This window comes from Corvus hawaiiensis, chromosome 15, assembly GCF_020740725.1.
Source record: "Corvus hawaiiensis isolate bCorHaw1 chromosome 15, bCorHaw1.pri.cur, whole genome shotgun sequence".
Taxonomy (NCBI): Eukaryota; Metazoa; Chordata; class Aves; order Passeriformes; family Corvidae; genus Corvus; species Corvus hawaiiensis.
Window position 1 is genome coordinate 18953455 of NC_063227.1, and position 139081 is coordinate 19092535.

The 139081-nt window shown below is 59.1% G+C and overlaps 1 protein-coding gene across 4 annotated transcripts; it reads left to right on the forward strand.

Annotated features, from left to right (window-relative positions):
* Positions 1 to 15274: 15274 nt before the first annotated feature.
* PCDH1 (protocadherin 1) lies at positions 15275 to 72718 on the forward strand. 4 transcript variants are annotated; one of them, XM_048319677.1, is made up of 6 exons: positions 15411 to 15749; positions 23405 to 24219; positions 25755 to 27947; positions 45411 to 45630; positions 69756 to 69798; positions 71441 to 71526. In XM_048319677.1, the coding sequence occupies exons 1-5, from the start codon at positions 15545 to 15547 to the stop codon at positions 69779 to 69781; spliced, it is 3459 nt and encodes a 1152-aa protein (XP_048175634.1). In that variant the 5' UTR covers positions 15411 to 15544; the 3' UTR covers positions 69782 to 69798; positions 71441 to 71526. The 4 variants fall into 4 exon arrangements, with proteins under 4 accessions (XP_048175633.1, XP_048175634.1, XP_048175631.1 ...); XM_048319676.1 differs by lacking the exons at positions 15411 to 15749; positions 69756 to 69798 and adding an exon at positions 15275 to 15366 and having other exon boundaries at positions 71441 to 72718; XM_048319674.1 differs by lacking the exon at positions 69756 to 69798 and having other exon boundaries at positions 71441 to 72718.
* The last annotated feature ends 66363 nt before the right edge of the window (positions 72719 to 139081 follow it).

A 139081-nucleotide genomic window follows, 5' to 3' on the forward strand; every position in this document is an offset into this window, starting at 1 on the left:
GAATTCCTCCTGAGGCAGGGAGACAAGAATCTTTCTGCAGAGAGATTCCAGAGGCTGCCACCAGCATTTTGCAGGCCAAAATCTCTTTGACACAGCAGATTTCAGACCATGGTCATCAATTCCAGTTCCAGCTCCTTCTGCTCGTGGAGTTGGGCCTGGGGTAGATGGGAATGGGATGCAGAAGGAGAAGGCTGAGGAGCTGTTCCACACAGGATCTCTCCTTGATCCATCCTCCCCCTGTAGCTGGCTGAGCTGGGGACAGTGGGAGGGGAGGCTCAGCTGCAGCAAACCAGGGTGACAACAGCCATTGCCACAACCTGTCAGTGGCACAAAGGGGCTCTTTGAGGTCCTACTGAAGGGGACAGGCATGGCCTGGTCCCCATCTGCTGTTTGTCCATGTATCTCCTATCCTGTTTCCCAGTTTGTCCACACACAGCCCTGGGTTTTGGATCTGCAGCTCTGCCTTTGCTGGGCTCCCAGGAGCCTGAAGTGTCCTTTTCCAAACCCCACAGAGTCCTAAGCTGTAAGTGACCCCAAGATCACTAAAGGCCAACCCCTGGCCCTGCACAGACACCCCAAAAATCCCCCCCTGGCCATCCCTGGCAGCGCTGTCCAAACGCTCCTGGAGCTCTGGCAGTCTCGGGGCTGTGCCCATTCCCTGGGGAGCTTGGACAGTGCCCGGCACCCTCTGGAGAAGGACCTTTCCCTGATGTCCAGCCTGACCCTCCCTGGCCCAGCTCCATGCTGTTGTCCCCAGGACAGCTGCTCTGGCACAAGGGGTGAAGCCCTGCTGAGATCCTGGTGGTCCCATCACCCCTGGCCATGGCATTTCCCGCCAGGAAGTTGTTTGCCAAGTGCAGCAGAACCACAGCTGATTTCCATGGAATCACGAACTCACAGAAGGGTTTGGGCTGGAAGGAACCTTAAGGATCATCTCATTCTAGGTCCTGCCGTGGGCAGGGACACCTCCCACTGTCCCAGGCTGCTCCAAGCCCCAATGTCCAACCTGGCCTTGGACACTGCCAGGGATCCAGGGGCAGCCCCAGCTGCTCTGGGCACCCTGTGCCAGGGTGTCCTCTATGCCTCCTCCAGGGATGTGGGGGTGAGGAACACATCCCACGTCCAGCATCCAGTGCTGGGCCGTCCCACAGTGCAGGGAAGATGGGAACATCCCATATCGCCCCCAGACCAACCGCAGCGGCCAAATCCGGGAGCTCTGCTCAGGAAGCAGGGCCAGGCTGGAGATCCTGGCATTCCCAGGAGCAGGGGGAACAAAGGAGTGGCCGGCTGGCCCCGCTGGGCTGCAGCCCACATTAGCAGCCTGCCTGGAGTCTGTGTATTAGCCGTGAATTAATGTCCTGCAGAGACCGGGAACTGGGATCATGCGGGGATTAAAGAGGCATTACCCCTTTGTTAAAGCTGATGTTTTTGGGATAATCTGGAAGCTTTAGCTAATACATTATTACAGAAACTCCTTCAATCACAGCGGCAGACAGTAAGCAGATTTGGATATTACTGCAGAACTGTGCAGGGCCATGCTTCCCTTCTCCCCTTCCTGGGCAACACCACAGCACAGCTGTGACCTGGGAGCTTCCCAGGGACCTGTGCCGGCCTTGTCCATGGAGGGGAGCACTGGGAGCTCCAGCTTGGATCAGTGGATTACCAGTAGAGCAGCGGGAAGCATCCCTGGAGCAGGGGGAAGCTGTTGCTGTGGGCACATTTCTCCCTCGGTGCTGCTGCTCTGTTGGAGGTTCCGCTGCTTGGAGCCCCAAACTGCTCCCTCCTGTTTGCTCGGGAACCCCCACGGCTCTGACAGAAGGAATCCTTCCCTCATCCCAAAGAGGACAGCAGCCCCAGGATTTGGGGCTCGTGGAAGGAGCCATTTGGATGTCACCTGTCCCTGCTCCCAGTGGTTCAACTGGGACCAGTTCATGGTGCGGCTTTGGCACCAAATTCCCAAGACTCACTGGGGCTTTGGTGGACACCCATTCCCAGTTTTCTGTGTCTTCCCACTCAGTGACTGCCAGGGATGGCTCCCTAAATCCCAGCAATCTGCGAGGGCAGGGGAAGCTCATGTGTTCCACCCTGCACGGCTTCCTCACTGCTGGCACAGCAAACTGCAGCTCGGCACTTCCCACCTCTCCACAAAGGCTTAAGGAAATGGGAAAGGTTCTCACAGAGTCGTGGAATCATGGACTGGTTTGGGTTGGAAATTAAAGCTCTTCTCATTCCAAGCCTGTGCCATGAGCAGAGACCAGGGTGCTCCAAACCCCATCCAACTGCCCTGTAAGCGTGGCACGAGCCAGAGCTGGGTTTAGTCTCAGTCTCTGTCCTAACTTTGGTTGTGATCCTGCTTCCCAGTGGTGCTGTGACTCCCACCAGGCAATCGCAGAGACACGGAGCCAGGATGCCAAGCCTGGGGTGGAAGGAAGAGCATTTCTCACTGTGCCACGTTTCCTAGGACATGGAGATGGCTCAATCCCGGCCCTGCAGATCTGTGGGGAAGGCGGGAATGGGAATGCGATGGGACCAGGGCTCGAGCCTGCTTAGCGGAGCTTTGGGAATAGGGGAAGAGAAACGGGGAAGGCTCATCTTGCTCTGATGGCAGATGCATGAGAGGGAGCCAAATGTTGAGAAAATAGGGATTAACCCACAGAGAGCCAACAGAGAGGGGAAGAGAATGCAGGGGGTAAAACACGGGATGGAAATCGGGAAGCAGAGACAGCTGGGAGCACACGGAGCACAGGGAGCACGGGGAACGGGGGAAATGCGGTGGAGATTTGGGAATACACGGCCAAACACTGGGGCAACCTCGTGCAGGAGCAGAAGCCGCGTTCCCAAACTCATCCTCCTCCTCCTCCTCCTCAGGCAGGGGAGTGAAGGCAGAGATGGAGGATTCGAAGCACAAAAGGCAGCAAATCCCCCGGCCCGGATGACACATCTGGAGTCCTCCACGAGCTCCAAACCCAGTGACGGAGCTCTCGGCAATAACACACAAATTCACATCCTCCAACTACGGCACTGGGGGCAGTAAAGGCTGGGCCTACATTTGAAAGCAGGCCCCGGGGTGTGCTCGGGCTCACAAACCAATAAGCTTTGCTTCAGCGTGAGCAAATGCTTAGAACAATTATGCAGAAGCGTAATTAGAAATCTCGGCGAGCAGGGGCTCCTGAGCTGCTGTATCCAGCACTTCAAACGAGCACACGAGCTCCTGGTTTCCAGGCTGGGTTATTCCTGGGGCTGCTTCCCCCCACGGACACACACAAGTCGTGCCCGTGCAACAGCAGGCACAGTTTGGGGCTGGGATGGAGGGGTTGGCAGCAAGGAGAGCTGTGAGCAGAGCTCAGGGCCAGCAGGATCCAGTTTTAGAGGGGTTTAGGCTCTCCTGAACCCACTCTGAGAGCTGCAGGTCCCACCCAGCAGAGCTCAGGGCCAGCAGGATCCAGTTTTAGAGGGGTTTAGGCTCTCCTGAACCCACCCTGAGAGCTGCAGGTCCCACCCAGCAGAGCTCAGGGCCAGCAGGATCCAGTTTTAGAGGGGTTTAGGCTCTCCTGAACCCACCCTGAGAGCTGCAGGTCCCACCCAGCAGAGCTCAGGGCCAGCAGGATCCAGTTTTAGAGGGGTTTAGGCTCTCCTGAACCCACCCTGAGAGCTGCAGGTCCCACCCAGCAGAGCCTGGGGTGTGTAGCTTTAGCCCTGTGCTCCCAAGGGTCATTCATTGCCCTCTCCCTTTCCCCAAAACGCTGCACCCAGCACAAAGGCGCTGCACAAATCAGGGGCTCGGGGTGGGAGGAAGCAGCAGGTTCAGGCACAGAAGGGAACCTGCTGTTCATGCCCAGACCAGGAAGACGCCGTGGGAGCACCAGGCAGCTCTATGCCAGAATTTCTGCACATCACCAGATCCAGCTCCTGGCTGGGACTTGCCCCTGTCACCAGCCCAGGGGGCTGCAGTGCCTGGAAGATGCTGCCAGAGGTTGTTGTTTGCTCCTGGAGTGTCTTTTCCTCCTTCAGGGCACCTTTTGCACCTCCCCATATCCAGCCACCAATTTGGGGATGCCTCAAATGGAAGTGGGTCCCTGGAAGTGTTCAAGGCCAGGCTGGACTGAGCTTGGAGCAACGTGGGATAGGAGGAGGTATCTGCTAGAAGGGCTGGAATAAGGTGGTGTTTAAGGTTCTTCCCCACCCAAATCATCCTGTGAGTCCGTGGTTCTAAAAATTGTGCAGAAGTGGCACCTGGGGACATGATTTCATGGTGAGCACGGTGGTGCTGGGTTAACTGTTGGACTTGACGACCTTGGGGGTCTTTTCAACATAAACAATTCTCTGATTCTGGGATCTAAATCCTGCAGGGCTCCCTCACGTTGGTGACATCAGCCAGGAGCTACAATCACCTCATTCCCTTAGAAAACCTGGCTGAAGCAGAAGGAAATTGAACCCAACCCTGGCAGTCCCCTGAGGCACCAGGGTGTCCCTGTGGACTGCAGGGCTGGGGCTGCTGCCTCCCACTGCTGCTGCTCTGGGCTTTATTTTTTGCCCTGCTAACAATAGGATTGCCAACCAAAACTCAATTATGGGCTCTTCTGAATCGCTTCCTCTCCTCCCACTTTCCTAAAGAGGTGGAGTGGCACAGAAAGGTCCCCGGGGTTTTAAATACCTGACTCAGGCTGGGAAAAAACACCAAGAAAACCAGCTGAGAGAGACTTTTCTGCAATATTTCTGGTGACAAACCCCTCTGGAAACCACCCTCGGGATCATCCTGATGCTCGGGGTGCCCCTCTTTGTGTGCCCCAGGCCTTTGGAGCCCCTCGTTGTTTGGGGTGGGGGCCGGGCAGGCAGCTGGCACAGGGGAGCGTTTCTGCCCCGGGCTGTTCTCGGCAGAAAGGAGAGCAAGCGCCTTCCTCCAGGGCTTCCTTCGCCTGCCTCGTGCCCCGGGGCGTTCGTGCACCTTCCTCTGGAGCTTTGGCACCTCCGGGACTGCGGGCTGGGCCGGGGGGATGCTGCGCTGGGAGTCCCCACTGCAGCTCCCGCAGCATCAGCCCAGGGGCCTGAGAAGGGAAATCAGGAGGGACCCCCGCCCTGGCTCTGCTGGAAAAGTAGGACAGGTCTCGCAGGCTCTGCCGTGCTCCTTCCATCAGTCCCGGCATGTCTCCAGCTCATTCCTGCAGACCCTGCCCTCTCCTGCTCCACCAGCGTGAGCCTCAAACCCAACAGAGTCCCCGGTTTCACAGCCCCCGCTTCGAGCTGGGCCTGTCTGGTGCCTCCCAGGGCAGGTGTGGGGTCGCACAGAGCAAAAGTAGGGCAGGGAAGAGGAATGGGAAGTTCCCAGCTTGGGGATTGCCCTGTCACCTACCTAAAATTCCACTCAGGAGCCTCTTGGTCCTTGGTGAGGCTCCTGCACTCCCTGACATCCCCAGGAGGGACCAGGAAGCAATGAAGCAGCACCAGTGGTGCTGGTGTCTCTGCAGGGCTGACAGTGGTGGTGTCACAGCCATGGTGGTGTCACAACCGTGGTGGTGTCACAGCAGCGGTGGTGTCACAGCCATGGTGGTGTCACAGCCGTGGTGGTGTCACAGCAGCGGTGGTGTCACAGCCATGGTGGTGTCACAACCGTGGTGGTGTCACAGCAGCGGTGGTGTCACAGCCATGGTGGTGTCACAGCAGCAATGGTGTCACAGCCATGGTGGTGTCACAGCCGTGGTGGTGTCACAGCCATGGTGGTGTCACAGCCATGGTGGTGTCACAGCAGCAATGGTGTCACAGCCATGGTGGTGTCACAGCAATGGTGGTGCCATAGCAACGGTGGTGTCACAGCCGTGGTGGTGTCACAACCGTGGTGGTGTCACAGCCGTGGTGGTGTCACAGCAATGGTGGTGTCACAGCCGTGGTGGTGTCACAGCCATGGTGGTGTCACAGCAATGGTGGTGCCATAGCAACGGTGGTGTCACAGCAGCAATGGTGTCACAGCCGTGGTGGTGTCACAACCGTGGTGGTGTCACAACTGTGGTGGTGTCACAGCAGCAGTGGTGTCACAGCCGTGGTGGTGTCACAGCTGTGGTGGTGTCACAGCAGCGGTGGTGTCACAGCAGCAATGGTGTCACAGCAGCAGTGGTGTCACAGCCGTGGTGGTGTCACAGCCGTGGTGGTGTCACAGCCATGGTGGTGTCACAGCAATGGTGGTGTCACAGCAGCGGTGGTGTCACAGCAGCAATGGTGTCACAGCAGCAGTGGTGTCACAGCAGCAGTGGTGTCACAACCGTGGTGGTGTCACAGCCATGGTGGTGTCACAGCAATGGTGGTGTCACAGCAGCGGTGGTGTCACAGCAGCAATGGTGTCACAGCCATGGTGGTGTCACAGCCATGGTGGTGGCACAATTGCTGTGTCCTCCCCATCTCTCCTTGGCTTTCTGCAGCTGCCCCATCCCACCTCTTTGTGAGGTGGCACTGTGGATGTCGTACAAGGGCCAAGAGCTGTGCCCCGGGGCAGCCCAGAGCGGGCTGTGGGGCAGCCCCTGCATGGGGCAGGCCAGCAGGAAGGGGGCACAGGTCTCCGCCTGCCCTGGATTTCCGCAGTCTGGTGCTGGCTGTGCACCCACCTCCCATCACCAAGCACCCAGGTGGCACCGGCGCTGCCCCTTCACCTTCCTCACTCTGCAGAGCACTCCCTGCCCACTCCACAGCGCCCTGGAATGTGCTCTCAGCCCACTCCAGGTCCGAGCAGTGCTGCTGCAATCAGGCCAAGAGGCTTCATTTTGTGAGCAAAATTGTGACCAGGTTCACTCCAAATACCTCGCTGTGAGCCAGGTCAACACTCCAGGGATTTTCCTTCCTCTGCTCCTCTGTCCCTTCACTTGGTGTGCCTGGCACAGCCCCCCCTAACACTGGTGGCACTGCCATGTTGGGCGCAGCTCAGTGGGGTTTGCTGGATGGGGAGACCGTGGGTTCACTTCCCTGCAGCTCCTCCCAAAGGGTGCAGCTCCCTGTGCCCCCCCCCCCCATGCCATCTCCACACTCAGCTGTGATTTCCAAAAGGCTTTTGGGCCAGCTCATGGTGGTTTTGCCAGGGACCTCAAGCCGAGGTGATCTCGTTACCCCATAACAATGGGATCTCATCATCCAAAGCTCCCCTCCAAACTGTCACATTCATTTTACTCCTTGCTGTGGAGAAGACCCAGAGACCTAAAGGGCTTCTGCTTCCAGCCCCCACATCCTGCAGCTCAACGTCTCTTTTGTGGTTAAAGCATTGATGATTCTGAGCCAGGATGAGGCTGGAGGGTCAGGGCCACGCTCTGGCCACAGGAGGGGTGGCAGGAAGAACACCCACCCCCATGGTGAGACTGTCTCCATCATTCCCAGACTGTCCCAAGAGCCTGCTCTGTACCCTCCCCAGCCCCTGCCTGGCTCTTAGACCTAAAACTCCCTGCTCCCAGTCCATTCCACCAACCCTCTGGTGCTTCCTCATTTCACTGCTCCCACATCCAGACACATTCCCCCCGTTTCTATCCCAAGCCCCCGGACAGCAGAGCCCAGAGCTGGGAGCAGCATCCAGGCCACCCACCCACCGTCCCTGCAGGAGGCCATGCCAGGAGCTCTGCCCACCTCCTCCCAGACCCCGGGAAGGAGACACCTCCCTGTCCTGAGTGCCCGGAGGTGCCTGGAGGTGCCCACTCCATTCCCCAGATCTCAGACAGCCTCTCTCCAGATCCCCCCATCACATCCCTGACCCTGGCAGAGGGCAGGGCCCCATCCCGTGGCAGCAGGGCCAGCTCCTGTCCTGGGCCAGGCCACCAGTGATGCGGCTGCTGGCCATGGACTCATTTGCCTGCCTGGCTCTCTAGCCCGTGGCTGCCAGGCTGCCAGGCATGTGGGCTGCAGTCCCTCCTGGGGGCCCTTGCACCATGCCAAGGGAACTTTTCTTATCTTCACAGGAATGAAAACCTTTCCGAAATCAAAGTGCTTGGGTGGCTTTGAAGAGTTTCCCCTGGAGATGAAACAAAGCTGTTTGTGAGCGCCAGCAAGCGCTGCCGAGCTGCAGCTCCTGGGGACACCGGGCTGCTGGGGAGCACTGGGCAGTGGCCTGGGGGTGCCCTGGGCTGGGCACTTTGGCCACAGGAAGCTGCCCCTCATGCAGAGCCCACCAACCCCAAGCTGTTCTGACTCATTCCCACCCGGCTCCATGCTGAGAATTGTGTGCCATGAAAGGCAACCAACAAAGGGACGTGAGAGAGGATTATTGTGGAGATGCTGGAGGTGTTCAAAGCACACTCTGCACGGCAAGGGGCTGCTCCAATCCCCCAGTCCCCAGGACCCACAGGGCCCTTTTGCAAGACAAAAATGAATTCAAGGGCCAGTGCAGCAAACGAGCCTGAAGCAAAGCTCCCCCTCTGGAGGAACCCGCCCAGGCTGGTCTGATCTGAGGCGCTGGATGAGGGGTGGACGTGGAGGGGCCAACCTTGCAGTGGGCTGGGGACAGGCAGTGGGCACGTGCCGTGGCACTCAGCAGCACAGGCCGTACCTGCCAGCCTGCCCTGGGGAGCAGAGAGCGCCTGGTGAGCTGGCGTGTGTGTAGATTATTTGTTGTTTGATATTTTCCCTTTAATGCTTTTGTCCTAAAACAAATACACCAAAGTTCAGGGCCCTGCAGGTTGTGTCTGCTAGGGATGGTGGAGTCAGGGATTGCTTTGGAGAGATCTGTGCTGTTTGTTTACCAGGATGGGCAAAGTCTGCTCTCGCTGCCTGCTCCCAGTTCCTCAGGAAGCTGCCTCAAAGCTGCCTCACCCCCTTCCCGCTCAGCCCTGCCACCCTTCCCTGCCTCCACGGCCTTCCTGCTCCGGGCAGGGCACGCTGGCCTGCCTGGCACCCAGCAAAGCTGCTGTCTCTGGGGACAGAAGGACTTTGTCTCTCAGAGGGAGTGAAGGTCCATGCTGGGTGCCAGCCTGGGCTGGTGATGCTCAGGCACAGGGGGAAGGAAGCAGGATGCGCTGGGAGCTTCGTGCCAGCACCCTGGCACCTGGGCAAAGCTGGGAGTGATGTCCCATCCCCACCATTCCACCCACTGCATCCCAGGGCCAGCACTGGCACTGTGCCACATCCACCATCCTCGGTGTGCCCCAACCCCAAGGGAAGATCCCTACAAGGATCCCCCACTCCAGACCTCCAGTCACCCCGCTGAGGCTCATCCCCTCCCTCGGGATGTGCTATATCTGATCTTGGCTGGCCTTTCCCGCAGATCCCAGCTTGTCTGCCGCTTGTTTAGCCCTGCATTCCCCTCGGAATCTCACTCCAGCGCCTCTGGATTTTGCCCCGGAAAGTGCCGGCTCCAGGATATTGCAGAGCAAACACAGCGGAGATAAAGGGGCACTATCACCCCTCAGAGCAAACAGAACCCCAGCCCGGCAAAGGTCACTCGGGTCCATCACTGCCACCACCACTTCCCACCCCAGCCCCTCGCTGGCCCCGTGCTCCTGCCACGTGCCAGCTCTGGAGGGACAATGACCTCCCCCCGGAGCCTGCCCTCAGTGCATTCCCATTCCCAGCCCGTGCTGCCCTGCTCTGCCCCATCCCAGTGCCAGGCCTGCCTGTTCCTGCCCTCCACGCCCACAGGGGTCTGCTCCTGCCCTGCTGGAGCTCATGGCACCCTGGGTCCCTGTCCCCCAGCTCCCTTCTCCTCTGCTGTGCCCACGCACCAACCCTGCCCTCAGACTGGCCCTGCCATCTCCTGCCAAATCCACGCTGACCCCGAGCTCTCCACCCTCTGGTGCCCACCTCCATGGTCTGGCTGTCCCCACCCTGGTCCCTGACCCGCTGTTGTCGCCCAGAACTCTCCCTGCCATGGTCCCTGCCTGTCCCTGAACCCTACAGATCTCAGCTGGCCGTGGGTCCCAAGTCCCTCCTCGCCAGGAGCAGGGATGAGGGATGTGCCTCTCCCTCTCTCCATGCCCAGAGCAGCTCCTCTCATGCCCAGCCCAGTCTCTGTGGGCAAGTCCCAGCTTGAGCCGAGGTTTCTGTGTGTCCCAGCCCCGTGCCAGTCACGAGCAGGGCAGGTCTGATCTGGTCTTCTCTCCCTAAGTCTCCTCCTGCTCCCTTGGACCGCAGGATCCTGAGCAGGGAGGTCATGGCTCCCCGACAGCTCCTGTTGGGAGGATGTGGAACCCTCCCTTCCCTGCTGCCCGCTCGCCTGTCTCCAGGGCTGGACCATCTCCCAGCAGCAGCTGGAGGTAGCATTTCAGGCAGGAGACCGTTGGACCCTAACAAAAGCAGGAAATGGGTGTAATTCTCCCTCGGAGGAGGAATGAATAGCAGATCCCCGGAGGAGGCGAGGCCAGCTCAGAGAGCGGCAGCGATGTGAGAGACTCGGCTCATTCCTTGCGAGGCTGTGCTTCCTGAGAGCTTCCCCCTTCCTGCTGCTCTCCAGCCTCTCCCCAGCTCTGCCAGACCCTCAGCAGCTCCGGCAGCAGCAGGACAGGACCCACCAGTGGTGTCCTGCTGGTCCCAAACCTGCTCCTGCCAGGTCATGGGGAGCCCGGGCTGGGGACAGCCAAAGGGGTCAGGGGACTTCAGGGATGTGATTTAGTGGGTGACATCCCAGCTTTGGGATGAGATGCGCTTCAATGCCACTTCCAATCCAAACCATGCTGGGATTCCACGACTCTGACCCCACACCTCATGCACAGCACCGCTCACTCCTTCCTTATACCCAATCTGAGTATTTTGGGAATTAAGAGAGTGCCAGAGGCGGGGGATGGGAGGGAGGCCACCACAGCCCAAACCTCTGGCATGGACACCGTGCTGGGAACAGCAGGAGCTGCCCCTTGGGGGTGGCTCCCAGCCTGGAGAAGCTGTTGGAGCATCCCACGGGCTTCCACCAGCTGGGAGTGCCAGGGAAGCTCCTCTCCAGTCTGAATTCCAGGACGTACTCAGGCACTGAGCTCCAAAGCTCAATCAGCCACCAAGGTTTCATTCTGGGGCTCTGCTGCTTCTTCTTGAAGGGATCTCTGGTGCCGCAGAGGATGGGTGGGGATTGGAGAAACCTTTCTGACCCCTGGAGCGGGAGATTGATTAATCAGTGCTCGAATAATTGCAGGGCACTGCAGACATTCTGTTCCCAGCGGCCTGTGCAGGGAAGGGATGAGGTGGAGGATCGGGCCAAGGAGGTCACTCACCCCAGCCCGTCCTCGCCTCGGCCTCAGAGCTGCTCCCAGGATTAAATGGTTTCTTTTTTAAAGCGAGATCTAATCTGGTGACAAAAGCTGCAGCAGCACTGTGAGCCCATCATCTCCCTGAGAAAAGCTCCTGCAGCCTTCAAATGCTTTCACCACTCAGATGCTGGATTTCAATCCAAGGCTGAATCTGCCTCTCTTCAGCTCCAGCCCTGCTCTTGTCACTCCCCGCTGTGGGATTTCAGGGTTTCCCGCTCTGTTTTCCATGTGGGAGGACACAGGCCAGGTGCTCAGATCACCTGATAACAGAGTTTTAGCGGCATCACACCCCTAGGCCTGGCTTTTCCCCCTGTGGTTGGGTCTGTGGTGCTCCTTCCAGCTTTCCTGGTATTCCCTCGACATCCCTGAGGGTGGGTGCCAGACAAAGAGCTCCAGCAGGGTGCTATCCACTGATTTGCAGCCCCCGAAGCAGGGCACACCAGTACACAATGATCCCTAATTACTCTTCCAAATCTTCATCACTGGACGAGGCAGATATTCCTGGGAGGCCTTCAAGGAGCTCCTTTGGTTGCTGGTTAAAAGCCAGGGTTCCTCTCCCCAGCCTGTCTGGGCATGTCCAGAGTCGCTGCTTTCCAAGATCCAGCCTGAGGGCTTCACATCCAAACTTCAGTGCCACAGATATTCCGGATATCTGCAGTCAAATAATCCCCTGAGCATTCAGCCAGGTAAAAACATCCTCTTCCCTCTCTGTCTCCTCGCTCCGGGTGTCGTTTTCCAGCTTTCCCAGCAAAGATTTCATCTCTTCATCTCCACCATTGATAAAAACCTTTCACAGCAGCGGACGGAGCGCGGGGCCCCAGGGGAAGGAGGTGGGAATAATGCTCCTTTCTGCTCTCTCCCCATTAGCAGCCCCCTCGGAGCTCTGCCAGGGAAGCAGTTTGAATCCATCTCATCTGTGCCCCGTTAATTCCTTCTAATGCAAGTTTTAATCAAAATGTCAGGTGGAAGGAATTCAAACGCCTCGGAGAGATCCCAGCGTGCTCTATCAACACGAGCGCCTCTCTCCCCCCAGCCCCGTGATCCTGTCACACACAGCCAACAGGTCTGGGTGACAACCCTGCTGGCCCTGCCACCAACGCTGGCTGCAGCTCCCGAGTCTGGGGACATCACATCACCAGGTGGGACTTGTCCCAGGGATCCACGTGTGGATGAAAACCCAGTGGAGAGCAGCAACGCCCCGCCGAGCAATGCCCTCAGCACCTTCTCCCCACCTAGACCCACGTTTCCTCCTCGTTATCCAGGGAATGGCGCTCCCTGAGGAAGGGGAGGAGCTTTCTGCGATGCTCATCCTCAATGTCCATCCCAGGAGGAGCTTCCAGTGTGACCCAGGTGGAGCTCGTGTGGCCCTGAGGGACGAGGGACAATGGTCCCTGAGAAAAGGTCCCTGAGGAAGGGGAGGAGCTTTCAAGGCTGGATGAGGAGGTCTGCGATGCTCAGCCCCAATGTCCACCCCAGGAGGAGCTTCCAGCATGGCAATGGTGGAGCTCGTGTGGCCTTGAGGGACAGGAGACAGTGGCCCTGGAGAAGGGGAAGAGCTTTCAAGAGTAGACAAGAAGGTCTCAAATGCTCATCCCCAAGGACCATCCCAGGAGGAGCTTCCAGTGTGACGCAGGTGGAGCTCGTGTGGCCCTGAGGGACAAGGGACAACAGTCCCTGAGGAGAGGTCGCTGAGGAAACGTCCCTGAGGAAGGGGATGTGCTTTCAAGGCTGGATGAGGCGATTTGGGATGCTCAGCCCCAATGCCCATCCCAGAATGATCTTCCAGAGTGGCAATGGTGGAGCTCATGTGGCCTCGAGGGACAAGGGACAGTGGTCCTGAGGATGGGGAAGAGCTTTCAAGGCTGGGTGAGGAAACTGGAGATGCTCAGCCCCAATGTCCGCCGCAGGAGGAGCTCCCAGCCGGGCAGCCCGCGTGCCCTGCGGTGTGGGGTGGGCTGTGGGAGGACCAGGGCTCAGGGGCTTCCCTGGCTTGCAGGATCTTTCATCCTCCGTCACCACAAAGCCAGGCCAGATCTGCATTTGCAGCAGCCCACAGAAGCTGCCTCTGTTGTCTTATTTTTGTTATTTTTGAGAGGATATTTTAGCGCTGAGCACATTCCCTCCTGTTGCCATGGCAGCCATGACAGGGGTTATATACCGTGAGAAAAATACCAAAATTAATGAGTGAGTGAAAGAGCAGCCAAGAGAAAAACAAGGTTAAAAAAAGAGTTAAAACAGTAATAAAAACAATCTCCCAATAATTTGGCAGCGAGCATCCCAGAGGCAAGACAGGCGGCGAACATCCGAGCCCTCCGGCTCCTCCGTGGATCCTGGCTGGCGTCGCTGCCTGCATTCCGTGGCCAGAGCATCGCAGTGGTCCAAGGGCTGCGCTGCTCCCGCATCATCCCACCGACGCTCCGGATGGGGCTGCACCCACCCAGCTCCTTCCCCCGCAAACCTGCAGCCCTCGGTGACGCGGGAGGCGAGTGGAGGAGAAGTTCTTTAATGTGCTCATTTCCTCGCATTTGGGTTTTGAGGATCTTTTTGTTTTTAATTGTAGAAACAAGCGGATTGTCAGAACATCTGTGTTATTAGCATTTGCTGCCCAAATCCGAGCTGCTGCTTCTCCTGCGGAGCCCAGAGCTGATGAGAGAGAGAACAGAGGAGCCTTTGAACTCCTTGCAGCAGACGGCAGCCAGGTTGCTGCGTGTGTGCGTTGGGGAGGGGGTATTTATTCTCTTGTAAGGTTCATTTGCTCTCCTTGTTTCCCTTTCTTCTCGCTTTCCCAGAGATTTAGCTGGATGCTCTTCCCTCACAGGCTTTGTTCTTCTGACAAGGCCCCACCGGCACCACGAAGCAGCTGCCTCTGCGTGATGCCAGAGCAGCCCAGCACGGGGTACCTGGAGCAGCCCAGCACGGGGGACCGGGAGCTCGGGGCAAACCAGAGCCCCCAGCAGCAGCTCCGGGGGCGGTGGCACTGCCAGCACCGGGGCAGGCGGGCGGGAAGCACCTGGAGGGTCTCATGGAATAATGCTGCAGACAGAGCTTCAGCCTGAGGGTTTCTGGTTGCTCAGACTGGCTCTGCTTTCTGGGAATGGTGAAGACAAGGTGAGAGTGGGTGACTCATCTGGAGCTGGTATATCTCAGGATGAAATTCTTCCCTGTGAGGGTGGTGAGACACAGGGCGCCCAGAGAAGCTGTGGATGCTCCATCCCTGGAAGTGTTCAGGGCCGGGCTGGATGAGGCTTGGAGCAGCCTGGGATAGTGCAAGGTGTCCCTGCCAGATAAGGGTGGAATGAGATGGCCTTTGAGGTCCTTTCTAACCCAAACCATTCCAGGATTCTACAATAGCGCCCAGGAGAAGGAAGTACAGGGAATGGCAAAGCTTCCTGTGCTGTCAGAGGGCAAGGAGCACTCTGGGAGGGGCTTTCAAAGGCAGTGGAGTGGAGGAGGAAGGTAGAGATGGACGAGGCAGCCCTGGGATCCAGGTCACCAGTGACCTGGACACGGTTTCCCCCCAGCTCCCCAGGCCATGGGTGCTGCTGGCACTGCGGAGGGCTCTGCCAGGCAGCTCCTCTGGCCTGCACAGAGGTGATTCCTGATGCCAGGACACTTTTTCCCTGCCTTCCTAGAGCCTGGACCTGTCCCTCAGAAACGTGTCTGAGCAGAGGCTGAGGTGACAGTCACCAGTGTCCCAGAAATCAGCGGCATCCAGTGATCTACGTACATGCCCAGCTCCCCGGCACTCCCTGTGCAGCTGCCGATCGACTGCCCCGTGACTCTTGTGAAACGCAAACCTTTGGTCCCCAGCAATCTCTAAAGTTTGCTGTCCCTGCTCCACGGGCAGCCTTGGATCCACGGGGTCACTCCCTCGGTTTCTCCCTTTGCTCCAGCTCTCCGTCCCTCCAAGGAGGGCTGCCAGTTACTGATCCATCAATCTCCCCTTATCTCCAGAGAATTCCGCTCCCTCTCCCTGCCCAGCTCATTCTGGATCAGCAGGGCACAGCCTGACAAACCCCACAGCTCCTCTCCCTGCCCCAAAGGTGGGCTTTGACCTTCCCTGCCTTCTCACTTCTCATCTTCTGCTAAATTGGCTTCATGTGAATTGACACTCAGAAAAAAAAACCCGCACACGGACGCGGAGGAGCTGACATCTCTGCAGGAGCAGAAGGTCTGGAAGGAGAGCTGGGCTTTCCAGCCTGAGGTTTGACTGTCCAGCCCCCTTTTCCTGCCTGGCAGGATGCAGCCCTGCCAGGGGCTGAGCCCGCTTGTTGCCGGGGAGAAGCGGGGAGATCTGGGAGAAGAGCAGGACAATTTTGGGGGCAAAACGGGGTGATTTAGGGGGTGAGATGGAGCCGGGCTGCTCCGAGCAGGCAGGCGCAGCCTCTAGATGGTGCAGTCATGCAGCCGAGCTGAGCATGTGTGCGGCGAAGGGCGCTGCGCAACAGGTTGGCGTAGCTCAGCGGGGAGACGCGCTCCCATCCTCGCTGCGGCGGAGCGGGAAGGACTTTCCAGCATCCTGGCGAGAAATCCACGCCGCAACCGGCCCGGGAGGTGGGTGAGGGGCAGCGCCACGGGCTGCGCGACCCTCGGAGGGTGCTGAGGGTTTTGGCAGGGCCGGGCTGCAGCTCCAGCCCCTGGCATGGAGCGCGGCCGCTCCTTGCAGGAGCACGGAGGCGGTGGAGGCAGCAAGGGAAGGGGCAGCCCCGGAACACGCTGTCCCCAGGCCCTCGGGGACTTTGCATGGCCAGCCGAGGTGCCGGCGTGAGGAGCCAGCTGAGGGAGAACAGCCTGTGAAGGCATCACAAGGGCGCTGGGAGCTCGCGGGTGCTTTTGGGAGCCGCAGGTGCTCCGTGCTGCTGCTGCTGCTGCCGCTGCTGCGCCCCGACACCCCGCAATCAATAAAGCCGTGATTCACCGAGGTGTGACGGCAGGGCACGGCCGCCGCTCCAGCCCCACCACCGCAGCCAGCGGGGGAGCTTCGCAGCCTGCCCGCAGCCCTGCTGGGCTGGGGGCCGGGGAGGGGTGGGCACAGCCCCCGCTGAGCTCGGTCCTAAGGAGGGACCCTCCCGGGTGCGCTGCCGCGGGTCCCCGGCCCTGCGCGGGGGGGTTGTGGGGCTGTGAAGCGTCGGCTGGAAGAATAAATGAGTGAATGAATTATTGAGAGCACCGAGAGGAGATTGAAAGGGGAGACCCGAGCCACACGTGCGCGGGCGCGGAGCGGACCCCGGGGTGAGGGGGTCCGGGGGACCGTGAGGACCCCCGTTGTCCACGGGCACGGCGCTGGGCGCGGTGCCGGCAGCCCGGAGACGGGCGGCTCTGCCCGGCAGCACTGCCCGCTCGTCCCGGCAGCCCGGCCGGGCTCGGGATCTGATAAGGAGCCGGAGCTCCACCTCCCCATGGTGGTGGTGGAGGCGAGAGGCGGAGGCAGCGGCGGGCGGGGGGGGGGGAAGGGGCCGTGCCTGCGCTGCGCTTCCCCTGCACATCCTCACACACACCGAGGGACGGAGGCGGGCACGGACCGAGCTGCCCACCGGGGCTGCCTCCAGCCTGAGCCGCCGCTCCGCCGGAGGAGCCGCAGCCCCGGCCCGGCGAGGGGGGCGGTTCCCACGGGACATTTATATATTTTTTTGCCCCCCCCCCCCTTTTTTTTTTCTTTTTTTTTTTTTTCTTTTTTTAAAATATTTTTTTCCCCATTTGGTTTTCATCCGTGGATAACGCTCGAGAGGAGCCGGGGGGGTGGGGGGAGCCCGGTCCCGGCGGGAAGGAGGCGATGGAGACGCCGCGGGACCAGCGCGCAGGGGCTCGGCACGGAGCGCAGCGCCGGCACCATCCAAGTAAGAGCTGCGGCGGGGCCGGGACCCCCGCCCGCGGCCAGGCAGAGCTGCGGGGGGGGGGGGTGCGGGATGCCCCACGCCGGAGCCCGGCGCTGTGCGGGAACGCGGGGCCGGGCGGCGGCGGGAGCGGCGCTGGCGAGCATCCCGCTCCCGAGCATCCCGCATCCCTCCGCTCCCCTCCGCGCCGGGCTGCGCGGGGCTCCGCGGCCAGCGGGGCGGCTCCCGCTTGTCCCCGGTCCCGCCCGGCGCTGCCACTTGTTGTGCGGAGCGGAGCGGAGCGCGGCCAGCCCCGCGCAGCGCAGCGCAGGGCGGGCGGTGGTTGCGGGAGGGCGGCTGTGGCGGGGGGTGCGCGCGTGTTTCGGGGTGTTTATTTTTCCGCGTGGGGCGGCTCTGGGTGTGTGTCCCCCGTCCAGCCCTGGGTGTGTGTCCCCCGTCCAGCCCTGGGTGTGTGCGCCCGCGGGGTGCGCGGCTGCGTGGGAGCCGCAGAAGTTGCGGGTGAGCCGGGAGCCGGCTGGGAGCAGGGCTGTGCGTGTGCCGGAGCGGCGGGGCGCGGGGGGCTGGCGGGGGCCGTGCGGGGTGTCCGCGTGGGGTGCGTGTGACAGCGGGGTGCGGGGACGCGAGTGGGGTGCGCGTGTCTGTGTGCGGAGCTGTGTGTGTGTGACGGGGTGTGCGTGCGGGTGAGTGTGTCAGCCGGCTCCGAGTGTGCGTGTGTGTCAGCGGGCTGTGCGTGTGCGGGTGAGTGTGTCAGCGGGCTCTGTGTGTGTGTGTGTGCATATGAGTGTGTCAGCGGGCTGTGTGCGTGCGGGTGAGTGTGTCAGCCGGCTCTGAGTGTGTCAGCGGGCTGTGCGTGCCTGCGCCGCGGAGGATCCTTGTTTCCCGGTACGCGAGGCTGAGCGCGAAGCCGGTGCCGGCAGAGCGGCTCCCGTGGTTTTTCCACGGGTGTCTGCGTGTGTGTGTCCGTGCGTGTGTCCGTGCGTGTCTCTGTGCGTGTGCGCGGGGCTGGCGGAGGCGCCCGGGGGAGCGGGGGCTCCGCTCCCCTCCGTGCCCGCAGCCGGAGCCGGCGGCAGCCGGAGCCTCAGCCCGGGCAGCGCCGCGGGGACCGGGGAGCTTCGGCCGCGGCGGCCGGCAGCGGAGCCCGGCCTCCATCCTCCCTCCCAGCCGCCGGAGCCGGCAGCAGCCGCTCCCCGGGCGCGCTGCGAGGCCAGAGGAGGACCTTATCCTCCATCCCCAAGGTCCCCCCAACCCTCCCGGCTGCATCCCCGGAGCAGAGCCGCTCCCGCTGTGCCCAGCTCCCAGCGGCCCTGCCGGGGTGTTTCAGGCCCGCGACATTTTTGTCGTCCCCGTGGGCCCCTCTCCAGCCGGGGTGGAGGGTGAGATGGTGGCGGGAGGGGACAGGAGCCAGGAGTGGCTGTGGGGGACCCACGGGTGGGAGGATGGGGGCTGCCACTCCAGGGAGGCTCTGACAGGTCTCTGCCTCGCTGGCTGCCAGAGTTGGAAGGGATGTGGAGAAGGCAGCAAGAAGAGGGAGGGCCCTGGGCTTTGCCGGGTTTTCATCACTGCCCAGCTTCTCAGGGATGATTTTGGGGTGACGCTGTTGCCAAGCCAGTGGGGTTCCTCCTCGTGGGGTGCTCTGGCTCTGTTCGCTCGGGCCCAGCCTGCAGAAACGCCGAGCAGCCGCAGTGGCAGCCGGAGCTGGAGCAAATCCTGGGACGTGCTACGGAATACCCAGGAATCAGCCCATCCGTGCCTTCGGCGCAGGACTGACCATCAGCGGCCGTCTTCTCGGCTAACGCGATCCCTGATCTCCGAGCGGAGCTGGGATGAGCTGTTTGCTGCTCGCTGGGATGTTGCTCCAGCTCCGAGTGCTGGAGCCGGGCTGGGGGGAGTGTGGGGGGGATTAGCACTTGTGTGCTCAGTGCAGGCTTTGGACAGACTTGTAAGCAGTGTCTCCGAGCCACGCAATCAGCCGTTGGGAGCAAGGAGAGGCTGGACTTCGGTGCCCATTCCCGAAGCGGTGCTGCCTCCCGTGGAACGGGGCCAGGAGGCTGTGGGAATCACAGGGAGCACAGGCTTGTTCAAGCAGTTGCTTAAATTCGCGGCGCTTTATAACCTCTCTCTCATTAAGGCTTGTTTTCTTTTTTTTGGTGGGGATGGCTGAATTCTGTCGGATTTTGCATGCCACTGTCCTCCGAGAGCTTCCCAGTCATGCATTAAGCAGCGTGACTAACGCCTCTCTCATGTGGTTCAGTCTCTCTCACACTCTCCCCGTAGGGAGAATTGTGTGTGCGGAGGAATAGTTGTTTTGGGAGGGGTTTTTATTTTTAAGTGCTCTGTGCTCTGCCAGCAGGTTGGAAAAAGGTGCCTGGCACCAGAGAAGAAAGTGTGGGATGGTCCTTAGATCCCATGGGAAAATAGCCTGGTACCTTGGACTGGCCCCTGGGAAGCCTGTGTCTCCTGCACAGACGTGCTTGTGGAGGCTTCCTCCCCCTCCTCCTCCTCCTCCTCCTCCCCGTCCTCCTCCTCCTCCTCCTCTTCACACCCAGCTCTGGGCTCTCACGTCTGCGCTGTGTCATTCGCACCCCTGGGTGCCAAGCAGGATTCCTGACCCTGCTGATTCCTTATCCTGCCGAGCCCAGGGCCCCTCAGGTTCCCAGCCCCTCTTCTCCTCCAGCCGCCCTGCTCTGGAGGGTTCCTTCCTTCACCTGCAGGAATGGGACTTGGATTCTGACTCCAGCCCTGTTTTTGGAGCAGAAATCCTGGGTGCTGGGCACCTTTGGGTGACGCCCTTCCTCCTCCAGGCTGGCACAGGGCTCCTGGCATTTCCAGCTGCTGGGCCCTCCCTCAGCCATGTGAGGCATCAGCACTGCCTTGAGACTTTCCCCTTTCCCTGTGCTCTTTCACCTCGCACCAGGGCTTAGTCAGGATGTGGCTACGTCACCAGCACCAGGGCCCAGCCCAGTGCAAACAGCCCAGTGCAAACAGCCCAGCAGCGGGCACAGCGCCTCTCCCAGCCCGGGCATCCTCCAGGAGCCCCTTCCCAACAGCTGGAGCTGCCCATCTTCCTGTCCTCACTCACAGCCGTTCCCAACACAGGGGTGCTAGAGCTCGGGGCAGCTTCACCTCATGGAGGCAGCTGGATGTGGGGGGTCTGGTGTGAGCGCACACTGGGGGTGTGGCAGACACGAGTGTGACCCAGGTGCCACTGCCCCCGCACGGGTGACATCACACACGTGCACAGGCGGTGGCGCCAGGGCATGCGCACACGCGGGCACACGCGTTGTGTGGGGCACGCACACGTGCAGGAGCTCGAGCTCACACCTGGGGTAAGGATGTGCTCCTTGTCCTGTGTGACACACCTGCACACCCTGCCAGGGCACAGGTGTGCTCTGTGTGTGTGTGTGACACACCTGCACACCCTGCCAGGGCACAGGTGTGCTGTGTGTGTGTGTGTGACACACCTGCACACCCTGCCAGGGCACAGCTGTGCTGTGTGTGTGTGTGTGACACACCTGCACACCCTGCCAGGGCACAGGTGTGCTCTGTGTGTGTGTGTGACACACCTGCACACCCTGCCAGGGCACAGGTGTGCTGTGTGTGTGTGTGTGACACACCTGCACACCCTGCCAGGGCACAGGTGTGCTCTGTGTGTGTGTGTGACACGCCTGCACACCCTGCCAGGGCACAGCTGTGCTGTGTGTGACACGCCTGCACACCCTGCCAGGGCACAGGTGTGCTGTGTGTGTGTGTGTGACACCCTGCCAGGTGTCACAGGGACAGGGCACAGCTGTGCTGTGTGTGACACGCCTGCACACCCTGCCAGGGCACAGCTGTGCTCTGTGTGTGTGTGTGACACCCTGCCAGGGCACAGGTGTGCTGTGTGTGTGTGTGTGTGACACGCCTGCACACCCTGCCAGGGCACAGCTGTGCCCTTTCCTACGGACACACGGCCGTGCTCCGGGCAGGTGCACACCCCTGGAATGCTCACAGTGCACACCCAGCACAGACACACGCGTGTGTGCACACACTCCCTGTGTTGATGCAGAGATCTGTTGTGTTTCTGCTCGGCTCCTGAGCTCCTCCATCCTCAGCTTGGTCCAGGGATGGAAGAGGTCTTGCTCTCCTCATGCCTTCCTCCCTGAGTCACACATCCCAGCGCCGGTGAGGGCAGTTCTGCACGGCCTCAGCCAGCTGGGAATGGCTCTGCTCTGCACAAAGGAAGTGGCAGGACAAGGGAGCAGAGGCGAGCTTGGCTTCAGGGCCACCGTTTCCTCTCCAGACCCAGAGATGTATTTTCACTGTGGAGGCAGAGCTCATCTCTTCCATGTCCCCACGTCCATGGGCAAGCAGAGAGGTGGAAGGACCGGGAGCTGTTGGCTTGTGGGAAGTACTGAGGAGGACAGTGCAGGGTGCTCCACTTGCTGATGATCCATACAATGCCAGGCTAACCAGGAGCTGGGCACTTGCTGCGTGGCACCACTGAGGGGGATGGGGATGGAGCGCTTGCCCATGGAGCGTTTGCTTATCCTTGGGTGCAGAGTATGGACAGAGGGAGCGATGGGAGCGGCGAGAGGAGGGTGATGCTGCGGGGCCTTGGCAGATGTTTGTGGGTGTTAATTTTAGGGCACCCAGTCCCTGGGTTTTTGGGTGCCGGCGAGCTGCGTTGAACCCCTTTACGCTCACAGCTCAGCAGAAGCTGCGTGGGTGCTCCTGGACCCTGGAGGAGGAAAATGTGTTCCCAGAACGGAAACCAGGGGACGGGAAAGCTGGTGGCCAAGCCCAGCAGCTATCAGGGGCTTGGTGGCAAGGCATGTGGCTTGGCACAGGAGGGGACAGTCTGTGGGGCTGGCGGTATGCCTGGCACGGCCTGGGCAGTGTGTGGGCACGGGGAGGAGGTGCCAGTGGCAGGGGCAGCGGTGCAGGGGTGCAGCAGTGCAGGGGTGTCTCTGCAATGCAGGGGGGCAGTGCTCCTGGCACCGCCGCTGCAGCAGCGGGGTGGGCACTGGCACGGGGTAGGCACCCAGTGTGTGCCATGTCCCAGACTGGAGTGGGAGGGAATGGGAAGGAACAGTGTGTCTGCAGTGAGGAAGGGAACAGGAGCCGCTGGCGCAGGGTGTGGGGTTGCCTAGTGACTGTGCAGCGAGGGGGATGCTGCGCTGCCGTTGCAGTGCGCCGGGGCTGGGCACTGCCAGGGGCTGCCCGGGGGGTTCCTGCACTGCAGCGCAGCCTGGGCAGGGACCCGGTGTCCCTCGGAGTGCCAGGGGCACCGGGGGCGGCAGTGCTCCACAGGCAGTGCAGGAGGCATGAGGCACAGGGCCCCTGCATCCCTGCAGTGCCGGGTGGGTGGTGCCTCTGTACCTCGCAGTGCGAGGCTGGCAGTGCCACTGTGCTGGCAGTGCGGCGAGGGCAGTGCTGCTTTGTCCCTGCCACAGCGGTGCCCCACGGCCCTGCAGTGCTGAGGGGTGGCAGCCCTGCATCCCCGCAGCGTCCCGTGGCCCTGCAGTGGTGGAGGGGTGCAGTTCCTGCAGTGCGGGCAGTGCCCTGCAGCCCTGCAGTGCTGGGCGGGCGACAGTGCTGTGTTCCTGCAGTGTCCTGTGTCCCCAGAGTGATGGCTGCTGCGGGTCCTGCCGGGCAGGCAGTGATGGATGGGAGGGAGCTGTGTGCTGCCAGTGCCCCGTGTCCCTGCAGTGCTGGGGGCATGGCAGCCCTGCATCCCTGCGGTGCCCCGTGTCCCTGGGTGGGTGTCAGCCCTGTGTCCCTTCAGTGTCTCATGTCCCCGCAGTGCCAGATGGGTGTCAGCCCCACAACCCCACAGTGCCAGATGGGTGTCAGCCCCACATCCCCGCGGAGCAGGCAGAGCTCCCCGTTTGGTGCTCCCGTTTCTGCAGTCCTGGCAGCTGCGTGCAGTGCCTGTGTGTCCCTGCCGTGCGTGGCAGGCAGTGCCCCTGCACTGGTGGCACACAATGCTCCTGTGTTTGGGTGGTGAGAAGCTGTCTCGGAGCCTGGCCGGCTCCCATCGGGTTGTTGGCAGCAGGCTGCCTGCAGTCCACCCTGTTAGTGTGCCTCGTTGGGTCTAATTACAGTTGGTGTGGTGACGAAGAGGGTGGACAGTGGCAGGAGTGGCTTCCTGCAAGTGACAGGGCTGAGGTTTCAATGATGGGGTTACTCACTCCAGCAGGGCGTTGCAGGAACTTTGCAAGCCGAGACGGGTCTTTCAGGGCACTGGAGGCTGCCAGGAGCCCTCGGCTGGGCCAGCCCCAGCAGCCCCTTCCCTTTGGGAGCCGTGCCAGGACCATGTGCAGCCCCACATGGTGCAGTGGGATAAGCCAGGGAAGTGGGCTGGTCCCTAACCTCCAGTGTCTGTGTCTCCTCCAGCTCCCCTGCAGCGCAGGATGAACTCGCTGGCATCCTGCCTGGGCCTGTGGCTCCTCTGCCAGCTCCCTGCCCTGGCCTCGGGGACACGTGCGGTCTACAAAGTGCAGGAGGAACAACCCCCCAACAGCCTCATAGGGAGCCTGGCCTCCGACTATGGCTTACCGGACATGGGGCACCTCTACAAGCTGGAAGTGGGGGCCCCGTACCTCCGTGTGGATGGCAAGACTGGGGACATCTACACCACAGAGACCTCCATCGACCGAGAGAACCTGCGGGAGTGCCAGCACCTCCTGCCCGGAGAGCCCTGCTTCCTGGAGTTTGAGGTGTCCATCACTAACCTGAACGCCAACAGCAGCCCGCGCCTGCTCGAGGGGCAGATCGAGGTGCTGGATATCAATGACAACACCCCCAATTTCGCCTCGCCCGTCCTCACCCTCTCCATCCCCGAAAACACCAACATCGGGACGCTCTTCCCCATCCCTCTGGCCATGGACCGGGACTCAGGCCCCAACGGTGTTGCCTCCTACGAGCTGATGGCTGGTCCGGAGGCGCAGGAGCTCTTTGGGCTGCAGGTGGCCGAGGACCAGGACGAGAAGCAGCCGCAGCTGATCGTAATGGGGAACCTGGACCGGGAGCAGTGGGACTCCTACGATCTGACCATCAAGGTGCAGGACGGAGGGAACCCCCCACGGGCGAGCAGTGCCCTGCTCCGCATCACCATCCTGGACATGAACGACAACGCGCCCAAGTTCGAGAAGGCCCTGTACGAGGCAGAGCTCTCCGAAAACAGCCCTGTGGGGCACTCTGTCCTCCAGGTGAGTGGGGGGGATGCTTCTCCTTCCTGCTTCCCCTTCTGCCTGGCTGCAGGGACAACCCAGAAGCATCGGCACAGCCGTGGTTCCTCCAGGGAGGAGGGAGGGTTGGATGGAGGAACCCACCGTGTCACCCAGGGCCAGTAGGCAGGCAGGTCCCCGGGATGTCACATCTGCTCAAGCGAGGTTGGAGAGGATGTGCAGGAAGGCGCAGCCAGAGCGGGGCCGCAGGACGCAGCTGAGGGGCAGCAGCAGGGCTGCAGGGAGCAGGGTTCTGGGTTACTGGGAGGGCTGGGACCTGAGGGCCACCGGGAGTCTGGCTTGCAGCCAGTGCGGTCTCAGTGCTGCCCGCAGACAAGACACAGACCCTTTCATAAGTTGCATTCCCTTGGCCGCTCCATGGAAACTCAGGAGGTGGGGACAGGGAGCATCCCTGCTGCCCGTGTACGGGCTGGCCGTGGCTCCAGAGCTGCCCTGCTGTCTGCAGGGAGCCGGGGCTCTGCCCCATCTTGGGCAGTGCTGCAAACTGGCCCAGAGAGCCCAGGGGGCTGGATCTTGGTGGATTTGGCTTGGAGGGGGCATTGAGATGATAGTAGTTGACATCTGTTTATCTGCAGCTGCCATCTTAATAAGCGGAGCGCGGCCAGCTCTCATCTGCCTGCTAATTCTGATGTGAATTTTTTAAGAATTCATTTTTCACTGTTAAGAGAATGGGAGTTGGAAACAGATAAGGGAGCTGCATGGCCGGGAGGAGAATGGGCTGAGACGCCGCTGCTGCCATTGCTCAGCTTTTATCTTTCAGGGGGAAAATGACTTCCGCCTGTTTTGTGAGTGGAGGTAAAAGGTGGAATTTACATTTAACAACTTTCGTTCTCCATCCAAATCTGCTGAGCAAGATAACGGCGGAGCAGCAAATGGTGCAGAGAAGAGGCTGCTCAGAGAGCCGATTAGGGAGGCAAATGTTAGACAAACCTCATCTTCTTTAGAAAGCAAATAATAGGCGTAGAGGCAGGTTTATGGGGATGCAGGGCTCCTGGCGGGCGGGCAGGGATGGACGGGGCTGTGCAGGGCTTAGGCAGCCCCAATCCCTGCTTGGCTGCACCCCTGGATGCCGCGATGGAGCTGCTGCAGCTCCGCACATCGTTGCCTCCCTCCTCAACCTCACCTGAGCCAGGCAGCTGCTCCAGCCCCTCCTCGGGGGCACAGCTGGAGCTGTCCCTCCCTGCTGCTGGCTGGGTCTCAGCAGCACGGTTCCATGGTTCCGGAGGATTCCCTGCGTGCCGGAGCCGGCCGGGAGGGGAGCGCAGCCAACCGGCCCAGCCGGTTTCTCTGGAAGAGTGAGGCAAAGCCTCCGTGCCCGAGGGCGGCTCCCAGCTGCTCTGCCGGTCCCAGGCTCTTTGCCCCACAGTCCTTGGCCCCAGAAGAGGAAATCCTGGTTTTTCCTCCCGGCTGTCCTCAGGGAAGGCCACAGCGGTTTGCGGAGGGGCTCACTCCGCCGTCCCCTCGTCCTGCTCACCGATTGTCCCTCTGTCCCCCAGGTGAAAGCCAACGACTCGGACCAGGGTTCCAACGCCGAGATCGACTACTCCTTCCACCAGGCCTCTGACATGGTGCGGCGGCTGCTGCGCCTGGACCGCGCCACGGGGCTCATCACCGTGCAGGGCCCCATCGACCGCGAGGACATCGGCACCCTCAAGTTCTCCGTCATGGCCAAGGACAAGGGTGCCAACCCCAAGAGCGCCCGCACTCAGGTGGTGGTCACCATCAAGGACATGAATGACAACGCGCCCTCCATAGAGATCCGGGGCATAGGGTTGGTCACTCACCAGGATGGCATGGCCAACATCTCGGAGGACGTGCCAGTAGAGACAGCAGTGGCTCTGGTGCAGGTGTCCGACCGAGATGAGGGTGAAAACGCTGTGGTGACCTGCGTGGTGGCCGGTGATGTCCCATTCCAGCTGCGCCAGGCCAGTGAGACAGGGAGTGACAGCAAGAAGAAATACTTCCTGCAGACCACCACGCCGCTGGACTACGAGTCGGTGAAGGAGTACACGATTGAGATCGTGGCTGTGGATTCGGGCAACCCGCCCCTCTCCAGTACCAACTCCTTGAAGGTGCAGGTGATGGACGTCAATGACAATGCCCCTGTCTTCAGCCAGAGCTTCACTGAGGTGGCCTTCCCCGAAAACAACGAGCCTGATGACCTGGTGATGGAGGTGAGTGCCACTGACGCTGACAGCGGCTCCAATGCCAAGCTGGTTTATTCCCTGGTGACAGACCCCGCCTCCAAGGGCTCCTTCACCATTGACCCTGACTCTGGGGAGATCCGAGTGAAGGCGGTGCTGGACCGAGAGCAACGGGAACGCTACGAGTTCTTGGTGGTGGCGGAAGATAAGGGCAGCCCCAGCAAGCAGGGCACAGCGTCTGTGGCCATCAATGTCATGGACAGGAATGACAACGACCCCAAGTTCATGCTGAGTGGCTACAACTTCTCAGTGATGGAGAACATGCCACCCCTCAGCCCTGTGGGCATGGTGACGGTCATCGATGCTGACAAAGGAGAAAATGCCCGGATCCAGCTATCAGTGGAGCAAGACAACGGGGATTTTGTCATCCAAAATGGCACTGGCACCATCCTCTCCAGCATCTCTTTTGACCGGGAGCAGCAGAGCACCTACACCTTCCGACTCAAGGCGGTGGATGGTGGGGATCCCCCCAGGTCTGCCTACGTGGGCGTGACCATTAACGTCTTGGATGAGAATGACAATGCCCCCTTCATCACCTCCCCCTCCAACGCCACCTACAAGCACATCCTGCCCCACACCAGCCCTGGCCAGCAGGTGAGCAAGGTCAAGGCAGAGGACATCGACTCGGGCATCAATGCCGAGCTGATCTACAGCATCACGGGAGGCAACCCCTTCGAGCTCTTCCAGATCTCCCCGCAGAGCGGAGACATCACCCTGGAGAAGGAGATCCTGCGCAAGCACCATGGCCTGCACCGCCTGGTCGTGCGCGTCAATGACAAGGGCAAGCCCTCGCGGCACGGCACGGCCCTGGTGCACTTCTACGTCAACGAGACGCTGGCCAACCGCACGCTGCTGGACACGCTGGTGGGGCACAGCCTGGACACTCCGCTGGACATCGACATCGCCGGTGACCCCGAGTATGAGCGCAGCAAGCAGCGGAGCAACATCCTCTTTGGGGTCATCGCCGGCATCGTGGCTGTCACCCTGGTCATCGTGCTGGTGGTCCTGGTGCGCTACTGCCGGCAGCGCGAGGCCAAGAGCGGCTACCAGGCGGGCAAGAAGGAGACCAAGGACCTTTACGCACCCAAGCAGGCCAGCAAGAGCGGGAAGAGCAAGAGCAAGGTGAAGAAGAGCAAGTCTCCCAAGCCGCCCAAGCCCACGGAGGATGAGGAGGAGACGGGGCTGCAGAAATCGCTCAAGTTCAACCTCATGAACGACTCTGTCAGCGACAGCCCCCGGATCCACCTGCCCCTGAACTACCCTCCAGGCAGCCCGGACCTGGGCCGCCACTACCGCTCCAACTCGCCTCTGCCATCCATCCAGCTGCAGCCTCAGTCACCCTCCGCCTCCAAGAAGCACCAAGTGGTGCAGGACCTGCCGGCCACCAACACCTTTGTTGGCACCGGGGACAACAACTCGACGGGCTCCGAGCAGTACTCGGACTACAGCTACCGCACCAACCCCCAGAAATACACCAACAAGCAGGTAGGAGAGCTCATCCTGAGGCCGGCAGCGGCGCCCCCGCTGCACCGGGGAGCCATCTGGACAGAGGTGTGGGAGTGAACGTGGACTGGCCCCCAGCCCTGCATGTGTGGCCCGGGGGGATGGCGTTGGACTACCCCGGAGCCGAGCCACAGAGCCTGGGCGTGGTGCAGGGAGGGGATGGGGATGGTGTGGGGGAGGCCAACAACTGTCTGAGCCCTTGTCAGAGCACCCGGGGCTGGGTCCTGGTGGCGCTGCCTGGGTGACGGTGATGCGAAGGGCGCTGCATGTGTGTGGCTCTGCATGTGGGGCTCTGGGCAGGGAATGCCACCCGCCTGCGTCCCCTTTGGGGACGGCTCTAAGAGCACCGAGGAGGGTGATGCACACCCTCCCATCCCTCCCTCCGCTTAGGCTGGCTCTTGGGGAGGAGGGACTGGTCCTGCTCCTGCCACAGCTGGGTTCCAGCCCTGCCCTGCTCCAGGGAGCAGTTGGGAAGGCTCTGGCCTTGCTGTTGCCAGCCCGGCTCTGCTGGTGCGGCTGAACCTGCCATCAGCTCTGCGCCAGGGCGCCTCAAAGGAAGCTCTGTGCCCGCTGCGGCTGCCCGGGCAGGTGGGGCTGGGTGGAGGAGCAAAGTTCTGCCTTTTTCCCAGGCTCAGGCTCCGGCTTCCCCCAGGCTCGGGCCCTCTGCCACAGCCAGCGCGGTGAAATCTGCGCTTCCCTTAGTGCCGGAGCCGGGCCAGGAGCTGTGGCTCTGCGGGAGAGGGCCCACAGATCCTGGGGCACGGGAATGGCCCGTCCGTGTGGCGGGGCTGGGGCTGTGCTGGGGGCCGGGGGAGAGGGTCACTGGGGTCTCTGCTGTGGTCAGATCACTGCTCTTGGTGTCGCCGGGGGGGTCTCTGCGTGCGGGGCAGGGCGGAGGCAGGTCTTGGCTGCTCGCTGGTGTGCACTGGAGCTTGGAGCTGAGCCACGAGGTCGTGGGCTGAGCGCGGAGCTTGCAGGACCCTCTTTCTCGGGCTGTCTGGCCACTTAGGAGCTTGCACCACGTTTCTGCTTTGGCACCTCTGTCCTTAACCAGCCAGGGAGGGAGAGGGGGAGCGAGTGCCTGTGGCTTTGCCTTCTTCCTGGGGCCCCGTGGGTGAGGACCACCCACTCCCCCCCATGCTGTACCCCCTGTGCCCCATGAGACCCCTGGCCCCTTCTTTGTACCCCAGTGAGCGGCAGGCTGGGCTCCTGCCGTGGGGCTGAGCTCAGCTGCCCTGTTGGATTTGACTTCAATAAAGTTTTCTATTTTTGACCGGTTGTGCCTTATTTTCCCTGCTGCCCCTGAAGAGGCTCTTGCTCCCAGCAATTTCCCGGGCATATTTTCCATGTCCTTGGCCGCTGGAGCACTCAGGCCCTGCGGAGGCCAGAAGTGATGCTCACGTGGGCCGGCCGTCTCCACAAACCCTCCACCACACCCCAGTGTGGTCAGTCCAGAGGCCTCATGGTGCTGACACTTCATCCCCAGGTTGACATCTCCCGTGTCCAGTCACTGCCTGGCCTTCTAAGGATGTTCCTCCAGAACAGGGCTCCCACCACCTGCACACACACACGCGCACACACACACACATGAGGATGTGGACGCAGTCCGAGCCGTGGCCCAGCCCGCCTGGCTTTCTTCCACCCCAACATCCTCCCTCAAAGCTTCTCCTGGTTGATCCCCACGTCCTCTTGAGCCACACCCACATCCCACAGCCAGAGCGTGGCGGAGCAGATCCCTGTGCCTGGCTAGCCTGACCCAAATCCCGCCGGCGCGGGCTGGCAGCCGCCGGCTCCCGCCCGCCGCAGTGCTGCAATGAGGGCGCACGCGGTTGCAGATGGAGCCTTGGCATGTCAGCAGCACCCGGATCCCGGAGCTCCCCCACCCCGAGAGGTGATGGGAAGGAGAGATCCTCCCAGGAAGGCTTGCTGGAGCCGGGTGGTCCTCTCCCTCTCCCTGTATGGGATCTCCTGGCGGGATGGATGGGGGTGATGCCAATGCTGTGGGGCTTGCTCAGCTCCAGCTGTTTGGAGAAAAGATGCATCCTGGTAGGCAGGAACAGTCCAACACCCCCCCTCCCACCATCCAACCATCCCACCTCAGGGACCCCCTCCCTGGCCACCCATTCCTGTTTCTCCTGATTTTTCTTCCAAAGTGGGGCACCCATCCCTGGTCCTGTCACACCAGTTCACCTCTTCCCCAGGGCCTCCAGTGGCCGCACCAGGCTGCTGGGCCAGAGGAGCTCTGGCGCTGGGAGAGATTAGATCAGCCAGGGAAACCAGTGGTTCTGGCTTCGGTGGTTTGAGCCCTGTGCCAGCCTTGGCTCTCACAGCCTCCTCGTTTGTTTTGCTAACAGCATAAGGTTTTATCTTGAACCATCCAGGAAGTGTCTGGGCCTCCTGGGCAGGCAGGGCTGGGACCCGCAGGGAGATGCGATGGCTGCAGAGGAGGAAAGGAGACACCAGCAACCACCTCAATAAGTGCTCCCCGCAGGGCTGGGCAGGGCAGTCTTGGGGCTTGGCTCAGCCCTGCTATCTGCTTCCCTTTGGGAACTTTCTGAGAGAAGTTTCCCTTCCTTCCTCGTCCTCAGCAGCTCTTTGATGAACCTGGGATGAGAACTCAGGCGCTGGCATGGGGAGCGGCTCTTTCTTCTGCCTGGCTCCCAGGCTCCATCCTTTTTTACCGGGAGGGGATATTCTACATCCTTTCCCAAGACTGCCCCGGGTCCTTACAGCCCCCCACCACCTGGGCTGGAGTGATGTGAACTCGAGTGAGCGCAGCAGAGCTTCCTGCACCTGCCCATGGGCTCGGAGCGCGGTGCAGCATTAATTACTCTCTGCGGGAGGGGAGGAGAGGAATATTGTAGCTGTAATGGACAGAAATGAAATCGTTTTGTTTCAGAATTTAGCTCAGAGTCTCCATAAATTGCAGGTTTAGGTGCTGGCAGATGTCTGGGAAAGTCTCCCACTGTCCTGGGTCAGTGGGTTTTCTCAAGGTCGTTCACGTGGAATGAGCTGATAAATGGATCCAGCAAGGAGCTGCAGATGGAGCTGAGGTTCATGGGGGACCTGCCCTGCTTTTCCCCAGTTTCAGAGACACGCTGTGCTGGGAGCAGCTCCTCCGCACTGTGAATCAGCTCCTGCTCCTGGGATCAGCTGGGCTTGGGTCAGATTTGGCTTTGCCAGGCCGAGATCGAATGAGGGAGATGCCGTTGAGGGGTTGCAGATCCCTGGATCTGCTGGGAAGAGTGGCTGTGTCAAAGCACAGCAGCTTTGTGAGCCTCACTGGGGTGCCTGGGGGAGCACAGGACGGGGTGGGGAGTGGTTCGTTCTCTGTGCTGGGGCATTGGTGGGGATGCCAAGGGCACCACGGGCAAGGCAGGAAGGTGCGGTGGCTCCTGGCACGTCTGCGCTGGGGACTTCGGTTGATGGCAGGGATTGGGAGCACCGTGGGGTGTTTGGGGCCTCAGAATGAGGAGCTGCAGCCACGGGAGATGAGCAGCCCTGTGGTACAGGCAGAGCCAGCGTGGGTGTGCGCAGGCTGTGCTGCGGGGGAGGTTACGGCGGGGTGTACCCAGCCTGCGCCCCGTGCGTGGTGGGTGACAGCCAGATGCTCACTGCCAGCACCCCACGGAGGTGGCAGGGAGGGGAGCACGGTCTCTGTGACAAGGGCTGGCAGGGACACACATACAGGCCGTGTAGGGGATGCAGGGGGGCAGCCAGAGTCTCCCCTGGGAGAAGGCGGCACGGGGCAGGGTACAACCCCTGTCCCCAGGGAGGTGGCAGTGGGGGCTGTGCAGCCTGCACCATGGTGGGAGGTGGCACAGGGGGTGCACAGCCCCAGGGAGAGTGGCACAGGGCTGTGCACAAGCTGTGCTGTGGGGAGGGTGGCAGTGGGGTGGACACAGTGACAGCAGGTGACAGCAGGATGGGCAGCCTTGGGCAGGTGACAACTCCGTAGGCAGTGTCTGCAAGGAGGCAGTGGCACTTGCTGTCCCTAAGCCATCAAGGAGCTCACTGGGTCTCTCCTGCCTGGCTGTCGCTGGCCCCACCAGCGCTGGGGACCTCGTCCTTTCTCCCATGAAGGCACCCAGCCTGTGCTCCCTGCCTGGGGCTCCCCACACGAGGCTGGGTGACAGCACTGCCCAGTTCCCCTCCTGCCATTCCTCTCTGCTTCTCACTCCCCCCTGCCCTCCTCTTCCTCTCCCTTCTCACAGCCTCAGCCTCTCCGCTGCCTGGTGCCCTTGGAGCCAGCGTTGGCCTTTCCTAGCTTGGATCTGGGGAACTCCTCCTTTTTCCTCCCCAATCTTCCCTCTTCTTTCACAACTGTGTCTGCTCCTCTCCACCCTCTCTCCTGATCTCTCCCTTTGCCCTGGCTTTCCCCAGTCTCTCCTGACTGTGCTGGCCCCAGTACAGAAGGATGCTGAGCCCTCCCAGCGTGGGGCTGAGCCCCTGGTTGGCTCTGCCGGCCGAGCTGTGGATCCTGGGGGATGAAAGCCCTGGCTGTGTGTGCGGCTGCCTGCTCCAAGCCTCCCTGATTGATATTCCCAGCACTGCTCTGCCTGCTCGGCCGGGCTCTCAGCTGCAGTGCTGTTCTCTGGAGCAGGGCCCAGCCCTGCAGGCTGCTTCACCCGGCACCCAAATCCTGGGGCAGAACCCGGGGCTGTGACAGCGTGTGTCCCCATGGTCCCTGGGTGTCCCCGTGGTCCCTGGGTGTCCCCATGGTCCCTGGGTGTCCCTGTGGTCCCTGTGTGTCCCTGTGGTCCCCGGGTGTCCCCATGGTCCCCATGTGTCCCTGTGGTCCCTGTGTGTCCCTGTGGTCCCTGTGTGTCCCCGTGGTCCCCGGGTGTCCCTGTGGTCCCTGGGTGTCCCTGTGGTTCCCGGGTGTCCCCGTGGTCCCTGGGTGTCCCTGTGGTCCCCGGGTGTCCCCAGGCACTCGATGGCCCCTGCGTGTCCCTGGGCACTCAGCCCAGAGAGCATCCAGAGGCTGTGGATGGGGTGAAGCACAGAGGGTGGGATGCAGCTGGAGAGGGCGGAGGGTGGGGTGTTCCCGGGTGAGGACAGAGCTGGGATGTTCTGGGATGTTCTGGGATGGGATGGAAAGAGGCTGGAGTAATGAGAGGGTGCGGGATGTAGGACAGGCCAGGGAGGGTGTTGTGGAGGGAACAAGGGCTGAGGAATGCCTGGAGCAAAGGGCACGGAGTGGCTGGAACTGTCAGGGTGGGGAGGGCAGCCCTGGGAGCCGTGGGACAACAGCAAAGGGGTGGCTGCTCTGCTCTGGTGTCCCTGAGCTGGTGGCCAGCCAGGACCCCCCAGAGTGAATCCCCCCATGTGGGGCTGTGCCAGGGCAGGTCCCAAAGAGCCCTTTGTGGTTTTTGGGGTGTTGGACACCCAGCCCCAGTGGTGCAAATCTCCTACTGGTTGGCACATCCTTTGGAATGCTGAGTGCTGTGCCAGGCCCAAATCACCTTCGTGGCCCTCCGCCCTCATCCCCACACACCCCTGTCCTGTGAGAGCACCTGCCAGGAACCCTGGGCACGGCCCATCCCCAGGGCACGGCCCATCCCCAGGGCACAGCCACGCCACCATTGCACAACCCAGCTCTGCTCCTGGGAGAAACCAATATGGTCAGTGGAGATTGTTCCAAAAGAGGCTCTCCCTGCAGTGCCCTGATCCTTCAGTGCCCCAGAAAGCACAGCTTGGCTGAGGATTGAACAGGGGTGAGGAGGTCACCCCTGGCATTTTGGTGCCCACAGTCACCTCTGACTGTGGCTGCAGCATCCACCAGGGCAAGCTGGATGAAGCTCAGCCTTGGCTTCACTTCTGGAGTCAGATCTGCAACTCAGAGTCACTCAGCTTCCCCCTAACAGGCCCTTCATTGACCTTGTCTTTCGTATTGACCCTTTTCTGTACTTCAAGGAGAGCCACAAAAAAGGTGGAGAGAGATTTTACACAGGCAGAGAGTGATCGGACAAGGGGAACTCTTTTAAACTAAAAGAGGAGAGGTTTAGATGGGATATTGGGAAGGAATTGTTCCCTGGGAGGGTGGGCAGGCCCTGGCACAGGGTGCCCAGAGCAGCTGGGGCTGCCCCTGGATCCCTGGCAGTGCCCAAGGCCAGGCTGGACATTGGGGCTTGGAGCAGCCTGGGACAGTGGGAGGTGTCCCTGCCACGGCAGGGGGTGGGATGGGATGAGCTTTAAGGTTCCTTCCAACTCAAACCATTCCATGATGCTATTCCCTGACTTTCTGAACTTTTCTGGAGGTCTCTGCACCCTTGAGGATCTGCTTTCCCTGTAGTAAAGGCTTCTTTCCCGAGTGCGATTCCCAACCCAACCCTCTCGAGAGGAAGAGGAGTTCAGGCAGAGGACCAGAAAGAAAACAACTCCCCCAGATCCCTTGGAAAACATTCCTGGCTGTTTTGCATCAATGCCTGGTGTGGTGGAGGCTGTTTACTGCCTCAGCCCTTCAGCTGCTTGCAGGGAAGCGTGGGTGGGTTTGTGGTGGGAGCATGGGCTGTGACCTGCCAGCAGAGCAGCAGGAAGCTCCACCACCTCATCATTTCCACCCTTCTGGCACCCACAGCCAGGCCTTGTGGGTCCTGCCCAGAGATCCCTGAAGATGCCCCTTTCCCGGGATGTAAACATCCTTCTGAGCTCCTCGTGGCTTGCAAAACACCCGCTCTGATCTCCTATCTGCACATGGCACCGGCATCCTCGCACATTCCATCAAAGCTCGGGGCCGTCCTTTGGGGAGGGCAGCGATTCCCCACCTCTCTCCCTGGGAACTGATCCTGCTCCGGAGCTGTCGGAGCAGCGTGCCCTGATTCAGCTCTTCAGAGACATCTTGAAAGGCCTGAGCAACCTGAAAGCCTGCAGCTATTTTGCTCCCACATGGCCTGGTTTTCACATCCTCCCAACTCCTCGGTGCTCGGGAGCAGCTGCCAGGGAGGCTCTGCCAGAGATCCGGCCCTGCTGCTGGAGCACCTCTTGGCTGAGCTCTGGACTGAGATGCTGCTGGAAGTGTCCTGCTGGAGCGATGTGTGATGTTCCTCTCACACTCATCCATTCATCCTCCTGCTTGTGCCTCAAAAGCACTCGAGCTGCGTGGAAAGCAAAACGCGCGCTTCAGGCGTTTGAAGAGCCCTTCGTTTTCATTCAGGCTGGGCAAGACCTTCTGGGGTGTTGTGATTCCAGGCTCTTCAAACGCCTGCAGGAGCTTGGGTGGTTTTTTTTCCCAAGGATTTCAAGTGGATCACTATTTATTAAGGTCTATCAGGGCATCTCTTGCCCGGAGAGCTCAGAAACCTTTGCTAACATGCAGGAAATTTGTCTGGAGCCACGATCTGGTTTGGCCAAGGATGTGACAGCAATGCTGGGATTTGAGGAGCTCATCCATCCTAGGGGTCCTGTGCCGGTGGGAATGGGAGTTGGAGCAGTGCACGCAAGATAAGTGGCCCTAAGAAGCCTTCCTATGACTTGTCCTACCTGTTTGATGTCTCCAAAGGGAGGTTTGTCTCACCTGGTATCTCCATTCATCAGGAGGTGCAGACCACTGAGGTGAGGGCTCTGCCCTTCTCTGCAGCGTGTGGGTGCCCAGACCTCAGGAACAGGCATGATTCCTTGGGCAAACAGGAAAAGCTGCTGTCCTTTGCCTGTGGAAATGGAGCTGGTTGCAGAACAGGTCTGCCCTCAGAGGAAAATTTTCAATTTGAAAGCAAATCAGGAAGAATTGACAGTTTTCCCCCTCTATTTCCCAAGTCAATCAGAATATATATGATATACAAATATCTTTTTTTCCTAGTAATTTCTAAAGGCATGATTCTGACTGACCTTTTTGGGTTGAGCTCTGTAATTAATACTTGGCTGGATTCCTGAAGTGAAAAGTTCCTTTGCAAGAGCATCATTTTTTCATTTTCACGTGTCAGCAAAGATCTCCCCCCCCCACCCCAACCCTGAGACAAGGAGCTCTCTTGAATAATGATCTGATTTCAGCAATTTGACAGGTTTTCCGTGGACAGGCTTCCATGGAAGCATTCCTGGTTATCTCCATTTTTTTTTTATAGAGTCCTGAGCCTCCAGCTTCGGACCCCCTGGTCTCCCCAGAGCCTTCAACATTCCCTGTCAGCTCTGCTGGGTGCAACTGGGAGCCAGATTAGCTCATTATTTTCCCAGCATTATTTTCCCACTCCGCAGCTGTTGGATTCCTCGAGGGTTTTATTCGAGTGTTGCTCCCAGTCCCGGAAGCTTTTTCTCCCTGGGATCTTCAGATGGTTTTAACGTGATTATGAGACCTCCTGCTGCGGCCAGGGCAATTTCCACTCCACACCAACCATCTCCAGAATAGCTCCATTATCAGCGGGATGGTGACAGGCATTCCAGGGCAGCACGGCCGGGCCAATTTAGACATCATTCCGTAAAGATTATGACCCCTTTCCATTTTCCCGTTCGCCCTTCCGATGATTTATTTCCACATTTTCCTTGCCCATCTTCATTTCACCCAAAGAAAAGCCAAATGGCACCTCCTGGATGGGCTGGGAGCTGGGATAGGCTGAGGGTTAGGCAGGCTCTGTCCCCAGGCTGCCTAAATGGGTTTCTAATTGCGTTAGATCTTGCTCTGAGTTAGATAAATTCGATCTGACCAGGCAGGTTGGCACCGGGCTTTGGCGGCTTCTTTGAGCATCATGCAAATTTCAGGAGGCTTCAGGGCACCTATGTGGAGTCAGCCCGCATTTTCCCTGGATTTATTCATTAAATAGTGCCTCGGGAGCTGATGTCCATTTGAGGCTGGCTGCTCTGCTATCATTATTTCGGCAGGACTTGGAGACTGGCTCTGCTGACTGCAAGGTCAGCACTCGCTAATTGTCAGCTGAGCAGCCACTCAGGAGGGGGAGCAGGTGCTTTTTGGGATAACACCTGGCTCTGGGATTCCATGGATTCCTGCCTGTCGTTTCTCTGGTCGCGGATTCCTTCTCTGGTTTGTCAGCAGTGAAAGAGCTGGGGGGTTGTTGGGAACTGGGGGTGGGCACAGGGATTTGGGGGCAGGCACAGCCACCACACGAGGCCTCGTGAGCAGCACGGACCAGAGCTGTCACCCCACGGCCGATGTGCCCTGTGGGACCCCCCTGGCTGTGGTGGAGGTGGCCCCAGTAAAGTCAGGCTGGCAGATGACAGAGCTGGGCCTTTAACTGTGCTGGCGCTCCTGCCCAGAACTGTCAGGGTCCTTTGGGGGACATCACCTTCAGGGACGAAATTTTGGGAGGGCCTGAACGAGTGTTTTGAACAAAGGAGGGGTCTCACAGGTGTGCACAGGCCACACCTTTGCTTAGAGGTGGATCCATCCATCTCCCTCCCTTGTCCAAAGCAGGCAGAGCCCCTGGGACCTGATCCCGTGCTCAGCACCAGCTCTTCCCTCAATTCCTTCGTGTTGTGCAAACACGGAGCAATGCTGGGAATGCAGCTGGGTCTGCTTAAGCACCTGGACACCTGGAGATGCTGTGGCAGGGCAGGGAGGGACCCCCGGGCAGACAGGACCCCCAGGCCACCAAGGGGAGGAGCAGAGCAGAGGGAAACTGTAGGTGCCAGGAGGTGACACCAAGCCAGGGCAGGGCTTGCCTTGTCCCTGTCCCTCAGGGTGCTGCTGTGCCCGGAAACGCCCTGAGCTCTTCCCATCACCTGCAGGGTGGGTGCAGAACGAGCAGGGAGGGCTCCTGGGGGGCTTCTCCTCCAAAAATCAGTGCAGCACAGTGTTCTGCGAGGGGGGCCATGGAAAAGGATGGGAAGAGCTGTCACAGCTCCATCCTCGCCCCAGCACAGCAGCAGAAGCGCCGGTGGCTCAGACGAGCGGTAAAATGGTCGGCTCAGGGACGAGCTGAGCCCATGTCCTGTTTCCTGGAGGTTGAGCGTTGCCCTGGGTGGTTTTGGCAATTCAGCTCCAGCTTTCCTCGAAGCTTGCCCTGGTTTCCATGGCCATAATATTCCCCTCAGCCTCCTGCTCCGAAGGCTGCGCTGCGCTGGAGCCCTGCTCCTCTCCAGGCAAAGCAAATCATTCCCAAGCCTCCACCCACGGAAAGCTGGCTCTGGGGCGTTCAGAGCACGGTCCCTGGGCTTCTCTTTCTTTCCCTCCATACCCAGGGATGTTGCAGCGCTCCAGGTCGGTTTGTGAAGGAGAGGGGTTCATGAATCCATGTGGAGTTGAGTAACTCGGGTGCCACAATGGCTCCCTTGTCACTTATTTTGATATTCCGGGCGCTGGCTGACATTGCCTTTCACTCCCGGCCCTGTGAGTTGCTGCATTGTGGCGGCTGTTGGGGAAGCAGCTCCTTTGGCAGCTGCCTGAGAGGAGGCTCCTGGCGTGTGGGGAGGCGCAGGAACCTTTGGAAGCTGCCAGAGGAGACCGGGAGACACAGATCCCGCTTTGGGATCAGCAGCGAGCCGGTTAACAAGGGCTGGATTTCCCCCACTGCGCTCGGGGAGGGCGAGCAGGGTGGCTCCCTCCGTCCCTGCCAGCAGGAAAAGGGTGCCCGGGGCGGATTTTACGGTTTCCTTTGTGAACAATGGAATTTCTCCTGCTGCTCGGTCCCTGCCCTCTGCACACGGGGTAATGTTGTGGGTTTGTGGAGACACGGTGGCATCCCAAATTCCTCTTCCCTCCTAGCACTGCTCTTGTTTGGGCTGAGTTTGTTTTCCCTGGGTTTAGCAAGGAGAATCTGCCTAGTGCAGGTCCTGATGGATCTGGAGATGTTTGAATGAGGGAAGGAAGAGGCAGGAGGGAGCAGAGGGGCTGAGGAGTGCAGGGTCCCCTTAGCCCCATCCACCATCCGTGAGTGGGAATCCTCACAGAGCCATCAAGGTTGGAAAAGACCTCCAAGGTCATCAAGATTTGCTGTCACCCAGCCCAGAGCACTGAGTGCCACCTCCAGTTGTTCCTTGAATACCTCCAGGGATGGTGATTCCACCACCCTCCTTCCAATGCCACCCTTGCCATGAAGAAATTTATCCCAATACAATTTTTCCTAACGTGCCCTCATGGCAGAGGGAATCAGCACAGGCAGGGATTGGTGTTGGGGTGTTTGGGATGCGTAGCCAGGACCAGGCAGGTCAGGGACAGCCCATGAAAATTCATCACCAAAACAAATTCCTGCTACTGCCAGATGAGCCCCAAAACTGGAGCTTTGGGTTTGGGTCTGGCTTCCCCGTGGCTGGAAGGCTGGGACAGGGCGGGATGGAGCACAGGGAAGGGCAGCAGGGCTGGAAGGAGCACAGGGAAGGGCAGCAGGGTGGGATGGAGCACAGGGAGGGGCAGCAGGGTGGGATGAAGCAGAGGGAAGGGCAGCAGGGTGGGATGGAGCACAGGGAGGGGCAGCAGGGTGGGATGGAGCAGAGGGAAGGGCAGCAGGGTGGGATGGAGCACAGGGAAGGACAGCAGGGTGGGATGGAGCAGAGGGAAGGGCAGCAGGGTGGGAGGGAGCAGAGGGAAGGGCAGCAGGGTGGGATGGAGCAGAGGGAAGGGCAGCAGGGCTGGAGGGAGCACAGGGAAGGGCAGAAGGGCAGGATGGAGCACAGGGAAGGACAGCAGGGTGGGATGGAGCACAGGGAGGGGCAGCAGGGTGGGATGGAGCACAGGGAAGGGCAGCAGGGTGGGATGGAGCAGAGGGAAGGGCAGCAGGGTGGGATGGAGCAGAGGGAAGGGCAGCAGGGTGGGACGGAGCACAGGGAAGGGCAGCAGGGTGGGATGGAGCACAGGGAGGGGCAGCAGGGTGGGATGGAGCAGAGGGAAGGGCAGCAGGGTGGGATGGAGCAGAGGGAGGGGCAGCAGGGTGGGATGGAGCAGAGGGAAGGGCAGCAGGGCTGGAGGGAGCACAGGGAAGGGCAGCAGGGTGGGATGGAGCAGAGGGAAGGGCAGCAGGGTGGGATGGAGCAGAGGGAAGGGCAGCAGGGTGGGATGGAGCAGAGGGAGGGGCAGCAGGGTGGGATGGAGCAGAGGGAAGGGCAGCAGGGCTGGAGGGAGCACAGGGAAGGGCAGCAGGGTGGGATGGAGCAGAGGGAAGGGCAGCAGGGTGGGATGGAGCAGAGGGAAGGGCAGCAGGGTGGGATGGAGCAGAGGGAAGGGCAGCAGGGCTGGAGGGAGCACAGGGAAGGGCAGCAGGGTGGGAGGGAGCACAGGGAAGGGCAGCAGGGCTGGCCAGACCTGCCTGGTGTCTGCAGGAGGACCTGGCAGAGCAGGATGCCGCCCGGATTTGTGGAATTGGAAAGGGGCAGAGTGAGGAGCAATTACTGCTGTTTCCTCACAACCCTGCAGGTAGGAGAAGTTCAAGGCAAAATGAGCAGGCAGCAGAGGCAGCAGCAAAGGGAAGAGCTTTTCCAGAGAGCACATGGGCCGGGAGTTCATTGCTGCTGGAATCCGCGGAGGCCAGAGCAGGCACGGGCTCAAAAAGGCAGGAGAGCACTTCACAGAGGATGGGGGTCATCGGAGGGAGAGCTGCCAGCGATTCCTCCTCGAGAAAAATCCCTGAGCTGCGGCAGCACAGAACGTGCAGGATTTTCCTGGGGATGAACATCCCCGTCAGAGCATCCCCGCGGGAAGAGGGGGATGGGGGCTCTGTTTGTCCCTCAGATGTGGAGCTGGCACAGGTGTCCCCATCAGGAATATCACAGCGAGCGCTGGAGAGCCCTGAAAATGAGGTTTTTTTATCCAAAGCCACCATTTCTCAGCAGAGGAAATAGACAGCTCTGCCCCAAATCCCATTCCAGCACAGTGGCAGCAGTTGGAAATAGGAAACCAATAAATAGTGGGGGTAAAAGGAGGGAGTTACAGCAATTAGGAGAAATGAGTCGTTCTGGAGTGTAGAAAATTAACAAGCAAAGCCAAAGACATTGGGGGAAAATCAATTATTACAAAGTCACCACAATGAGTGCTTTAAAAAATGCGCCGGGAAGAGGCGGAATCCGGGAACTGTCAATCCCAAGTGGAGATTGCAAAATTGTTAATTATGGAGAAAAATGCAAAAGTATTCAATAAATAGTTGGCGTCATCTGGGCTGAGACATAACAACGTAGGATGTGGGACCTGCCCATGCTCTGGGAGCCAGCAAAGGCATTCAAAAGACACATATTTGACATGTTTGGATGGAATAATTTATGCCGAGAAGTGGGATCGCTCTGCTCTGAGGTGTCCATGGAGCTGGGGAACCCGGGACGGGCAGGACTGGGAGGGCAGCGATGCCACGAGCAGCTGGAAGAGCTGGCTGGGGCTGTGCAGTGCTCGCTGTCCTCGGCAGCCCCAGGGAACAACTGGATTAATGGCTAAGGCAGGGAATGGCTGATGGAAATAGCACTGACGTCAGTCACTGTGCCTGATGGCAGGGGACACTGGGCACTGGTGTTACGTGACAGGTCCGGCTTTGAAACCTTTCCTTAGGCATGGTCCTGGCCTCCGTGAGGAACAAGGTCTGCTCCAGGCGTTCCTGCGGGGCTGGAGAGGTAGAGCTGGTTTGTGTTGGGTACAGAGCAGCTGGAGACTGATGGGTGTGCCTGCTGATAATGGGGACTTTATCATTACTATTATCATTATTATTATTATCATTATTATTATTAATTCTTTTGCATGGACGCAACTCTCAGGTTGGACATCAGCAGGAATTTCCTCCATGGAAAGGGTGCTCAGGCCTTGGCAGGGGCTGCCCAGGGAGGTTTGGAGTGCCTATCCCTGGAGGTGTCCAAGGAACACCTGGATGTGGCACTCAGTGTGCTCTGGGCTGGGGATCAGGCACAGCTTGGACTCGATGCCCTTGGAGGCCTTTTCCGAGCTGGGATTCTGGGATTCTCAGCACGGCATTGTGAGGCAGATCTGGTTTATCCAGAGCTTAGAGAAGGAAAGCTCGGCTGGGATTCCTCGTGGAGCGAGGTTCTCCTGGAGCGGCTCCTTGGCGCCGGTGCCGTGCTCGCTGCCATTCAGCGCCTCAATCAACGGTCTGGAAGGAAATCTAAAATCACTGCTGATAAACCTGCGGCTGCCACGGAGATTGGCGGAGTGGGAGATGGTGCTGAGGACGGAGCAGTCATGCAGAGCAATCCAGATTGCTTGGTAAACTGGGCCCGTTTAAACAAAGTGCATTTTAAGCCGGCCCAGCGCGAAGCTGCGCGCGGAGGAACGGGGAATGCTGGCTGGTATCCTGGGAAGCGCTGACTTGAAAATGGATTCGGGGTGATGAAAATGGATTACTCTGCGTGAGTAGCTCAGGGTTAAGAGGCTGGCACAGACCTCAGGTGGAAAAAGCTGCGAGGCTGGAGGGGCAGGAAGGCGCTGGAGGAGGCCCTGGTGAGATGGCAGCTGCAAGGGTCACCTCTGATGAGGAACGGGGAGAAACTGGGGCGAGGAAAGATGAGGGCCCCAAACCAGATTTGCTGTTTGCAGGTTGGGACTTGGCCCTGCTGTGTTTGGCTCCTCGAACAGAAGCTCAGGCCTGTCCCGACTGCACCGCACAAGCAGCTCCTTGTGCAGAGGCCGCTGCCGGCTCAAAGGCTCTTTAACCTCCCACAGAAAGGTCACACCAAACCCAGCTTCTGCGAGCCAGGGTCAGGCAAATTGATTCCGTGCCTTTCCATGACTCCAGAGCAGGTGGAGAGCACCCGCTGGTGGGGCTGGGCACAGCGGGAGGGGGACGCTCCCTGTGCCAGTGCCACACTGCCCTGTGGGGCTGCAGGGGACAGGGCTTGGGAGCCCTGCAGTGAGAGGAGCCCTTTCGAGGGCTGCCTGGCACGAGGTGACATTTAAAGGAGGTGTTTTTCAGGTGAAAGCGCTGCTGTTTGATGGAGCCCCCGGGAGAGGCATCGTGGCTGTCACAGGCGGGCTCTGGGAGGTTGTTTGTTTGTGTTACGGAGCCCGGCTCGTCTGGCTGGGCTGGGACGAGCACGGAAGGAAAGCAGGAGCCCGGAGCTCGGGATGAGCCATGGCCAGGCAGGGAATTGGTGTCAGCCGGGCAGGCAGGGTGCAAGGGGAGGCTGGGGGAGGGCAGTGCCAGGCTTTACACACTCCCCGTGGGCTAAGAGGGCACTCCGGAGGGTCATCGGCACCTGGGCAGTGCTGCCTTGTCCTCAGCTCCTCCAGAACCCTCCCGAGAGGGGCTCGCCTAGGCCTTAATGACAGGGATTGCACCCTCTGCTCTGGCACCCCATGGGCACAGGGTGCCTGTGCCCCATCCTGGCAGTGTCCCAGGCCAGGCTGGACACGGCTTGGAGCCACCTGGGATAGTGGGAGGTCCCTGCCCATGAGATGAGCTTTAAGGCCCTTCCAACCCAGCCCATTCCATGATCCTGTGACTGCACTTGGCCAAACCTTGGCCAAACCTACCACTGGGTTGTTTTTACCATAGTGATCAACCTGGTCTTCCCTGCTGCAGGTGGAGGGCACCCCTTCTTATCTGCCAGTGGTCCCAAGCACAGACTTCTCCTTTCCAGCCTTTGCCACCCTCAACCTTCTCTTCCCTGAACCAATTTCTCTCTTTTTAAAAAAAATTTTCTCATGGTTTCTAACAACTGTTTCTCTGTTCTCTGCTGAAGTGGGGCACATCTCCTCCAAAGTGGTGCCCAGCTCAGCCTCCTGACGCCCAGCAGAGCTGTCACACCCCGACACTGCTGCATTTTTGGGTGGGAGGTTGGCACCGTGGGTGGATCCCCAGCCCGCGATGTGCAGGGATCCTCAGCCAGCTGCAATTATTCCTTGTGAGGGTGCAGATGTGACAGGTCCATCCCACATCTGTCACGGCAGCAGTTCATGAAAACAGCGCCCAGCAATGGGCTCAGGACACCACCCGGAGATTTAATTTGATCCATGATCCCAGCTGAAAGGGCTCTTTGCAGTAATTCCTTTGGGAATAACACTTCCCAAATGATTTGCACCCACCCTGCACTACGTTACCCAGGCAGGAATGTGCCATGCTGCACCTCCGCTGTTTGCTTGCATTACTTATGAGAAAAATCAGCTAAAACAGTGTCAAGAAAAACTTCCTCAAGTCGAGCTAGAGCACTGACTGCTCCTCCTCCTTCCACAAGGCCTGCTGTCTTTTCAAAGGAAGGAGTTCAATGGCTTGACATGTTTGTTTGTGACAAACCTACAGTGGCTGTTACTCATTTCCTTGTTATCTTGTAGGTACTTACAAAGAGTTCTTTTATCTGCTTCAGTATTTTTCCAGGAACTGAAATTAAGCTAACTGTTTTATAATTCTCCAGCTCTTCTTTTTTCTCGTCATTAAAGACAGGCGCTATTTTAGCTCGCTCCCAGTCTTCTGGAAGCTCCCTGATTCTCTACAAATTCTTCAGGAAAAAACCAAAAAGAAAAGTCTTGGGAAAAGGGGGAAAAAAAAAAAACCAACCCAGCCCTAACAGCTCGGAAGTTACTTAAATCAGGTCTCTAAGCATCTGTGGTGAATTTAATCAGGTCCAACCAACCTTAAAGCAGCTCATCTAAATGCTCCCTCTGTGTTCCTTCCCTCTGTTCGTCTCAATTCCTTCCCCTTCCTGGCCGGTGCTCGCTGTGTGTGGGACGCCTGATTGCCACTGATTTGTAGTAAAGACACCAGCACAAAAAAAGGTATTCAGCCTAAACGATGTGTTGGCTCCTCTCTCTCCTCGTCACCTTCAGATCCCTGTCAAATAATTCCCGTCTTGGGCTTCTTCCCGCGTTTATGGTGGAGAAATACCGTGGTGGCTTTTTCTTGCTCTCAGTGTTTGTGTTTCATTCCGTGCTCTTGCCCCTTGAACTCGTGCTACCCTCTCCACTCCTTGTTAATCACGCCAAAGAAGGATTTGGTGGAAGGATTTGGAGCGGGATAATGATGTGGCTTAATGGCTCTTGGCAGGGAGCTCCTCCCCGAGCGTGAGCAGAGCTGGGGAGGGAAAGTGTGAAGTGGGGTCTTTGAAATGCTGAAGGAGCACACACGAAAGCAGCGATGGTGGTGACCCTGGGTGGAGAATGCTGAGGATGGGAGCTGGGGTCAGGCCAGGGGCTGGCAGGGCAGGGAGGATGTCGCCGTGGCTCCGTGCTGGGCAGTGATGCCATCAGAGAGGCTTTGGGGTGGCCTTGGCCGCGCAGGGCTTTGGGGTTGGGTGGGGGACCCGCAGGATGGGGACACCCAGTGAAGGGTGGGGACAATGATTCAGGAGGCTGTGCCAATGAGGGACCTTTCCAGAGCCGTCCTGCCATGGGAGGGGACATCTGGGTGACAGAAGAGGCTGGGACAGAGCCATGGAGGGAGTGATGGGTTGGGGGAGCCCAGGGACCACACAAGGTGTGCTCCCTGCATGTGATGGGGGGCTCTTGGCTGGGATGGAGCCTGGTGCTGAGTGTGTCAGGATGGCTCTAGGGGCTGATGATGGGCTCAGGTTGGATGACCCCACCCTTTGCCTGCATCTGCTCGGTGGGTGATGCAACAGCTTCTCTCTTGCCTGCAGTTACCTCATCGCCGAGTGACGTTCTCTGCAGCCAGCCAGGCTCAGGACCTGCAGGACCCCTCCCAGCACAGCTACTACGACAGCGGGCTGGAGGAATCTGAGACCCCCAGCAGCAAATCTTCGTCGGGGCCCCGCATTGGGCCCCTGGCCCTGCCCGAGGACCACTACGAGCGCACCACGCCCGATGGCAGCATCGGGGAGATGGAGCACCCTGAGAACGGTACGTGCCCACCCCCGTGCCTGTCCCCTCCCCTGGGACCTGCACCCGAGGCTCCTGGTCCTCCATGATCTATGTCCCCGGTGTGGGTGACATGGAGCTCGGCTGGGACAGGCTGGCCACGCTCGGCTTGGTGGGGATGGGAGGATGGAGAAGAGGTGAGGCTCAAAGCAAGAGAGCAGCAAGGACGTGGTGGGGAGGGGAGAGGTGGGTGAGGGAGGGGAGGTCTGGGCGAGCTGTGGGATGGGAAGAGTCAGGGAGACAGGTGGGTGTGGCAGGGGACAGGTGGGTGTGGCAGGGGACAGGTGGGGCTTGGAACGACGCAGAGAGGGGCCCCAACAGGGTGGTCTGAGATGGCAGCACAGGGCTGAGCAGAGCGGCTGTATCCCAGCCTGTGGGGAGCTCGTGTCCACAGTCAGGGGTCCCGTGGGTGCCTGTCCCCACCACAGGGGGTTTGGGGCGTGCTGGAGCTCCCCACGTGTGTTTGGGGTCGCAGCTGCAGGAGTTCCAGGGGGCAGAGGGCAGAGGGCAGAGCAGTTTTAGTGGCACAGGCTGGGCTGAGGAGATCTGTGCAGTGGAGGCTCAGCAAGCGTGGTGGTGGTGGTGGCAAACCCCAGAGTGACGTGTCCTGCTGTCACCGTGCCCCTCGGGTCACCTCCCGGTGGGGTCCAGCTTTCCCTGAGAACCCCTGGAGGTGTCTGCGCTGTCACCGCGGGAGAGCCGCTTCCCCCCTGCCCCGGCGCGGCTTCACCGCGGCCGTGCTGCTCGTGCTGCCCCTGTGCTGCCCCGCCTGGCTGCAGCCCACCCCCCCAGCTGTCTGCTCTGGCCAGCTCCCGTCGCTTCCTTGGATTTGGCTCTGGCTGTGCACATAACATCTTGTCTCCCGTACCTGCTGCCTTCTGTGCTCGTGTCCCCAGGGGAGGTGGCTGTGGAGGTGGCAGGGTCAAAGAAACCTCTGGCAGGGAAGAGGAGGAGGTGGCAGAGGGTTCTCCTGAAGTCTCCTCCTGTTTCTGGGAGCATCCTTGATTTTGGGGCAGGTGTGTGTGTGGTGGGAAGGTGGCTGAGCGTGTGTTCAGCTGGTTTTTGGGGAGCTGCAAACCTGCTGGGTCCCTGTGTTATGGAAATGGACAGGTCTAGTGGAATGTCTCTTCCCGATTCCCAGGTTATTCCTGGAGTAACACTGGAGTTCTCTGTGTTACAACCATTGGAGCAAGGCACAGTGGGGTTCCCAAATCCTTCTGTTGCTCTTGCAATGAGGCACTGCCCTGTCTAGGAATGTTGTGCAGATCACTTTCTTCCCAAAAGTGTCAGTCAGTTGCCTGGGAAGAGCAGTTTGGAGCAATTCCTGGAGCCCTGGCACAGGGTGACAGTGCTGGGCTTCCCAAGTGTCCTTGAGTACCTGGAAGAAGGGTGGTGAGCAAGGAGATGCCATGTGGATGAGCTGAAGGTGAGGCAGTGGTGATGATGGACATGGAAGAGGGAAGGTTGAGACCTGGAATGTGACAGGAAACTTGCAGATGATGAGGGAGGAGAAGGGCTAAAAGTAGAGAGAGGAGCACCTGGAAGGTGGAGGGCAGAGAGGGCTGTCCTGGGATGTTCCTTGGGATGTTCGTTGTGTGCCCAATGGGGATGAGCAGAGCTGAGGAAGGCCAAGGCTCACTGCCTGAAGCCCCTGGGAGCAGCTCCCTGCCCACAGCATCACAAACCTGCCCTAAAACCCAGCTCCCTTCTTGGCACAAGGTGCTCTCTGTGTGTCCACCTCCCAGGAGGACGGGAATCACCCCACACCCATCCACCGCCAGCTCCATGTGTGGTACGGGCACCGCAGGGGCTCCCAGGGAACAACCACAACCCTGCTCTGCTCTCCATCCCCCAGGATTGGCTCCCTTCCCGTGGCAGGGCTTGGGAATCAGGCTCCAGCAGCTGTCCTGACCTGCACTGGGTGCAGAGGCCGTGGCAGGCCAAGGCTCTGGGGAATCCACCAGCATTATCCCGAGCTGGTCCTGGGGCTCCGCAGATAATCTGGCATGGCACTTCAGGAGACCTGAGGAGCTGGGGTCAGGGTGTTGATCCTCTAAGCAGACTGTGAGGGGACCCTGGCACTGGGACAGGTGATTTGGGGATTAGGAGGCGCTGGGAGTGTTGTGTTTGCTCCGTCCCCTGCCCTCTCTGCTTCCAACCACACCTCGTTTGTCCAGAGAAGGGTCATGTCTTGCTTCCTACAGAGAAGGAATGATGCGGGATCACCATGACCTTTTGGGAACTGTCCCACCATGTCCTTGCCTTGGCTTCATCAGCAGCACCAGCCCCTCAAAGCAATCAGATCTTGAGTTTTTGGGAAGCTGGGCAGACTAAGCCGTTCTTGACCTTCTGTTAAACCGCAGAGACGCGCTGGATCCCGCACCCCCATCCCGCGGCACGAGCGCAAGGCTGACACGACTGTGCATTTTCTCGGCTTTCATCTGGTTATAAATATCCAACATAACAGGGCTTCCATTGCTTTCTCCAGGAGATTATCCCTGCAGCCGAACCAATCTGATAAGCAAGTATGCAAGGCTATTTATAGCTTTTCAACTAGAAGACAGATCCATGCCTTTTCTTTGTAGATGGTTCTTCACTTGATTAACACACATCTCAGTGTCCTCCTTTTTTGGACCCTTTCTGCTGTGCAGACTGCAGGAAAATGCTGTATTGCAGGGGCTGAGCCAGGCCCTTTGCAGGAGGAATTACGCCGGTTCTGGTGAAGACTCCTCCAGGAGCTCAGCGCTGCCGTGGCAGCTCCTCAGTCATCCCAGGCGTTTGGCATCGCTGCTATTTCCCCTCGCTGCCCGCTGTTTCCTCCCCAACATTTCCCGGGGCTGCTCCCCACCTCGGTGGGGCACGCTGAGCTGGGAGCAGAGCTCAGTCTCCCGCTTGGCCACCCGCTGCTTTCCCCAAAGACATCTGTTCCCCCCCAGATCCCAGATTTCCTTGGGTTCGAAGGAGCCTGGCAGTGCTGGTGCTCCGTGGAGGCTCTGCCCTGCCATAACACACGCGGGGCTTGGGTGGGGACAGTGCCAGCCGCTCTCCATCGGCCGTGGAGGGAATTGAGCAGGATTTCAGGAGCAAATATGAGCAATTTAGGATCTGTTACATGGAGTCTGTTTTCCCTCTGTCCCTGTGCGGTGCGAACGTTTCCGAAATTGTGATTTATTGGATGAGGCATTTCTGATTCGTGTTTTTCCACCCCCAAAATCTGTTTTATGGCTGTTATTTAAAGTGGGGACCCCATGCCATTTTTAATGCATGCAGTTACAAGCCTGCTCGGAGTATGGAATTAACAACCACCTCATGAGCTTTCCCGACGCTCTCCGTGCCGTAGGGTCCGCATTTCCCAGATGTTCACGAGTTTATCCTCACAGTTCCAGCGAAGAAACTCTGCCATAGGTGGGGAATGAAATAGGAAATTGCAATTTGCACTTTTCGGAGGTGGCTGCTCGCTCTAGGTGACCCTGGATGAGCTGGCAGCTCCTCCCTCTGCCGTTTTCAGTATCCTGGTGTTCCAGAGGCACGAGGCAGGAATCCGGCTGCTCCCAGATGCCGCAGCCCAGGCTGCCGCTGACGTCCAAGGTGGGAGCAGAGCTCAGCTTTGGGACTTTGTGGCAGAGCTGGTTTCAAGCCCTCCTGCCTGGTTTTGCCAAGCCCAGCCTTTCCCGGTGCTGTCCCAGCCCCTCCCAACACCTCGGCACAGCTGGAGCGGATGGATGGAGATGCTGCTCAATAAAACCCCGCCAGCACAGGTTTTCCTTGGTTTCAGGGAAGATTTAGAGGCACGCATTGCAAAGCTGAAAGGAGCAGCTTGTCTTACCCGTGTGCGACACGGCCATGAAATCCCAGCCCGTGATTTCTGCTGGGAGCTTTCCTTTGGGGATTTCCCACTTTGTTAGCACAGAGTGCGAGACCCCAGGGGAGCCATGCCAGTGGCAGGTCCTCTCTGCCCCCTAGTTTCACCAGTCTACACTTAAATCCTGCTTCAGCTCCTCCCTTCTCTTCCCACGGAGTCCCACAACACCAGAATTGCCTCTCCTGGTGCGTACTCGGAGATCCCATTCAGGCAACTCAACATTTAAAGATCTCTTTGAAAGAAAACTGAGTCAAGTCCCTCCCTGTGAGCAGAGCCAAGGCAAGAGATTTTGGCAGCTGGGTCTCTCTTCCTCTCCTCCCACCCTTCCAAGTGCTCCTCCCAGCCATTGCCATCTGCTCCTGCCACCACCACAGACCTGCAGCCTCCTTCCTGGGCAGCAGCAACATCTGGCACATCTTGGATGTGTGTGGTGCTTTTTGGCAACCCTTGCAGAGGCAGTCTGGGGAGAAGTTTCCCTCCTCCTCTTTCCTCCATTTCTGATTATAGTTCGAGCCTTCCGCTCCTTCCGCTCATTTTCCTCTCTGCATGGTCTCCAATTTGCCCACAAGCTTTTGGTGGGGTGGATGTGTCCAGGTGATGGCCCAGAGCCCCCCAGCAGCATTTGGTGACGTGCACAGCAGCTCCAGGTGCAGGGATGATGTGGCTGGGAGTGTTTGTGTTCGCAGCGTGACCGTGGCATGGAAACACGGCTGCACCTGGCTGTGCGTGCACCCTGCAGTGCTGTGGGATCATGGAATGGTGTGGCTTGGAAAGGACCTTAAAACCCATCCAGTGCCACCCCTGCCACGGCCAGGGACACCTTTCACCATCCCAGGCTGCTCCAGCCTGGCCTTGGGCACTGCCAGGGATCCAGGGGCAGCCACAGCTGCTCTGGGCACCCTGTGCCAGGAACAATTCCTTCCCAATATCCCATCCAGCCCTGCCCTCTGGCACTGGGAAGCCATTCCCTGTGTCCTGTCCCTCCATGCCTTGTCCCCAGTCCCTCTCCAGCTCTCCTGGAGCCCCTTTAGGACCTGCAAGGGGCTCTGAGCTCTCCCTGGAATTTTCTCAACGCTGAGCTCCCCCAGCTCTGAGCACCTTGAGAAGGTTGGATGGCTCAGAGGATTCCCGAGCCAACCATCCCTTTTTCCTGCTCACCACGAGGATGGATTTGCAGCCCTGGGCAGTCACTGCCTCCTGCCTCTGCTTTAGTGCCAGTCATGAGCTGCTTTTTAAGGTTCTCACTGCGATTGTTGTTCAATTCCTCGCAGCCAACAGATGGGACAAAAAAATTACATTCTGTCTCCTTCCCTGGCACAGAGGCTCCTCTAGATCTTAAAACCTATTCTCTTTTTCCTACATTATCTCTAAATGTCCCTTTTGTCTTGCAGAAAGAGTTCCAGGCACATTCGCAGTCTGTGGAGTTGGGTTGGTTTTTATTTTTGCAAATCTACCCTGCAGCACTTCTGCTTTGTTGCAGAGGCTGAGGAATGCCTTTGTCTGGGGTGTGGGATGTGGGATTCCAGCTAGCTCCCGGTCCTTGCAGACTGGGATCCAGCAGGTCACGCATCTGCCCAGCTGAGCTTGGCCCTGGTTGCTGCTTGGACTCCTCTCTAGCTGAGACATTGTGGGTTTGGGGTTTTTCTAACTGATCTTCAGCCCTTTTTAACACTCCAGGGCTGGAATTCCTTTTGTCCTGAGCAGCAGTTCCCAGTCCTGCCTGGGTTTAGGGTGTCCACATTCTTTGTGACCATCTCCTTCTCCTCATCTGCCTCCAGAAATTCTCTCTGGGCCCCTCAGTGATCTTCAGGACCTGCATTTCTCCAGAAGAAATCCGGAGCTTCTCTCCTTTCCACACTTAATGTTGGTTCACCCCCAAAGCTGGCTCCTGATTTGCTTAATCACCGCTGGGAAAAGATTCTTATCAGGAGAGAAAACATCCAGCAGATTGCAAATGGCCCTGGATTGCCCCATCCCGGTTTCAACATTTCTGCCTGAGCTGTAATTCCAGCCCTATTTCCTTCGTTTCCATATTTTCTGGGTAAACTCTGACGCCAGAGCTGCTCAGGGCAGAGCAGCTGTCCTGCCATGCCAGCCAGGTCACCTTCCTTAATTGTCCCCAGGAGCCCGGGGTAAACAGCAGACAGCCGTTCCCCTGCCCCAGGAACGAGCACATCGCTCCCAGCTCCTGAGAGTGCCTTTAATCCTCTCAAGACCTTCTAAGAAGGCTGCTCCTCGCTTCCGACGTTGTCCGAAATAGCTGCAATAATTCATCTGCCTCTCTTGCCTCAGCAGGATTATGTGGTAGCGCACACATAAGGCTGTCCTCGAGTTCTCCAAAGATCCTTGGCGGATCCTGGATATCTTTAGAGCAGTTATTTGAAGAACCCACATTTCCCTGTTGGATTTCGGTTGCTTTTTTTCCCCCATTCCTGTCCCTGAGCCCACGTGGTGTGGTTGTGAAAGGTCTGGGCAGTGCAGTCACTCGGCGTCAACGCCCAAGAGACAAAATCTCCATATTTCAGTGGGAAAGTGCCTTCTCTTGGGGAATATCTAGGTCCCCATGGCTCTGTGTGTGCCTGCTGCATTCAGGATTGGATTTTGGGAGTTTTCCGCTGTTCTTTGCCGTCCTGGGCTGGGCTGGGATCTCCTCCATTCCCTCTTGCTGGTGGCAAGCCGGTGGAAATCCATGACTGTCCTCTCGCTTGTGTTGTGTCCTTCACATTCCTCCCGCTCTGAATTTACTGGATGGAGAAAACTTCATCATTTCTCCTAATCTTTATTCCTCTTTCCGCCTGGAAGCCCTCCCCAGGACGCTGCTGTGCCCATGCTTGGTGAGTGCACAGCTCAGGGAGGTGACCCTGCCCTCACTGTGCGCATTTTCCGGGCAATCCTGCAGAGACCCCAGGCCTGGGGAACCCGCTGGGAGCTGCTGACCCCAAACTCACCCCGCTCTTTGGGACCACTCTTAGGCTCGGTCAGCTCCATGGCAAGCTTTGAGAGTTTCCTTAAGGGAATCAGCTCCAAACAGATGGGAGTTGAGAAGTTTTTAGCTAGGAACTCTACATGAGCTCATCGAAGGAAGGCGACTTCTGCTGTCCCAGGGAAAGGAGGGTTTACCATCTCCCCAACAAGGGAGGCCAAACTGTCATGGAACAACTCCAGTGCAAGGCAGAAACATTTTCCACCACATTCCACCTCAGCAGGCCTGGGAACAGGTTCTCACCTGGCAGAACACGACCCCAGTGACATTAAAACAGGGAACCCAACCCACACAGGACTTGGCATTTTCTTTTTCCCTGGCAATGGTTGCAAATTCCGATGCAAATGCCCATGCAAATGGTCATGCACAGCTATTCTTATCTCGGGGCCAAATCTTAACATCCCTTCTTTGGTAGAAAGTCGATTTTCCAAAAATAGTTTACGTCAGCCTCCAACTATTCGTGGCTTCAGCTCGAGTTCGTTAAACCCAGTTCCAGGAAGAGTTTTCCGAATTAGATCTGCAATGGGAACAGGAGGGTGGGGCCCTTCTTTGCCTGGACCATGTTCCTCTCGAGGAGGACGTTTCCTCGGAGTGAGGGGTTGGGTGAAGCTGCTTCAGGCTCTTTTTTGGTGTTTTCCAGCACATTTTAAAACACTCACCTGAACTGGGGAGCTGCTGCCACTCCTTTGGACAGGTGGGGACAGCCGGGAATGGCAAGGATGATTTCTGTCGAAGAGCCACAACACTGTGGGTGGTTTGGGAGCAGAATAGGTCTGTCCCCTCCTGTCCCTCTTGGCCAGCTCATCCCTGTCCTTGTGCCATCCTGCTGTCCCAGCACAGCTCCATGGCCAGCTGCACAGGGGAGTGACCAGGCTGAGGTGTTGCTGGGTCACTTTTTTTGGCCGTTTTTGCTCTCCAGACAGAGCAGTTTTCCCACCCTGCCTGCTCCGTGGCTCCACAAAGAGCTGAACTTGCAGGGATTCTGCGGGAGGCAGGGATTCTGTGCTTGGCATTCAGCTTTAGAACACGTCTAAGCCAGAAAAAGCCACCGAGTGTAAAAGCAACAGACAGGCAGGATCCCTCAGCAGCCCTAGACTATTTGTTGTTTTCAAAGACCTGCTTCCTTAGAAAGCTCCTTTTGAAGTAATTTGACGTGCCATTTCCAGCTCCTGTGTGATCTACCGCAGTTATTCCCCCTTTATCTGCCTCCCAGTGCTCCGGAATGTCTCCATAAACCCGCCTGGCAGTGCCTCTGCCCGTGCAAGGGACCTGCATTAGCGTGGGATTTAAACCTAACGCCAGAGGAGCTTACAAAGTCTCCTGTTTGAGCTTCTCGTGGACTCTGTGCTGCAGTTTCTTTCTCATAAAAATCACAGGTGGCTGAGTTTGAAGGATCGGTCAGGTGTGGATCCCTCACATGGAAAATCCCTTTTGTTGGCAGGAGATAGAGGATAAGGGATTCATCCCTGTCCCTAGTGAAATCAATGGCAGCTCTGCTGTTGAGACAGGTCAGATGTCAGTCTCAGTTGTTGGCTCTTCCCTGGGATTTGATCCTTTGTGCTCTCACCATTAAAGAATCTCTCTTCCTGTCTCCTTCCCACGGGCTCTCATCCATCGTGATTTGAAGTCCCCTCCGTTAAGTGGCTGGAACACCAGCGCTCCGCTTCCCCGGCTGAGAGGACACTCCATAAATCTCCCATTAGTCATGGATGTGGCGAGCCCTCAACAGGGATGGGCTGCTGTGCCTCAGAGGTTATCAAACCATGGCAGCCCCGGCGTTTGCCTCTCCTTTCTGAGAGCTCAGCGTCCAGGGCGCATTTCCCGGGAGCTGAGGTGGGCACGCTTCGCTCAGGGACACAACAGTGGCCACATGGTGCCCAGTCCTTGTTCCCTGGCCAGTGTGGCTGGAGCTGGGCTCCCTTTCCAGCACCTCTGAGCAGGACAAGAAGCTTCCAACAAGCAGGAATGGGGGAAGTTTATGTGTCCATGGCTGGAAGGCTCCGTTTTCCCCGGACAGACACGCAGGGACATTGTCTGTGTGTGATGTCCCCAGTGGGATGGAGAGGGGGCTGTGCCTCTGCACGGGGTGCAAGGTTCCCAAATGACCCCTGTGAGGCATTTCAGCCTCAATCCTCGTGGAAAAGGAAGGCTGAGCCTCACTGGTGGGAGCATAGAACCTCTCAGGGGCTGATGGATACCAAGTCCTACCTGGATGCTCCTTCCAGGGCTGTATCCCTGAAAACAAACAGCCAGATCTCAGTCCTGGGCTTGGGTGACAAGAGCAGGGAAGGATCCCTCCAAAGTGCTCTGTTCCAGGGCTCTTGTCTGTCAGGGAGCTGCTTTGGTCCAGGAGAAAACAAGCTCACGTCAGACTGAGCTGGAGGATGAGGACTCTGCTCGTGGCAGCTCTTGGACATGCTTGGATTTACACTTGGCACCTTTACTCCAGCACGAGACTGGTGCTGTCAGGCTAAAATAACATCACTTTTCCAGTAATTTGGGGTAAACTGGCAGGGATGCTGTGAATCGGGAATAAATCAGCTCCGGTGGCCCATGGGTGAAACCTGTGACTGTCCACGGAGTCTGTGTTCTGATTATTCAGATATAAAATGTTCTTCCACGGATGGCCATGAACCCTCTGGACAAGGAACATGAGGGAGGCTGGGGAAGGGATCCAGCAGGGAAGAGCGGGGTGCTGGAATGCACAGGTTCCTGGGAACAGCAGTTCTCCATCAGCCGTGTGTGTCTGGGTTAGAACAACCTGCCTGGGCGTGAGGAAACAAGGGGCAGCAGGAACAGGAGGAGGGGGTCAGGATGCAATCCGTTCTCAGGATGTCGGAATGGCTGTCGTGTTGTTTTATTGCTGCCGAGGAAAGAGAAAATGGAGCAGGGAATGCAAAATGACAGAGAGTGAGGAGATGTGCTATTTGCCTGATGTATTTTGCTGGTAATTAGTGTAATGCCAATTAGACAGAAGTAATCTTTTTTTTTTTTTTTTCCCCCTTCTTCAGCTGTATAAATTATTGCTGGAATATCTGCCAGCTCAAACCCAGATATTAAACTCGGAGTGATGTGGAGATCTCTGCTCCTTGAGGATCTCTAGATGAAATTACCCAGACAACAGGGACCTTGACAAAAGTAAGGCCGACTCTATCCAGAATGAAAACGAATCAAAGCCAAAGGAATTTTTGTATTCCACGTCTGGCGTCTTGCTGCTTATTAGCCACACAGGAAGGGACCCCCACAGAGATGCAGCAACATCAGTGAGAAAAGGCAAATATCTCGCCTTTCCCGCAAACAATGCCACTTGCAGGCTATTGTTCCCCTATCAGCTTCCCTGAGGAGCAGATCCCGAGCCCTTCCCGTGCTCGGGCTGCAGGTAAACCCAGCCGCCCACACGCATTCCATTTGTCATTCCCGGAGCCCTGTTTTCTCCCCGTGCTACCCCGCACCGGGACAGCAGCGCCGGGCTTGTTTTGCCTCCGGGTCCCCCGGGACGTGGAGCTCTTTAATGATGATGAACGGCTTCCTTCAAAGGGTCAATTGCTGGCCTGGACCTCTCCAATCGCGGATCCCTCGGAGCTCTCTACCTGGGCACAGGCGCTGTTTTGCTCCATGCTGCTCACGCATTTTCCCTCGCATGAGGAGCGGACCTGCTCTTGCCATCTCCTCCCTTTGGAAAAATAACCGCTAAAAATGATGCCCTTGGACCAATTCCGGAAATTCTCATCCATCTCCGTTGGACCGTGAAATCCAAATCTTCTTGTGATCATCCTGCTGCTCCCTGGTGCTGTGCTCTGGGGGTTGCAGAGCTGGCAAATCCCCTTTGCCAACCTGCCTCTGACCCGGGGGGGGGGAGGGATGATGTATCCCGCTTGTCCCGCCTGGATTTTAGGATTTTGTAATCCTGGCTGGCTCTTTAAAGTGTGTTTTATTCATGGCAGCCTTTAGGACCGCCTCTGGCTGGCCTCCCTCGAGTGGTGCAAACTTTACTGCGTCTCTCCTCCAGCAGCCTGTAAACTGCAGCACCCAGGGGTAGCTGGAGGTTGATATTCCCTATCGGAAGCGATTATCCGTCTTTTCCCTGCTTTTCCTGCAAGGGCTTCTTGCTGCCATCCTAATAACAAACTCAGGGCCCAGTGATATTCATCAGGATCGGGGCTTTTTCCCAAATGAGCCATAACCAGGCTACCCCGTTCCTAAACCGCCCCATATCCCGTGTTCGCTCCTTCAGCCGGATTGCTGTGGTGCTGATCCCTCCTGCTTTTCCAGGAGAAGGGGATTTCTCCCCAGTCCTGGCCATTAGGGCAGCAAATCCTTTCAGGGCTCGGTGGGCGATCACAGCAGGAGGGCAAATGGTCCAATTCGAGCACCAGGGTTGATTTCTCGGGGTGATTTTTGCCCGCACCACAGGAGGATGTGACCGGCGCTGCTCCTGCCACGTGCCAGCCACAAAACCTCTCCCCGTGGTGCTCCCACTGCAGATTTTCAGCCTGGGAGTCTGTGGGCGTTGGAGGCGTCAATAAGGAGCGTTTTCAGCTGCTTTGTGGCACGGCTGCACTGCAGAGAAAGGGGCTGGGCAGTTCAGGGGCTTGGGCTCGGGATCTCCGAGCAGTCGGCAGAGAATCGGCCTCATTTGGTGTGGGATCATTCCCCCAAAGTTTCCCGACTGTGTCCCTGCTCTAACGCTCCCAGGGCTGCTGCATGTTGGATTTCAGGTGGGTTTGGTTCCCTGGGGCTGGGTTTGGGATCCAGGGCTCTGTGAGCATCCATCGGGGACAGACCACCCCTGAGCGCAGCCCAAGAGCCTCACCCTGCACTTAACGCCTGTCCCCTGAGCCTTCAGACAGCCACCAAAAATTCTGGCAGGGATCTGCCTCTTCTCCCTCGGTGTCTGCAGGACAGCTCAGGCGAGCTCAGAACAGGCTGTAAAGGAGTTGGAATGATGTGAGGGGTGCTCCCTTTCCTCGGAAGCAGCCCAGGAAAGATCCGTGGCGAGGAAACAAAGCGTCCACATGCAAATCCGTACTGTCATTTCCTCTCCCAGTTTCCTTGGGGTTTGGCTTGACTCTCTTCCAAGGGCTCTTCCTTCTGCCTGCTCTGCTTCCCTCCGAGTGGTCTCGGCTCCCTTTGTTTGCAGAGCCCCTCGTTGAGAGGAGCCCTTTTCATAAACTTGCGATTTCTTTTGTCACTTAAACACCTCCGTGACTTCAAAGGCCGGGAACAGCACTTGGCTCTGTGGCTCCCGGCCCCCCTGCACCAACAATTTCCCCCCATCCATTGTCCTGCCAGGGAAGGATTATTAAATTGTTGATGGAGCTGAACAATGGTTTTGTTCAAAGGCAGACATGCGAACGCCACTTCTTTTCTCCTTGACACAAGAGCTTTAATACCCAGCAACAATGAGAGGCAGCCACCAAGGAGCAAACACGGAGAGGGCTCACAAAGCCAGGCTGGTATTCCCAAATCCCTGTGCACGTGAACTGGTGCTCCTTGGAGTGCTCCCCGTGGCTGTAGGTGAGGTGAGAGAACTGAAAATTAATTACAAATAATTCAAATATTGCCCGTTCATACTGGCTCATGTGATTAGGACGTGAGCAGCCGGTGGGAGAGGACCACCCTTTGCACAGAATTAAGGTTGGAAAAAAACCTCTGAGATCTTCAAATCCAACCATTCCCCCAGCACTGCCCAGGCCACCACTAAGCCATGTCCCCAGGTGCCACATCCACAGGGCTTTGAAATCCCTCCAGGGTGACTCCACCACTGCCCTGGGCAGCTGTGCCAGGGCTTGACCATCCTGCAGTGAAGAAATTTTCCTGCTGATGTCCGACTTGAACCTCTGCTGGTGCAACTTGAGGCCACTCCTCCTGTCCTTGTCCCCTGCGAGCAGAGCCTGACCCCCCCCCCGGCTGCCTCCTCCTGTCACGGACTTGTGCAGAGCCACAAGGTCCCCCCTGAGCCTCCTTTGCTCCAGCCTGAGCCCCTTTCCCAGCTCCTCCCCAGGCTGGTGCTCCCATTCCCAGCGCAGTGCTGGCACCGCGCTGCTCCCGTGGCTCCGTTCCTCGCGCTCGGAGCGTGCCAGGCACACACGCACAGCTCCAGCCGGGCTGTGCCTTCGGAGCAGCTCCTGGAGCCTGGAATGAGGATCATTCCCTGCACTGCGCAGCCTCGGGCTCTGACATTTTGTGCTGTGCAGGCTCCTTTCCGATCGCTTATCACCTCAGCTGCTTTCCAGCACCACAGCGTTAATTTGCCATGCTGGGTTTCCCTCAGGTTAATTTCTTTTTTCTATTTTTCCTAAGTTTTAGCGGAGCTGTTCCGGCTGGTTTTGGAGAACAAGCCGTGCTGCCTCAGCCCTGCTAACAAAGTGATTATGAAAATTTCCTTTCAAGATCCATTAGCTTAACCACGCTCTGGGAGAGGGGTGTGGGATTTGGCACGGGAGCTGCCAGCAGCGGTCGGGGGCTGCTTGTCCTAAAATGTGCACTGAGTGTACTCCAGAACACATCCCGGGGTAGCTGCGCCCACACTGCCGTGTGTGGCCTTCAGACAACAGCATTCCCAGGGTTTATCCATCAGGGGAATGGATTCCAACTGGCAGAGAGTAGGTTTAGATTGGATATTAGGCAAAAATCCTTCTCTGTGAGGGGGGTGAAGCCCTGAGGGTGCCCAGAGGAGCTGTGGCTGCTCCAGCTGCTCCATCCCTGGAAGAGTCCAAGGCCAGGTGGGACGGGGCTTGGAGCAGCCTGGGATAGTGGGAGGTGTCCCTGCCCATGGGAACAAGAAGAGCTTTAAGGTTCCTTCCAACCCAAACCAGTCTGTGATTCCACGATTCTGTGATCCATGTCCTCTTTTGGAGACCAGCAGGAGTTTGCTGCTGTTGCTCCATGGGCATCCATCCTGTTCCTTGATTTACATCCATCCAGTTGCTTAAATGTCCCCTGGACATTTCCCAGTGCTCTGTGCTCTCCAGTTTTCTTTGGGATGTTTGGCCCAGCACGGCAGGAATTGTCCTTTTCCTCTGGGAGGGTTGAGCATGGCTGGCTCTGCTCTGGGGCTCTGAGGTCAGGGTGCACCTGAGGGTGCTTCACTGGGAGCCCAGGTGTGCCCAGGTGGGCAAGGAGGCCATGGGCACCTGGCCTGGATCACAAACAGTGTGACAGCAGGACCGGGGCAGTGCCCGTCCCCTGTGCTGGCCCTGCTGAGGGACCTCAAGGGCTGTGTCCAGTTCTGGGCCCTCATGGCCAGAGAGACCGTGAGGGGCTGGAGCGTGTCCAGGGCAGGGAAGGGAGCTGGGAAGGGGCTGGAGCCCCAGGAGCGGCTGAGGGAGCTGGGAAAGGGGCTCAGGCTGGAGCAAAGGAGGCTCCGGGGGGACCTTGTGGCTCTGCACAAGTCCCTGACAGGAGGGGGCAGCCGGGGGGGTCGGGCTCTGCTGGCAGGGAACAGGGACAGGAGGAGAGGGAACGGCCTCAGGCTGGGCCAGGGCAGGCTCAGGGTGGACAGCAGCAGGAATTTCCCCATGGAAAGGGTGCTCAGGCCTTGGCAGGGGCTGCCCAGGGAGGTTTGGAGTGCCCATCCCTGGAGGTGTCCAAGGAAGGGCTGGAGGTGGCACTCGGTGCTCTGGGCTGTGGACAAGGTGGGGACCAGGCACAGCTGGGACTCGATGGGCTGGGAGGGCTTTTCCAACCTCAGTGACCCTGGAATTCTGTGGGGGAGCTCCTTTGGGGCTGCTTTGGGGGTGCTGGGAGATGGAGCCAGCCCGAAGTTCCTCCCAGCCAAGGCATTTTCTTGGCTCATTCCCAAGCTGTGGCATCGCCCAGGTCCACCTGGAGCAGAGCTGTCCCCACGTCCCCCCACGCACAGCACAGGGGTGGCACACTGGGGTCCCTTGCTGCATTCCCAGAGCCACCAGTACAAAGAGGCTCTTCCTTTATCTTCTTCTTCTTCCTCTGCTTGTCCTTCCCGAGGCTTGTTCTCTCCCTTCTCCTGCTCTTCCTGGCGAGCTGGCAGAGGATCCCTCAAGCTCCAGTGCCCTCCGTGATGAGCTGCTGCCAGCCAGGGAAGCACGGCTGCAGCTTTAATTAAATGATAAGGGCAGAGCCCCGGAAGTGGGGAGATAAGTGCAGCCGTGTCTGCCACCACACTGGCCCAGGCTCTTTCTAATTAGCTTTGAGAAGCTCTGGAGAGGCTGATTAACCCTTGGAGGTGCGGGATGAGCACTGGGATGCAGCAGGAGGAGGGTGCCCAGGCCAGCCCCAGGGATGGGGGTGCAATCCCATGGTCTGGGTGGGATGAGGGTGCAGGGGACCCTCTGTGCTCCCCCCAGCCCAGGGCAGAGGGGACAGGTCAGGGAGGATCAGAGCTGCCCTTTGACAGGCTCAGGCACAAGGCAAAGCTCCAGGATGACGTGCTCAGGTTCCTCCTGGGAGAAGCGTTTGCTGCTGTGACATCCCCCTGCCAGGAGTGGGGGACTGTCCCCAGCCCCACAGGGCACAGCCCCTCTGGAACCATGATGTGTCCAGTGACGCTCTGAGAGCTGGGGACCTGGGGACACGGGGTAAGAGGACCACTGTGTGTCACCAACCCGTGTTAACATGGACTGGCAGCTCCCCAGGACCTGGTGCCACCAGGGCCACCACCTGTCCCTCACCCGGGTCCAGCCAAGAGTGAAGTGCAGCACAGGGCTGGGAAGGACAGCTGGGCTTGTGGGCACCGTGTCACCAGCTCAGTGGGTGGCCAGAGCTCTGGCCAGAGCACCAGTGGCACTGGTGATGCTGCTCCTGGTGGCCTGGCCCTTTGTGTCACATCAGCTGGCAGCACTGGGTACCCAGAGTGTGCCAGGGAGCTCTGGGATGGCCATTCCCGTGTCCCCAGGGAGTTCTGGGATGGCCATTCCCGTGTCCCCAGGGAGCTCTGGGATGGCCATTCCGTGTCCCCAGGGGGTTCTGGGGGTGCCATTCCTGTGTCCCCAGAGAGTTCTGGGATGGCCATTCCCGTGTCCCCAGGGAGTTCTGGGGGAGCCATTCCCGTGTCCCCAGGGAGTTCTGGGACGGCCATTCCCATGTCCCCAGGGAGTTCTGGGGGAGCCATTCCCGTGTCCCCAGGGAGTTCTGGGGGAGCCATTCCCATGTCCCCAGGGAGTTCTGGGGGAGCCATTCCCGTGTCCCCAGGGAGTTCTGGGATGGCCATTCCCGTGTCCCCAGGGAGCTCTGGGATGGCCATTCCGTGTCCCCAGGGGGTTCTGGGGGTGCCATTCCTGTGTCCCCAGAGAGTTCTGGGATGGCCATTCCCGTGTCCCCAGGGGGTTCTGGGGGAGCCATTCCCGTGTCCCCAGGGAGTTCTGGGGGAGCCATTCCTGTGTCCCCAGGGAGTTCTGGGACGGCCATTCCCATGTCCCCAGGGAGTTCTGGGGGAGCCATTCCCGTGTCCCCAGGGAGTTCTGGGGGAGCCATTCCCATGTCCCCAGGGAGTTCTGGGGGAGCCATTCCCGTGTCCCCAGGGAGCTCTGGGATGGCCATTCCCGTGTCCCCAGGGGGTTCTGGGAGTGCCATTCCCGTGTCCCCAGGGAGTTCTGGGACGGCCATTCCCGTGTCCCCAGGGAGTTCTGGGAGAGCCATTCCCGTGTCCCCAGGGAGCTCTGGGATGGCCATTCCCGTGTCCCCAGGGTGTTCTGGAGGAGCCATTCCCGTGTCCCCAGGGAGTTCTGGGGGAGCCATTCCCGTGTCCCCAGGGAGTTCTGGGACGGCCATTCCCGTGTCCCCAGGGAGCTCTGGGATGGCCATTCCCGTGTCCCCAGGGAGCTCTGGGATGGCCATTCCCGTGTCCCCAGGGAGTTCTGGGGGAGCCATTCCCGTGTCCCCAGGGAGCTCTGGGACGGCCATTCCTGTGTCCCCAGGGAGCTCTGGGACGGCCATTCCCGTGTCCCCAGGGAGCTCTGGGATGGCCATTCCCGTGTCCCCAGGGAGCTCTGGGGGAGCCATTCCCGTGTCCCCAGGGAGCTCTGGGATGGCCATTCCCGTGTCCCCAGGGAGTTCTGGGGGAGCCATTCCCGTGTCCCCAGGGAGCTCTGGGACGGCCATTCCCGTGTCCCCAGGGAGCTCTGGGATGGCCATTCCCGTGTCCCCAGGGAGCTCTGGGGGAGCCATTCCCGTGTCCCCAGGGAGCTCTGGGACGGCCATTCCCGTGTCCCCAGGGAGCTCTGGGATGGCCATTCCCGTGTCCCCAGGGAGCTCTGGGGGAGCCATTCCCGTGTCCCCAGGGAGCTCTGGGATGGCCATTCCCGTGTCCCCAGGGAGCTCTGGGGGAGCCATTCCCATGTCCCCAGGGAGTTCTGGGACGGCCATTCCCGTGTCCCCAGGGAATTCTGGGGGAGCCATTCCCGTGTCCCCAGGGAGCTCTGGGATGGCCATTCCCGTGTCCCCAGGGAGCTCTGGGGGAGCCATTCTCGTGTCCCCAGGGAGCCGCTGCCTCGAGGGGGGCCCAGGTCACCCCCACAGCCCCCCACGGGCGGAATCCCGCGCATCCATCAGCAGAGCCGAGGTGGGAATTGGGCGGGAGCAATCGCGGAGGAATTTGGGCAGCAGGAATGCGCATCCAAGGCATGCATGAGCGGGCAGCCCCCGGGGATGGCAGGTGGAGCCGCGCTCCCATGGGATTTACATAACCATCATTAGCCCTGCCGGAGCCAGGAGAGCCCTGTGCTCCCACCTGTCCCTGCTCCTGGGGCGGAGACGGGACCAGGGCAGCTCCACTGCCCGCAATTCCATGGTTTTAGGACCTTCGTGCGCTCCTAAAGGAGCCTCAGGCGTTGTTGCTCACCTGGGTATTGCAGGAGCTGGGGGAGGGTTTGGTTATTCCATGGATTGATTCGGACTCCCCAAGCTTTCTGGTGGATATCTGTGGAAGGTCTCTTGTCTGTAGGGTAATGTGTGGGATATTCATGGATCCAGGATTTCATTCATTGGTTTGTTTCATGCAACGTGAGTGAGGACGATTGCCCAGCAATGCCCATTCCTCGCCTCTGCTTTTGGCTGCTTCGAGCTTTAGCTGCAAGGACCCGATCTTTCATGGAGGGCAGGTGCCAGGTACCAGATATTTTGAGAATTGCCAGTGAAATATGCCCAGATATTTTATTTCCAGAAGGAGGAGAGGAAATTGCTGGTTTTTTCTCATTAGGAGAGCAACCCCACCCATCCTCCAGCCCATTTTTAAAGAAGGAATTTTCTGTGGTCTCTTGACCCTTTCCTTGCACCTTCCCCGATTTCTGCAGCCTCTGGGGCAGAGTCTCAGTGGCAAAGCAGCTTCCTCCCCGTTATCTCTCCCCGGTGGTTCTGTCCTCTCCCTGGAAGCCACAAAGGGACCCCAGGGGAAATATTTCCCACCGGAGTGTGACTCTGGTCTGCATCACAAAGCACTTTCATGAGGAGAATTAAGGCTGCCTGGACAATCCTAATTTTGGCATTTCCTAACCTTTGAACCCTGTAATCCTATTAAGGTGCTTCTTAACATAATTATATCAGCATGTGTGTAATAATTCTGCTTTTTATAGTCCAGCGAAGGTTGAAGCCCCTCCGTGCCAGGGTAGGAGATCATGGGGGTGGCACCACGAGCACAAAATCTGTTATAGGAGGTTGGATTTGTTTCTCTGGGTACCACAGGGAAGCTGTGGGGTGATGGGGATTTTGGGAGCCCTAAGCGTGTCGCTGAGCCCTGTGAGCCCCGCAGGGACACGCTCAGTGTCGGGGAACATCCATCTGGGTGCTCTGCCTGCCATTGCTGTGGCCATGTGGCCGCTGTCTCACAGTGCCCGTGGTGTGACTGCGGCAGGGAGGTGGCTCCTCCAGCTCCAGCTCCGGCACACGCGGGAAGATCAGATCCCCTGGGAGTGGGAAAAGGAAATACAGATCCCCTGGGAGATGGGAGAAGGAAGAAGAGATCCCCTGGGAGCTGGGCTGAGGAAGAACACATCCCTGAGAGCAGGGAGAAGGAAGAAAGCCCCTCAGCCCCACCTGTGCCGGCGGTGCTGAGCCTGGTGGGTGCATCTGTCCCCATCCATTCCCGGGGGGTGCTGAGATCCCCTCGGCAGGAGCTGGGAAGCCGCTTGCAGCTCGGGAGTGTTGGAATGTTCTCCAGGAGCCGGGGACTCATGCGGGGGCTGACAGCCCCTTAACTTGGGGGCGAGCTGTGTGTGCTGCCTGGAGCTGCTGCTGTTCAGCACGAGGGCAGAGCCAGCGGGGCTGGGGGAGATGCTGGGTGTGTGTTCCATCTCCTGCCTCCGGAGCCCAGCAGAAACCCGTCTGTGCGCTGGGGAGCTCTCGGGGTTCATTGGAAGAGCGGGTGTTGCTCGCTCTTGCCCCGGGAGCCGGAGGTGTGGCTCGGAGCCGCAGTCGCCACCTTGGTGGGCAGTGCCGGGTCGGGCTCCGATACCGGGAGCCATCTGGAGCGAGGGTGGGAAGTTTGGGAAGCCATCTGTCAGGGTGTTGTAGCGCTAGGAACGGTCCTGCAAACCGTCTGCACCGGGAGGGGGTGAGGGAGCTGCGGCTGGGGAAAGCCGGGGCTCCGTGCCTGCGCTCCCAGCTCCCGAGCTTCTCGTGCTCCCAGCTCCCGCTGTTTCTGTGCCCATCAATCCCTGGAGCAGCGCTGTGGGGCCAGACACCTCTCCAGCAGCTCCCCCAGGGCCTGCACAGGGACATTGGTGAGCTCTGGGCTGGTCCACATGGGAATCTGGGGCCAGGAATGGGTGAGAAGCTGTGGGAGGGATCCTACATCTGTAGGGTGTCCTGGGGGCTCAGCCCAGGGAGGGATTGTCCCGCTCTGCTCTGGGCTGGGGCGGCCTCACCTCCAGTGCTGGGGCACTTTGGGTGCCACAACATCAGAGAGATCCAAAGCTGCTCCAGAGCGTCCAAAGGAGGGAGCCGGGGCTGGGGAAGGGTCTGGAGGGGCCGCCCGAGGAGCGGCTGAGGGCACTGGGCTGGTCCAGCTGCAGCAGAGGAGCTGAGGGCAGAGCTCAGGGAAGGAGGGAATGGCTGGAGAGGGAGGTTTGGGATGGAGAGCAGGGAAAGGTTCTTCCCCAGAGGGTGCCAGGCACTGCCCAGGCTCCCCAGGGAATGGGCACGGCCCCGAGGCTGCCAGAGCTGCCAGGGGTGCACAGGGTGGGGTTGCTGGGGTGTCTGTGCAGGGCCAGGGGTGGGACTGGGTGATCCTTGTGGGTCCCAAGACATTCCATGATTCCATGATTCCCTGCTGGGATCATGCACTGGCTGTGCCCCCCTCATTTGGGGACCGTGAAGGGGGGCTTTGATGGAGATCCTGGCTCCAGAGGCACCTGCAGCACAGCTCCCCTCTCCCAACAGCCCTGGCCCCAGGGAAAAACGTGTTGGGAATGGGCCACGGAGCTCCTGTTCCCTGCAGGGAGCTCCCGCTGAGCTGGCCAGGGCTGGGATGGTGGGCACCTCTTGTGCCAGTGTGGGGGGACTTCTCCAGACTACCGGGCCTGGCATGGAGAGCGAGGAATAAAGGGGTGGGATAATGAAGGACATTCATTCACAGGCGTGGAGGAGGGCATGGGATGGGATGGGATGGGATGGGATGGGATGGGATGGGATGGGATGGGATGGGATGGGATGGGATGGGATGGGATAGGATGGGATAGGATGGGATGGGATGGGATAGGATAGGATAGGATAGGACAGGATAGGATGGGATAGGAATGGGATGGGATGGGATGGGATGGGATGGGATAGGATAGGATAGGATAGGATAGGATAGGATAGGATAGGATAGGATAGGATAGGATAGCAATGGGGTGTGAGAACATGGGATAGCTGGGCTGCACAATGCCCACCAGCTTTCCTTAGGGTGTCTGAGGAGGGAGGGGAGCAGCATCACCGGTGCCTGGAGGAAGCAGCTCCGCAGGGAAGTGGTATCTGGAGGGAGCAGCGCTGTAAAACATGGAACCTGGAGGAAATGGCTCCACCGCAGCAGCGCTGCCTGCGGGGAAGGCAGCAGCGGAGGGAGGCAGCACCTGGAGGCGGCAGCAGCCCAGAACATGGCACCTGAGGGACGTGGCACCCCGGGGGAGCCGTACCTGGAGGCAGCGGCGCCGTGGGGGATGGCGCTTCCCGGGAACGGCGCTGCGGGGAGCGGCACCTGTGGGGAGCGGCGCCGTGGGAGAGCTGTGCCTTTGGGAGTGCGCCGTGGGGGACACACCTGGGGGACACACCTGGGGGACACACCTGGGGGACACACCTGGGGGGGACACACTGTGGGGGACACACCTGTGGGGAGTGGCGCTGCAGGGAGTGGCACCGCTGGAGAACACTGGCACGGCAGGATGGGGCCCGTGAGCAGCTCTGCTGTGGGCAGCGGGTCGCAGGAGTCCCGGGAATGGTTCCTGGAGGAGTGATGGTGCAGGAGAACGGCTCCAGGAATGGTGGAGTAGGGAACGGTGCCAACTGCCAGGAGCTGTGGGGTAGGAAGGGAGTCCTTGTTGCACAGGGAGGGGGGACAGTGCTGCTGGGAGAGGATGTCATGGGAGGCCACCACCGTCAGGGACATCCCGGAGGGGTCTGCAGAGCCCTGAGGGCTTGGAATGGGAGAAGGGGCATTTCCAGGTGTCCACAGCTCGGTGGCCAAGCTGCCTCTCCTGGGAGCACTGCCCCCTGCCCTGGCTGAGGACAAACCTCTGGGCCCTGCTCCATCCCCCTGTCCCCGGGGCCAGCACAGCTCAGGGCTTTGGGGCTCTGCTTTCGGGGCAGCTGGGTGGGACGAGTGGCCAGTGGAGGCCAAGAAGGCTCTTTCTGATCCCAGCTATGGGAAAGCATCCGGTTTTCCTCCCAGCTGCTCTCCCCGCTCTCCCATTCCCCGTTTCTCCACACCACCGAGCCTCTCCCGTCCCTCCTGGCATGCTGTGCTTCCCTCCTCCTCTTTCCCGGGCTTCTCTGCATCCTCTGCTGTGCTCTGCTCTGTCACAGCCCCACTGCCTCCCCTCCAGAGCTGCTCCAGCACCTCCCCTCCCTTCCGAGCCCTCTCCTGTGCCGCCTCATCCATCCCTGCTCTCCTGACACTGCACGGTGCCGCCGTCCGATGCAAGTGGAAGACACGGGAGGACCAAACCAGGCTGGGGTGGCATAAAAAACATGCTCGGGGCTGGCTCTGGGCCTGTGCTTGGAGCTCCCGGGCTTGCAGAGGGCGAGGGAACCTCTGCCCGTCTCCTGCAGGAGATGGAAGCGCTGCTGTCTGAGGCTGCTGCTTTTGTCTCATTCCCAAAGTGCCCCAGAGCTCTGCTGGAATCCCCCAGTATGGTTTCAGAGAGGCGGCTGTGACGGGATGAGCTCCTGCTCTGGGTGGGGAGAGAGGCAGGCAGCAAAAATCAGCAGCAGCACTGATGTGAGCCTGTTCCCGGAGGAGCCAGCCTGGCCCAGCCTCCTTCCCGAGGAGCAGGAGACGGGAACAGCATGGGAGCAGTGCCACGGCTCCAGGGGGCATCTCTGAGGGCATCCCGGTGTAAAACCCCCACCGTGCCCGCCAAAAACCCAAAGGGTTTTTCCTGCCCTGGATTCATCCCTGAGGAGGAGAGAGCCCCGGGGCAGCGGACAAGGGGGTACCAGAGAGAGGCAAAGCTGCAGGAAGGGGGGAGCCGGGAGGATGGGGGGGTTGTGAGTGGCCAAGCCACTGCTTCCCTGGCTGGGAAGCACAGTCTGGAGGCCTGGAGGGAGGATAACCAGGATGGGTCAACGCTCAGGGGAACCCAGCAACTGCACAACTCGGCGTGGCCAGGATGCCGTGGTGCTGCCGAGGCCGCGGCCGTCCTCGTCATCCCCCGGGAATATTGTCACATTCCAGGGCTTCAGAGGCACAACCTTGCATTTTGGGTGGAGGAGGGGCCCGAAATCCCGAGTGCCCTTTGTGCACCCCGAGGTGCGAGCCTACCTCACCACCCCACAAAATTTGGGAAAAGCGATGGGCGAAATTCCCACCAAAGATGGATTAGTGCTTGCCTGGCGGCACATCCCTGAGCCACCAGCATGTGCTGGGAATTAGGCCATGGGGTCGTGTTTTCCCTCAGTCCCAGCTATTCAGGAATTCTGCCCTGCCCTGTTCCGGGCTCATGGCACAGAATCCGCTCCTCAGTGGCCCCGCAAGCGAGGGGACAACGCTGGAAAAAGGCTTCAGTGCCAGGAGCAGACAATGGGAAAAGCAGAATAAAAGCCCCTGAACACAGCGTTCCTGCTTGATCCTGCCATTCCCAAGCTGCTGCTGGCACGGGGAAATCTCTGTAGCTTTATTCCCTGCAGAGGTGGATTTTATTTCAGCCCTGCCAGTCCCCTCCGTGGGCTCGGCAAAGCTCCTTCTGCCCCAGGAAGAGGGGATGGCTCCCATCCACTCGCCCAGGAGCACAGAGCACCAGCGCCTTTCTGGGGGAGGAAAGGATGTGCAGGGGGAAAGCTGGTGAGGAAAGGATGGCCATAATTCCTCTTGGACAGAAGTGAAAGACCACAGAACACCACCTCAGAGTGACCAAGCCATTGCGTGGCCACTGGGGCATCCTGTGGTCCTGAGAGGAAAACCTGATGGATCCTCTTGGATTCAGGCTCCGTTCTCTGCTTCGACTTGCACGGAGCAGGGATGAAAACGGAGCTGTTGTGCCTCTGGTTCCCCATCTCCCATTCCAGCTGAGCTGGGGGAGAGGAAGGAGGCCATTCCCCCGGAAATGGGGCGGCTGGTGCATGGCCAGCCCCAAGGACGTGCCCTGCCAAGCTGTGCCCTGGTGCCGCCCGTGCCGCTGCCGTGTCCCCCGCGCTGCTGCTTTTGTGCTGCTGCTTCTGTCCCCGCAGTGTGAGCATGGCTGTGCCCTGTGCTGTGAGCAGGGCGGAGCATCCTGCTCGGACAGATCCGTGTGTGTATCCACGTGTGTCCGTGTGTGTATCCTTGTGTGTGCACAGCCCCAGCCCCTCTGCACGCCTGAGCTTCTGGTGTCACCACCCGGGTGGCTTCGAGTGTCCCCCGTGTGAGTCCAGCGAGGGCCACCGGGCTCCAGGGAGGATCGGGATAAAGCTGGAGCGAGGAGTGAGGGAGGAGCAGCCACGGCCAAGCAGCCTCCAGGAGGCTGGAGCAGGGCCAGGAGAGGCCGAGGAGGCAGCGGGGACAAGGGGGACAGGGCTCGGAGCAGTGTGACGGGGGGTGGCACAGGCTGAAGGGGGTGTGGAGGCCGGGGCTGTGCACTGACGTGACCCTGTCGTCCTTTTTCTGCCCCTCATCAGAGTCCCCTGAGCGGAGCAGGCTGTGAAGGGGGGCTGCCATCAGGTATGTCCGTGTGGCTCCCGCCAGGATATCCCAGCTTCCGTGGGCGCCAGGGATGGAATGCGGGCACAGGCCCTAGGGGGAGAAGTGGGCTGCCTCAGCCCCCAGCTGAGGATTTGGGGACGGTTGCTGGGGGCTGTTGTAGGGCAAGATATGCTCGCACAGTGGTTGGCTGCTGACTTTGCCCCTTCGTCCATGCCTGTGTCAAGCATTCCCAGCATTGTCTGGAGCCTTCCCTGCATCCTGTGTGTGAAAGCTGTGCCAGGGTGACTCGGGGGTGTGACAATTCCAAACTGGTGGCAGGAGGGAGCGTTGGCCAGGGCAGAAACCCCACTATGGTGCTCTTTGCTTCTTCCCAGGGCTCAGGGAGCACCTGTGGGTCTGCCCTGCTTTTGGGATCAGGGGATTGTGTGTATCCAGTGGGAAGGGGGATGTCCCACATGTCTCAGGTCCTCAGAGCTCTCTGGCATCTCCCTCCATCAGTCTGTCAGTGGAGAGAGCTCCACGGTGGAGGAGACATGGAGGGCATTTTTGGGAACCACAGGAACATCTGGAAGTCCGAGCGGTCTCAAGCTCCCACTTCCACCCCAGCACCAGCACCAGGCTGGCTCTGCCTGTGGCAGCAGGCAGTGACGTGTCCCAGGGCGCTCTGCGGTGTCCCAAATTGGGGTGGGAATCAAGGAATGGCTCATGACCAGGATGGCTCTTGGAGGGACGCTCAGCTCGGCATGGAAGTGCCAAATTCTGGCCTCGGAAGCCTCGTGACAGATGCTGCCTGTGCCAAGGACACCTGGCCAAGGCTCGGTGACACCTGGGGTAGGGGGTGGCTGCTGTGTGAGGACACCAGACCGTGGACTGGTGTAACTGGTGCTCCGTGTCCCGGCTGTGCCAGGAGCAGGGAGCTGTGGTGCCCTCGGGTGCTGGGCTCCCTCAGGGACAGGGTTTGGTGCACAGGGCACCCCTGGCATGGGGGGCTCCCGGCATCTCCAGCCTCTCATGGCTTTGCCTCCGTGTGCTTGGGGGTTTCAGGCTCCACAGGAGACCAGGACTTCTGCCTGGGCTTGTGGCTCCTGCTGAGGGTGCCAGGGGGAGGCTGGAATGTGGCCTGGAATGCCTGGTGGGAGCAGAGCAGGGATGCCCGAGGATGCTGCCCAGGACACACGGCTGTGCCTCGGGGCTGAGTTCAGGGCGGTTCTGCCTCTGCACAGTGAAACCACTGGTGGTACCCAGTGGAAATTCCTGGAGCTTAGCAGGTTCCAGGTGCTGCCTAAACTTTTGGGATCATAAGCCTGGTGGCAGCGTGTGTCCCGCTGTGCAAACCCAGGCTCCCTGTGCCATCCTTGTCCCGAAGGGGCTCGCTGAGCTCTGCTCTGTGCTCTGCTTCCTGTTTCTCTGTGGCCTTGGGTTCCCCTCCCAGCTCTGCTTTGCTCCCTGGCTGTCCGTGGGTCTGGCTCCAGGGGTGTCCGTGGGTCTGGCTCCAGGGGTGTCCGTGGGTCCGGCTCTGGGGGTGTCCGTGGGTCCGGCTGTCCCTCCCAGCATGGGTAGGAGGGAGCTGTCCAGTCCCTGCCGCTCATCCCCGCGCTCCATCCCCGCATCCCGAGCCGGGGTTCCTGGGTGTGACACTGCTGTCCCTTGTTCCCCGCAGATCTCCGGCCTCTGCCCGATGTAGCCATGACTGGGACCTGCACCCGGGAGTGCACGGAGTTCGGCCACTCCGACACCTGCTGGATGCCCGGCCAGTCCTCCCCCAGCCGCAGGCCCAAGAACGCCCTCAAACTCTCCACTTTTGTGCCTTACCAAGACCGAGGGAGTCAAGAGCAAGTCGGGAACGGCAGCCCCAGACTGTCGGAAGAGCGCAGCACCAAAATGGCCAACCTCCGCCTGCTCCCCACGTACAGTGCCTTCTCCAATAGTAGCCATGAGCCCTGCAAGGACTCTCCCATGGAAGAAATTCCTCTCACCCAGACCTCGGACTTCCAGCCAGCCACCACCCCCTCGGCCCAGACCACCAAGAGGGAGATCTACCTGTGAGGCTGGGCGCGAGGGGCAGGGAGCGGAGGCCAGAGGAACATTTCCCACTTCGATGCTTTATGGCTCCGGCCGCTTCTCCAGGCAGGGGGCTCTGCGGGGAGCAGGGCAGGGCGAGGCAGGGAGGAGAGGAGCGCCTTTTTAACCCCGTGTTTCCCGGGGCTGGGGGTGGGTGGGGAGGATGAGAAGCATCCCAACCCCGATTGCCGAGCATCCCGAACTGCTGCCAGGGAGGGCTGGGCAGGCTCCTGGTGCGGAGGGCACGGAGAAGGGGAGAGAAGGGCTTACGTACCAAAGGTCCACGCAGAGCTGGTGGAGTTCCTGGGGCATAGGACGAGGGGTGTCCCCGAGCACGGGGAGCCAGCTGCCTGTCTCTTTGCTGTAGACTCCTGTAAATACGAATCTTAGGAATGACATTCAAGTCCTGCCTGATCGCAACTTTTTATTGTCCTTGAAACAAACAAACAAACAAACAAAAAAAAAGACGTTTAAGGAGAAAACAAAACAAAAGAGAAAAAAAAAATCCAGACAAAAAAAAAAAAAAAAAGAGGAAAAACCAAACAAAAAAAAAAAAAAAAAAGAGAGAGAAAAAGAAAAATAACAAACCACAGGGAGCAAGTTCCAGCTTTGAATGGTTTCGTGCGTGGAAGAGCCCCTGGGAGCGCAGCGTCCGGCCCGCACTCATGTTCTATATTGTAAATAGAGATGTGATCAGTCCCTGAAACAGCAGCTGGGGAGCTGGAGGAGAGGGGCAGCATCCTGGCCGGACTGTAGGGACTTTGCTATTTTTCAGCCTGGATCTCTTTCTGAACGTTGTCACTGTGCCCACAAGCTGCAGGGTCCCTAGGGACTGCCCGGTGCCATAGGTGGGGGCTGCTTTGGGGTGGGGGGGGGGGTCCCCGGTGGTGGCCCTGCGGCTGGCGGGTGGAGGAGGGGTGGGGAAGCCCCCAGTCAAGGGACCGGCTGGGTCCGGGGAGGGGGTGTCCCCAGGCAAGGGACCGGCTGGGTCCGGAGAAGCCCTCAGTCCGCCTCTGCTGGCAGGGAGGTCGCCAGCGGCTCCGGCTCTCAGCCCATCGCCTCGGGCCCCCCCGGGGCAGGGGAAATGCCCACGAGGCCAGGCTGTGCCGCGCCCTCCACCTCCGTCCCATCCGCCTGTAAAGCCACCATTGCCTTTGTGAGGAGGAGCTTTGTCTCAGGGTCACACCGGGGGCCGCCGAGCCCCTGCCCGCTGGACTCCCGCCGCCCTTAGGCCACAGGGCCACTCTCACGGGGTCCAGCTTTCTCTTCCATTGTCAAAGGTCCACCGGTCTCCCCGGCAGGTCCCCGCTGCCCCGGCGTCCTCAGCTCCCGTGCAGGGTCCCCGGCCGGGGCGGGGGGAGCGGAGCCCCTGCCCCTCACAGGGCTCCCCAGAGGGGGACCCTTGGCTCTGTCACTGCTCCCTTGGCAGCCGGGGCACAGTCCTGGTTTCGGGATGCACCCCTGGCAGGAGGGGTCCGGGCGACTCGCGCCTCATTCCTGGGTAGCCCTTGCCAGTCCTGGCCCTCCGGGCCGCGGGAAGGGCCGTGCTGCACCCTTGTGCTTCCCGTCTCCAGCTCCGGCATCTTCCTGAGGGAGCGAGGCCAGCAGGATGGGTGTCCTGCGGCAGAGCATCCCCGGACCGCACGGTCCGTCCCCGCGGGGCTGGCGGGTGGCTCTACCGGGCTCCGGGGGCGCAGGGACCCCGCAGGGCCGGGGCGGGGCAGGGCCTGCCCTGCCATAGCTGTAGTGCCTGTCGGGCCCCCTGCCCAGCCTCCTCCCCCTCCAGCACCCCGCTCTGAGCAGCTCCTCTCTCTTTCTGGGGCAGTGGCGGGGTGCAGCCACCTCCCCGTGCGGCTCCCCGAGGGGACACGGCGCCAGCCGAGCCCGGGCGACAAAGGAAGGGCGGCAGAAGGCGCCTGCTCGCACCCGCTGCTTCGTGTCCCTCGTGTCCCCCCGTGCCCCAGCCCTGCCTTCCCCGGGTGGCACCGCCGCCACCCCGCATCGCCCGCGGCCCCGGCACCTGGCGGTGCCACCCGGAGGAGGCAGGACCCTCCTCCCGGCCTCCCGCTGCTGCTCCCGCCCGGCCGGGTGTCCCTGGAGGCGGGCGGGATGCTCCCGGTGGATGTGCAGCCGCCCGCCCCGGCCGGGATTCCTGCTCTGCCCTGCGGGGCCGCGTTCCCCCGGTCTGGCTGCCTGAGCAGCTCCCGCTCCTGAACTCGTTTTTATTGTAGCTCTGTAGTTTCAGGGCCAAACTGGGCAGAATGTGCAATTTGGCCGCGCTGGCCACGATCTTTGACTCCACTGCCAACTCGGCTGCTCACGCCTCCCCTGGGCTCAGGCAGTGGCAGTGTCCAGTGCCCCTCTTGGGGACCCCCGGGAGAGCCACATCCGAGGGGGGCTTGTCCAAGACCACCTTATCGCGGCGGGTGGGCTCCCTACCTTGTGCTGGGGTCTCCAGAGGGATCCCGAGGCTGGAATTCCCGTGGCTGGAATTCCCGTGGCTGGAATTGCTGTGTCGTCTCCTGGAGCACCTGGCGATATCCTCAGTGCGAGCATGGGGGGGGGTGGGGTGCAGAGGGGTCCGTCCCCGAGGGATGGGTTTGGGGGTGGGTTTGGGGATGGGGGTGGGGATGGATGAGTCCTGTGGGGTGCACAGAGGGGTGGTGGGGCTTTGAAGGGGAGCACAGTGGGGCACAGTTTGGTACCAGGGTTGGGTGTCTGGGGGTGCAGAGGGGTTGGGGGTCTCGGGGCGCTGGGTGGGCGTGTGGGGAAGGCCAGAGGGGGCAGTGGGACCGGGGCCTCAGTGGGGTGCCAGGGTGCAGGGGGATGGGTCCCTGGGGAGGAGAGGGCGCTGGACATCAGTCCTGGGAGAGGGGTTTGAGGGGATTTGTTCTGGGGGGAAGCTCCCAGTGCCACTGGGGATCAGTCCCGGGGGAGGGCGAGGAGAGGTGCTGTGGGAAGAAGCTCATTTGCACAATTATAAGCCAGAAGGATAAAGCCTCTGTGCACGTGGGGGGGGACAGCTCCCCACGGGCTCCAGTCTAGACAAGCACAGGGAGGAGGAGGAGGAGGAGGAGGAGGAGGGTTCACTGTATCTCACACTGCACTAGGACAAGCCAGGGGGAAAACCAAAGGTGGGAGCCAGGGAGCAGGCGGGCTGCGTGGGAAGGATCTAAGCGACCCCTTTGTAGCTCTTCAGTGTTGGTTCTATTTATACGAGATTTCATTTCCTTGCTTGTGATGCCTTGTTTTTTGTACAGTTTTATGTACATGCAGGTGTAGCTTTTCTAAAGGAGAAATCCTATGGCAGAGTAAAGTACCCCACTATTTTTCAGATGGTGCCCTACGTCTAAGGCGACGCCTCTTGCTAAGGTTGTACTGCTCAATGTGTGATGCATTTCCCTGTGCGGGGAAGCCTTTGGGCCTTGGGCTTGGTTTTCCCCGGGCGCTGTGAGCACAAATTGATTCCCTTGTAACTCTTTCCGTTCGGAGCCGTGAGCATGACACCGTCGTGATCCCCTTTCCGTTCTCCCCTGTTCCGTTCGTTTGCTGAGCTGTCAGATGACCAACTCCATTGTAATTAGCCCTTCCTAAAGCTTTACAATAAAAGTGTGAAAACCCGGCTGCCTGCGCCCGCCTGCTTCTTCCCACGAGTCCCCCTGAGCGTCCTCAGGGAAGAAAGGGCTGGGAAGGCTTTGGGATGTGCCTGCCTTCCTCCAGGTGCAAGGAGCCCTGCTCCTGTCTCCCTGTTTTCCAGCTTGGGGATGTTCCTGCACAAGGACAAGGAAGATAATCCCCCAGAGCACTTTCCCACGGAGCTGTGTCCTTCAAGGCCAGGCGGGACGGGGTTTGGATCATCCTGCTCCAGTGGGTTGGAGCTGGATGAGCTCTCAGGCCCCTTCCAGCACAAGCTGTTCCATGGTTCTGGGATTGATTTTATGATTGAAACCCAAAATATTTCAATGGAAAGACACCTCCAGCCCCAAGGCTGCCTGCACCGGTCACCAGCCAAGGTGGGAATCAGGAAAATCCCATCAACGTGCTCCAGACCCTCTCCCACCTCTACCACTGCTCCTTGGAGATTTGCTCCGTGCCCCACCATTTCACCATCTCCTTTCCCAGGCATGGCTGGGTTTTTTAGGTAGTTCAGACCCTTTGGAATCAGCTGCGTCCCTCCAAGCCAGGGCACATTTGCAGCTCTTCCCACCCCAGCTGCAGGGAGCGTTTCCCTGCCTGCCTTTGCACAGGATCCCGACCATCCCCAGCTGCACCGGGAGATTTCCTGGCTCGGGGCAGAGCCCTGTACCACCCCTCTCTGGTGGGCTCCGTACAGGTGTGGCACATCTGGGCTGTGCTGGGCTCACACACAGCCTGGCACCTCTCCCTGCTCAGCTCTGTGGTTGGACCACCAGGCCAAGACTCCTTCCCAGCTTGGAAGCCTCCAGGAAGGAAGAGTTCCCACGTGAAGATGAAGCTCAGCCTCCACTCCCCCTTGCAAAGCCTCCTTTCGAGCCATCCCCTCCGCAGGGCTCTGCAGGGCCATGGCAGGGCATCCAGTGCCCCCCACTCCCAAGGGATCCCCCCTTGCAGTGAGGGCTGGGGGCTCTCAGCTGCCCCTCGGGGCAGGCCCAGCCCAGCTGGGAGCAGGGATGTGTCCCCAGGGAGCCCAGGGAACCCAGTGCCCTTTGCTGCCATGCCGGGGAAAGAGGATCCAGGTGCTGAGGATGGTGCCAGGCTGGCACAGCTGGCACAGAGGGACAGAGTCGCCAGCACCCTCCTGTCCCCAGGACAGGTGACCAAAGGGTGTTTTCCTAAGCAGAGACAGTCCCAGGCCCTCCCTGTCCCTCCTGAACACCCCTGGCCCCATGCCATGCCCTGCGGTTTCTCCTCACGCCCCCTTCTCCTCCTCAGCCATCCCAGGATACCCAGACCGCTCCCCGATCCCATCTGTGCCTCCTTCCCCTCTCTGCTGTCCCTTTCCCAGCCACTCCTTCTCCTCCTCGTTCCCTCCCTGCCTCTCCTCCCCGTTCCTGTGCTCTCCCCTCACCCCACACGACGCCTCCCCGCTCCTCCAGCACAGCCCCGAGCTCGCATCCAGCCGGCTCCGTGCCGGGCTGGAGCCCTCCGGTTTCCATGGCAGCACACATCAATTACCGGCTGGGAAGGGGCCTGCGGATGCTGCGGATGCTGCAGCTGCCCAGCACGGCCGGGGGCTCGGGCACAGGGATCCCGGCAGCACCACCCTCCGATGGGATCCAGTGCCCACGGAGCCCTGCAGGGAGATGGGAAACAGGAATGGGCACAGGGATCCCATCAGCACCTCCCTCCAATGGGATCCGGTGCCCACGGAGCCCTGCAGGGAGATGGGAGACAGGAATGGGCACAGGGATCCATCAGCACCACCCTCCGATGGGATTTGGTGCCCACGGAGCCCTGCAGGGAGATGGGAGACAGGAATGGGCACAGGGATCCCATCAGCACCTCCCTCCAATGGGATCCAGTGCCCACGGAGCCCTGCAGGGGATGGGAAACAGGAATGGGCACAGGGATCCATCAGCACCACCCTCCGATGGGATTTGGTGCCCACGGAGCCCTGCAGGGAGATGGGAAACAGGAATGGGCACAGGGATCCATCAGCACCACCCTCAATGGGATCCGGTGCCCATGGAGCCCTGCAGGGGATGGGAAACAGGAATGGGCACATGGATCCCATCAGCACCACCCTCCAATGGGATCCGGTGCCCACGGAGCCCTGCAGGGAGATGGGAGACAGGAATGGGCACAGGGATCCCATCAGCACCACCCTCCAATGGGATCCGGTGCCCACGGAGCCCTGCAGGGAGATGGGAGACAGGAATGGGCACAGGGATTCATCAGCACCTCCCTCCGATGGGATTTGGTGCCCACGGAGCCCTGCAGGGAGATGGGAGACAGGAATGGGCACAGGGATCCCATCAGCACCTCCCTCCAATGGGATCTGGTGCCCACGGAGCCCTGCAGGGAGATGGGAAACAGGAATGGGCACAGGGATCCCATCAGCACCTCCCTCCAATGGGATCCAGTGCCCACGGAGCCCTGCAGGGGATGGGAAACAGGAATGGGCACAGGGATCCATCAGCACCACCCTCAATGGGATCCGGTGCCCATGGAGCCCTGCAGGGAGATGGGAGACAGAAATGGGCACAGGGATCCATCAGCACCACCCTCTGATGGGATCCGGTGCCCACGGAGCCCTGCAGGGGATGGGAAACAGGAATGGGCACAGGGATCCCATCAGCACCACCCTCCAATGGGATTTGGTGCCCACAGAGCCCTGCAGGGAGATGGGAGACAGGAATGGGCACAGGGATCCATCAGCACCACCCTCAATGGGATCCGGTGCCCATGGAGCCCTGCAGGGAGATGGGAGACAGAAATGGGCACAGGGATCCATCAGCACCACCCTCTGATGGGATCCGGTGCCCACGGAGCCCTGCAGGGGATGGGAAACAGGAATGGGCACAGGGATCCCATCAGCACCACCCTCCAATGGGATTTGGTGCCCACAGAGCCCTGCAGGGAGATGGGAGACAGGAATGGGCACAGGGATCCCATCAGCACCACCGTCCGATGGGATTTGGTGCCCACGGAGCCCTGCAGGGAATGGGAGACAGGAATGGGCACAGGGATCCCATCAGCACCACCCTCCGATGGGATCCGGTGCCCATGGAGCCCTGCAGGGAATGGGAAACAGGAATGGGCACAGGGATCCCATCAGCACCACCCTCTGATGGGATCCGGTGCCCACGGAGCCCTGCAGGGGGTGGGAACAGGAATGGGCACTGCAGGACTGTCCCACCTGGCCGGGCTCCAGCAGCAGAGTAATGCGGCCTCAGTGTCCCTGCTCAGCCCGTGGGGATTCAGGCCTGGCTGGAGGCGGAGGAGATGGATCTGCTCCTCCTGGTGCCTTCCCTGGGATTGGGGCACCTGCAGAGAGGGGTGAGGGGTGGCTGCTGGGGACAGCGGGTGACAGGGGATGGGCTGGGCTCGTGCCAGAGCTTTGTTGTGACCTGGCTTTTCCAGGTACCTCCGGTTTAATTGGGTCCTGGCTTACAGCAGCAGCTGGGAATGTGCCAGGCCAGGGACATCCATTTTGACGGGAAATTTAATTCCCGTGCCTCCTGAGGGCCTGACCCCGCAGCCCCAGCTGTCCAGCTGCCTGCACAGACCTGGCAGGGTCATTTTCAGGGCTTGCATGGTAATGGGGATGAGGTTTGGGATGTCTCCCTGGCTCCAGCAGTGCAGTGGCACCGTTTCCTCACAGACTGCCCTTCCTGAGCGTTTTCCCTGCAGGAATATGCCCAGCCCTAAGCTCGGTGGGGTTTAAAGCTGGATTCTCAGTAGCCACAGGAGCACAGGAGGGTTTGGGTTGGAAGGGACCTGCCATGGGCAAGGACACCTCCCACTGTCCCAGGCTGCTCCAAGCCCCAATGTCCAGCCTGGCCTTGGACACTGCCAGGGATCCAGGGGCAGCCCCAGCTGCTCTGGGCAGCCTCAGGGCCTCACCCCCTCACATCAGTGCCCGTGTGCTCCCTTCCCTGAGCTCCTGAATCCCAGAGCAATGGGCATTTCTGGGAGCTGGAAGCAGGGAGCCAGGTGGGAACCTCAGAACGGCCTCATCTGTTCTTCCTGAATCCTTAAAGAATTTCAAAGATGCTGAGGTGGTTCCTGGGCCAAGCAGCTCCGGTGAGAGCAGGGAGTGAGCCAGCAGAGCCCTGCCCAGGGCTGGCTGAGCAGCGAGTGCCCAGCAGGGTGGATTTTTCCTTGGATGAGCAACGGGACAGCTCTTTCTGCTGTGATGATGGCCACAAATCCCTGCTGGCATGGAAGCAGGGCTCTGGCTCACCGCGGAGCCAGCCCGGTGCTCAGGGTAGAGGTTCCAAAAGAATTGAAGAGCTGACACCACTTTTTTTTTCATCAGCAGATGTGTTTTATTCCACGATTCCCAGAGGCAGCTGCGAAACCTCCAGAGCAGGACCATGGAGAGGGCAGGGAGAGGCTTCAGCGGCCGGACCAGGGTTGGGAACAGAGCCCGGAGTGCTGGAGGAGCGGGGCCGTGGCTGGCGCAGCCGCTCCCTCCTTCCTGCGCCGGCTGCGGGAGGTGCCCGGCCCCGCACGGCCCCGCCAGGCGCTCCGCTAATAGGATGAGCGAGAGACAAGCCCGCGGTGGCCCCGGAGCCTGGCCCTGCATATGTTGTGGTGGCCTCTGGGGGAGATTGGATATTGTGCTGCAGGAGAAGCCCCTGTAATCGCCCGCAGGATGATTGGGATTTGCAGCAGCTCAGAGGAGGCTGGGGGGCCCGGCCCCAGGCAGTTTGCTCGGTGTCTCTGCTTGTCTGGCACTCTGATGAAGGGGATTAGGAGATTTAGAGCCAGCCCAGCCCCCTCTCTGGGGGGCTCTGGAGCCGGAGCCCCGGCAGAACGCACGGCTCCCTTGATTCCCACAGGCAGATTGATGGGGACAGGGCCGGGGTGCTGCCACCAGCAGCTGATCACGGGCGGGAGCTCTGCTCCTCTGCCAGTGGGGAACTGCCACCTCAGCACAGGGACAGTCCCTCACCTCCCTCCCTGGCCAGGTGATCATCCCAAAGCAGCTTCCACCCCACACTGCCCCCATCCCTCATCCCAAAGCAGCTTCCACCCCACCCCATCCCCATCCCTCATCCCCAGAGCTCTCACCCCACACTGCCCCCATCCCTCATCCCCAGAGCTCTCACCCCACCCCATCCCCATCCCCTCATCCCCAGAGCTCTCACCCCACACTGCCCCCATCCCTCATCCCCAGAGCTCTCACCCCACCCCATCCCCATCCCCTCATCCCCAGAGCTCTCACCCCACCCCGTCCCCGTCCCTGCTCCGCTCCCAACCCCTCCCAGTGCTCCGAGCCCCCTTTATCCCGGTGTGAATCCCCAGGCTGGCCTGGCACCATGATTTAATCCCACAAGGAGGCACAGCTGCCTGGACCGAGCTCTCCTACCCATCTGCCCGAGCTGAGCCTGGCCCAGAGCACGGCCCAGCCACTCCCTGGATAAGGCAGGCTCGGGGGCTTAGTGCGAGCGGCTCTAATGGGATTAGCGCGAATGGGAGCCACGCTCAGCGCCACGGAGAGGGATCCGTGCCTGCCCTCCCTCCCCGGCTCCCTCCCTGCCCGTCCATCCGTCCTGCAGGTGCCAATCACATCCCAGCACCCACATTCCTGGGGAAAGGCAGCTTTGGAAAACTCCTGCAAATGAACGCCTGCCACGGATCCGATCTCTCAGCTCCCTGAGCCCATCGCTCCACCCTGATCTCATTATGGGCATGGCTCAGTCCCACCTGCACTCCTGAAACAGCCCCAACCTGCAAAGTTTGACTCCAGAGAGAGAAGGTTTCTTCTCAAAAAACCTTAAAAAAGGTTTTAAAAGGGGTTGGACATCCAACCCTTCCTCAGTTCCCTCTTTGCCGCAGCCTTGTCACAGTTCCAGCGCTGCAGGGATGCTCTGGAGCCCGTGAGGCTCAGTTTGGCTTTCTGGGAGGCTCGGGAAGGATCCCACAGGAAAACCATCAGGCCCAGTGATTAAACAGTGTTGTAATGACACTGAGGATCCCCCATAACCCACTGAGGTGTCACCCTGAAAGCACAGGGCAGAGAGTTCTGCTCCTCTGGCACTGCCACACATGGGATTTTGGGAAGGAATTGTTCCCTGGGAGGGTGCCAAGCCCTGGCACAGGGTGCCCAGAGCAGCTGGGGCTGCCCCTGGATCCCTGGCAGTGCCCCAGGGCAGGCTGGACACTGGGGCTTGGAGCAGCCTGGGACAGTGGGAGGTGTCCCTGCCATGGCAGGGGGTGCAGCAAACTGGTTTTTAGGGTTGCTTCCAACCCAAACCATTCCATGATCTATGACCCTACGGAATCGGGCAGAGCTGATCGTGGTCCCAGGACTTTGTGTGGCCTTTGGGCAACACCTCTGGAATCAACGGGATTGAGTCATTCCCCATGAGTTTCCCTGCATGGAGCTGATCTGGAGGAACCACCAGGGAAGGCTGAGGCTGCTCTGCCCGCTCACAGCTCGTTGCCTGCATGGTGCCACCACATTCCAGTGGCACCTCCTCCGCCCGGGCAGACTCCAACGAAAACCCCTCACAAATCCAGAAAAAGCCCCAAAATCCAGTTCTTTCTCCCCAAACACAGCAGGGGGTTGCCAAAGGAGGATGTCCATCCTTAGGGAATGGATAACAGAGGCCACCTTGCCTGGCCCTCACACCGAGCACTCACCCCGAAGATGCCTCCTGGCTGCAGCCACTTCCACCTGCTCCGAACATGAGGCCAGGGAAAGGGAACACGAGGCCTTCAAGGAAAGCCTGGAACGAAGCAGAGGGCTGGGTACCAGAGGGACTCGGCTGTAACGGAGCAGGGACAGCAGGGATGGGGCTGCAAAGTGCTGGGAAGAGCTGGTGTGCAGGGCAGGGATGTGGGGAAGCACTGGGAAAGCGTCAGGACGGATGGAGCTTTCTTACCCTCCTTATCCCTACCCTGAACCCTTCCCCGTGCTGTCCATCCCACCCAACTCACTGCTCTGCTCCTGGTTCTGGTCCTCTGGGACCGTGGCAGGGCCGGCTCCTCCATCCACACGCAGATCCCATCTCCCTGAGAGCAGATCCACGGCTCCCTCACATGTGGCTCCTCCATCCACACACAGATCCCATCTCCCTGAGAGCAGATCCACAACTCCCTCACGTGTGGCTCCTCCATCCACACACAGATCCCAGCTCCCTGAGAGCAGATCCACAACTCCCTCACATGTGGCTCCTCCACCCACACACAGATCCCAGCTCCCTGAGAGCAGATCCACGACTCCCTCACGTGTGGCTCCTCCATCCACACACAGATCCCAGCTCCCTGAGAGCAGATCCATGACTCCCTCACGTGTGGCTCCTCCATCCACACACAGATCCCAGCTCCCTGAGAGCAGATCCACAACTCCCTCACGTGTGGCTCCTCCATCCACACACAGATCCCAGCTCCCTGAGAGCAGATCCACAACTCCCTCACGTGTGGCTCCTCCATCCACACGCAGATCCCATCTCCCTGAGAGCAGATCCACAACTCCCTCACGTGTGGCTCCTCCATCCACACGCAGATCCCAGCTCCCTGAGAGCAGATCCACAACTCCCTCACGTGTGGCTCCTCCATCCACACGCAGATCCCAGCTCCCTGAGAGCAGATCCACAACTCCCTCACGTGTGGCTCCTCCATCCACACACAGATCCCAGCTCCCTGAGAGCAGATCCACAACTCCCTCACGTGTGGCTCCTCCATCCACACGCAGATCCCAGCTCCCTGAGAGCAGATCCATGACTCCCTCACATGTGGCTCCTGCAGGATTTCTATCAGCAGCCACCCCAGCCTCGCTGCCAGGGCACTGCATTCCTTTCCCAGGAGAAGCTCTGCGCATCCCAGCCCTTTCCAAGCTTGCTGGAAAGGATGGCGCCTTTCCCAGGGTCTCTCTGGCTGCCAGGGCAGCTCTGCCATGGCACAGCTCCCTCGCTGTGCGGATGAGCTCATCCCAAGTGTGATGGCATCATCTGCACCCCAAAAGTCTTTGCTGGGGGTGAGGAGGGTGGGGAAGGACCCACAATTTCCGAGGAGGAAAAGCCAAGGAGAGGCTGTTTTCCCCCGGCCTCCCCGGGAGCCTGAGAGCTGCTGAATTATGCTCATGACTCAAACGTGCAGGAGATGAGGACATGATCAAATCCCACTCACTGCTCCAGGGCTCCGCCTCCGGCCGATGGATGCCGGAATCTGCTCCGGCACAGCCACCAGCCAGGGCTGAGCGCAGCAGGAGGCAATGCTGGGACCCTTCACAGGCCCTCGGACAGCCTCGGGGACACGGTGGGATCCCAAAGGGATCACAAATGCGATGGAAAATCAGCCCCAGCTGAGCCTTTGGGGCGCTGGTTTTCCCCTATGCAGGCAAAAGCGAGCTCCCTGAGATCCTCCCCCTGCTTGGGAAACACCAGGAAACACCAAATCCCTCAGGTCTCGTGCCGGAACTGTGGGATGTCCCCTCCAGCTTTCTCCCTCCTGGCTTTCATCCCTCGTGTTTGTCCTTCCATGCCCTTCCCACCCCCTCCTTTCCTGAGGACCCCAGGGCCTGTCTGGTGCCTGGAGAGGCCCTGGTTGTCTTCTCAGTGCGTGCCCAGCCCTGGTGACCCGGAATGTGTCACCAACCAGAGCCTGGCCAGCCTGAGCTCTGTCCTTCATCCCTTTGGCACCAGACCGATGCCAGCCCTCCCCCTGCCAGCGGCACAGAGGTGCCACACGCTCCGGAGCCGGGCTCACTTCATCCAGCCTGTCCCTGTCTGCAGCTGGACACTCCCTGGCAGCTTCCCAGGGGTCAGCGGTGGGTGGCAGATCTGTGGTGCAACAGGGACATTTCTCCAGGAGCAATTCCCCCCTGGTTTAACCTCGCACGAGACAGCAGAGAGTGGGAGGCTGGAGCTGAGGTGGCACCCAGCCCCTCTGGGGACAGCTCTGGGCCTGGCACTGGGCACAGCTCTCCTGCCCTGGGCACGAGGGGTTGGAGCACGGGCTGGGAAAGAGGGAAGCACCGGGAATGCTGTGAAGAGGGAGGAGCAGCGAGGGCTTGTCTACAATCCCTCAGCGTCCCAAGGTGGAACAGGAGCAGAGAAACGATGCCCGGAGCAGCCAGTGAGGAGATGAGCCCAGGTGGCACCTGCAGATCCACTGGAGAAAAGGATGGGAAGGGATGGGGTGGGAAGGGATGGGATGGGATGGGGTGGGATGGGGTGGGATGGGATGGGATGGGATGGGATGGGATGGGGTGGGGTGGGGTGGGATGGGGTGGGGTGGGATGGGATGGGGTGGGATGGGATGGGGTGGGATCAATGGGATGGGATGGGGTGGGATCAATGGGATGGGATGGGATCAATGGGATGGGATGGGGTGGGAAGGGATGGGATGGGAAGGGATGGGATGGGAAGGGATGGGATGGGGTGGGATCAATGGGATGGGATGGGATCAATGGGATGGGATGGGGTGGGATGGGATGGGATGGGATGGGATGGGATGGGGTGGGATGGGATGGGATGGGGTGGGATGGGATGGGGTGGGGTGGGGTGGGATGGGGTGGGATGGGATGGGGTGGGATGGGGTGGGGTGGGATGGGATGGGATGGGGTGGGATGGGATGGGATGGGGTGGGGTGGGATGGGATGGGGTGGGGTGGGGTGGGATGGGGTGGGGTGGGGTGGGATGGGGTGGGATGGGATGGGGTGGGATGGGATGGGGTGGGATGGGGTGGAATGCAGTGGGGTGGAATGGGATGGGATGGGAAAGGCTCTGGGGGGTCCTGCATGCCAGGCTGCGCAGCTGGGTGAACACAGCGAGGGCAAACCTCCCTCAGCACCTCGTCCCTGGGCTGGGCTGGGGGTATCCACAGCAGCCTGGGGACAGTGCCAGCTGTGGGGGCAGTGCCACCCGGCTTTGCACACCCCCACACACCCACATCCTCCTCCCTGGGGCTACCACAGGGCTGTGAGTGCAAGGCTGAGCTACCACATGTCCGGGGGGGGGGGGGGGGGGGAACACAGAGCTCGTCCCCGTGTGTCCCTGGGCAGGGGCTGGGTGCCATGCACTCACACACAGCATGTCCCCGTGTGTCCCCCGAGCACGGGGTGGGTGTCGCACCCAGCCTGGGCTCTCCCCGCCCCCAGCCCGAGGCGGGTGCGGCTGCCGCGCAGGGCCCGGGGCCGTTATTATTCTTTATTAGTTTTCCTGTCCGTCTGACATATTCTTTATCACTCTGTCTCAATCTTTCACTCATCCTCCTGCTCTCCCTCAATCATCCCCGATTAGTTTTCCTGTCTGCCTCCCATTCCCGGATTCCTCATCAGGCGCTCCCTCCCCCGCTCCTCCCTGCTCCTCTCCCATCCCCTCTCCCGCACTGCCCCGGTGGCATGGAATTCTCGGGAATCGCGGGGCCATCGTGGATGTTCTCCAGGAGCTGGTGGCTGCCCAGCGCTCCCGCTCCGTCTCCATCCCCGCCCTGGGAGCTGCCAGCAGCATCCCGGGGATGTCGGGGGCCTCCAGCCCCCGCCCTGGCGCGGACGGTGCTGAATCGGCTCCGAGCAGCTCAGGAGGAGCCAACATCTCCTCGGATCCCCTGGGATCTGCTCTGCTCCTGCTTCCCCATCCCTCCACTCCTCCTCCTCGTGCCTCATTCCCATTCTCCTTCCAGTGGAAGTCCCTGCACAGGCTGGTGCTGGAGGACTGGGTGAGGCTGAAGGCAACTGGCCAGCAGAGCCAGAAGAGGCCCTGGCTGGCAGCCCCGGGCCGATTCCCAGCTTTTAATGCCTCTCATCCACGTCTGGCGCTGCTGCTGCCAGGATGTCCCCACCAAGCACACGTGAGGGGGTCAGAGCCAGGGATGGATGCTCGGGAAGGAATCTTTGGCTGAAGGCAGAGGCTGGGGGCAGACGTGGCTGCATCCCCCAGCAGAGAGGGCACAAATATTTCACCTCATCCCGCTCCTTTTGGGAGCCAGGGGGGAAAGTCTGCAGCGCTGGAGGAGCGGGGCTGGCTGTGGATGGAGGGGGATCCATCGGCCCGGACTGGTGGCAGCTCCTCATGGAGACGGGATCTGCTGGGCTCCCCTGATGCTGGAGGAAAGGGGTGCCCCGAGGACACAGTGCTGGCAGCTCCCTGAGTCGCAGCACGGACAAAATGGGAGCTGGAATTGCAGGAAGGACCTTTGGTGCCACAGCAGCCCCAGCCTGGGGGTGAGGGGGTGCCCTGACCCATCAGCTGGGACAAGAACAGGATTTCTGCCACTGGGCCAGTGGAGCTCAGTTTTGGGCAGGACCCATCCTCTCCGGCCTGATTTCCCAGCACTGCCCTTGCTCCTGTTGCCCTCATCCCTGCCCAGCCCCGAGCTGCCACCCCTGGCACCCATTCCAAGGGCTGGGGGGGCTCTGAGCTGCACCCACGCGGGATGGGAGCCCTCCTCAGCAGGACCCCCGTGGCAGCGGGGCTGCGGGTGCTGCGCTGCATCCGCTGCCGTGATGGATGTGACAGGCGCGGGGGTTGCCAGGAGATAACGTCCCCCTCCTCCTCCTCCTCCTCCTCCTCCTCCTCCTCCTCCTCCTCCTCCTCCTCCTCGGGCGCTGCAGCCAACGCAGCTCAGCGCTGGTGAGGTAATGCTGCTCCAGCGCTGCCCGCCTGCCCGGCCTCTCCCCGCCAGCATCCAGGGGAAAAGGAAAAAGAGGGGAGAAAAAGCCTTTTCAGCCATCCCCGTGGCCATCCCCGCTCTGCCTCCCCTCCCCCGGGCACAGCCAGGGAGGGGTCACAGAAACCAGCGCCCAAAATTGCCCCCCTGCCCTTCCCAGGGCATCCCCGACCCCCTGCTCGGGTTTTGCCTCTGTGATGGGAAGATCCAAAGAGGTTTCATGGATCTGGGAGGGGAGAGGAGGAGGCTGAGGGGGCTCCTCACGCACACAGAGGCTTGCGGAATAAATATCTGGCTACAAATTATCTGCTGATCTAATAAAAAAGATATTACCTAGCTCTCCAAACCTGGTTTCGAATTATTCCTCCTGCTCTGCTCAGCAGCCTCCTGGGAGATCGCTGGCAGGTTAATTTGCTATTGAACGGGTCCCAACTGGAATTAGGCTCCAGCCTGGCTCTGCTTTCACTTGACACTTAATGAAAGTCGCTGTTATTCACTCCTGCCTCTGCACTTCATGCACTGCACCGCGTTTCACAGGTGGGAAAGAGCTGACCGGGAGATTTTCCTTGGGATCCAACACTTGCAAGGCCCGGAAGGGGCTGAGGTAGAAAATAAACTGGCATTTGTGTGCTTTTCCACCAGAACCTGGTGTGTTCCTAACAGAAGTGGCCTTTATCTGGGGACTGTCATTTTGATTATTTTATGTCTCAGCAGTGCCCCAGAGGTGTGCATAGAAAATGAAAACAGATAAAGAGCCTGAACGAGGCACAGCTCTGCCACAGGCCCCAAGAAAGCAGCGGGGATCGGGGGGGAGGCCGAGGGGGGACGACTTAAAGCCACCAGAGCAGCTCCATGGCACTGGAAGGAGGGATGGATCCCAATCCCAGCCCTCCCCACGCCCCTGGGGTGATGTCCCAGTGATGACAGGACTGGGGCGGCCTCTGTCCCTGTGGGACTGGGAGAACTCCATCCCTGTGCATGGATTTCTGCATGGAGGGACCCCTTTCCTCTATCCTGGGCTCTCCCACCACGGCTCTTGCCTGGAGATTCCCAGGAGCAGCTCCCAGCAGGGCTGTTGGAGCATCCCACGAGCCCACAGTGCCCTGTCAGGGTCTGTAACTCCACAGACACGACAGAAATTCCAAACGTTGCAGCTTCTTCCCTGTCCACCCCTCGCAGGTTTTCCCTGTCCCATCCCACCTTCCTCACCCCGCTGCTCTCCTTGCACAGCCCCGTTATCCCACCACGTTCTCCCTGCTCCATCCCTTTGTCCCAGACATGTCCCTTCATCCCTCCTTGACCTCCAGCCATGGGCCAGGAGCTTCCCCTGCTGCCCAGGCGCGGTTTGGTTGGGGCTCAGTCCCTCGATATCCACCACGGACAGCAGGAAGAGCTGAGTCATCAGCCCTGGCATTCCCCTTCTCCCCCGACACCCCAACTCCAGTGAGCAATTCCTGTCTCCCTCTGTTCCCGCCCTTCAGGCACTCGGAGACAGAGATCCGGCTCCTGCCTGCGTGATTGATCAGCCGAGCTGGACAGATTTAGTTCATTTAATCTGCCTCCTAAATCCCATCCTTCATCCCCCTCAGCATCTCCGTCGTGCCCGTCTCTCGTGGCTGTATCTCCTCGGGACAGCCGTGCCTCCAGCTGTGCCTCCAGCTGTGCCCGGGGATCGGGGCAGGAATGCTGCTGCCAGCAGGATCCCTGGTGTGCGTGGCCTGACCCTGCAGGGTGCTCGGGTCCCTCAGGACGCTTGGGGACGTCCTCTACTGTCCCCTCTGCTTGTAGGAGCCTCTCAGCCGACGCTGCTCCAACACCCAGACCTTGAATGTGACGGGTGGTCCTCAGTGACCTCCTCAGACCCCTCTTACCTCCTGTGCTGGGATGGGCGTGGAAGGAAGCAGCTGCCAGAGCACCAGGGTGGGAAGAGGAGCCGCAGGACACTGTGGGATCGCTCCTCTCTCCGTGCTGGTGCTGCAGCATCCCCTCCTTGCCGCAGCATCCTGCTGTCCCCAGCCGAGCTCCACACACTGGAGAGTTTCTCCTGGGCAACTCCAGGGCTCTTCCCGGGATTCTCTCCTGCAGGGCTTTCTCTCTGTCAAATCTGGGCCAAAATCCCTGCTCTGGGCTAAACCAAGTGATGGTTCTTGTATTTGTGGGGAAAATGATGCAAAATGCTGTGAATCCTCATGGAGGTGAGGATGTGGGACTGGTCCAGCCAGGCTTCCCTGAGCCTGCAGAGACCCAGCAGGTCAGAGAGTGGGATCTGTCCTGTCCCTCTGGGTCAGGGATTTGGGGGATCTTGGCTGAGGGCACTTGGCTGATTTGCAGAGGAGCTGAGGGCAGAGCTGCCCGGGGCTGCAGCGCAGGGACAGCTCCGAGCTCTGCTCCTGGGCCAGGGACAGCACCCAGGGAGCGGCTGGAGCTGGGCCAGGGCAGGCTCAGGCTGGAGAGCAGGGAAAGGTTCTTCCCCAGAGGGTGCCGGGCACTGCCCAGGCTCCCCAGGGAATGGGCACGGCCCCGAGGCTGCCAGAGCTGCCAGGGGTGCACAGGGTGGGGTTGCTGAGGTGTCTGTGCAGGGCCAGGGGTTGGATTGATGATCCCTGGGTCCCCTTCCCACTCAGGATATTCTGTCACCCAATGATTCTCCCATTCCTGTGCAACGAGACATTATGTCCAGGTGCCATGGAATTCAACATTCCCATACTAGGACCATCCAGCAGTTGTTCCTACAGCTGCTGTTCCCATCTCTGCGCCCAGTGAGGACCTTCCACCATCTCCTCTGACTGCCTGGATCCCTCAATGTATTCCCCACCCCAGGAGCCCAGAGTGGCTCCATTGGAAGCAGCAGGACTGAGCTGGCAGCTCCACAGGGAAGAGGGAGGGAGGGAGGGAGGAAGGAAGGAATTCGGAAGGAATTCGGAAGGAATTCGGAAGGAATTCGGAAGGAAGGAAGGAAGGAAGGAAGGAAGGAAGGAAGGAAGGAAGGAAGGAAGGAAGGAATTCGGAAGGGAGGGAGGGAGGGAAGGGCCTTCTCCCCAGTTCCCTGGGCAGGAATTCCAGGGTAAGTCCTGCGGCAAACCCACCTGCAGAGGCTGTGGGTGCTGTGCTGGTCCCCTCTGTCCCCACAGTGCCCTGGGATGCTGCCCCACTCCTTTATTCTCCAGAAGTTTCCCTGGCTCTCAGCTCCATTGCTGGGTTGAGGATGGAGCCGTGCCGTTATCGGGGCTGGGATCGCCGTCCTCTGCTGCGCTTCCTTTTCCCAACCCCTCGGGTAATTTCCTGCTCCTCTGTAACTTCAGCAACTCCGTCGTGGGGCTCTGCTTTATTCCACAAGCCTGGTCCCACCCCAGGCCCTCTGCCTGCCCCCAGCCCCGCTCAGCTGCTCAGCTTCACCTTTCCTTAAAGTCAAATGTGACAATTGGACCAGATTTCCTTTGTTCTCTTGTTGTCCGTAGAAACTCTTTAGCTTCTCTTCTCTTCCCTTTCCTTTTTCTTTTCTTGGTTAAAGGCAGATTTTAGAAGGCTCTGCAGTGCTTCAGCCATTTGAGAGTCATCATTAATTTAATCTTCTTCCTAATTTATTAATGGTTCCTACTTTCTCGCCAGTATTTGAGACTCCCCTGGTATATTTGTAAAACCCATCTGATTCCCCTTCCCCTCTTTGGCAGCATGAGTTCATCTGCCTTCCCTCCCCCTCTGCAGCAGTGAGTCACTGTCCCCCTGTCCCCAGGACATCACGTCCCAGCCCATCACAGCTCCCAGCAGTTCTGCTCTCTGCTCTTTGCCTGCTCCTTGTTAGGTGACCTGCTGCCCTGTTGGTGAGGGAGTATGGCAGGCACCCCTCATCCCACCCCAAAAGTGCCACCCTTTCCTGGTCACCTCTCCCACCAGGGATGGGGGGACGGAGGGGACACCATGCAGGGTCTGTGCCTTGCTGGTTTGTTAATTGCAGCAAGATTCCAGCCCTGCCGGAGCGGGTAAAGCAGCACCAGATTTGAGAAGAAATGAGCCCAGGGGTGCCCAGGGGTGCCCAGGTGGGCAAGGAGGCCATGGGCACCTGGCCTGGATCACAAACAGTGTGACAGCAGGACTGGGGCAGTGCCCGTCCCCTGTGCTGGCCCTGCTGAGGGACCTCGAGGGCTGTGTCCAGTTCTGGGCCCTCATGGCCAGAGAGACCGTGAGGGGCTGGAGCGTGTCCAGGGCAGGGAAGGGAGCTGGGAAGGGGCTGGAGCCCCAGGAGCGGCTGAGGGAGCTGGGAAAGGGGCTCAGGCTGGAGCAAAGGAGGCTCAGGGGGGACCTTGTGGCTCTGCACAAGTCCCTGACAGGAGGGGGCAGCCGGGGGGGTCGGGCTCTGCTGGCAGGGAACAGGGACGGGAGGAGAGGGAACGGCCTCAGGCTGGGCCAGGGCAGGCTCAGGGTGGACAGCAGCAGGAATTTCCCCATGGAAAGGGTGCTCAGGCCTTGGCAGGGGCTGCCCAGGGAGGTTTGGAGTGCCCATCCCTGGAGGTGTCCAAGGAAGGGCTGGAGGTGGCACTCGGTGCTCTGGGCTGGGGACAAGGTGGGCATCGGGCACAGCTTGGACTCGATGGGCTGGGAGGGCTTTTCCAGCCTCAGGGATCCCGGGATTGTGTGGAATCTCTCCTAATGAGCCGTGCCCTGGCACACAGAGCTCGCAGCTGATGAATGGAGAACACAGAGAAGCAAACAACACCCACGGAGCGGGAGAGGAGCCCGAGACTGACCCACAGCAGCAGAGATATTCCCTTCATCCATCACTGGTTGATGTTCCCTGCGAGGCACAAGATTCCAGCAGCTGTAAATGCTCTCAAAGTGCTCCAGGGCTGGCTAGAAGGGGTCTCCATCAGTTGGAATGTGGTAATGGCTGATCCACTGGTGGCCCAGTTGTAGGAACTGGGTCTGATGGCTGGGAGGAGGGTGGGTGGCAGCTTCTGGGACAGCTTATCATGGGATCATGGGATCATGGAGTCATGGGATCATGGAGTCATGGAATGGGTTGGGTTGGAAGGCATGTTAAAACTCATCTCATCCCACCCCCTGCCACGGGCAGGGACCCCTCCCACTATCCCAGGTTGCTCCAAGCCGTGTCCAACCCGGCCTGGAACACTCCCAGCTTCTCTGGGCTTCTGCTGAAGACCAACTTGGGTCAGACTGGGAGTGCTGGGGTCCCACTGCTGGGCACGGGGCCACCCCACGGTCCCACCCCACAGTCCCAGTGTGCCCCGTGCCACCTGCACTGCATCCCCCCCACCCTGCCCAGCACCAGCAGCCCCAGCTGCCCACGATCCCATGGCTGGGATGCAGCTGATTCCTCCCTGGAGCACATCCCACGTCCTCAGAGACCACGGGCAAGGAAAGGAGCTGCAATTTCCCAGGAAATGCTGAGGATGTGACTTTTTCTCCCCCTTTTTTTTTTTTTTCCCTCCCTTCATTTGCAAATGAAACAGGCCCATCAAAGTCTGAGTGTTTTCTGGAGATGAAGTTCGGGAAGTGTTTCTTTTGGATTAATCCAAATGTTCCGTGTCAACAAAGCCCAAATACGTCACCGCAATTTGGACTGTTTCAAACACAAGTAGAAGGAACACTTAGATTCAATTTTGTTCCTAAATGTCATTTGGAACAGAGAGAGAAATTCCTCAGCCTGCAAATGTTGAAACAGACATTTTGATAGCACAAGGATACTTAATCCTATTAAAATAAAATAAGATGGGAATAGACATATTTTACTCTTTTTTTTTTTTTTTGTCTTCTTTGGTTTGGGTAAAATCACCATGAAAGATAAAATCCTAAATGGTTTGAGAGAGGATGTGGGCTCCAAGGAGGGCCCTGAGCTGGAGGCTTTTGGGGCTGTGGCAGTGACTGGGTCATGGAATCATGGAATGGTTTTGGTGGGAAGGGACTTAAAAGGATGAGATCCATGGGCAGGGACACCGTCCACTATTCCAGACTGCTCCAAACCCATTCCAATCTGGCCTTGAACACTTCCAGGGATCCAGGGGCAGCCACAGCTTCTCTGGGCATCCTATTCCATGTCTCACCTGGTCAGGAGAGGGGAAGGAGCTCTGCAGCTGCACCCCCTCGTCCTGCAGGATGCAGCTCAGCCCCGCTGTCCTGGCTGCACCCACAGCATCATCCCACGGCTGACCACGTGCTGAGGAATCTCTGGAATAATCTACTCCCAAAAAATTCCCCTTTTTCAGAACAGGCCATGAAATGCTGATCTTTTGAGCAAGAAATGTGCTCGGAGCCCCTTGGATCTCACCGCTGCTGGGGCTCCTTCATTTCCAAGCTGGGCACCTTGGAAGCTCCGAGTCTGGCTCCAAAGCTGCATCCCGAGGACAGCTCCAGCATCGTGGGACTGATGAACTCCTGGGTCACTTCATTCCAGAGCACAGTCGGGTTAGGAGAGAAAAATGTTATCAGGAACTGGAGCTGTCACAGCAAAATTGTGTTTGCAGATTGCCAGGAAGGAGCAGAAGGGAGCCTGGCTGGCAGCAGCTGGGGCTCCTTTTCCTGGGGTTTGTTCAGGGTGCTGTCAGATCTCTCCCTGTATTCCCCAGCTGGGAATTTCCACGTGTGACAGCTCCTCGCAACTTCAGTGCCCATCCCCACACCAAGGTTTGGGCCACTTTGTCACCACCACATCTTGTCTTCACCCCTCTGTGGGCTCAGCCACCCTCACAAGTTCTCCAGCCCCTCGAAAATCCCCTCAAAAATTCCCTGTTTCCCACGTCTCTTCCTCCAGGCTCCCTGGTTTTCTATCTGTTTGACCAAGACATCGCTTAAAATATCTCTTTTTTTTTTCCCCCTCAAAATTGCACAGTTTCAGCCAACGTGTTTGGACTGCACTGCTGAGGGTTTTCATGGAAATTGCTGGCAGCTGGAAAACACAGCCCCAAGCCAGGAGCATCCTGCTTCCCTGCTCCCTGCATCCCCCCGGCGATGGATCCGGCCGGGATCCTGGGCAGCAGCCAGCCAGGAGCCCGAATCTCAGGGGGAATCCTGGAATTTCATTCCTGGCCATCAATGCACTCACAAATCTGCCGTGCCCGTGAAGCTGAGGAGACACCATTCCCATTCCCATTCCCATTCCCATTCCCAGCGCATGCACCGGGAACGGGATGAGCGCAGCTCTGTGGGGCACACACAGCATCCCCACAGTGGCTTCCTGCTGTCCCATCCCATCCTTGGAGCCGGGCAGGAGTGTGGCTGCAGGACTGGGTTGTCAGGGTGTTCATTCCTTTTTTTCCAGCTGGAGAAAAGCAGGAATCAGCAGCACTTGGACTGGGATGCGCCGTGGCTGCCTGAGAGCAGCAGCCAAGCACGAGCAGCGAGCAGACAGTGAGGAGAGGGAATTATGGACGGGAGAGAGGCAGCCCTTGTGCAGGGAAAGGGCTGGATTTGCACGGGAAAGGCGGGAGCAGGGAAGGAGCAGGAAAACGCTGCCGGGGCTGACTCACAGTGTGGAAAAACGTCCCCGTGTGCCAGGGTGAGCGCAGGGCGGTGACAGGCAGGTGTCACACCGGGTGCTGGCAGGTCCCTGCGTCACTCCAGCCGTGCCTCGTTCCAGGCAGTCCCTTCCCTGCTCCAGCACAGACGTCATTCCAGTGCCTCCCAGCCCACAGATCAATATTTAACGCTGTGGCAAAACACTCAGCTCTGCAGGATGGGCTGGAAAGGCTTGGAAGGGCTCATTCCTGGCTTTTCCCCGTTCTCAGGGCACATCCCTCCGCTCCGGGCTGCTCCAGGCACGGCGAGGTGGTTGTGGAATTGTTTATCCACGGAATGACCTCCCTGCTTCTTCTCCCTTACCTGGGATACGCAGCAAGTGATGGAGCTGGGATGGGCTGGGACTGACTCCCCAGCCAGGCTTTGAGGGTCTCAGCTCCCATTTCTGGATGCTGGGATAACAGCAGGAACGTGGAGAAAGGGCTGAAGTGTCGGGGGCAAGCGCTGCACTGCAGCTGCACCTGGGTCATCCCACGGGGAATGGGAATGGTGGGTGCTGAGGGAGCTGCAGGAGGGGACAGGGATGTGCTTTGTCCTCGGCACCAGGGGTACATCCCCCAATCCACGCCCGTTCCCGAGCTCTCCCTGAGGTAAACAGGGATGACATTGCTGAGCTGGCAGCTGGAAGATCCTAAGGATAACTTAGGGTGAGAGTCAGCAGGTTCCCGGAGCTCCTTTTCCAGGTGAGGTGCATCCCCCAGGACCAAACTGCTCCCCAGGATGTTGGGGAAACTCTGCTGGCCCCTGAGCAAGGCCCAGGGAGCCCAGGGTGGGATTGTTTGAAGGAGGCTGGTGGCAGTTTGGGATCACTGGAGTGGCACTGGGGCTGCGTTTCCAGCTGAAAACATGGAGTGAATGTCCTCTAGGGAAGGAGGGAGAGGCCCTGCAGGGAGGAGGTGAAGGCCTTGGGCCTCCCTTCAGAAATTCAGCTGGAGACAGGAGCACCTTCTGCCCAGGGAGGGGTTCTCCCTCTAACCCATCCCCTCCAGACAAGCCCCTGGAACCCTCTGCTGCCATCTCCCTCTCCGTCCATCCCACATCCAGCTCCCACCCTGCCCAGGCAGAGGGGCCGTGTCCCCGCGGGCAGCCCGGCTGTCGCTGTCACCAGCCCGCCACGCGCCCGGTCCTCCTCCAGGAGCTGCCACCCTGCGCTCCCGATCACGGAGCTGCTGCTGCCAGTGCCGGGGAGTCGCTCCAAGGAGTGATGGAGTGGAAGCAGGAACAGCTGGCGCCAGCGCCGGGATGTGCCGCGCTCGGCGCGGGCCGTGCGTGCCCTGCCAGCCCCGGTGGATCTCTGGAGCTGTCAGCTCGATGGAGCGGTGACACTTCAGCCTTGTCACGGTCACCCCGTGTGGCAGCACAGCCTGTGCCGCTCCAGCAGCCGGGAGAGGGGACATCTCTGGGGGACCAGCCCGGGGAAGGGGTGTCAGGGACCTGTGGCCTTCACACCTGCGGGGAACCGCTGGGGCTTTGTCACTTTGTCACCCACAGCTGAAGCCAAAACACGGCTGCTCCCAAGGAGGGGCCAGGGAGGGGATTTGGCCACTGGCCATGCTGACACTGGGCCACCTCATCACGAGAGGTTTGGAGCAGAGCCCAGTGACATGAGGAGGTGACATGTTTGCATAGCTGTCCCTTCCGCCCAGCTTGGTGCCAAGCCTCTGGCAGCAGGCAGGGAAGAGAGCAGTGATACAGCATTGCACCAGCTGGCTCATTCCCAGAATCCCAGAGCCACGGAGCTTGGGAAAGACCTCCAGGATCACTGAGTCCAAGCTGTGATCCCCGCCTTGTCCCCAGCCCAGAGCACTGAGTGCCACCTCCAGCCCTTCCTTGGACACCTCCGGGGATGGGCACTCCAAACCTCCCTGGGCAGCCCCTGCCAAGGCCTGAGCACCCTTTCCATGGGGAAATTCCTGCTGAATTTGTGCAAACCTGGAGCATGGGGTGCACATCTCTGTGTGGTCACAGGGCTGGAGACCTTGGGGGATCCCAGAGCCGTCCCAGTGTCGCACAGATGTTCAATATCCATTGCTGGGACTTTTCCTCCTCCCTCTGTTATTCCAGTTCTCGTGGCTTGCCCAGCCCTGTTTTCCTTTGTGCCGCGTCTCTCCTCAGCTCAGGAGGTTCTCCTCCATTCCCTCCCTGGAGCACTCTGGCGTGGCAGAGCAATCCTGGTGGGCAGGGAGGCCAAGTCCTTCCAAAGAGCCTTTGAAGGAGCGGGAGTGCCAAGACTGGTCCTGGAGCTGAGGGATTTCTGTCCCCAGGAGCTCCTGGAGCTCAGCTCACCGTCACTTTTCCCCTCTGATCCAAGCTGAGTTCGTGGTCCTTCCCCGAGTGACTCCCCAGCAGCTCCTCGTGCTTTTCATTCACGGGAGCTGCTCTGGAGCTCCTGGATCAGCTCCTGAGTCCCTGACCCCACATTTGTACTCTTGGATTCCCTTCCCGTTCTCTTCCCGCAGCCTTTGAGGTCACCCAGTCTGCTCTGTTTGATATTCCACTGCTGCCATCACCGGCTTCTCCTTTGAAACCCCGGCAGGTTTTATCAGCAGCCTCGTACCTTTTGTGCAAAGATCATTAGTGGAAATATTAAGGAAAATCAGAGCCTAAATGGATCTTTGAGGAACTCCATTAGCAGCCTGCCTGCAGCTCCGAGCTTGCTGGTTTAACTCCATCCATTGCCACCTCCCCTCCGGGCATTTCCCAGCTTTCCCAGGTTCCTTTCTCCATTAATCCCCATCCTCACCAGTTTAATTAATAATTCCTCCTGTGCCTTACATCAAATGCTTGGCTGAGGTTCAGGGAGATGAGATCTCCTGGAATTCTTTTGTCTGGGAAAGCAGCTACTTTCCGAAGAAAAGCCAACCTGCCATGGAGTGCCTTTGGTAAATCCATGTGGGATTTAATCCCTTTTTCTATTTATTTCAGTGCTTTTAATTACAATTTCCTTTAAAGTCTGTCCTAAAGCCCTTCCTCTTGCTCAGGTCAGGTCTCAAGTTGTCTTTCCTCCAGATCCTGGTTTTTCCTTGTTTCTGGTCAGTCAGTTCTTCATCCCAGGGAAAAACTCCTGTGAGCACATGGTGTAGGAGAAGGGAATTTCTGGGAATCCAGCCTGGGCAAGGCTGGACAGCTTGGAGAAGCCTCCCAGATGTGACCCACCCTGGTGGAACGGAGAGAATCAAAATAAAAGTTGTGTGTTGGGAAAAGAACAGTTTAATAATTGAAAAGAAAGTAAAACGCAGCAATAATGGTAAGTAGTAATGGTAAATAATAATAATAATAATAGAATAATAATGGAAAAAAACAAGTGATGCACGAAACAATCACTCACCACCCCCTGACTGATGCCAGCCTCCCCTTCCCAAACCCAGATCAGCTTTTGACTTACTTCGCTTCAGAAAAGGGAATTTTTTCTTCCCTGTTGGCAGCTGGAAACCCCTCTCTGCTAAGCTGAGCCCTGCGTTCAAACAGAGCAACGCGATTATTTTCAATTCCTAAATCTTCAGCTGGGAAAGGGTCCCAAAAATGCCAATGGATGGTGCAGGGAGGGCCAGAGGTGGGGTCACTCTGCAGGAGAGGAGCAGGGCTGGAGGGGACAGAAATCCCTCCCCAGGAGATGTTTAGGGTTGGTCCAAGGCATCCAAGGTGGGATGGAGGAGGGGACAGGGCTGTCCCCCCGTGGCTCTGGGGTGCCAGGGGTGGCTCTCAGGGCACAGCTGTGCCCAGACAAGGACAGGGATGAGGGGACAGTTCTGGCTCTGTTCCCGAACGAGGCCAGAGGCTCTGGGCATGCAGAGTCATATCCCTGGATACTCCAGGCCAAGCTTCCATGGAAAACGTGTTCCCACCTCTTGGTGATGGATAAGGACACCGAAGTCTGAGCAGCAGCGCTGTGCCCAGAAGGAGCTCTCCACACTGGAGACGCCCCGTCCTTCCCATTCCTGCGCTGTCCCTGCTCCTCCATCTCCTCATGCTCAGTTTTCCTGGGAAGCTGGCACAGCTGGGATAGCTCAGAGCTCGCTCCTGACCTTCAGCTGACGGCTCCATGGAGAGTTCCACCGATCCCGCTCCCAGCAGCTCCACTCGGAGTTTGTGGTGCCACCCACATCCCGCAGGCCACCTCCCCTCCTCCCAGCACCCCTTCCTGAATTTTCTGTGAAGCAGAAACCAAGGCAAAGGCTGTGTTTGTGTCTCTGGGATGGGTTTTATTCCGCACCATATGTTTAGCAGCAGATGCTTCCTATGGGAATGTGACCAAGGCAGAGACGCTTTTCCCTGACCCTCTTTCCACACTGTGCAGACCCAAGGGGAAAAGGGAGAGCAAACATTTGGATGGGGAAGCTGCATTTGCAGCCTCCCAGCCCCTTCCCCCTGCACTCCGTGTTTGCAAAGCTCTGGTGGATAAACAACCGCGTCCCCTTGGCAGCTTCCAGGGATCCTGGAGAACACTCGGAGCTCATTATAAACAAGCGAGGTGGAATTTTTGGTTGGTTCCCAGCGCAGCCTGAAGTGCCGAGAACATCACACGTCTTTGAACTGGGGAATCAAAGGGTCAGAGGAGTTCCTGGAGCTTCCCTAGAGCCTGGATTTTGGACACCAGTTCCTTGTGTGTGCTCTTCAGCCAGGAAGAATTCACCGCATCTTCCCAAGAAAAGCCTGGAAATGCCTTTTAACTGGAGCAGCTCCTGGCATCACAGGGAGCTCCAAACAGAGGCTGCTCATGGGGAGCAGCTCCTGCCCATCCCAGGAGCACATCTCCATCCATGGATCCTCCACATGGATCCTCTGCCATTTCTCTTCCTCTCTATCATGTAAGGATAGGGACTGTGGAAGCACAGAATCCCCGAATCCCGGGATCCCTGAGGTTGGAAAAGCCCTCCCAGCCATCCAAGCTGTGCCCGATGCCCGCCTTGTCCACAGCCCAGAGCACCGAGTGCCACCTCCAGCCCTTCCTTGGACACCTCCAGGGATGGGCACTCCAAACCTCCCTGGGCAGCCCCTGCCAAGGCCTGAGCACCCTTTCCATGGGGAAATTCCTGCTGCTGTCCACCCTGAGCCTGCCCTGGCCCAGCCTGAGGCTGTTCCCTCTCCTCCTGTCCCTGTTCCCTGGGAGCAGAGGCTGCAGCCTCCAAATGCTCCAGTACATCCCAGTATGTAGGGAGGAGCGGGATAAGGGTGGAAAATTCAGCTTCCAGGTCCAGATCCCAGACAGATCCTTGTCTCTTCTGGAGTTTCTGCGGAAGACTTGAATATCTCTGGAGTTTTCAGCTGTGTTTTTCTGGGGCTAAACCGAGTGCTCCAGGCTAAAGACACAAAATTCCTGCCCAACCTGGAGCGTGCAGCACATGGAGCACCCGGAACCTGCTGTGCTGTCCCCAGTGGGGCCGTTCCCGGGAGCGATGCTGGGATCCGTGCACATCCCACGCCTCGCTGGCCGCAGGAGCAAATCCCCGCGAGGGAAAAGGGATCTCGGGTGCTGCCTGTGCCGTGGTGGCAGCAGCTCCGGGGCAGGGCCCGGGGCAGGGAATGTGTCCCTGAGGAATGCTGAGTGGGCTGCCCGTGCCAGGAACATCTCCTGCCTCGGCAAGAGGAGCCCGGCTTTTGTCACTTCCCATTTCTCAGCCAGCAAAATCTGGGAAAACAGCTTGAAATCTCCAGGCTTCTCCTGCTGACTCCTTCGTGCTGCCATTGCCACTTCCAAACGGGAACCAGCTGATCCAGCAGGTCAGAGGGAATTCCCCCCATCGCAGCGTCCCTGGGCACATCCCTGTGCACAGCCCTGGATCTCAGGGATGTTTCGATTTCCCAGTGCACAAAAAAGCGCCAGGAGAGGGATTTTTCCAGCTAAAAGTGGATCCCCTCAGTGCTGCAGCCCCTCACCTAAACCCTGCAGGCACCTGGAATCCTGCTGGGAGAGGGGACACACGAGGCCCCTCCTGCAGAAGTGGAGCTGTGCTTGGAATCATGGAATTATTACGGTTGGAAAAGACCTCCAAGACCATGGAGTCCCAACCTTCAGCACTGCCAGGGGTCCCCAAGCTCATGTTTTGTGAACACTCGGAGGGATGATGATCCCACCACTTCCCTGGGTGAATTTTCATGCTCTGGATGGGTTTGGTTTGGGTTTTCCATAGTGGGGATGGAGTTTTCCAGGTGGTTTTTTGTCCAGGGAAAGCTTTCCTCCTCTCCAACCCCTCCAGTGAGGTTATTAGGGATCTAAAAGCTGCCAGCCTCAGCCAAATCCTTTTTCCTCCTTTTCCATGTGTTTTGGTCTCTCTGCTTCTCACCAGTGAATTAAAATCATCCAAAATACGCACACTTACAGCTGGGTATCACAGCCACTCACTGTCCATCCGAAGGGCACAGTTTCCCTGAAGTTTCAAGGAAAAATCACTGGATCTGGTGGCCTGGGGAGGGAAACACCTCCTTCCCTCCAGGCACCAGCTCCTTGAACCCCAGAGCCAGCACCCGGAATCGCAGGAAGGATCCCATGGCAGCCACCGACTCCCAGGAGAGAGGATGGATTTCTCAGCTCGGGTCCTGGAGATGGATTTTGGAAGGGAAACTCCTCTGGGATGGCTGTCAGAGCCGATCTGTGACATCCAAATCCCCTGGCTCGGGAGGAGCAGCAGAGGCTGGGAATAGCATTGCTGCCAGGAGCCTTTCCCTCAGTGGGGTCAGGAAAAGGGCTCCTCTGGCCTTGTACTACCTGGTCCTGCCTCGCAGGAGGATTTTCCTCCTTCTCCTGTGGCAGATGGTGCTAAAATTCAGGAAATGGCAAGATCCAGCCCAGGAGGAGTCACTGCAGTCCCTGCTCCAGGTCTTGTGGTTGGAATTAGCACAGCTGTGCTTCCATGAGCTATTTTGGATAAAATCTCCTCAGGACAATCTGTCAGATCCCAAACATAAAGTCCTCAAGTCACTCCCTGATTCCAGCATGGAAACCCCGTATCCAAGGAGTTGTTTGTGGTTCAGATCCGAGGCTTTAAGGTGCTCCAAGTCCCTTTTCTCTGCTCCTTCCCATCAGCCCAGAACCCCAATCCCACATCCGCCTCTGCCCCTTGTGCTCCCACAGCTCCCACCCGCCCTTTCTGGGATTGTCCCACGCCACACAAATGTCCTTGGAGCTTGTCACGGGGAAATGCCTTGGGAATGTCCAGCTCATCAATCCCAGCTCTTGCTCAGGATCTGCCGGGGCTATTCCCCTCGGATGAAGGACGGAGCCATTCCAGGGATAAACATTCCGGGTCACGGGCAGTGGAGGGCAGTGTGAGGAGCTGGGAGTGTCCAACACAGGTTGAGGTTTTTCTGGAAAATGTCCTCAGACTCCTCTGCTTTCCAGATGCTCCAAAGCCACCAGGAACTCCCCAGACCGAGGGATTTGCTGGTTTTCCTGCAGAAGCGGACGAGCCCAAAGGACATTCCACAGGACACAGGGCTCCAAGGGACACCAGAGGTGCCTTTCTGCCTCAATTCCTCCAGAACTTGGAGGTCAGAGCCACGCAGTCCCTTCCCTGGGCAGGACACCACGGGCAGTGCCAGGATGGAGCCATCCCAGGTGTACTTTGGGTCCCATCACAGAACCTGGGGATCACCAGGTCCTGCTCTGGTCCTGCCACAGGGAGCCCTGTGATCCCTTGGGATCACCCGTGGGTGGACATTAAATCTGTGAAGGGCTTGGATAACCTCGTGGGTAGGGCTGGAAAGCAACCAGCTGCCACGGGGGATTTAAATCTCTAAGGAGGCCTCTTGGGAAGCCCAGCAGGGACCATCCCAGGAGCTTCCCATGCTCCCTCCAGCCCTGCTGGGCTGCACTTGGAGGTTTTATGGGAGGAATCCTCCAGCATGAGATCCCCCAGCCCTCATGCCAGCACACCCCATCCCTTCCTGGATCCTGCTGGAGGATCCCGGGAACTGCTTGGTGCCGCTTTCCTTTTCATTTTCAAAGTGCTGACAGCTCCCCTTTGTCCCTCCACAGGTTTTTTGCTCTGGGCTTTTGTCTCCGTTCTTGTGAAATGGAATCATTTTGTGCCCAGCCAGGAACTCGGAGCTGCTCTGAGGTGACAAACACGGCAGCAGCAGCAAATATTGTCACCGCAGCTCTTGGCTGCAGCCTGACCCCGCTGCCCACGCACGTCGCCGCTCTGTGTCACCACGGCTGGAGCACCTGCAGGGGACACAGCCTGCTCGTGGGTCACCTGCCAACCTGCTCCCATCATCCAGAGGTGGAATTCCAGGAAATCTGGGGCAGTTCCTCGTTGTCCCCAGCGTTCCCGTCTCTCCCTGCAGCATCACAGGTGCTGTTTTCCCTCCGGCTGTGCCTCAGCACTGCCCTGTGCCCGTGCTCTGCATCCCAGCCCTTGGCATTTCTCATACTCCCATCCCTGTTCCCCACGAGCTGCCAGCCACGGCTCCAGGCACTTCCCGAGCTCCCTGGTTCATCCATGGCCAGGCTCCTGCCCGGATCAACGGGGTGCCCATGGGGCCGTGCCCACATTCCCGGGCTCTGCTCTGCTCTCTCCCCGAGCAGGGCACTGCCTGCCCATGACGTTGGGGACACTGTGGCCTGGCTGCCTTTGAATTAATTCCATTCATTTCACAGTGCCAGGGTTTTGCTGAACCCTTTTCCTTATTTTTCACATGATTGCCAATCTCTGCTGTTGCACAGCCGAGTCCAGCCATTTCTCCAGCTGTCTGGAGGGGCCATCAATCAAATGAGCAGCCGCGGGAGCGGGACGTGAGGGACATTGGTGTGCAGAACCCGCGGGTGTCACCGTGTCCCTGCGTGTCCCAAGGCCTCTCCACGGGCCTGCTCTTCTCCCTGTGCCTGCTCCCCCCTTGCCGTTGGCTGGGCCACCCTCTGTGCCACCCTGCTGCCCAGGGTCCTGCTGGAGCTGCTCACCTGGGCCTCCTGTGAGTCCCAGCCCTGCAGGCCATCCTCTGTCCCAGGCAGCACGCAGGGATCTGGGCCAGCCCTGGAGAAATCAGTCCAGGGGAACTTCTGCAGCAGCAGCGCTAGGCTGCTTGGACTAAAATCCACCTGGGTCATCTCCTGCCTGCTCCATCTCCTGCCTGCTCCATCCCCTGCCTGCTCCATCCCCTGCCTGCTCCATCCCCTGCCTGCTCCATCCCCTGCCTGCTCCATCTCCTGCCTGCTCCATCTCCTGCCTGCTCCATTCTCCACCTGCTCCATCCCCTGCCTGCTCCATCCCCTGCCTGCTCCATCCCCTGCCTGCTCCATCCTCCGCCTGCTCCATCCTCCGCCTGCTCCATTCTCTGCCTGCTCCATCTCCTGCCTGCTCCATCCCCTGCCTGCCCCATCCCCTGCCTGCCCCATCCCCTGCCTGCTCCATCCCCTGCCTGCTCCATCCCCTGCCTGCTCCATCCCCTGCCTGCTCCATCTCCTGCCTGCTCCATTCTCCACCTGCTCCATCCCCTGCCTGCTCCATCCCCTGCCTGCTCCATCCCCTGCCTGCTCCATCCTCCGCCTGCTCCATTCTCTGCCTGCTCCATTCTCTGCCTGCTCCATCTCCTGCATGCTCCATCCCCTGCCTGCTCCATCCCCTGCCTGCTCCATCCCCTGCCTGCTCCATTCTCCTGCCTGCTCCATCCCCTGCCTGCTCCATCCCCTGCCTGCTCCATCCCCTGCCTGCTCCATCTCCTGCCTGCTCCATTCCCTGCCTGCTCCATTCTCCGCCTGCTCCATCCCCTGCCTGCTCCATCCCCTGCCTGCTCCATCCTCTGCCTGCTCCATCCCCTGCCTGCTCCATCCTCTGCCTGCTCCATCCCCTGCCTGCTCCATCCCCTGCCTGCTCCATCTCCTGCCTGCTCCATCCCCTGCCTGCTCCATCCTCTGCCTGCTCCATCCCCTGCCTGCTCCATTCTCTGCCTGCTCCATTCTCTGCCTGCTCCATCTCCTGCCTGCTCCATTCCCTGCCTGCTCCATCCCCTGCCTGCTCCATCTTCTGCCTGCTCCATTCCCTGCCTGCTCCATCCCCTGCCTGCTCCATCTTCTGCCTGCTCCATCCCCTGCCTGCTCCATCCCCTGCCTGCTCCATCTCCTGCCTGCTCCATCCCCTGCCTGCTCCATTCTCTGCCTGCTCCATCTCCTGCCTGCTCCATCTCCTGCCTGCTCCATCCCCTGCCTGCTCCATCCCCTGCCTGCTCCATCTCCTGCCTGCTCCATCTCCTGCCTGCTCCATCCCCTGCCTGCTCCATTCCCTGCCTGCTCCATCTCCTGCCTGCTCCATTCCCTGCCTGCTCCATCCCCTGCCTGCTCCATCCCCTGCCTGCTCCATTCCCTGCCTGCTCCATCCCCTGCCTGCTCCATTCTCCACCTGCTCCATCCCCTGCCTGCTCCATCCTCTGCCTGCTCCATTCCCTGCCTGCTCCATTCTCCACCTGCTCCATCCCCTGCCTGCTCCATCCCCTGCCTGTCCCTGCCTTGTTCCTCTCCCTTGTGGTCCGTCCCTGGCCTCGTCCTTTGGAGCTGCCACACAGTCCCGAGCCATGGCTGCACGGAGGAGGTGACAGCGGTGGCAGAAGAAGGGGGTGCCCTGGAGCCGGCTGGGAACAGCCTGTGCTCCCCTGGGATGTGGAAGGGCAGGGCTGCCGCACCTTACCCAGGCTCAGTGCTGGGCCGTGCTGTGCCAGCCGCAGCTCTGGGCGCCAGGCAGCTCTCCAGACCCCCCATCCCTTCCCAGTGCCAGGGAGGCCGGGGCACGTTGGCGCCTCTGTTTCCATGGAGCCTCCTGGTTCCGGGGAGACGTTTTGGGTGTCAGCTCCTCACCCCTTTTGCAACCATCATTGGGCACTTGGAGGCTGCCCTTGAAACTCTGCCTGAACATCTGAACCCTGGGCAGAGCTGCTGCTTCCAGGCCATTGGCTCTGACCCTTCCTGGCTGTGGGGCATTTCTCTGTGTCTCCTAGAAAGCCTCTAGACAGAGCTTGAACTCCTTCCAGCCCTCCCAGACTTTCCTCAGCTCTTTGCTTTCCTCTCCATTTAGGAAGAAGAGCTCCCAGCTCCCACGGACGCCGCCTTTGTGCAGCAGCTTTTTGTGCCACTGGGCCTCCTTGCAAAATTGTCTTCCTGAGAAGATGAAACCAGACACAGGTCAGACTAATCGGGCTCGAGGTGGGATCTTCACCCTCGTTAATCACCCTGGGCTCCTCCTGCAGCAGCTCGGGGGTGTGTGCCAGACTCTGTCAGACAAGTCGTGCCTGCGAGTTTATTTTCCTCCGCGGAGAGCGCGAATGAAATGGGGATGAGCGGTGAGAAGCAAAGCACGGCCAGCCAGAGGCGGGTGGGAACATCTCAGCTCAGGTGTCGGAGCTCATCCCTGCTGACACTCACACCCTGGGCACAGCTGGGCGGGGCAGGAGCTTTTTGCAGGAATCATGGCACGGTGTCCACACCTGCAGAGGGGAACTCAACACCACGGGATTGATTTTCCTGCGGGCTCTGAGCTAATGGATGAGCTCTCCCCTGCTCCCATCCCACGTGTCCCTTATTCCAGAGGCGCTGCCTGCCTTCCCAAGGCGGAATTGTTTTCTGCCGTGCCCGGGAGGATCTGACAGATTTTGTCTGGATGTGGAGCACAAAGCGGGGGGAGAAAGCCTTGGTTGGTCACACAGGGGGAAAAGGCAACAGTGACCTGGGACAGGACATGGATAATGAAGGGAATTCAGGCCGGGAGAAGCACAAGGACAATGACCTGGGAGTGTAAATATGGGAATGCTGGGAAGCAGCTGATATCAGGGGGATGGAGGTGCTGCACTCCAGGGACTCGGCCTGCAGGGAACCGGAGAGGAATTGTCCTGCTCAGGTGAGAGCCCACCTGCAGAGCTGCCCCAGCCCTGGGGCCCAGCACAGGAAGGGCCTGGAGCTGCTGCAGCCAGGCCAGAGGAGGCTCCAGCATGATCCGAGGGATGGAGCAGCTCTGCTGGGAGGAAAGGCTGCCAGAGCTGGCATTGTCCAGCCTGGAGAGGAGAAGCTTTGGGGTGACCTCACTGGGGCCTTGCAGGGCCTGAAGGAGCTACGGGAAACATGGAGAGAGACTGGACAAAGGCTGGAGGGACAGGACAAGGGGGAATGGGGCACCTTGGGACAGTGGGAGGTGTCCCTGCCCATGACAGGGGTGGCACTGGATGGGCTTTCAGGTCCCTTCCAACCCAAACCATTCCCTGATTCCATGACTGGGATCACTCTGTGTGGGGAGGAGATGCTGGCTGGGGATGTGGTGCAGGTACCTCTCCATCACAGGTGCCACGAGCAGCCCCACCTCCGTTTCCCCTTCTCTCCAAGTGGAAAGGAAAGTGCCAGAGCAGGAAGGCAGAAGGCTCCTAATTAAAGCAGATAAAAGGAATCAGTTTCCTATGTACAGCAAAAGCGTAGCTGGAGGGACTCGTGGCCACAAGGAACGCCTGAGGATGTGGATTTAGCAGGGATCAGAGGAGGGTGAGATCTGGAAATGGGTTAGACGAGGTCCCTGGGGCCACCCTTGGATGGGATCACACATTCGGCTGAGCCAGGAGAAAATGCTGCGTTCTTTGGGCCATAAACCACCCCTTTGTGCTCTCAGGGATCCGCAAGGAGAGGGATGTGAATGTGGCAGGACTTTGGGGTGGGTCAGACAACAGCCCAGGAGGTGCAGCTGGGATGGCACCAGCTGAGTCTTGGAAGGAAACACTGGAAAAGAGCAGCAAATCTGGATCTCCCCACAGCAGACAGGACCTGCCCACCGCTTCCCTGGATCTGCCTTGTCCTTTCTGTGGGATCTCAGGAGCTGCCAGCTCCCTCTTTCTGGGCAAAACTGGCTGAGGTGTGGAGAGGGGAGAGCAGGAATCTGCTTCTGACTGTGGAAAGCACAGGCAACAAAGAGCACGAGCTGCTTTCCGAGCGGGATGAGGCTGTCCCAAGCAGGGTGGGAAAAGCCCCGGTGGAGCAGGGATACCGGGCCCTTTGGGGCAGGAGTTGGCAGCCCTGGGTGATGCCATGAAGATTTTTTGCCTTTTCTTTTATACCCCTGTTATACCTTTTTACAACTCCTGTATTCTCAGTGCTTTTTGCCTGCATTCTTGGACTTGTTTGTCAAGCTGAGAGACTCAACATTTTAGAAGCTTCGTAGTTAGGGATCAGTGTGCCCCAGAGCCCAAGGTCCTCTCCAGAACACATTCTGTAACCTGAGATAGAACCATCCAGGGAAGGCTCCTTGGGGAGGGGGGCTCACTTGAGCCTCTCATTGGGGAATCTTTGATAGATCTGCTAATTAGTAACACCTCTAATGTGATACCCGATGTTGGGGGAACACACTCATACTCAGTGGGGTGCATCTCGATGCACATGACCTGGACGTGTGCACCTAAGGATCCTTAAAATAAATCCCAAGGTAAAATCCCTTTTCCCCTTCTAACCGTGTATGACTCTTGATTTTAAGACCAGGAAAAGGCATCAGGGTACAAACCCCACAGAGACAGAACCCCAACACTCCAGAGGGGATGGGAACAGCCCTGGCACGGGGGTCAGGCTGCACTTTGTGCCTTGGAGCTGCTGGCACCGGTGCCTGGTTGTCCCGATATCCCTGGGAATCCAGGACCCTGGGAAATCCGTCCCGCTGATATTTTTCCTCTCAGATCCCCAGATCCAGAGCCCCTCTGAGATCCCTCCAGGCAGGGGCAGAGCCAAAGGGCACCGTGAGCCCCCACTCCAGGGCAAACTTGCCCCGGCAGCAGCAAATCCACAGAAAATCCTTTCCAAACACAAACAGACGGAACTTTACGTGAGAGAGCTTTCAGGGCCGGAGAAAGGCACACTGATAACTCTTGGTAGGAGCCGTGACCCCGGCGATGAAAGCAGCAGTGTGGCTGCTGGAAATGCAGGATTTTCAAAGGCTCTCCCAGTGTGGCAGGGACCCCCAGGCATTCCCGGGAGCGGGGAGGTGGGAATGGGGAAGTTCGGCTCATTTGGCACAGGGATAAAGGAGCTCTTTCTAGTCAGGGACCCGGCAGAGCCCAGCAGAGCGGGGGATTTATGAACGTTGAATTCTCACACCAAGCAGCGACCAAAAGGCAGCAAAAAACCCTCTTGAAGTCATGAAACTGTGGCTGAAGAGAGGGAAAACCTCGGAGCTGGGGAGTGCTGGAGTCAGGCAGCTGGAAAGAGGGAATCAGGGGGTGAGGGGGGAGAGCAATTGTGGTAAAAACCTGGAAAATTCCTTTGGAACCAGCTCCTGAAGGGATTGCAGGCCTGCATTGCTGTTGTGGGGAGCTGCTGTGCTGCTCAGGAAGGAGCGGGGCTGGGCTGGCCCCGGGCTAGGGGTGGCCCCGTGGCAGAGCTCCAGGGATCTCCGCTCTGCCCTCCCAGCCAGCGGCTGCAGGAGCAGGTGGATTGGGAATTCCCTCAGATGGAAACACGTGGGGGATTTGTGCTCTTTGCCATCCTCCTCGGGGCTGGGGTGGTTTGATCCAGCACCCCACGGGCACTGGGGAACACCAGAGCAGGACCCCCCAGAGGCAGCGGTTCCAGTTTGAGCTGCAGGAAGCGGGGCTTTACCCCAAAACCGAGCTGGGTTTTGTCATTTTTGTCCCAGCAGAGGAGGGTGGCACCTGGCAGGGGAAGCTGAGCGTGACCAGCAGAGCTCCGCTCCAGGTTCCACACGGGAAAAGCAGGATGAGATCCCACCTTGGCCCTGGAGCTGGCAGGGAGCACTGGGGATCCAGGAGCAGCACCGGGCTGCCTCTCTCCTGCCACCCAGGGCCACAGCTCCTGCCAAACCCCGGAGCCGCCGGCTGGACCCCGGCATCCTGCTGGCTCTGCCTCCACCGGGAAGCAACACCTGAGTGGCCGCTCCAGCCCTGTTCGCGTGGCACCGCTCTTCCCGGATTTCCTGGTCCTCGCTGCTCGACATCCCGATATCCATGGAGACACGACATCACCTCCGCCAAGATTCCCTGCGCACAAGACAGTACCCTCTCCTCTCTGGCAGCAGCGAGCCGCACATTCCTGACCTCCGGGCTCAATTACTGCAGCTCATTATCTCCGGGAAGGGAGCCAAGCAGGCTGAGAAAGCTTCCACTGGTGCAAACTGCAGCAGATCTGCGTGCTCAGACGCCCGGGGGCTGTGATCCATCAGCCTGCAGCTCCCGCTTCCTCAGCCCGCTTCCCAAGGAACGCGGCATCCCTGCCGGGCCCCGTTCCCGGCCCTGGAGAGGCACAGCCAGAGCCCTGCCCGGGCTCTCCTGCTGGGCTCTGGGAGCCCTCCCGGTCGCCCTGGAGAGCTTTTCCCTGGGGATGTGGCTCCCTGCTCCCTGTCTGGGTCAGGGAGGAGGAGGAGGGGAAGACGGCAGGGCAGGGATGGGGCAGCCGTGGGCACAGGGATGGTGATGTGCCCGCGGCAGAGGGAAGGGAGAGGGGATGGAAAGACCAAGGAGGTGCATAACGAATCCTCCCGGGCTTGGTCACAGAGTTTGGGTGAGTGAAAAGCCGTGATCCAGGATGGAAGGACTCATCTGACGGAATTCCAGCATGGACCTGGCTAGAGGAGAGCTGCTGAGTGCACAATTCCCGTGGGAGGAGGCAGAGAAGGGCAGCGTGGCGCTGCCAAGCCTTGGATGCTCCCAGCCAGAGCAGCCAATTCCCTGCTCCAGCTGACTCAGGAGAGCAGGAGCCAGCCTGGAGACCCCTCTGGGATGGGAATTGCCATTTGGGCACCCCGTGGATGCGGGCAGGAGGAGATGGATGCTTCCCTTGGAGCTTCAGCCTCACCTTCCTTCTGCCTTCCCGCAGCCTCTCCGGCTGCCCTGATGGGAAGATCGGGAAATACCTGGAGCAGCAGTGCCCCGGCAGCATCCCCCTCACCCCTTCCCTCCCCCTCCCCTCCCCCAGCCTCCCCAAGTTGCTCTCTGCGAGTTTATGGGCAGAACATTTTGTTTGCAGAGCGCTGTCAGACGCGACATTAAAAGGCGCCGTAAATCAGCGCGTGGGGGCCTCTCCAAGCCTCGGCAGATGAAAACCTTTTATCACAATTTGGATCTGTTTGCACTGGTATGAAAATTATGGCTCCAGTTTAGCATCAGCTTCCCATTATTCATGTCCCTGAGAGCAGCACCGGCTAAATTGGATTGTTTCAAGCCTCCCCACCCTGCTGGCCCTGAGAGCCTGGCAGGTCCCACCCGGCTCCCCATCCTCACCTTGATGGCTTCTCCCAGCTGGATGTGAGCAGGAAGGAGGCTCCTGGCTGGAGGAGGGCTTGGGAATGCAAAAAAGAGGGATTCCAGGAGGATGGAGATGCTTCTGCATCACCTCAAGCTGGAACAGGCACGGCCCCCACTCGGAGCTGCCTCTTCCAAAGGTGGGAAGGGCCCCAGCTCCAGGCTGATCCCTCCCTGTGCTCCATGCCCAGGCACTTTCTGCTTCCTGGGGAGTGTTTGGAAGAGGGAAGAGTTCAGGAGTGAGGGAAGGACGAGAGATGTGGATGGAGCTGGGAGGGAAGGGAGGGATTTCCAGCCACGCTCAGATCCACGGTGCAAGAAATCAGGATGTGCCTCCTCCTCATCCTGACAAAAGTGCCAGGGGGGATTCCTGGGGTGGCCTGGCCTGGCACAGGCTGGTTAACACATCCCAAAGAGCCTTTGGGGTGTGATCAGGGAGTTATCCCAGCACCCCAAACACCTGGAAGTTCATCTCACCCCAGCACCACTGTCCTGGCAAACTGGAAAACCCTTGGAATGTTGGTGTCCACCTGAAGCACTGAGGTTTATTTTAAGGATTTTCCTTGCAACAAATTGAGCCAGAAACCTCCACCGAAAGGTGGTGAGAGGCACCATCAAGCCCTGGTTGGACATGTTGGAGCTTCCTGCCAGACCTAACTCAGCTCCACAGGAAGAACGATTAAATTCCCCCTGGAACAGTCTGGGACCGTTATCCAAGGGGATGATCCCGTTGGGAGTGACCCTGTGTCATAGGTTAGCAAGCATAGTCCCGGAAGGGATGTCCTTGCTAAGGGGTGCTTACAGTTTCCTCTGGGAACTGATAGAACCTATCAGCTGGCCAGTTTGAATATGGACAATTCTCTAAGCCACTTAAAGTTGTGATCACCTCTGTGATCCACATTTAAGAATAGGCAAACTCCCCCTCCAAGCTCTCTCTCGTTTCCGGCGCTGGCACAGGTGGCTGCAGGCCCCGTGTGGGGGCCAGCGGGCCCGGCCAGGCCCTGCTTGGGCCAGGCCGGGCCGGGCCACGGCCATCCTGGAGCCGATGGACCTGTTCCAGCCGTGGAACCCCCCCCACTGCCTTGCCGTGGGCAGCCGGAGCGGCTCGGCTCTCCCCCCTCTCCACTGCGATAAGAAAAATTCAACATTCCAGCTGCAAAGCTGCAAGGCCGAGGTGAGATTAACCCTTTTTATTGCTGTGAAGAGCTGAAAACCTGAGGGAAGAGAGAGAGGAGATGCTTAAAGCTGAAATTCTGTTGTGAAGCTATGATATATCAGAGTATCCTGTTGTAATTCCATGAAGATCTGGGGGGTGGAGTGTTCAGCTTGTGAGCAAAAGCACCTGCGCTGAGATAGGCAGATGCTGACGCAGCTGTAATTTCATGAGGAGTTTGGACAGGGAGAGATGGACCAGATGAGGACTTTTGCTCCAAACGGGAAAGGAGAAAACCTCAGTGCCTAGAGATGCTCCCAGAGACAGTCCTAAAGATGAAGATGATGAAGACCCTTTGCTCCCAGGGAAGGAGAAGGGCCTCTGTTTTTGTTTCTGAACGGCTCAACCTTAAACTTGTACCCCAAAAAACTTCAAGAGTGGACCCTCGAAAGCAGTTGCGGGAAAAGCTGCAAGTCGGGGGAAAGGACTCACACGCAGGCAGAGAGACTCCTCTTCCTAAATGGACTGAACAATATTTGGAAGTGGGCGGCTGTCTCGTTGTGATAATGTTTTCATAGCATGAGCAAGAAGAGACTTCTCTTTCTAAATGGACTGAACAAGGTTATTATGGAAGTGGTAAACAGACTGAACATCTTAAGGGTTGTCTTTTCACATTGTCAGTGGGAGAAGGGAGGAAGGTGGGGGGAGGAGGAGAGTTCTGAAGGTGATATAATTTTTTCCTTCTTTTAGGTCTGTTAATAAACTTCTTTATATTCTTTCAAGTTTGGTGCCTGCTTTGCATTTCTCTTAATTCTTATCTCACAGCAGATAAACAGTAATGAGTATTTTGGACCAAACCACTACACTAAATTGGTGTTTTTGCCCGGTTACAAACCGAACCCGCGACACCCTGTGACACTGTGACCCTGTGACCCTGTTCAGGAAGGGTTTATGGGATCAGTGGGATGAAGGCCTGGCCCTGCACAGGGGATTTGAGGGCTGGAGTGCTGGGGGTTGTCCTCCTGCCCCGTGGCCACACGTCACAAGTCACGCTGCCCTCCTGCTGCGCGTGCCACGCGGTGCCACCGGGAGCTGCCCGGCCACAGCCCCGCGGTGCCAGCGGGGAGCTGTTTGTGTGAGGAGGAGGAATCTCGGCACCTGAGGTGCCTCCGTGGGCAGCATCGTCCCCCTGCCCTCGCCGAGCCCTTTCTTTTCCCGTTGTGTGAGGCAGCTCAAGCAGCAGCTGCACAGACCTGGCTCTCCAGAAATCAGGAGCTGGCACATCAACAGCCTCTGTGACACAGCTGGGGACATTTATTTTCCTTTTTGCACCTCACCGCTGTTGTAATTGCACTTTTTTTTCGCTCATACAGCCAGATGCTCTCCCAACAAACCTTGGAGTCTGCTGTGGCCAGGCAGGAGCTGTTTTAATTTTAACTCAGCACCAGAGTGGCTGCTCAGGGGACAATGTCAGTGTCCAGCAAATCCCTCGGGGAGGTTCTGTGCCATGGACAGAGCTTTGCTGAGCAGGGAGCATCCCAAAAAATGTGGATATTGCTCGTGTTTTGGGGTTTTGCTGACACTCATCCCGTGCCTGGCCCCCAGGCCACCCTCCCCTCCAGGCAGGCCCGTTGTGAAGGTCCCCATGTCCCTCGGGAGCAGTGGGGTGACACGGATAAATCCAGCTGTGACACTGCGAGCCCCTGGAGCTCGCCGAGCTCTCCCAAGCACTGCAGGCTGCTCCCAGACAGCCCAGCTTTATTTCTCTCCCATCCATCACTGATTTGCCACACTGTCAGAGTTCAACAATAGCAGTAATAATTAACCATTTAATCCGACTCAAACACTGGGGCTTGTTTGCTCTCTCTGCAGATCAGATGGGAAACATTGCAAAGATCAGATTCTGATGTTCTCCGGTTTCGTGTTAAGTGTCTTGACTCTGCAAAATTGCTGGGAGTCTTTCATTTTGCTCTTTAAGCTCGTTAGTCCAAATTAAAAACAGCATTCATTCTAATTTCAGCTGCTTGAAATCCCTCCAAGATCAGTGCTATTATTCTTTGGAGCGCCTTGGGAGCAGAGCGAACACCCGGAGACATTCCCTCGCATTCCTGATGTCCAAATGGCTTCGGCAAAACCACCAGCTCCAGCTCGCTGCTCCCGTCACCCGCCTTGCCAAGGAGGGAATTCCCATTTCTGGGATGTCCTGACCCCCTCTCCTCAGGAATCACGACCATGGATGCTTCCCTAATTGCATTCAGGACCTCGGGATTAATTGGCTTTGGCCAAACTCCTGAATTTTGTCTAAGCTTGGCTCTAAGTGGAGCTTGAAGGGCGAAGGGGACGATTTCTCGTGGTCACTGCTCGAGCCACCTGTCCTCCCAGGGCTGAGCTTGGACGAGCCTCTGCTGCTTCCCAGCCTTTCCACCCTGTTTGCTTTGCGATTCCAGGGTCACAAACAATTCCAGCAATTCCAGCCTCACTCAGGTGTGAATGGACTCTCACAAGGACTCCTTCCCACCGAATCGAACAACTCCCTGTTATCTTCCCAGGCATTTATCTCCTGCCTCTCGAAATGCTCCATCGAGCCTCGCCCGGCCCCGCCAGCCCCGTCTCCAGCACGGGAAGCCGAGCGAGTCAGGCAGAGTTTCCAGGCTTTTCCTAAGGGATGTTCGGCTTCATTTCCTGAACTAACAAAGCTGGGCAGGGAGGGAGGAGAGAGGCAGCAGGAGCAGAGCTGCAGTCAGGATCAGCCTGGCAGCTCGGGAGAGACCCCGGCAGAGGCTGCAGGGGGATCCAGGGTTCTGTGCTTGGTCAGCACCAAATTCCAGCAGTGGGAGAGCCCCAGGGATGCCTTTCCAAGGTCAATTCTTGGAGTGGGAGAGCCCCAGGGATGCCTTTCCAAGGTCAATTCCCACAGTGGGAGAGCCCCAGGGATGCCTTTCCAAGCCAAACCTTCCCCACAGCAGCCCAGGGAGTGCCCTGATGTTCCAGCCCAGGGATCACACCCGGAGCCATCCCAGCAGAGCCCCACTGGGAGGTTGGGAAAGAGGGTCCTGGATGCCCAAAATTCCAGCCTGGCATCCCAAACGTCCCCTCTGGGAGCCATCCCTTGCCCCAGGATGTCTCATCCCAGCTCTGAAGGCGGCTGGGCTGCCTCCATCCACAAAGGATTCCTCACCCCCTCCTGCTCTCACCAGGCTCTGCCTTATCCCAAGGGGATTTGTCCTGGGAAAGGGCTAAATCTGACCCGGGAGGACTCTCCAGCCTTGGCCAACTCCCAAGGAGCTGGGGAAGGAGCAGGGAAAATCAGGGGAGGGGTTGGAAGGACATTTATTTCCAACCGGACGCAAGAGGAGTATCCCAGGTAGGGGGTGAAAGGCAGGAAGGGTTTTTTTCCCTGGGATGTTCCAGGAAAGGTGATTTAGGGAGCGCGGTCTGAAGCCACATCTGCCTCCAAGGCTTGTGGAGCCTTCCCAGAAGCTGGGAATTCCGAGGCTGAGGAGCTCTCGATGCAGTTAATGCCTGCTTTAATACCTATTTTCCATGTGCAGTCTCTAAACTGTTGCCACAGCCTCGAAAATGTTGTGACTTGAAAGCCACGAAAGCTGGAAGGAACCTGCTAATTGAGAACACAGCCAGGCTGTAAATCCCGGGAAAACACCGGGGCTGGCAGGAGACAAACCCAGGCCCAGGGAGAGAGGGAGGGGGAGAACTCAGCTGGAGAGTCAGGGAGGGAATTACAGAGAAAGGAAAAGAGGGAGAACATGGGGCTGGTGGAGTCCCCAAGGCGGGCTGAGCCTCAGGTACCACTGCAGGGTGATATTAGGGAATCAAAGGAATTGATTCAGATGCAAGTGCCATTAGGAGAGGGAATTTAGAGCAAACTGCCGGCATGAATAGGAACTAATTGCCAGAACCAGGGAGATTCACCCAAAAAAATGGAACGGAAAGAAAAGATGATATTTCCCATCTGCTGATGTAAAACCGAGTGCTGCAAATGGGCTCGGTGGCAAAGTGAGGGAAGGGATCAAATGTAGCCCTAGGGGTCTATGTGGGGTTTTATTTAAGGATTAAATGGGATGTGGAGTCTCACAGAGCAGTGGGTCAGACTGTGTGTCAGGAAAATGGAAATGAAGCTGTTGGGTCCACGAATAAATGAGTTCTAATAGGAAAACGTTCCTTCAGTGTCTGGGGAGGGAACCTGTGCATCAGGAATCCGTGGATGTTCGCCAAAGGGATCAATATGGGCACAGGGGGATCTGGTCAATAGGATCTGCTGGGTTTTCAAAAGGCTTTTGGGCAACGTCCCACATCAGAGACTCGTTGGGAAATGAACTCATGATGGGCCAAAAAGGAAATTCCTCTCCTGGGTAACAGGAAAAATGGGATTGAAAATGGTGTGGAGCATCTCTGTGCTGTGAGGAAGCTGTTCAGCCTGGAGAAGAGAGAGAACCTCAGTAAAATCTGCCCCTGTGCCCCCTCAGGTGAGAGCCCAGCTGCAGAGCTGCCCCAGCCCTGGGGCCCAGCACAGGAAGGGCCTGGAGCTGCTGCAGCCAGGCCAGAGGAGGCTCCAGCATGATCCGAGGGATGGAGCAGCTCTGCTGGGAGGAAAGGCTGCCAGAGCTGGCATTGTTGAGCCTGGAGAGGAGAAGCTTTGGGGTGACCTCACTGGGGCCTTGCAGGGCCTGAAGGAGCTGCAGGAAACATGGAGAGAGACTGTGGAAAAGGGACTGGAGGGACAGGACACAGGGAATGGCTTCCCAGTGCCAGAGGGCAGGGCTGGATGGGATATTGGGAAGGAATTGTTCCCTGTGAGGGTGGGCAGGCCCTGGCCCAGGGTGCCCAGAGCAGCTGGGGCTGCCCCTGGATCCCTGGCAGTGCCCAAGGCCAGGCTGGACATTGGGGCTTGGAGCAGCCTGGGGCAGTGGGAGGTGTCCCTGCCAGGGATCCAGGGGCAGCCCCAGCTGCTCTGGGCACCCTGTGCCAGGGCCTGTCCACCCTCCCAGGGAACAATTCCTTCCCAATATCCCATCCAGCCCTGCCCTCTGGCACTGGGAAGCCATTCCCTGTGTCCTGTCCCTCCATCCCTTGTCCCCAGTCCCTCTCCAGCTCTTCTGGAGCCCCTTTAGGCCCTGGAAGGGGCTCTGAGCTCTCCCTGGATCCTTCTCCTCTCCAGGTGAGCACTCCCAGCTCTCCCAGCCTGTCAGTTCATCTCTCTCACACTCCTGGACCTCCAGTGAACCTTTCCAGCAGCTGCTGCCGTGTCTGCAGCGCTCGGCTCGCTCAGCAAACCGGAGATGAGCAGCGGCTCAGCCCCGCTCCCTTCCCCTGGCGCTGCTGCTGCTGCCTCAGCCCCGGGCTGGTCCCGCTCGGATTCCGGGCTGGTCCCGCTCGGATTCCCTGCTGGAAGCCGCTGCCTCTGCTTTGCAGCGCTGTTTTCTCGCTGTCACATCCCTCCCTTGGCCCTGCCCAGAGCCTGCCTTGCCCTGCGTGCTGGGATGATTATTTTACGGCACAAGTGAGTATTTCACGCTGCCCCGCACCCCACGGAGCTGGATGTGCCCCGGGCAGGGTGAGGCTGGGCGCTGTCCCTGGGGCAGAGCCCGCACCCTGCTCCTCCCGCCCCCGGCCTGGATCCCGCAGGGATTTGTCCCCTCTGCCCCGTGTCAGGGATGCTGGGACAGCTCTTGGCAGCATCCCTCACCTCCTGCCTCCCATTTCCGTGCTCTGCTCCCACCAGGGACCGCCCGCAGCCCCTCTCCCAGGCTCCCCGGGTGACCCTTCCTGCCTCCTCCGTCCCTGCGGCTTCCCAGGACAGCCCCGGGGCACTCCAGCACCCAAAGCCAGGGCAGCGCCGCTCCACCTCAGCATTCCTGCTCCCGAACAAATCCCAGCCTCGGAGCCCGAGCAGCTCCTGGGCCCTGTCGCTGCAGGGCATTTGTGTTGCAGGAGCGTTCTGTTCACGCTAAATTAATCTGCCTGTACGTTCAGGGCTCCTGGATTGGGGAAAGCGATGCTCTGGTCCTCCCTCGGCTTCCCCTCCTCAATCCCGAGCTCACGGACAGTGGGATGAGGGGTTTGGGGGTGCTCACTCCACTCCCAAGGGCTGTCCAGGCAGAGGGATGGGAAATGCCGTGAGGGAGGAATCAAGGACTCTGCAGTAGCCATTAACCCTTGGAAGGCAGGGTGCTCCAAGGCCTGGCTGCCTCTTGCTCCCTGGAGCGCCAGGGAAGGGCTGAGCGCCCGCCAGGGATCCGTGGGGATGCTGCCACTGCTGCTGCTGCTGCTGCTGCTGCTGCTCACGTGGCTCCCTCCCCATCTCCAGCCACCAAACTGCATTTCCGAGAAGCAAAACAGACATTAAATAACGCTTGGATGTCAGAGCAGGCTGAGGGGGAGGCTGTGGGAGAGGGAAGGAGGAGCAGCTGGGCCATCCAGGAGCGAAGGGAGGGGAGGAGAGGGTGGGAAGGGGCTGGGGGTAGCACGGGGCTGGAGGAGGTTGAGGACAGGGCCAGATGTCCCGGAACGAAGTGACCTCTGCTGTGGCCGGGGCTGAGGCTGAGTAGCTCGGAGCGTTGGACGCTTCATTGGAAGAGTCCCTTCTGCAGGCTCCGGGTGCTGCTGGAGGAATTGGCTGTGAGCACTCAGGATCTGGGATTCTAAACCCCAGCAAGGCGTGACGGGGCAGGAGGGGCAGCTGGCACTGCCATCCTTCCCTGGCACAGGCTCCAGGGCAGCGCAGCAGGGTTTGATCCGTGTGAGCTCGCAGCTCGTCCTCTGCTCCAGCTCCGAAGGGGAAACGACAGCCAGAGCTGTCCCAGGGGAACGCGAGTCGGAAGGGATGGACAAATCCCAGCAAATATCTGCTGGCTCTCCTCAGAGGATAATGACACATCCTTGGAGTCCTCCAGCGCTGATCCCAGCAAAGCCGAGCCTTTGAGAGCCGCGCTGAGCTTGTCCCCAGCTTCCCGGTCTGAATTCCCACGGTGCCATTTATCCGAGCACGCTTCAGGAAGCAATCGGAGATTCCCACAGGCAGCAGCAGCAGCTCTGCTCCACCGCTGGCTGCCTCTGTGTCCCGAGGCAGGGGCAGGCTGGGGCAGGCGCTGCTCGCACGGATCCTTGGAGACCACCCCCGGATCCATCGCTTCCCAGCGCCTGCTTGTGCCGACGCGGAGCGGGCGAATCCTGCCGGAATCCTGCTCCTTCCCCGCGCTCAGCCAGGCTCTGTTCCCCCCTCAGCCCTCTTAGCAATGCATCAGGAGCTTTGCTTTTCCCGCAGGTGCCTTTTGTGCTCCGTTCCCATTTGATGCTCCTCATTGGGAGCCATCCAGGCAAACACCTGAATTCCCACCTCTGCAGCACCCGGGGAGCCGAGGGGAGGCAGGGGAAGGAGGGAGCCTGGGCGGAGGTGAGCAGGAGCTCTACCTGGAGTGCTCCATTTCCTCGGGAGGCTTTGCCAGTGTTTAAGAGGAAATTTGAGGAGTAACGACCTGAGCAGAGCAGAGGGAGAGGCCCCCGGGGGCAGCTCGGAGGCAGAGGGAGCCCTGTGGATCCACATGGATGAGAACAGGGAGGGAGAGGGAGGAACAAAGAGGGAGCATGGGATGGAACACGGGGAAGAGGCCACCTGGGAAGGGACAGCGACAGGGACTGCAGTGCCCACCAGGGCTGCAGGAGGGGTCTCTGGGGGAGTCCAGCCTGGCTACAGCAGGGGGACATGGAATCGGTTAGGTGGGAAAAATCCTCGGACATCAACAAGTCCAGCCATTCCCCCAGCACTGCCAAGGCCACCACTAACCCATGTCCCCAGGTGCCACACCCACACGGCTTTTAAATCCCTGGGCAGCCTGTTCCAAACCTTTGGAGCAGGAATTCTTCCTAACATCCAATCCAAACCTCCCCTGGCGCTTACCCTGCTTTGTGCTTCCCCCTCATCACCCAAGGGCTGAGGGGGACAGAGTGGCAGTGCCCCCCACACAGCCCACCCAGGGCACCACCACCCCCACTTGCTCCTGAGCCTCTCCCAACCCCTGCTCAGGAGCTTCCTGCAGGATCAGCTCGTGGAACAGCACCTCCCTGGCGAGCCCCGAGGCTGGGCTGCTCACCTGTGCTTGCAGGGCTGGAATCCTGCAGCACCTGGAGCACAGGGAAGCGAGGAGATGAGGAGATGAGGAAATGAGGTTCACATCCCCCTCCTCCAGCGTGGCCAGCATCCAAGGGAAGGGATGCTTGGGGAAGGTCCCCAGACACGGGAGGGATGGAAGGAGGGAGGGCCCCCTTCCTGCACGGACCCTTCCTCCGGCCCCGGGCCATTGTGCTGCTTCCTTCCTGCTCCTTCCAGAGCTTTGTCAGGGCATGGAATTGTCCCAGGTAATCCAGGCCCCAGCTGCTTCCGGCAGCGATGGCCCAGGCGGAGCAGGAGGGAAGGAGATGAACAAGACGCTGAGAAAGGCGGCGAGGAACAGCGTGGGATTGCACTCCCCCACAGCAGCCAGAGCACAAATCCTCCTTCCCGGGGCTTCCTGCTGCCTCTCTGCCGGCCTGCTCCCATCAGTTATCCCAAACAGGGAGCAGCTGGCTAAAACCCCGCTAACCGACTGCAGCGGGAGCGTGGCGCTGGCTCTCACTGAGCGCCTGACAGCTCCTCTGGATCGGGCAGGAACGAGCCCGGTGTGCCCGAGGTGTGACACCTCTCCTGCCTGCCTGGGGCCGCCTCCTCCCCGTGCTCCCACCCCTGTGGATCTGATCCCGGGCGGGATTGGAACAGCAGATTTGGGAGCAAGGAGAAGCTGCACTGAGATCGGGGGTGGATGCCTGTGCTGGCAGCCCCTGGAGTTGGGAGCTTATCCTCAGTGTCCTGGCAGGGAGCTTGGAAGTGGGGGCATGGCCCAAAAATGGGATTTCTGGGGATTGGGTGGTCCCGTACACCAGGGATTGGAGGCATGACCCAAAAATGGGATTTCTGGGGGTTGGGTGGTCTCCTGCACCAGGCAAGGACCCACAGGAGGGAAGAGCCAAGAGCCAGAGGTGCCTCCAACACTGACCCTGTTTGAGCAGGGACTGACCCCAGGGGACTTCAGGGCTAGGCTGCAGGATTGGGGTTGGATCCAGCATTCCCCATGTCCCATCTCACCCAGGCTGCAGGATTGGGGTTGGATCCAGCATTCCCCATGTCCCATCTCACCCAGGCTGCAGGATTGGGGTTGGATCCAGCATTCCCCGTGTCCCATCTCACCCAGGCTGCAGGACTGGGGCTGGATCCAGCATTCCCTGTGTCCCATCTCACCCAGGCTGCAGGACTGGGGCCCATCCAACCCAGCACCCCATCCCTGGGCAGTGAAATCCCTCCTGGAGATTTTCCAGCTGCTTTTCCAGGGATGAATAAGGCCTTGCTGGGTTAAGGAAGGACAGATGATTCCCAACAGGGGCTCAGCTGCCATCTCCACACTTTGGCTGAGGGCCTGGGCCACCAACATGGGGCGATTCCAGGATCCTCCTTCCCCAACTGCAGACCCCCCTCAGTCTGGAAAAGTGTGTCAGTGCTAAAAGCCTCGACAAATTCTTGGGAGAAAAATTTGCCCAGTTGGATTGAGCAAAAAACACAACCACTCTCGTGGGAATTGTGTGTGAATCACATGGCAGGAGCCAGGGAAGTCTGGGGAAATCACAGGATCATGGAATGCTTTGGGTGAGAAGGGAACTTAAAACCCATCCAGTGCCACCCCTGCCATGGGCAGGGACATCTTCCACTGTCCCAGGCTGCTCCAGCCCCAATGTCCAGCCTGGCCTTGGGCACTGCCAGGGATCCAGGGGCAGCCACAGCTGCTCTGGGCACCCTGTGCCAGGGCCTGCCCACCCTCCCAGGGAACAATTCCTTCCCAAGATCCCATCCAGCCCTGCCCTCTGGCACTGGGAAGCCATTCCCTGTGTCCTGTCCCTCCATGCCTTGTCCCCAGTCCCTCTCCAGCTCTCCTGGAGCCCCTTTAGGCTGCTGTGAGCTTGGAAGCTTTCCAGGATCCACAGTGAATGTTTCCTGTGAAATGCCCAGCTCCTGGTGCCTGCTCCATGCTCGCCCTGGGCCTGGGTTCAGCCTCTTTATTTTTATCCCAAGCCTGATGGATCCATGCACGGATTCAGCGCTGTCAGATGATTTTCTCCCAATTCCTTCATGCAGCTTGTTTCTTTTCCCTGTCCAAGGCAGGCAGACACCTCCCTCGGTCTGTAAGCGAACCTCAGGAGATGTGGCGGCTGGCTCTTCCCAGGGACGATCCAAGTGGGCTTTAATGGATTGTGCTGCTGTTGCTGGAATGTTCCCCGGTGCTGTGGCCGGGGGGGGTTTCCAGCTGTGGCCAGCTGGCCGGGCAGGATGATGTCCTGAAGGTGTGCAGGGCTACCGGGCTTCCTGTGTTTTCCTTCGCCCTGGCCTGGGATGACGCTCCCGCATTGTCAAGCGGTCCCAGGAGCCATCAGCGCCGTGTTCCAGTGTCATTGTTTTCCCAAGGATCCCGTTCTGTTCAGGGGTCAGCTTTCCGGGTCACAGTCCTTTCAGGAAGGTTGGGCTTTGCATCCCTTTGTCTGCTTCTTCCTAGAAGGGCTGGGCGAGCCGCTGCGGTGCATTTTTCCTCCTTTTCTTCCCCATTCCCTCCTTCCTCTCCGGGACTATCGATCCGCAGCCCTGCGGGATGCTGGGGGAGCGCAGTCCCTGTGCTGTGCGCTGGGAAGAGCTCCCGCTTTCCCCCAGCTGTGCTCGGACCGCGCGATTGTTTTCCCTCTTCACTCTTGTTTTGGGATCCTTCCCACCCCATTCCTTAGCCCCGGGCTAAGGAATTGCTCCGCCGCCCTCGTGAAACTTCTGCGGCCACCTTAAGGCCGTTTGAAGCGCTGCCATAATGTTTGTTTAAAAACACATTAATTAGCTCGGGGGTAATTGGGGTTTGCAGGGCTCTCTCCCGCATCGTTCCGCCCGCTCTAATTTGTTCTATCGATCTTCCCGGAGATAGGAGCGGGAGCCAATCGGCGGCGCGGCTCCCGCTGCTGTCACTCCGCAGCATTTGTTTACGCCGGGCTGGTGGCCCCTGCTCTGCTCAGCACGGCCGGGTTCTGCCTCCCGCCCGCTCCCAGCAGCGCAAACCAAGCCGCTCCCAGCAGCCCATCCCTTTTCCCAGCGCGGGTGGGACGCACGGTTGGTTTCCCGGGATGCGCCCGGCGGTGCCGGTGAGCCCCGGGGTGTCCCCGAGCCCTCGGAGCCATCGTGGCTGCGGCTCCTGCTGCGGCACGGCTCCGCCCTGGGTTTCCATGGTAACCCCCAGGCTCGTTCCCCGACTCCAGGTTTTTCAAAAGCGAACATTTTCGTTTCCATCAAAAGAGCCTTTTCTGCCGCCAGCGCCGGCGCCGCCTCCCCCAGCCAGCGCCGAGCCCGGCAGGGACCGAGCCCCGCCCGGGGAGCGGGGAAGCTCTTCCCGCTGCCCCTCTGCCCTGGTCCTGCACGGGAATCCTCCCCCGAGCGGCTCCCTCCATCTCTTTTTCCACAGAATTCCCCATTTCTGGGCTCGGGATACCACCCTCCGGTATCCCCTTGCCCAAGTGCCCTCTGCAGCAGGAGCAGGTGGGATGCTCGTGCATCCCCAGCACCACAGGACAGGGATTTTCACCAGCCCCTCCCTCTCTCCATCCCTTTTCCACAGAATTCCCCATTTTTTGGCCTATCTGGCTCAGTATCCCCTTGCCCAAGTGTCCGTCTGCAGCAGGACCAGGGTGGTGGTGCAGCTCCAGCAGCCCCAGGACCGGGATTTTCACCAGCCCCTCACTGCCTCCGTCCCTTTTCCTCAGAGTTCCCCATTTTTCAGCCTGTCTGGCTCGGTACCCCCCTTGTCCAAGTGTCCCTTTCAGGAGGAGCAGGGTGGGATGGAGGTACAGCCCAGCACCGGGCTCTTCACCATCCATTTTCCACAGAATTCCCCCTTTCTTGGCTCAGTATCCCCTTGCCCAAGTGTCCCTTCCAGCAGGAGCAGGAAGGGATGGAGGTGCAGCCCCAGCAGCCCCAGGACTGGGATTTTCACCATTCCCTCGCCCCCTCCGTGTTTTCCCCTTTCCTTGGGCACCCCCTTTGCCCACATCCCTCCTCAGCAGGACCAGGACGGGATGCTGGTGCATCCCAGCCCCTCTCCACCCCTCTGGCGGCAGCATCTGGCTCCTCACATCCCTGCCGTGCCTCTTCCCACCTGGCAGCCGCTCGGGGAGGGCCGTGCCCGTTTTTCTGCCAGCGGACACAAAGCATTCCCAAACAATGGCCATTGCACAGCCCAGCCCCGCATTTAACAGCGTTTTACAGGCGGAATAAATCTCAGGGACTCCATAAATCTCGGGGCTGAGATAAGAAATGTGCATCCAGAGCCTGGCGCGGAGTAAATCCTGCCCAGTTCCAGGACACGCGAGGAGCATCCTGTATTTCACACCTGCCTCGGAGCCCAGAGGGAGATTTATGGGATTCAGGAACGGAGCCACCGCGCTTTGCAAAGGCTCGGCGTTCCCTGCCCTGCACCGCGACACTCCCAGCTGCCAGGCAGATGGAAAATGAGATTTCCCAGAGCAGCTGGAAAGATCCACCGGGATTTGCAGCTGGGGGAAACCTCCCTGGCTTTGGGCAGCTCTGGGCCAGTCCTGCCACGTTCGCATTCCTCAACAAGAGTTCAAGCAAATCCCAGTGGAGGGGCCTGAATGCTGTGGTCCCACATCTCCGCAGGGCTTCTCCGTCCCAGCATGGAATTGCCCTGCATTCAGGGATTTCTGGCGGATTCCAAGGACCACCAGGACTTTTGGATGTGGGAAGGCATTCACTCATTTTTCCCGAAACATCCCGGAGCGCCCTCTCCTAAATGGGCACCAGAACATCACCGAGTCAGCTGCACCGAGGGGGAGAGCTCTGGAAAACACTCGTTCCCATGGATAAACCCTTCTTCCCATGGATTAACAATGGCAGTAACCCCCTCCTGCCTAAAACAAGAACCAGGGAATTCCATGGAAAGAGGTGTCCGGAGCTCCTCACCTCCCCCTGCAGCTGTGGGTCCCAGCCCTGAGCAAGGAAAGGCCAGGAAAGGTTTGTGGGACAATCCTGGGATTGCTGCTACTCCCCATGGAACGCGTTGCAATCCCAGCAATGCTGTGGTTTCTCCTGTGGCAGACAAGACATTCTAATTTCCCAATTTTTCCAGCCCTCTGGAAAGAGCAAATGACAGGAAATGTGAGCCCTTCCAGAAACCAGCACGGCAGGGAAGACATGGGGTGGGTGTGCTGGAGGGAAGCTTGGGATAAAAGCTTGGAGAAAAGTGGGGAGGGATGGGGAGAGAGCAGAGAGGGGTGAGGGATGTGCTCCAACTTCGCTCCCGTGACGTTTCAACTGTGGAAGGGAAGGACTGGGACAAAACACTGAGGGACTGGCAAGGAGACAAAAATCCCTGGAATCCAGGAGGACTTGGAAAGGTGGGAGCCACCTCAGTGGGGGCAAGAGCAGCGTTCCCTACTCGGACTGGGTCAGAACCAGAGCCTGAAATAAAAGTCCAATGGAGCTGAGCCGCAGTGTGGGAAGGCTTCTCCCAGGGCAGTTCCCAGGGAAGGGAGGGTGTTCCCACACACTCCAGGTACCTGTGGGTGCCAGAAGCCCCGGGAAGGGTAGAGGTGCCTGGAATACGGGCTGGGAAAGGAGCTGGAGGCAGGTCCTCCCTGCTCAGGGACACGGGATTCTGAGTATCTTTCAAAATAGGATTACAACCAAGAAATAGGAGTCCCTAATCCATTCTCGCCCTAACAAAAATAAGACTCGGTGAGCGGCTCAGGTCAGGGGAAGCACTAATCCCTGCGGCATTCCCGTGCTGAGGCTGGCAGCCCTGGCACGGCTGGAGGTGCCCTGGCTGCCTGTGGCACCGGGAAGGCAAAAGCCCCGTGAACGGGACAGAATTCCAGCAGCGAAAGAAGAAAATCCCACGGGATCCTGGATGTCTCCAGCAGCCCCTTGGGAGCTGGGCCATGGGCAAGGACCTGGGCTGAGCCTCCCCTCCCGCTCTGGGGCAAAGGGATGGCGGCGAGCCCAGAGCCCCACGGAGCTCCGGGGAGCCTCTTCGTCCTGCAGCACTGGGATTGGGATGTCCCGCAGCTCCCGGTGCTGGCGGGGTGGTTGGGATGGCTGGGAGCACCAAAAACCAAGCACACGAGGAGCACGGCAGGGTGGAGGGGTGGGAAACACTGCCGGGAATATCCCAGGGCCCGGAGAGCTGGGAAGGGCAGGGAGCTGCGTGTCCTGAAGGGACAGCGACAATTCCTCCGCTTTTCCTGCTGGAACCTGACCCTGGCAGCCACCGAATCCAGGCGGGAGCCTCCAGGGTCTGGTTTCCAGCCTCCCTCTCCACCCTCAGCACTATCTGATGCCGTCAAATGCTCCCAGGCTCCAGGAATCCTTCGCCCCTCTCGGTGCCGTCTCGGATTCCGTGGTGCTGCAGGAAAGCAGAGCCGGGCTCTCCTGAGCTCGCTGCTGTGCCGAGGGGAAGGGCGAGGGGTGCGGGAACACAGGTGGGTTAAAAATCCGCGGGATCAGGGGCACATGGGGTGGAGAGGAGACCGAGAGGGTGATTAACAACGCACTAATGATGCCTGGTCCGGGAGGTGCCTGAGCTGAGGTTTGGAGGAGGATGGGGGTGATTAGGGGGAGTCATGGTGTCTGCTTGCCTGGTCTTTATTCCTGTTCCCTGTTGGAGAGGGATCCTGTGGCAGCTAGCCTGTCCTCCATCCTCATCCTCCATCCCTGTCCTCCATCCTCATCCTCCATCCCTGTCCTCCATCCCCGTTCTCCATCCCCATCCTCCATCCCCATCCTCCATCCCCGTCCTCCCTCCCCGTCCTCCCTCCCCATCCTCCCTCCCCGTCCTCCCTCCCCATCCTCCATCCCCACCCTCCATCCCCATCCTCCATCCCCATCCTCCCTCCCTGTCCTCCATCCCCGTCCTCCATCCCCATCCTCCATCCCCATCCTCCCTCCCTGTCCTCCATCCCTGTCCTCCATCCCCATCCTCCATCCCTGTCCTCCATCCCCATCCTCCATCCCTGTCCTCCATCCCCATCCTCCATCCCTGTCTTTCACCCCTGTCCTCCACCCCTTTCCTCCATCCTCCTCAGCAGCACCACAGAAGGAAGGCCCCAAAAACGTCCCGAGCTGAGAGGAGGAAGCAGAAGAACAATGAGGATGTGCCGAATCCCAAATCCCACAGAGAAACTCCCCCTGCCCAGGGCTGGGGCATGGGCAGGACCCAGACCCTGCCTCAGATCCCTTTTCCCTCCTGCTCCATCTCCCAGTTGGCAGCGCTGGCACAATTGTGGGGAACAGCGGCTAAAAACTCTTTTTGAAATGATTTTTTTCTTTGAGCCCAGATCAGTGCAGAGATGATCCTTCCTTCCTTCCTTCCTTCCTTCCTTCCTTCCTTCCTTCCTTCCTTCCTTCCTTCCTTCCTTCCTTCCTTCCTTCCTTCCTTCCTTCCTTCCTTCCTTCCTTCCTTCCTTCCTTCCGAATTCCTTCCGAATTCCTTCCTTCCGAATTCCTTCCTTCCGAATTCCTTCCTTCCTTCCTTCCTTCCTTCCTTCCTTCCTTCCTTCCTTCCTTCCTTCCTTCCTTCCGAATTCCTTCCGAATTCCTTCCGAATTCCTTCCGAATTCCTTCCTTCCTTCCGAATTCCTTCCGAATTCCTTCCGAATTCCTTCCGAATTCCTTCCGAATTCCTTCCTTCCTTCCTTCCTTCCTTCCTTCCTTCCGAATTCCTTCCGAATTCCTTCCTTCCTTCCGAATTCCTTCCTTCCGAATTCCTTCCTTCCGAATTCCTTCCTTCCTTCCTTCCTTCCTTCCTTCCTTCCGAATTCCTTCCGAATTCCTTCCATCCATCCGTGGCCCGAGGGCGGGTGTCGCTGCCTTTATCCAGGTGCTGAGGGTCTGACAGGTCGCCCTGGTGCTGCCCCTTCCCTCAAACAAATCTTTGACCTAAAACGTGCTTTTCTCCGAGGGAAAATAGAAGAGTCAGGATGCCAGGAAGTGGAACTTGCCCCAGCCCTGGGGTGTGGGGGTTAATGGCCCTCTAGACCTCTCCATCTCTTTTAAATTTACCAATATCCTGCTCTGCCTCTGGTTTTGCTTTAATTCCTGAACCAATAATCAGAGTTTTATTCCCCACATTGATCAAAGCTACCCTTTCACCTCTTTTTCTTTTGGAAGCTGATCATCCTGCAAGTGTCCAAGGCTGGCTTGGACGGGGCTTGGAGCACCCTGGGGTAGTGGAAGTGGGAGGGGGTGGGACTGGATGGGCTTTTCCCATTCCAAACCGTTCTGGGATTCCGTGATCCCAACCCCTGATTTCCCTACACTCACTCTTGGTGGGGGTGGATACGCAGCAGGGATGGGCTGGGGCAGTCTGGCTGCGATGGGAGTGGGGCTGCTCCGTTCCAGCACGGCCAGGATGGAGGCAGGATCCCGCTGGGATTCCCGGGATGTGGGCAGAGGTGATTGCCCCGGGCAGAAACGTGGCGCTCCCCAAAGGGGAGCTTCCTGCAGCGCTGCCGTGTGTGCGCCCCAGGCCTCACTTTTCCCTTCCCACAGCTCCAGGGATTGCCTGGGCTCTGTTCCCAGAGCGTTTTGTAGGGGCAGATGGCTCGGAGCAGGAGGCACAAGGGCATCCGTGGAGGGAGGGATGGGGGCCCAGAGCGGGGGGAGGTTCGGGGCACACACAAGCTCCTGTTCCTCTGCCATGGGAACCCCCTCGTGCCCTCCAGCCCTGCAGTGCTGACCTTTCCCTGCTCCTGGGCTTGTCAGCAGAACCCGTGAGCCGAGCTGGGAATGATTTCCCTCTGCTACGCGAAAGGTTCTTGGGAATGGCAATTTTCCCCTTGTTTATTTGTATTTTCTGCCCGGCAATTAGCGGGATCTCAGCGAGTCAGGAGCCCTGTGCTGCTGCTTCACCTGCCAGGACCAGTTTGCCCTGTGTTACATTTGAAAACGTGATCATATTTCTGACAGACTGGCAACAGTAACCGTTTATTCCACTTATTCCAACCTCATCCCCACTGGAAAAGGGCAGGCAAGACGGGATACGGCCGGAAGTTTGCCGGGGAAAAGCAAATTCCACGGCGTGCTTGGAGCAGCTGAACCAGCCGGGAGGGTCTGTGCTGGCCCAGGGTGGGGCGGTGACATCGGATGTGGGATGGTGACATCACATGTGGGGTGTCACCACCTCCTGATGCCACCAGTGACACCTGAGCTCCCTCAGCGCTTAAATTCCAGCACCCAGCGGTGCCCTCCCAGCTGCAGGTGGGATGGGATCCCAGGTTCTGGGCTTTGCTGCAAAGCCTCATCCTGAGGAAATCATCCCAGATCGCAGGACTGGCAAAAGGGCCTCAGGATATTCCCACAGAGAGGTGTCCAAATTGAGCTGCAGGACGTTCTTCCCAATAGGCTCAGCTCCAGGACATCCTGGAGAATCATCCCTCGTTACCTGAGAGACCCTAAAGGACTTTCTGGCTTCCCTCAGCCATCCCAGGAATTCACAGAGCTCTGGAAGTTCCCCGTGTGTGTCTCCCCTCCCCTCATGCCCTCGCACCTCACACCCTCTGCCCGCTCTGGATGCCCCCAAAGCAGCTGCCAGGCTGTTCCTGGCGGGATCACAAGGTCCGAGTGCTGCATCTCCACCCTCCCAACATCTGCAGCTCCTGTGCTGCTCCAGCTCCCGATTTCTCCCCTTTCTGGCAGATTTCCTGGAGTTTCCCACCTTCCTCCACTTCTGGGAAACAATGCAGCTCTGAGGGAGCTGGGTGGAGAAGGGAGACTCCTGAGAGGGAATAATTTAGGACTGGGTGCTGTCAGTGCCCAGCAGGACTTTGGGAATCCTGCCAGCCCGGGCAGGGCTGGGAGCCCAAAGGAGAACTCTCCGCAGAGATCCAAAGGGATGGAATTCCCTGGGATGGAGAGGGACCAGGGTCCCCTTTCAGCTGCAGGGATGGCAGCAGGACCAGCGGGATTCCCGGGGTTTTCCAAGGGGCAGTGCCAGGCCAAGGGCAGTGAGGTGAGGAAGGACAGGGAGCAGATTCCCAGCCAGGCTGGAGGCAGGGAAAAAACACCTCAGAGGGTGCCTGGAAACCACTGGAAACTACCCTGAGAAGCAGCCTGGGAGAAAGGCTGGAGCCTCTGGACAGTGGGAAGTGCAAGGATTCTTTACAACCTTTTTTATTTTTATTCTCACTCCAGCAAAACAGAATTCTCCCAATTTTTTACGATTCTCCTGTGTTTGGCTAAAATCTGGCTTTGACCACTTCAGGCACCTCCAGCTCCAAGCTCTGGCCAGCTCAGGGACTTTCCTGCTATCCCCACAAACACAGGATATCCCAAACACTGGGATATTCCCGGGCTGGGACATTCCCTGCCATGGATCAGGCCTCAGGGATTTTCTGTGCAGACAGGTCCGTCAGCTGGCAATGATCCATCATTCCTCCCTCCTTCCTAATTCCTGCTCTGATGGATGCAGCCAGCCCTTCTCCAAACCTGACATTTATAGCACCAGTTTTCTCCGGATATAAATATAACCTGGATGCGTTGGAGTAGCAGGAAAATCGTTTAAATGTTCCCTTTGACAGCGAGTTTGAAGATTGCTGACACTAAAACCACTCACTGATATTGTTCTGTATCATCCTGCGCTCAGCCTTCAATCATCCTCATTACGGGTGTGCGGCACAAGCTCAGCCTTCCCACCCTTCCCACCCTTCCCAGCCCCTCAGGATCCCGGAGAGCCGTGGATTCCCACTGGAATGCGGAGTGGAGCCAGCAGCTCATGGATGAGCAGCTCAGGGGAGGGGATGGTCCCCCTCTGCTCTGTCCTTGTGAGACCCCAGCTCCAGCTCTGGGGCCCCCAGCACAGGAAGGACCAGGAGCTGCTGGATGAGCCCGGAGGAGGCCATGGGGATGCTCCAAGGGCTGGAGCCCCCCTGCTCTGGAGCCAGGCTGGGAGAGCTGCGGGTGCTCACCTGGAGAGGAGAAGGATCCAGGGAGAGCTCAGAGCCCCTCCAGGGCCTAAAGGGGCTCCAGGAGAGCTGCAGAGGGACTGGGGACAAGGCATGGAGGGACAGGACACAGGGAATGGCTTCTCAGTGCCAGAGGGCAGGGATGGATGGGATATTGGGAAGGAATTGTTCCCCGGGAGGGTGGGCAGGCCCTGGCACAGGGTGCCCAGAGCAGCTGGGGCTGCCCCTGGATCCCTGGCAGTGCCCAAGGCCAGGCTGGACACTGGGGCTTGGAGCCACCTGGGACAGTGGGAGGTGTCCCCGCCATGGCAAGGGTGGCACTGGATGGGATTTAATCTCCCTTCCCACGCAACCCATTCCATGATTCCCTGATCCCATCATTTGTGTGACAGCACTGAGGGCTCCTGTACGTGACAGGAAGGTTCAGGCTTGCATTCCATCTTCGTGAGGTGCAGATGGAGCATTCCCCAATCCTGCTGTGCTTCAGCATCCCCTGATCTGCCCCTGACACTGCCTGGGCTGTGTGGGCTTGCAGGAGCCCTGGAACACCCAACATCCCAGCGGGAGAGCACCTGGAAACAGCCAAAATCCAGTCATTTTGTCCCCAAATGGCTGCAGAGGATTCCTGGTACAGGATGAGCAGCACTGGGAAGGGGGATGCTCCTCCTGGAGCAGCTGAGGAGGCCACATCCATGTGGATAGTGCAGATCCATCGTGGAATTCAAGCTGGCAGTGCCAGTCCCCTGCAGGACACCTTTCCCTTGCCAGGATGGAATGAAAGCACCACAACTTGAGCCACTGGGATATTGAAACAGCCCTCAGGCAGCTGAGGGGGAGGAGGAGGAGGATGATGATGAGGAGGAGGGGGTTCCTCCCCTCGTGGCTCTCCCACTGTCGCTGCACTGGGACAGGAGTGCCACCTGACAGTGACACACAGGAGCTGCCCAGGGGACCTGGGCACAGAGGAGCCCTGAGGTGCTGTGACTGAGCCAAGAGCCAGCCAGGGTGTCCTGGGCACCAGGAATCTGAAAATCCTCCAAAAGATGAGGATAAACTCCTTTCCCTGCCTTCCTCCTTGGCAGGAGCGTGGCTCTGCCAGGGCTCTGAAGGAGCAGTGCTGGAGGGGCTCCACGAGAGCTGCCCAGAGGTGGGAAACAAAGAGCCAAACCCTGCAGGAGAAGCAGTTCTGAGTGACAGAGACATCCAAGAGCGAGCTGGTGCCGAAAAGGTGTCCCAAGCTCTGGTGACACAGCAAAGGAGCCGAGCTCTGCGTGGCAGCAATTCCATCTCCTCAGGACCACGCGGATCAGGCTGGGCTCTGCCCTCAGGTGCCTTTATGCTCTGGAGAGAAGTGTTTTCCCTCCTGAGTGCCAGGATGATGGGAATGCCGGAGTTCTGCCCTGGCCCAAGGCTCGGGGACGCTCCAGGAGCGTGAGGAGCCGTCCTTGGGAGGGGATCACTCAGCGGCGCCCGTGTCTCTGGTGACGCCAGGTGATGTTCTGCCCTGGAAACACGAGGAGGGCTGACATCTGCTCTGCCTTCTGCCTGGCTGCCTTTCTGCTGGGCTCCCCCTGCGCCGAGGTGACGCGCCGGGGCTGCGATCGGAGGTGACACCAGCGCCGGTGTCGGTGACACGGGGCTGAGCAGGGAAAGCGGCTGCAAAGGGGGGGAAAACTCGAGGCTGCTGAGCTGCCAGAGGGCAGGGAGGGACAGGGAGGGACAGGGAGGGACTGGGAGGGACTGGGAGGGACTGGGAGGGACAGGAAGGGACAGGGAGGGACAGGGAGGGACAGGGAGGGACTGGGAGGGACTGGGAGGGACAGGGAGGGACAGGGAGGGACAGGGAGGGGCTGGGAGGGACTGGGAGGGACTGGGAGGGGCAGGGAGGGGCAGGAGAGGCAGAGAGGGGCAGGGAGGGGCAGGGAGGGACTGGGAGGGACTGGGAGGGGCAAGGAGGGGCAGGGAGGGACTGAGAGGGGCAGGAGGGGCAGGGAGGGGCAGGAGGGACAGGGAGGGACTGGGAGGGACAGGGAGGGACACCTGAACACCTGGGGAAGGGGAGGAGAAAAGGCAGCACACACAGAGCTGCTGGCTCGACAAATGATCCAGCAGTGGGTCCTGCCGGAGTGTGGGATAAGGGGATGCCAAAGGGCCCCGCAGATCCCACCCTTGGGGAGGGGAGTTGGGGAAAATCCTTGCTCCAATTTCAAAGGGCAAGCAGAGGTCATGGAATTATAGGAGCATGGAATGGTTTGGGTTGGAAGGGACTTAAATCCCATCCAGTGCCACCCCCTGCCATGGCAGGGACACCTCCCACTGTCCCAGGCTGCTCCAAGCCCCAATGTCCAGCCTGGCCTTGGGCCCTGCCAGGGATCCAGGGGCAGCCCCAGCTGCTCTGGGCACCCTGTGCCAGGGCCTGCCCATCCTCCCAGGGAACAATTCCTTCCCAATCTCCCATCCAGCCCTGCCCTCTGGCACTGGGAAGCCATTCCCTGTGTCCTGGCACTTGTAGATAATCCCTCTCCAGCTCTCTTGGAGGAGAAATCCATGCCCTGTCCCAGCATCTTCCTTTCTTTACGGCAGCTCCCGCTAAACTCTGCTCTCCCCATGCGTAATTCCCCTTCTCCAACCCCAAAAATTCCCATCTCCCTTTACCATGGAGATGTTTTCTTTGCTCTTTACTCCTTCCAAAGCCTCCTCCCTGAGCAGTGGCACCACACGGGGAAAATCCCGATACTGCTGATCCCTCTCCGTGGGAGGCAGAGCTCTTCCCCCTCCACCCACCAGCCTGGACATTATTTTGCTTTCGTTTCTTCTGCAGAGAATTCCTGGGAAAAGCTTTTCTTTCTGCCGAGCTCGGGGAGGGCAGCAGAGTTTTCCCACCTCTGGGGCTGCTGCTCAGAGAGGAACATCACCCGAGCAGCTTTGCAGGAGCTAAAATAGGATGCCAGGGTGCAGAAAGGAGGATCTGGGGGCAGCTCAGACCACCTGGATGCTCCCAGGGGTCTGTCTGGGGTGCCAGGGCGATTTTTTCCCATATAATTCACACCAAATGGGATCTCACTGCTCCCAGAAAGAGGAGCTCGGCGCAGAGCGCAGCAGTGGGGTGGCAGCAGCAGGGTGGGGATGGCAGAGCCCGGCTGCAGGCAGGGGTGGAGCACTTGGCATCCCGGGGCTCTGTAGGGGCTGGAAAAGGAGCGTTCCCAGGGAGTTTGGGAAGCTGGCCTCGTGTTTTCCAGGGAGATGTGCTCCCCCTCATCCTGGGGTGCAGAGACTTGCTGGAGGCACCCACAAATCCAGAACTCTGGAGCAGGGGGTCCCAGTCATAGAATCCAGACTGGTCTGGCTTGGAAGGGACCTGAAATCCCATCCCATTCCCACCCTGCCCACAGACAGGGACACCTCCCACCAGCCCAGGCTGCTCCGAGCCCCGTCCATCTTCTCCTTGCTCTGCTGTGCCATGGGCCTGCTGGTGTTTCCCATTCCCACTCCTGTTGTTCCCAGAGCGTTCCCCACCTTCCCCAGCAGAGCCTCTCCAAGGGACACGATCCAGGGCAAGGATCCAGGGGGGCTTTGACTGCACCTGGCCAGGAAAACATCGGTTCCTTAGATCCGGGGAATTTCTTGGCCTCACTGGGAGGTGTGGGAGTGAGCCCAGACCCTGCAGGTGACACTCCCATCGGACACTTTGCACCTCTGGGTGCTGGCTGCTCCCAAATTCCAGCTGCCCTCTGGCCATGGCCTCACTGCTGGGACACCCCAGCACCCAGCTGTGCCTGGGCAGCTTTTCCTGGGATGCAGGACGCCGGAAAACACCAGCTCAGGGACACAAATGCATCCCTGGCTGCTCCCCTGGGACCATTCCATCACCTCCATTCCTCCTCTGGGATGGAGCCGGAGATAAAAGCCACAGGAGACCCTGAGTGGGGTTTTGAGGCCAGGAAAAGGGGGAAATTTTATTGCTGGATTAATAATTTACCAGGACAAACTGGAATTCAGGGCACTGAGAATCCGAGAGATTCCCACAGAGCTGAGCTTGCCCACCCTCCACCCAGCGAGGAGCTGCTTTTGGGGGCTCCCTGCCTCGTTCCTGCAGCTCCCTGATTTCCAATTTCCCTCCTCTCAAGGGAAAACCCACAGGGGTTTTTTTTGAAATACCACAGGGTGTTTCCAGGTGCATTTCCCAGCCTCAGGAGGAGCCGGCTGCTGCTGCTCCCGAGGAGTGATAACCTGGCCGAGCAGACTTGGCACCGGGAAAGGGACAATTCACAGCTCAGACAACTTCACCTGGATTGAATTAATCCGAAGCAGCAGCAGCAGCAGTGCCTTCCCAGCCCTGGCAGCGTGAGATTGGCACCACTCCCTGATAATAAATCGTGCAGAGAACAGCAAGAAATGGGAAAAATCCTGACTTTGATGTGCTCTATCTCCCATCTCCAGCACAGCACAAGAGCCAGAGTGGCCCTGGCCATGGATGAGGGTGGAGATTGCAGGCGTGGAGGAAATGGATTGTGCTGGAAAAGGTGGGAGAATTGGGGGGAGGATTAGGGGGATTAGCTCTCATCAGCTCAGCCTGAGTGAAAATTCGGGGGGGGGGTGGGGGGGTGCTGATAATTTGGCTTAAACAAAAGGCAGGGAAAATAGCAAAGGGTCCCAACTCCTTGTGGCAGGGCGAGGAAACCCACTTGGAGAAGAGAAATGGGAATCTGAGCTGCTGATTAAGGGTTAACTCATCAGTTACCAATTAGGGTTAGAGCCCAGTGCTGCAGAAACAGCCTGGGACAGGTCATGGAATAGAATCGGGGAATCCCAGGCTGGTTTGGGTTGGAATTCTTAAATCCCATCCCATCCCACCCCTGCCATGGCAGGGACACCTCCCACTGTCCCAGGCTGCTCCAAGGCCCAATGTCCAGCCTGGCCTTGGGCACTGCCAGGGATCCAGGGGCAGCCCCAGCTGCTCTGGGAAATCTGGCCCCCTAAAAATTCAGCTCCCAGCAGAAACAGCTGATTTCTTTCCTGGATGGAGGATGGTTCATCCTACGAGGAATTTGGGTTCTTAATCCCACTGCTCTTCGGAGGGGGCATTTGAGAGCTCAGTGCTGGGAAGGCAGTCCCAGTTTCCAGCCGGGATTTCACAGTCCCAGTTTCCAGCTGGGATTTCACAGTCCCTTCCCCCCTTTTGGTGCCATATCAATATTCCCCTGAAATGGCACTGGGGGTTATTTTCCTTCTGTTACGAAGAGCAGCTGAATTCCCACTCAGCCTCGCTGAAATATTGCTGTGAAAATCAAGGGTATGAGCTGACTTATCAGGAGAGAAAAATGCCACAGGGACTAAAGCCGGGCTCAGGGGCTGCACAGCCAGGGAATAACAGAATCCCTCCTGCAAGGCAGGAGCCTGGAGCCCAGGGGGACTTTGGGAGCATTACCAGGAAGGCACAAATAAGCACCTTCCAAGAGCCAGGTTTTTCCAGCCCTGCTGTCCAGTCTTAGGGAGAGGCTCTACAGGGATGCTGAATCCTCTTTGCACCCCCGTATCCGTGGAATTTTCCTTTTGGCAGCCTGTACCCTCAGTTCCTGTGGTCTGAGGACAATTTTCGTGGAGGAAGTTGGAGCAGTGAGCACAGAAAATCCCCTTTCCAGGGCACACCCCCCAGCAGGTGCCGTGGCCACGGTGGTAGCCCCGGAGGAGGTCCCAGCAGCAGCTTTGGTTGGAGGTTTGTGTGCAGGCACAGAATGCAGCAGGGATTTGGGAATGCAGGCACACGGAGCAGGAGCAGCGTGCATTATTGTCTCGGTTTTGAAAGACAGGTGTCTGCTAAGGAAGGCAGAGGCCCCCCTTGAAGTGGCAGATATAACCCCTTTTCCCTCCAAGTTATTATATTTTGAAATCAAGAGCCTTTAGGCGAAGATGTGGGAAATAGGAATAACAGTTCTTTACTATATATATATATGTATATAACCAGTCAAACAAAACAACAACAACTATGGCAGTAACAGCAATCACAAACCCAGTCCCAGCCTTCTCGGCTGTCAGGCCCTTTCCCCTCGGGTGCAGTTCCGCTCGCAGCCGGCAGGGGCGCTGGCGGCTCCCGGTGAGCAGGGCAGGTGCGATGGTTCCCCCGCGGCTGCAGGGGGCGCTCCGGAGCGAGCTCGGGAAACCCGCGGCTCTGGTGCCCTGGGATCCCGGGAAGGGATGGAACAAAGGCTTCACAAACCGCTGGGCAGCCGATCCCGGGCTCTCAGGAACAGCAGGCTGGAATGGCAGGGACGAACGCAAATCCCGGGTGGCAGGCGAGATGTATCCAGATGGGAAAAAACCACGGAGGCCCAGGCAGGCAGGGCGAGCAGGGCTACAGCGTAGCGAAAGCTCGAAGCAGCAGCGGAGCAGGACAGCCACAGCTCGGTCTCCAGCAGGGCAGGGAAAAGCGGCTTTTGGGGTCCCGGCGTTGCTTCCAGCAGGAAGAAAGAACGGCCAAAAAGAAAGCAGCAGCAGCTCCTTTCTCTGCAGCTTCTCTCTCCGGACGCTCAGAGTGAACTGTCCCCACACCCAGGTGTAGACAAAGGAGTAGCCAGGCCCGCCCCACTCCCCTTTTTGTCTTTCTTAAGTACAGCTATTTGTCCCCTAGCAACATGCATATGGGAGAAAATTCCTTTAACAGGAAAACCTAAGACTAAACTAAAACCCCAACATTATCCACCCCGAATTTTTTCCCATACTAACATGTTACATGAAACTTAACTTTTTTTTAACCATATAAATCTATGCATTACCCAAATTATATACAAATATACATGCTGATATTGATACAAGTGCAGAGCCATGGGTAGTTCACCCTAAAACAAGGTCCTCTTGAGGTAAGCATCGGGTCTCTCCATCCTTTTGCATCACCCACCAGGTGCAACCTGGTCCCTGAGCAAAAACAACCCCACGGATGGGTTTGTCTTTGCTCAAGGCAGACTTTACCCAAACAGTTTTTCCAAGCATACCTCTCATGTGCACCACTGGAACCTTATCTCCATCTGTTGTTTGTAGGGGTTCGGATTGGGCAGGGCCTGCTCGGCTGGTGGAACCTCGAGTGTTAACTAACCAGGTGGCTCTTGCTAAATGCATCTCCCAGTTTTTGAAAGTCCCCCCCACCCAGTGCCTTCAAGGTGGTTTTAAGCAGTCCATTACACCGCTCAACCTTCCCAGCTGCTGGTGCATGGTAAGGGATGTGGGACACCCACTCTATGCCATGTTCTCTAGCCCAGGTGTTTATAAGGCTGTTCTTGAAATGAGTCCCATTGTCAGACTCGATTCTCTCAGGGGTGCCATGCCTCCAAAGGACTTGCTTTTCCAGGCCCAGGATGGTGTTCCGGGCAGTAGCATGAGGCACAGGGTAGGTCTCCAGCCACCCAGTGGTGGCTTCTACCATTGTGAGCACATAGCGCTTGCCTTGGCAGGTTTGAGGCAGTGTGATGTAATCAATCTGCCAGGCCTCCCCATACTTGTATTTGGACCATCGCCCGCCATACCACAGAGGCTTCACCCGCTTGGCCTGCTTGATCGCAGCGCATGTCTCACAGTCATGGATAACCTGGGAGATACTGTCCATGGTTAGATCCACCCCTCGGTCTCGTGCCCACTTATAGGTGGCATCTCTGCCCTGATGACCTGAGGCATCATGGGCCCATCGAGCTAGGAACAGTTCTCCTTTATGTTGCCAATCCAAGTCTATCTGGGACACCTCTATTTTCGCAGCCTGATCTACCTGTTTGTTGTTACGATGTTCTTCATTAGCCCGGCTCTTGGGGATGTGAGCATCTACATGACGGACCTTCACGGATAGCTTCTCTACCCGAGTGGCGATGTCTTTCCACTCTTCAGCAGCCCAGATTGGTTTTCCTCTGCGCTGCCAGTTTGCCGCCTTCCACCTTTCCAGCCAACCCCACAGAGCATTGGCTACCATCCATGAATCGGTGTAGAGGTAGAGCTTTGGCCACTTCTCTCTTTCAGCTATGTCCAGAGCTAATTGGACAGCTTTGAGCTCAGCAAATTGGC

Excerpts from the sequence above, each read along its gene's own strand:
- PCDH1 (XM_048319674.1), top strand. The coding sequence starts at position 15,545 with ATGGAGCCGGGCTGCTCCGAGCAGGCAGGCGCAGCCTCTAGATGGTGC. Across the intron at positions 15,750-23,404 it reads CGCCGCAACCGGCCCGGGAG|CTCCCCTGCAGCGCAGGATG; the intron begins GTGGGTGAGGGG and ends TGTCTCCTCCAG. Across the intron at positions 45,631-71,440 it reads GATGGAGCACCCTGAGAACG|ATCTCCGGCCTCTGCCCGAT; the intron begins GTACGTGCCCAC and ends TGTTCCCCGCAG.